The sequence below is a fragment of the Lissotriton vulgaris genome, chromosome 5 (assembly GCF_964263255.1).
Source record: "Lissotriton vulgaris chromosome 5, aLisVul1.2, whole genome shotgun sequence".
Taxonomy (NCBI): domain Eukaryota; kingdom Metazoa; phylum Chordata; class Amphibia; order Caudata; family Salamandridae; genus Lissotriton; species Lissotriton vulgaris.
In genome coordinates, this window is record NC_141693.1 from 1,810,212,999 (window position 1) to 1,810,357,177 (window position 144,179).

Genomic DNA, 144,179 nt, shown 5'->3' on the forward strand with positions numbered 1-144,179 from the left:
TCATGGTGGCACAAGCTGTCAGACACATTGAATGTGTGTGTGTTTGATTCGTTTTGCGCATGTTCATGAAATACGCCTCCTGTTGGGAAAGGCTGCGCAGAACACAACCTCCAGAAGAGCCCCCCTTCCTGCATACGGCCTGGTGGGACAGGGCGCACCTTGTGCTGGTTGTTCGCGTCCCCGCGTCCCTCCCCCTTTCAGTCCTCCCATCTCAGCTGTTTCTAAAAATGTTGTACATTTTCCTTTCCGTATCTGAAACAAATCTTCAGTCCTCACATCTGCCCCCTGTTTCTCGCTTGCTGCTATCCTGTCTAAAGCTGGTACCTTGAACAGAGTCTCGTGTAATTTCCTAAATATAAGAGGTTGTCTCATTGTCTCTGTATCCTGTCGGTACATTCCAGCCTCTCCGCCTCCTGACTCAAGCCCTCAGGTATGGTACTCATTCCCAGACAGATTTTTCTCATTCGTTACTCTTTTCTGTGCTAATGATGTGGTGAAATGCGACTATCTTTTCCCCCAGCTGTGAAGGGCTTGTCCTAATGACGACGTTGAACGGTTTAAGATGGGTTTTTAGTAATAAGGGGTTATTTGTTATTATCATCTCTTAGCAGATACACAATTATTGCAGTTTCCAGTTTTGCAAACCATCTTTGGGAGGGTGAAAAGAGAAGTAGGACACTTAGGCAAAGGTAGAAATCACACCGGACAGAAGATTAACATTTTAGTGGAAGTAGCTTGTTTTTGATAGTGCACTTTATACAACACTAATACCGCTCAAAGGTGCTTCAAGTTGAAAGTGTAATGGTATTTAGCCGGGTATGGTAGCTCAGTTGACTAATGCGGGCTCTGTGTGTGTGGGTGGGGGGCTCTGTATGTGTGTGGGGGGGGGCTCTGTGTGTGTGTAGGTGTCGGTCTGTGTGTGTGTGGGTGGGGGTCTGTGTGTGGCATTTGCGAGAGATTAAGCTCTTGGCATTGTAAATGACAATGCCATTTATTTCTCCGTTTTCATAACCAACACATAAATTACAATTTTGTCATTTACAATGCCAATAGCTCTAACCTTTGCAAAGGCGAAACCATTGTATTGTAAATGCTTGTTTAGTAGAGGAAATACAATGGCTTCCTTCCAAAAATCCAGGAACACAGCAGAGTCAAGGGATTTATTGAATATTTGAGTTACATGAGGGCATAGGACTGGTATAAGCCAAGAGAAGATTAAGTGTGGTCAAGAGGGAATCCCGATTTGACCTCAGTCATCACTTTACTGACCTGCTCTTCTGAGAGGGGGGCAACATTGCTTAGATGAAAACGTGCATCAGGGTGAGGAGCCAGGGTTTCCCAGTCTGGCTCATCTGCAGTGGGTTGGTTTTAAATTGATGAGTAAATTTGGGAAATATTGTCAGCAAAGAAGTTGTTGATTTTCTCACAGTAGTCTACTGAAGGGGGCAGAGTTTGGAACATACTGGCTGGTTTGCAAAGTTCCTTCACTATTTTGTATAGCTCTTCAGGCAAGGTACAGTTGTCATTTATTCGCTTCACAAAATAGGTTTTCTTAGTGCATTTGAGGGAGTTGGGGTAGATTCTCATCTCTGCTTTGTATATCAGCCTGTCATTGTTGTCTTTAGATAATCTCCACCTGTGTTCCAGTGATTTACATTTTCTTTTTAATAGCCTAAGATTTGGCGAGTACCATTTTTGAATGGTGTTTTCCTGTTTGGTTTGCTTCCTAACCTGGGGGCACATTGATCTAATGTGTTAGTGCTCTCATATTGAAGGCTTTCAGCCTTAACTTGAACCGGAAGTGTCCTTGGGTCACTTGAATCACTTAAAGAGAAGAGGTGCGTGAACGAATTAAAAGTGACGAGACTCCATGCCCTTTTTGTCACTGTTGAAGTTGTGGTCGGGTGGGTCACCATAGCCGGTAGACTAAGGGTGAAGGAAATTAAAGAGTGGTCGTCCCTGGAATGGGGCATAACCCCCGAGACATTGGTAGATTCTATATTAGAAAACAAAAGGTGCATGCCCGGCGGTGTGTATTGGTCCTTTAATCCATTGTTTTAGGTGCAAGATCTGCATATCGCTTTCCAAATGTTTTACCACAGAGTTTTCAGCATTTTCAAAATGCACATTAAAATCACCTATTACTATAAAGTTCTTATGTTGTAAGCAAGACGGGAATAGTTGAGAATTTTACATCTCCCACTGACCATCCTAGGCAGGATCAAGTTAATTAAAATGATCATAGTACCGAAAAACACATTTCTCTTCAATACCATTCCCCTACATTTTGAAAAACAGGTGATTGATAAGTTACAACAAGCTTTCAATTCATTTGCTTAGGCATATAAGGCCATGAGGATAGCATGGAAGAAGCAGGAAGAAAGGGGGTCTTACCCTCGTGGATCTTCAGTACTATGCCTGGGCCTTTCAACTATCACATTCTAGGATGCTGCTGAAATCCCCAGATAATAGATAGGGGAGTCGTGTTTTCTGACATGATTAAGGGGGTGGTGTTGCCACTGGAGGGGTTACTGTTTAAAAACTGTGACCAAAATTACTTCAAAAAGATCAGGCTGAAAGTCCTTTTGGCATTGGCCCGAATATGGGCCAGTATCAAGCAACACACTGTTATAAACGAAATTGCGGCCCTAACATAGGTGCTCTTTCTCAGAGGCACTAATCCTTCGTGCCACAGAGACAGGCAGGCCCTTTCACCTAGATTAGCCCTCCCTTTACAATAACGAGCAAACAGAGGCTGTCCCTTATCTGACGTGTGCTCTGGGTACAGAAGACGGTCCATCCTAAATACGTCATCTGCATGTCCAACAGTGACTAACCTAAAGTCACAATGAACTCTTAAAAACAGACCCTTAGCTCTTGGGATTTTGCCTAGCCTCCAAGAACTCATTAAATATGCATAACGTCAATACCAACATTCCAAGACACCTACCCGGTATAAATATACCTCCCTTTGCTCAAGCAAAAGAGAGGAGACCGAGACTTCCATGCCGGAGGCGCTGCAACCTGCGTCATGCCACAGCTCCAGCTGGCAGAGGTCCATCACCCAACTGTGGGTGTCCAGCTCGAGATCAGGATGAAGTCCCACTAAGGTAATGGGGTTAGACTAAATCCTAGGGGGATTCGTGGCTCTCTAAGACCTACACACATGGTAGGTACACTTAGGTACATCTAGTTAGGCGTCATAGGGGTATAGGCTTTATCTTAATGCATTCTGTATTTCATGTATGTGTTCATTACTATTGCAAAATGGTAGAACTATACAATGCTTTTTATTTAACTGTACTGCTGGCCATAATTCTCTGCTACTGTCCAACAGTTGTTGCAGCATATATAACCAGTACTAGAATAACAACTGTGCAATAAATTTTATTGTAAACACACCGACTGTTTCTTCTATGTACTTCTCTGAGATGAGTGACTGAATGAAAAGTAGTATATTGTTTCCATGATCCTGAGGGATGTGGGTTTTATGTTATGTGGTTGCCAGAAGCTATTCCCTTCTTGTCTTCAAGAAGTTTCTAGTGGCCTCTGAGCTAGCTGGTACACAGTAATTAAATTGAATATACATAATAGGGACATACTGACCTCAGTCCTATGCCAAGCCTATCGTGTATGTTATTCCAATGCGCAGAAGCTATAAGGGAAATAGGAACTACACTACAACACAGGCTTGAATTACTTCTCAAGTTTAGCTCCCTTGTGGGATTCCCCAGGGGCTCCAGAATGTCTGAAAGACAAGCTAATTACACCACTCAGGACAGCTGGGCTTACGGTGTGGAGAGATTTGACCTTTTACCATGGGCATCTCTACACAGTAAGCTGGAGGAGGGCATGTTTATGTTTAAATACTTACAGCTGCAGAGCTGGTCACAGAATCTTAAAAAGCTGATAGGTATAGGGAATACTCTAGAGAAGAAACTGGTTCTAAGACCTGGGGGGAGAAAAGAGGTCTCTTTCTTTTACTGGTCTATAGAGGAAGCCGAAGATGGAGAATTCAAATTGGCGGAAGAATTGTGGAAAACCTCCATGCCAGATGTGCATTGGGAGGAATTGTGGAAGGTTTCTTTTCAAACCTTGTTTGCTACTGTAAAACCCGCCTGGCTTAGGAGGAACCACTACTTCACCACTCATAGAGCCTATTTATCTCGAGCAAGACTTTCTAAAATAACTAATGGCCTCCCAGTTGGCTGTAAGAAGTGCGACCTAGCAAAAACCTCTGATATACATATGTTTAAAGATTGCCCTGGGCTAACAGAATTCTGGGAGAGAGTAGGGTCAACTCTAGCTTACATTGTGGGAACCCCAGTTCAGATTTCTCTCACTAAAATCATTTTTGTAATAAGAAGTGAAGTTTTAGGTCCTATTAGGGTTTTTTTTTTTATGCAATTTTGTTGGCAAGGTGAGAAACTTGGAGGAGATGGGTAGAGGCGACACCCCCCATGCACTCAAAATGGTTGTCCTCTCTATATAAGACCTCTAAGATGATTTGGGCAGACTGCAGAATAGTAAGAGGAAAGCAGTAGGGGACTGTCTGCTTAATTGGTCTCTGCGTTAGTCATTTTGGGGTTGGTTTGATTTGATTTGGGGCGGGTGGAGCCTAGGGTTTTAAAATTGTTTTCAAATTATCAAATTATGTTTTGGATCCTATATTTATGCATCTCTGGAAACTCTCAGACTAGGTTGGCCCTTGCTCTTTTTGCCCACTTTCCATTGTGTGCAGGCTCGCACCAACAGTCTTCGGTCATAATCCACCTGAAGAGAGTGCAATCTTTTCCCCTCTACAAAGAGGTCAGCGGCATTTTGGGGGTTATGGCATACCAGTAGGCGGGCTTTGTCCCTGGTCTTCATCTCGATTGCCTACATCTCTTTGAAACCGAAAAATGGTATTGAAAGTCCACCTAATTTCGACTGTGGTCTGAGGCGAATGAGGATAGAAAAACAAAAAAAAACTATTGAATTCCAAAAAAAACCCAATGAACTTAAAGTACATCAACACTTGAAAGTCTGAGTTTATCAAATACAACTTAAATCTATATATATTACCTTCCTATACATATATATTTTCATCTACCTATGTATCTTTATATTTATTACTTTGTTTTTAATTCAGCAACTCCAATGCACTACACTATATCTCACCCTATACCTCTCTCAATATATCTTCTTCCTCTACTCTGAATCATCTCAAACCTCATTCTACTACTCTTTCCAATACACTACCATATTTCTCACTCCCTGCCTCTTTCAATATATCCTCTACCTCCACTCTCACTCTCAACCTAAACCCCTTTCTACTAATATGACACTCAAAATAACCATTTCTAAATCCTTCCCTCCTCTACCCCTCTTTGCATCATCTCATACCTCTTTTACTATTCAGATCTCCCAAACAATCCTCTCTAAACCCTTCCCTCTGATGCTTCACCTCCCCCTGCCTTTTACTCATCCCAAACTTCCTCCTACTGCTATGAGCGCCTAAAGAATACAAAATAAAATAAACTTTCTGGACCCTTCCCTCTTCTATCCCTCCACTATCCTTTTCAATCCAAATAACAGACTAGCATGTCCACCACTCAAATTAATTTCATATTTCCCTATGCTAATTCCCCACCAATCCTGTTTGGGTTCCAGAGTTGCGCACTACCTGCCGAAAAGCGCTTCAACACCTTATCATAATAAAAGTGAAGGGTTGGGCTTGGCAAGTGAGGGCACTTGCCACCTTGACATGGCAGTTAAAAACTGCACCAACAGACAGTGCAGTGACAGGCTTGAGGCATGGTTACAAGGCTACTCATGTGGGTGGCACAGTCAGTGCTGCAGGCCTGATAGTAGCATTTGATTTAAAGGCAGTGGGTACACACAGTGCACTTCACTAGGGACTTCCCAGTAAATCAAATATGCCAGTCATGGTGAACTAATTATAATCATAATTTACACAGGGAGCACTTGCACTTTAGCACTGCAGTGGTAAAGTGCCCAGAATATAAAAAACAGCAAAAATGAGGTCCAGCATACAGTCAAAAATACAGGAGGTAGAGACAAAAAGACAGGGGAAACCATGCCAAGGATGCTAGGTCTAACAGCCACTCCTGTAATCTATGTAGGAATTATCTGCTAAAAACATTTCAGGGTTGTCAAGGAGACCTATAGACCTATAACTAGCCAGTAAATCTTTCCCACTGTTCTTGTGTAGTGGTATAATTATTGCACCCTTCCAGGATCGCGGAATCGCCTCCTCTGTCGCAATGACATTACTTAGCATTTTCAAACAGGTGAAGGGCAGAGAGATGACTGGGAGAGATGAATTCTGCCCCTGTAGTGTTTCCTCTCTTCATTAGGGACAAAATAATCTCTGTCTTTTTAAGGCTAAAGGTGAGTGGTTTTATTGTACCTTTGTCCTGACTTAGAACCCCAGGACTATCCCATCATCCTCTGCCAATTTTAGCTATGTTAAACCATGGTTCATATTTCTGTAAACTTTGCCTCCCAATCCTCTGGCTGGACAAACACATCTGGCTGTACCTTTACCTCCCTGCTGCCATTGGCCAATATTTTACAAAACCCCTTTGTGACCTGTTTCCGTAGAGCCTCTGCCATATTGTCCCATTGTTAATCCTCCCACTCTTTCTTGCTGTGACATAGGATTATCTAATACTGCTTCCTTGCCAGCACTATGACACCTTTGTCTCCCATTTTTATTGAGTCAACTAGAACTCTCTTTGTCATCCTGCACTCTGTAGAGAACCAAAAGATTTGTTTACAAGGGGTTTTAATCGACCTCACGCCACTGGTAAAGGTTTTTAAACTAGTGGTTATGTTATGTTATTAGAGCTTTTAAAGCGCACTTTTACCCAAGGGTGTCCTGGCGCTGTCTAACTGCTGCTGTCTAACTGGTTTCCATAGGTGCAAAAGGCTTATTCCAAGAACAGCCAAGTTTTCAACCCCTTCCTAAAAGAAAGGAGCTCAGTAGAATTTCTAAGATGTACTGGTAGGTTGTTCCAAGATTTTGCAGGACAAAAGATGAAACTGCTGATGCCCCAGTTAGCTTTTTTCACTCTGGGAACAATCACTTGCTTTGCTTCTGAGGAGTGCAACATTCTTCCGGGGACATAGCACTGAAGGCATTTCTCAGATAATCAGGACCACTGCCCATCAAAGACTTAAAAACCGTGAAAAGTGCTTTGAATTGTGCACATTGTTTAACTGGGAGCCAGTGAAGGTGTTGAAGTCCATTTCTAACTGAGGCGAACCTTGGTGTGCCCGTTATTAGCCTAGCTGTCGCATTTTGCACCAGCTGGAGTCTGTTCAGATGTTTCTTATGAATATTCAAGTACAGACTATTGCAATAATCCAGCCATGACAAAATGAGACTGCTATCCTAAAGCTATCCTCTGGTAGAATTGTTTTTATTTTCCTCAAAATTCTGAGGAGAAAAAAGCTTGTCGAGACAACCCAACTGACCTGATCACCAAAGGTATGTTTATTGTCCATAATCACCCGCAGGTTCATGGCTTTCACCGTGGGGGCTTACCCATTTCTTCAGGCCACCAGACCTCCGTTTTGCCTGCGTTGAGTTACAAGCAGTTTACGGACATCCAGCCAGTTATGGCTTTCATGCACTCGTGGCATCTTAAGGCAGTTTCAGCTTCTTTGCCTCGCTGTAGGGACAACACAATTTGTGTGTCATCTGCATAGGATGTTAATCGGAGCCCAAAAGATCTTATTAGGGCTGCGAGCGGGCTTACGTATATATTAAAAAGCATGGGGCTAAGGGAGGACCCTTGTGTCTCTCTGCAAGGAAGGGAAAAAGGCTTCGACCTATACCTTCCCAGATCCACAGTTTGCTTTCTATCGGTCCAAAAAGATTTCAAGAGGTTTAAGGCCTTGCCCTGAACCTCCGCTCTCGATAATTGGTCCATCAGAACTTCATGGTGGACTGTATCGAAGGCTGCTGACAGATCCAACTTAATCAGGATTGCCGCATCTCCCTGGTCCACGGCCTCTCGTACCTCCTCTATGCCTTTAAACAGAGCTACCTCCGAGCTGTGTCCGGTCCGAAAGCCATTCTGCGTAGGATCAAGCACATTGTTGCTCTGAAGGAATGTGCTGAGTTGAATGTTGATAGCCTTCTCTATCATTTTTGCCAGCAATGGAAGTCGTGAGATGGGTCTATAGTTATTCGGATCCCTTGGATCCAGGTTTTTTTTTTATCAACAGGAGTATTGAGGCTGATTTCCAGGTTTGGGGTATTGGCCTGACTCAATGATGATGTTAAACAAAGGCTCAAGGATGGAGGCAATGACATCTGGGGTGCTTTTGATCACCAACATTGGACAGGGGTCCAGGGGAGATCCAGATCGGGTCCCCATCAAAATGTTGTTTACATCGTGAATCTCAAGTGATATGAAACCCTCTATTATAGGTGAAGTGTTGATGGCCTCAGACTTTGGCCTGGCTAACAACTCACCCACCCCTCTTTGCTGGTTGATGAAAGAAGAGAAAATAACTTCCACATTGTTCAGAAAGAAGAAGGCTAATGATTCACAGAGTGCTGGGTTACTGTGTGTGTTGGGTTTGACGGGGTTCGTAAAATTGGTTATAGTTCTAAAGAGTTCTCTAGAGGAGGATTACGCCTTGTTAATCTGCACCGCAAAATATGCTGTTTTTGGCTTCTAGGAGTAATTTCTGATTGTTGGTAAGACTTACTTTATAGGCTTCTTTATTAGTGGTATTATACCCTCTTCTCCGGACCCACTGCAGCCCCTTACAGTCCTGCTTGTGCAGGTTATCAGAGAATCAGGGGGCTTAGGGGTATACAATCTAACCGGGGCTCGTTTGCTGCATGTGGTCTCAATCCAACTTGAGTAAGGCACTGTGGCCTGATCAACACTGGCAGAGAGACTCGAGGCAGTTGCTTTCAAGACATTCCCTAAGTCAATACTATCAATGTTTTTCCAGGCCCATATAGCTATCTTCTCCCTGGGCTTTGGTTTAGATAGTATAAATAATGGCAGCATGATCCGTCCAGTGGAGTGGCAGTATCTTCGAAAGGGAGAGGCTGGAGCTATTTGAAAAAATTCCATCCAAAGTATGCCCAACCACATGTGTGGGGCCATCTACCCACTGCTCGATATCCCCTCCATTCATAATTTGATTCAATCTCAGGTTATCCGTGTCTGAGGGGTCCTGCAGATGCAAATTAAAGTCCCCCATAATTGTAAAGGAGTTAGCACACAACCCCTCCTCCAAAATAGTACCAATAGAGTCAAGAAATGCACCTCTGCAGCCCGGGGGACAGTAGATAAACAAGGCTTTGAATGAGTCCTGTGGGGAGAACCACACACTTAATGACAGAGCCTCACAAGCCTGGCTGGAGGCTTGAGAAAATGTGGGCTCTAGGCTATTGTGATAGATAACTGTCAGTCCTCCACCCCTCCATAATCGTCTGTCCAGCGTGTGGCAGATGAAGTCAGGGGGAGAGGCTTTAACAATGTCAGTTCCTGAGGTGTTATCCGTCCAGGACTCAGTTATAAATGCCATCTTAATATTGTGTTCCTCAATAAAAAGTGAGCATTCCACGCTGTGTTTAATCAGTGACCTGGAGTTCAAAAGTAGGTATTTAATATGAGCAGCAGTGCTTTGCCTGATCGTACCACCTATCTGATTGGGAGAGTAGGTACTAGGAAGAGCCATAATGTGGGTGAGGGGCCGATGGCATTTTATACAGAAGTCTGCCAGATCTTGTGGCTTAATGTGGGGCAGAAATCTGGGGCTGCACGCCTTTACACCCTCCAGGTCCAGTCTCATAAGGATGTCTCTGGAATGCATCAGTGGGTCTGGCCTTAAAGATCCAGGAGGACTTGCCCTGAGCACGGTCTGAGCGCAGACAGGCTTGCCGTAGGCGCGGCGCGCCCGCTGGGCGCCTCCGCTGCGTGGTCGCATCAGCATGAGTCTTTATGGGTGAAGCGGCAGACAACTAACCCGCCCACCTCCAATGGCCTCCGCGCTCCCTGCCCCCGTCCCAACAATAGAGCAGGGCAGCGTCAGGCAAGTGGCCACCGGCGTCCAAAGTGACCGGTGCAGGAAGATCAGGCCCGAATGTCAACAGTGCAATTTCGGTAAGCTCGGTTAAAATAGCAGTGTATTATTTAGAGCATAAAAACATTAAAATAGGCAATCATTAAACATACAGTCCTGGCGAGTGTTGAACACAACCATTAAACCAGGGAGACAGTTAGCTCCAGGTGGACATTACAAAATTGAATAGGCCTCTATCTATATGTTCCTATGGAGGGGCGTGGCCAAGCAGGCTGCGATGGCAGCAAGTCCTGCTGAGGCTCTGTGATCGGGCTGGCATATTGCCCACTTCCTCGCATCGAACCTGGTTGCTGAACCGACACTCGGGTGTCAAACTATGAGACACATCAAGCGGTGAACCATTATTCCAGCAATAAAGCAGGTCCTAGACGAAAACGGCAATTTTAGGGACCCCGATTCCAGGCGGCAAAATGGCGCCCACCCACGCCTCACTCTAGCCCCTGTAAGATCGGGCTTGTGCCGAGGGGTATACAACAGGAGCATGAGTCGTAGAGCAGATGATCGGGAGCACAGGAGTGGTGAGAGGAAGAGTCGGCACAGATAGCAGCCAGCATTCATCCCAGGCGCGAGATAAGGGGTCGGGCACCGGCGGCGGCGACCGTAGGCGGCTCGCCATATCTACCGCTGCGGACCTGCTCCGAAAGACCGTATGGATCCAGTGAGCACTCTAGTGATGCCGAGAGTGCCAGCTCTCACCCCAGTGATCCAGTGGAGAAGAGATGATTTCCATCCCCGGCCCAGCCGCAGCTCGGAGAACTTGAACTGCGCCGTTGCCGCCTGACCCCAAAAAGGTGCCAGAGGGTCGCAGCGGCTCACAAGACTGAGGATGAGACTTTGGGCTCACAGTGAAAGTGTCGTGACGACGAAGAAGAGGTGACACCCCCAGATCGAAAGGTGCTGATGGAGTGACCCCTCTCGCCGCTGTGTGTGCTACTTTGAACGTGCCCAGGTCGGACAATGCCTGATCCTAACTTGGTGGCTTAGGGATCCGCACCACACCTACATCAGCCTGAACACTACACTCCTGGTGGGGTACTTGAATTGAATTGACTACCGAAACAGTCCCAATCCCTGCCTGGAATCCCCCCACCCCCGAACAACACACACTCGTGCCTGAGCCGAGGGGTGCACACCGGGAGCATGAACAGCGAGACAGACGGCCGGTGGCGCGGGGGTGTTAAACGGACAAGTAGACATCGTGGATAGATGGCATCCGACCCATGACTGTGAAAAGGGACAGAAGACCGATGCTGGCGACAGCAGAGACCAGAGGCAGCCCCCATTTTTACCGCTGGGGACCTGATCCAAAAGACGACCCCAGCTCGGAGTGTAACCGAGTGGTGCCGGGTGTGCCAGCCGTGCCATCAGTGATTCAGGGGTGGGGGGTGGTCCCCCCTCGACCCAGCCGAGAACCAAGGAAATATACTCCGCCGATGCAGACTGACCCCAAAATGGCCCCCAAGGATCGCAACGAACAGCGAGTCTGAAGATAAGACTCTAAACCCTCCGTGAACACACTACAACGACAAAGAAGAGGTGAGCAGTGGACCCCCAGGTCGACAGTCGTTGTAAAGGCCTACTGCTGCATGTACCAATCGAAGCGCGCCCCAGACAGACAGTGCCTGAGCCTAACATGGCGGCTAAGTGATCCACACCATGCCTGAATCAGCCTGTACACTGCATCCCTGGTGAGGCGCTTGACTTGGCTGCTGGAACAGTAATGATCCCTGCCTGGGGAGAGGTGTGGCGCCGCGGCCAGGGTGACTGACTCCGGAATCTGGGGATCACGGTTCGATCCCCAGGGCCGGCGGCAGATTAGCCCAGCACCATGTGACTCTGGGCAATAGCTTGCTTAATCTTCCCGACGGCCCCCAGCGCCTAGAGACCCTTAAGGGTGATTGTGCGCTTTACAAATGTGGATTATTATTATTAATATTATGCCTGAAATTCTTCCCAGGGCAACACGCACAGTGAAATACACTCCTCCTGGCAACACCCGAACTTGTATGGAACCATGAGGAAGAGGGCCAGGTGCAGGGGCGATCGGAACGGGCCTTCCCCCCTCCCTCTTACTGAGCCAGTGCATCTTTATCTCCTTGCCCGGCACCCCTCGTGTGACCAGCGAAACCGCCACGACCGACGCTGGGGCACACCATAAGTGGGGACTCAGCCACATACTTCACAGCCACCAGCAAAGACCACTGTGTGAGGGACCCTCCCAGGCAACACAATGGGAAAGCCTAAAACCTCGCAGCACATGACTGTGCCAGAAATCTGCACCTGAGAACATGCTGAATACCCGGACATGTGCCAAAACGACCGCACCTCAGTCCGATCAATCTATCTCGGACAAACTAGACCAAGTATTGGCAGCCATCGAACTCTCCAGGGTGTCCATGGAGGAGCGACTCGGTACCCTGACAACGGACATCAGCCTCATCTGGGATGAACATCGAAAACTGGCGGACAAAGTGAAGGATGGAGAGAGTATTCTGACCGACCTGCAACCCTCCATCAAGGCACACCAGATGACACTTCAAACAGTCCTGAGCCGCCTGACCACAATGGAAGAGCATGTGGATGATTTGGAAGGGCGCTCTAGATGCTTTAATATTCGAGTGCAGGGTCTTCCAGAAGGAATCGAAGGCATGAACCCAGTAAAACACATGGAAGCATGGGTGCAATCTTTCACTCCCACGGCTGACCGGACAGCATTCTTGTTATGTTATATGTTATGTTATGTTATATTTGGGTCTTATATAGCGCAACGGCTACTCCAAAGGAGTGTCCCGGCGCTTTGAGCTCCAGACCCAGAAAGGAGACTGAAAAACATAACAAAGGAAACAGAGAATAAGGATAGAGGCGCTCTAACCAGAGAATAGCCAAGTCTTTAGACCCTTTCTAAAGGCAAGCAGATTGGATGTGGACCGTAAAGACAGCGGTAGAGAATTCCACAACTGAGGGGCCAGGAATCTGAAGGACCGACCGCCTACACGGGCCTTCTTGATACGGGGAACTACAGCGAGTGCCAATGACTCTGATCTTAAAGAGCATGTCGGCCGGTAAAAATCCAGCCTCTTCTGTAGGTATTTTGCACCAGTGGCGTGGAGGGCTTTGTGGGCTAGTGTCAAAGCCTTAAACATTATCCTCTTCCGTATTGGGAGCCAATGGAGAGACTGCAGCAGGTTTGAAGCACTGGCTCGACGATGCAGACCAAAAATAGCTCGAGCTGCAGCATTCTGGGTCACCTGCATTCGCTGTAAGAGATATTCTGGAAGACCCAGATACAGAATGTTAGCATAATCCAATCTGGATCCGTCAAGGGCCTGTACAGTTATTCTCCGATGTTCCTCAGAAAGCAAAGGAAAAAACTTTCGAAGCATCCTGAGGATGCCGAAACACGTCCCTGTGAGGGTGGACACCTGGGATTTGAGCGTAAGCCCGTTGTCAATTTTAATTCCCAGGTTCTTAGCCCATTTAGAGGACAGGGCTGGAGGGAACATGTCAGCAGGCCACCAACCATGCCAGTCTGGTTCCGATGGGCATCCGAAAAAAAGTATCTCGGATTTATCCGAGTTACACTTGAGGCTGTTCAGTTGGAACCAGTTAAAAACAGCCCCAAGGCACTCTCGGATACTTTCCCCATCGAAATCTTCGCTCTTGCGGCAGGTGAAAAGAAGCTGGGTGTTGTCAGCATATGAGACGATCTGGGCCCCGTAGGACTCCACCAATGTCGCCAGAGGGGTCATAAGGATGTTAAAGAGAGTAGGGCTCAATACTGAGCCCTGGGGTACTCCAACTCCCAATGGCGGCATTTCGGCAGATCCAGGAGAGGCCCATACCGTTTGTCGGCGGTTGGCTAAGAAGGAACAAAACCAGTTGAGCACCGTCCCCCCTAGACCGATGTCATGTAGTCTTGTGAGGAGATCCTCATGGGGAACGGTGTCAAAAGCCGCCGACAAGTCTAACATAACTAACATCACCCTGCCTCCAGTGTCCAGCACCTCCTTCACAATCTCTGAGACTTCCAAAAGCGCCGTCTCGGTGCTTAGGTTGGATCTAAAGCCCGATTGAGATGCATGAAGAAGCTCATTCGACTCCAGGAAGTTGGAGAGCACGCTGTGGACATGTTTCTCCAAGATCTTAGTAAGTGCTGGAAGGAGCGAAATCGGTCTATAGTTAGACGGGACTTCTGGGGCAAGGTTGGGCTTTTTAAGGAGAGGAATAACCATGGCCTGTTTCCAGGAGTGTGGCAGGACTCCCTGACTCAGGGAAAGATTAAGAATCGGATTGGCTATAGGATTGACAACATCTGCCATTCTAGCCAGAAATTTCGCCGGACAGGGATCGCATGGTGAGCCGGATTTAAGATTCCTCATCAATGCTAAAGATGAGGTTATCGTAAGAGGCGGGAAGTCCAGCAGGACAGGGCCAGAAGTAGGCAGGTGGGCTATCTCATTTGGCGCGGTCATAGGATCAGCTATCGGTCTCGGAGGAAAGGAGTCCTGTATCTGCCTAATTTTGGTAGTAAACAAATTAGCGATGATACCAGCCCAGGTCTCAGCCGGAACTTCCTGTGCTACAATCGAACGCGGGGTAGTGAATTCTCGTACAATCGAAAAGATCTCCTTGCAGGAGTTTGCTGCTTCCTCAATTTTTTTAGCATAGTAGCACTTCTTTCCCTGTAGGATTAAATCATGATAAGATTTCATCATGGATTTATAGGTCCGTTTTGCCTCAGCATCCTATTGGGCTCTCCATGCTCGTTCGGCGATTTTACATTGTCTACGGGAGTGGGCCAGCTCCGCCGTAAACCAAGGGGCTGAGATCCGTTTAGTATCAGATCTAGGTGGCTGTAAAGGGGCCAGCTCATTTAATCTAGCTAAGAGCCAGGTCTGCAAGATGTCAAGGTCATTGTCCAGATCACCAGTATAAGAAAGGGGATTGTTCACCAGGGCCTGGGCTAACAGATCTGGGGTCACCCGATGGTACGCCCTATAGTCACTACCCTGCTGTCTCATGGCACTGCTAGCTGGTTTCTCAGTGCCAGATATTTGAAAATGAGCAAGATGATGATCGGACCATAGGACCGGCAGGAGAGCAGTAACCATAATTGGTGAAGTGGAAAAGACCTGGTCTAACTTGTGACCTTTGTCATGGGTCGGGCCGGAAAGATAAGGGAGCAGGCCCAAGGCAGACGTGATATCAAGCAGCTTAATAGCATCCTGATCCTGAACATCTTCCATATGGAAGTTAAAGTCTCCCGCCAAAAGACACTGCTCAGATCTCAGGACTAGTACAGACAAGACCTGCTGGAGATCCTCAAAGAAAGACCCCACAGGTCCCGGAGGCCTATATACTACGAGACCCTTCACAGCTTGTTGGGGTGAAAGGGATAAGGTAAAGGCAAGGGATTCGGCGCCTGTGATGGACTCCGTGTGCATAACTGCACACGTGAGAGATTTTTTCACAACTAGGGCGACTCCTCCCCCTCTTCCCTTAACTCTATCTTGTCTATAGATGTTGTACTCAGGGGGAATGGCTACAGCTATGTCCGGATGGGAGGACTCATTGAGCCAAGTCTCAGTGAGCATAAGACAAGTGGGATTATACGTAGAAAGGAGATCAAAAATCTCCTGAGTGTGTCTGTGCAGCGACCTAGTGTTGAGGAGTAAGCAAAGATGTTTAGGGCTACACACCTTCGTGTGGGAGGTGGGGGGAAGGGCGCTAGTAAGATGCCAGTTACAGCCTGGGCATTTATGTTTACCCCTATAGCGACCAGGAAAAACTGAGTAACAGGACGCCTCAACAGTACGCAAGGAGTGAAGCTCCTGGGATGAATAAGACAACATAATCGAACAGGGGAAATGGGGAGTAGAGACCAAGAGAGCCTGCCACGCCGTACGCCTCCGGGACGCTGACGGGCGCAGACGGGCAGGACTCTGGCACGACTCCGGCGCAGATCCGGCGCGTCCGCAGTACGCGTCCGCTGCGCGGAGAAAGGGAGGAGCTTTTTATAGCGCTACTAGAGCGCGAGGGCGGAGAGTCCTACCCCCAAGATGGCGGCCAAAATCAGATCCCAGCCCTCGGCGTCAATACTCGGCATTCTTCTCCATAGAATGTGCTCACAGGGTCCCAGGAGCTGCCTGCAGACCAATTCCTGCATTTCCGAGACCGCTTCGTGCCACCAGACAATCAGGCCCCTTGTACATAGATAATGAAAAGATAATGATATTCCCTGATTACGCACAGTCGGTGCAGCAACAAAGATCATTGTTCCTGGAAGTGAAACGACGACTATGGGCGAACACCTACAATATTCCCTGCTCTTCCCTGCCGGCCTCAAAGTTATTTATAACGTCTGCGCCATTTTCGTTGCAAACGCCGTAGAGGCGCATGGATGGGCGGATCAGCACTGTGCACAAGAACCCAGGGCAGAGACCACACGCGGCCCAAGTTTCAAGTCACCACGCACCAGAAGATGTAACTCGAAGCAGCAACGCAGCGGTAAAGACAGGGTGACTGAGACCCTTACCCAGGAATCTCCGGACCTGGAGCAAATCATGAAGGAGCGACTAGAGTTTCTATGAGCTGTGATGGAACTACCGACCTCTCCACCCGCAGAGGACACAGATCGAGCCCCACACCTCTTTTCTTCAGAAGGAGAAGATGACAGTGACTGAACTCTCTCTGGAGCGGACTCAATTACACCCCCTTTAGTTACCCCCCAGACGGCCGATGCCATGTTAGACGGACAAACTAACACCCTCTCGGCATAAGGTGACCTGACTGGCAGCCCCTCAATGGCCTGCGCAAACAAGACTCACCCTTTAAGTGCACGCAGGGCAGGCATGATCACGCGCAATTCAGACGACAACCAATGATCCTGCAAATACCCAGTCAGCGAACAGCCTCGCATATACGCACTGACACCCCTATATCATATTGTTACACTCTCCTCTTCTATGAGAGTAGGTTTGGACGTGTCATCACCGGCGATAGGTCCTTGGTATTGGGACTGTTTCCCAACCCCAGTTTACAGTTCATTGCCCCTGTTCAGTATAGTCCCTTCCCGTCATTGACCTTCACATAATAGGGTAACCGGATTACGTGAATGGGCGACATCGCATTTCACACATGTTTATCATGCTGCTACGGAATCATCGGGCGCAAAGGTCCAGCTGATACTCACCACATTAGCATGTACTGACAACACCAAAGGGCTACGACAACACAAAATACAGACATCAGTATCTTAACGCTGAACACTAGCAGCCTCCATAAACCGAACGACAGAACGCACAGGTTGTGTCCTTCCAAGAGACGCATCTGACCACATCAGAAATTGCAGGCCAAATGGCGCAGAACTATATGTGCCATGTCTTACTCAGCATACGCTCGCGGGGCGCTGATTTGGGTTCGACCAGGGACCCCATTCCAGGAACTCAGAAGAGTGGTAGACATGGAGGGGAGGTATGCACTATTGGAAGGTCTCTTAGATGGGCAATCAGTGCTTTTGGGAAGTATATACGCCCCAAATGTAAAGCAAGACAGGTTCTGGGACCGCCTCACAGGCGTTTTGGCCCAATTCTATTCCATACCACGTATATTAGGGGGCGATTATAACTGCACACTAAACCTTACCTAGATCAGTCCCACCCACGCACTCTCCAGCCTACTAGCAAACAGAACGGTTTATGGCCTGGGTCACACAATGGGCACTCACAGATGCATGGAGAATGCGTTATCCACAGACTCGACTGTACTCATTCCACTACATACCGCATAACCTGTGGGTCCAGTTGGATAGATTTTTATGCTCAGCGCCGCTAATACCCAAAATTCAACACACGGACTACCTAGGCTGGATTATTTCTGACCACGACACCCATATCTTGCGGTTAAACTGGAGACCCCCCATACCCCAGTTCCCACTTGGCGACTGCCACGGGACTGCATGATGGACCAGGTCTTCAAACACAAACAGGTGCAAAGCATACAGGAATACTTCACACACAATGCAGGTATGGCAACATCTCCATTAGTAGAATGGGGCACATTCAAAGTAGTAGCCCGGGGAGAATGCATTAAACAAATAGCAGGGGTAAAACGGACACTAGAGCAAGCACTAACTAAAGCCAAAGCGCAGCTAGCCGCCCTAACTAAACGAGATGACACATCTGAGGAGGCAGTGGCACAAGTAGCAAAAGCAAAGACAGAGTACCTAGCCGCCAGCACCGGCCTCCATCGGTACAACTTCAGGGAGTATGCAACCCGGATGATTAAGAAGCGGGATTAAACGGTTTCCTTAACGGCATGTCTGGCCAAACAAGACACTGAAGTGAAACCCATTACTGAAGTGCTAGACCTCTCCAGACATTTGGTGCGTCCCAGGCGGAAATCTTCTTGGCGTTCCACCAATACTACTCTCAGGTTTACCGTAGCCCAGCACCCATAGGGCAGGAAATACTTGACCATTTTCTAGACCCGTTAACGATCCCCAAAATCTCGAAGGCAGAGAGAACTGCACTAGATGCAGAGATACAATCCGCCGATGTCACACGCACACTACATGCACTGGCTCGCAACAAGGCTCCGGGGCTAGACGGCTTACCCCTGGAATACTACACAACCTTCCGCCTGGTGACGATATTCGCGACAGCACTAGAGAAAAGAGAACTACCAAGATCCCTCCGGGAATCAGTTATTGTAACCTTCCTAAAACCAAATTGTGTCCCACAACAGATGGCCTCCTATCGTCCCATCACGCTTCTGTCCGCCGACTGTAAGATATTAGGGAATATATTAGCGGACAGGTATACACAAATCTTACGACCCCTGGTTCACCCAGATCAAGGTGGTTTTGTTCCGGGCTGAAACATGTCCCAAAATATACGCCGCTTCTTCCATATCCAAGATCAAGTGGGTGCCACATTCCCCAGAGCAGCCTGTTTTATCCTGGACATTGAGAAGGCCTTTGATACTCTTACATGGCAATATCTGTTCTCGGCCCTAAAACTAGCAGGATTCGGTCCCATCCTCTTAGCATACACACAACTCCTGTACTCCAAAACTAACCTTGCGCATTCACATGGGGCGATACATATCGCCAGAATTCGAGGTGCAGAGAGGCACGAGGCAGGGCTCCCCACTTTTGTCTCTGCTCTTTGCCCTCGCTATAGAACCCTTGGCTATACGGCTGTGACGGGAGGGGGTACATTGGGGCATTCCCACATCGGATTCCACACATAGGGGGTCATTAGGATGATGGGCAGTCCGCCATAAGGGCGGGGGTCCTGTGGGGGGTATTAGGATGCCCCCGCCACAGTGGCGGGCGCATTCTGCATTTTTAACATTGTGGCGGGCGGTGCTCTCAACACCGCCCACCACAATGCTAAAAATGCATGTAATGCATTTGCATACACAAAGCGGCAGGCACTGCACAGTGCCTGCCGCATTGTGTATGCAAATGCAGGGGGGTACCACAGGTACCCCCCATGTGTACCCCCACCTCGTCTTCACCATGGGGGCCCGCCTGCCTTTCCGTGGCAGCATTGCCACCACGGAAAGGCATCTCACAAAGCCCATACTAATATGGATGGCGGTGTTTGATAGACACCGCCACCATATTAAACCTTTTCCGCCCTGGTCGCAAGGCGACCGGGGCGGAAAAGCGGCAGTCGGTCTTTCCGTCTTCCGCGGTCCCCCCGCCATAGTAATATAGCGGGGGGAAATGGGTGCGGGCGGGAAAGGATGTTGGGCGGATCGCCACCGCCCGCATGGTGGCGATCCGCCCAAGTCAATTCAGTTAACATTACTGACTCATGTCAAGACAGTTCTGTGTGTTCTGTGAATGTTAAAAAGAAAAATTAAATTTGTTCAGAAGAAGCAATCTAATTTTTGTTACAGATGTGGATCAAAGAACCACTTTGGGAACTTTCAGGGGTGTCCTGCTATTAACAAGCGTTGTGTCATTTGCAAAAAGAGGGGCCATTTCCAAGGTGTTTGTAGAAATTTGAAAAAAACACCTACAGTTAACTATGTAGAATCTGATGATGTTGATTACTGTACCAACTCTTTTAATAATATTGTTGTCACATTAGATTATAATGGCCAAGTTAGTGACATAGAGGGTCCTTTATGCTCTGCAATAATTGATGGCATTCCTTTACAGGTAATGGCGGACTCTGGTTCTCCTTTCCCTATTTTGAGAGATTCTACCTTCTATGATTTATGGAAAAGAAAGGTGGAATTGTTGTGTTCAGATGTTAACCCGAAAGCCTTTTGGGAAAAGGACATCAACATGATTGGGTATTTTGAGGGTTTAGTACACAGCTTTCCAAACTGTGTGGCGCGACACGTTACTGTGTCGTGCCCCATGCATAGGTGTGTCGCGCTTGTTAGGGCTGCAGGGAAGGGGGGTTGTCTTAAAGCATGAATGCGCTGTTTATCTGCCTATTGACATGCTGATGTTTCCTTTAGTGCGTGTTTGGCGCTCACGCTGCGGTTGTAATCACTGTAATCTCGAGAACAATCATTTCACTTAGCCGAGAGGGTGGCGGGGCGCTGTCTGCTTCAACACTGGCGATCTGTCTTGTTTGGGCCCTGAACAGGACAAACAGAAGAGGAGCTTAAACCAGGCTGGTCATCTCAAAGATTTCCTCTTTACAGAAATAATGCCTTGTCCTTCGGTATTACAAGTTACGGGAGCAAATCCATATGTATTTGTCACGTTTGGCATGAGCAAGTCTTAGTTTCCCGTTTACATACCATTTGCATGTTTACTGCCTAGCTTTCTTATCTTGAACTGGGATGCTTGACATTTAACGGATTGGTGAGAAGTGATCTCATTAGAACCCGCACCAGACGGCAGACAGCACTTAGCTTCAGTTACAGCTTGCTTTTTCATTTTTGATAAGAATAGACTTTTATGTAAAAAGAAACATACTGAACTGAAGGCAAATGAGGTCAGTTTTAAGTAGTATCTACCTTTTCCCAATGAAGTAATATTTAAATGTCTAATTTTGTTCCCTGGCTGCCCAACTTTAAAGTGAGTGAGCCCAGTTATACATGACCCAGACGTCAGAGGTCCAATAGTTTTAGTCTGCTATCTAATTTGAGTGCTGTATTTTGGACTTTTTTTATATGTGACTGGTTGGTTGGGGTACTGGGACATGGTGTGAAACAGTGGCTAAAGGGAAACAATATATCTGCTGTGAGATCACATGTGAATCTCATCCTCTCTTGCTTCCTGTTTTATATTATCAGTAGGATTTAAGACATAACATTCTACCATCTGAGCTCACGTCCTCATTCTACCCCTAACCTATGACCTCTATTGTCACATATTCTTGTGTATTGGAACAGGAACACAGTCAAGCCCTTGTAGCTATATGTCCCAAACATCCATTATGCTTTTTGTTACGAAGTAGATGTACAGATTATATTGTCTCTGGACTTTTTTCACTTTTTCATCCAAGTTCGATCCCACTGCTTTTTTTCCATCAATTCCTTGAGCCACGAAGCCCCGTTTTTCATCTGTTCATCACCACCCCCTTTTCTGAATCATTTTGTCCACCATAAGCGTGGAGGGGTATACTCAGATGTGAGTCCCTTGCTCATTGCACCATCAAGATTCAAGCAAGCCGGGCCGACGACGGCTGAAATGCCAGAAACCGGGCCCCGGAAGCTTGTTTCCTTCCCAGTATAAGAATTGGCTTGGTAGTTTGGTTTGCCCTGTTCCCATCATGCACTGGGACAGGAACAGACTAATTTGCATGTAGCCAGGTTCTGAGCTGGGATGGTGCAGTGAGCTAAAAAACGGTGATGGATCAAGCCCTGATCTTTGGACTGGGTAAGAGTGGTCTGCTTAATTCAGACACTCTGTTCATCACCACCCCCTTTTCTGAACCCGTTTTTCATCAGGGCGCTTTTGGAGCATTCGGGTACGATTCTAAATTGGACTGCTTCACGGTATTTTAACAAGTCAGTCCCACTCCTCCTGGACTTTTCCTGGCATTAGTGTTTTCCTGGACAACCTTAGCCACCTCTGCAAATGTTACCAATAAACTGGAGAAATCAGGTGATCTGGAACTTTTGGTTTTAATTCCAGCTCTGGCACTTGACTTTAAAATGTGTGATTCTGGGCAAATGAGTTGACCTCACTGTGAATAAAATTGTAAATATGTGTGGAATGTATCGTGATAGTAAATATATAATATGTAATGTGTGTGTGTGGGGGGGTGTGTGTGGGTGTGTGTGGAGGTTGTGTGTGGGGTTGTTTGTGTGGGGGTTGTTGGTGTGGGGGTGTGTGTGGGGGGGGTGTGGGGTTGTCAGTGTGTGTGGGGTTGTGTGTGTGTGGGGTTGTGTGTGTGTGTAGGGGAGGTGTGTGTGTGTAGGGATGTGTGTATGGGGTTGTGTGTGTGTGTATGTGTGGGGTTTGTGTGTGTGGGGGGTTGTGGGTGGTTCGGGCTAGCTTGCTGCGCTCGCTCGCGTTACCGTGTCCCTGAAAAAAAATTCACAAAAAGGTGTGTCACCAACATGAAAAGTTTGGAAAGCTGTGGTTTAGTACAATGTTAAGGTAGAGAAACTGTTACCAAAATGTATGTTGCTGAGAAAGGCAAAAATATAGTTGGCTGGAAGGTTCTTGCCCGTATGGGTTTATATTTGGTTCCCGGGGATGACAATCCAATTAAAGTTGGAGATCTTCCTGTGTCAAGTGTGGAGTGCATGTCTGATGGTCAAACTTTTGATTCAAAACAGATTATGGAGGAGTTTAAACCTGTGTTCAGTGACAAAGTAGGGAGTGTAGAGGGTTTTGAGCATAGGATAAGATTGGTTCCTGGAGCTCAACCTGTAGCTCATAAAGTTCGATCTGTCCCTTTGAGTGTACGTGCAGAATTAGAAAGTTCTTTAAAAGAATTGTGTGAGCAAGGGATCATCCAGCCAGTTGATTCTTCACAGTGGGTGGCCCCAATTGTGGTCGCTCGCAAAAAGACCGGCGAAATTAGGCTCTGTGCGGATTTGCGCGGTTTAAACAAAAATATTATTGTCGATTGCCACCCTCTACCAAAGATCCATGAACTTCTTGCCAATCTTGGTGGGGCTAGGTGGTTCTCATTGATCGACTTAAAATCGGCTTATCATCAGGTCGCATTATCAAAAGAATCTCAAGAGTTGACTACTTTTATCACCCCGTTCGAAGCGTTTAAATTTTTACACCTACCTTTTGGTTTAGCTTCGGCTGGAAGTGTCTTCCAGAAGCTCATGGATTCTCTTTTCAGTGAGGTGGTTGGAGTTCAGGCATACCTGGATGACATTTTGATTTATGCTAAGTCTTTCGAAGAGCATAATGCAATTTTGAGACGTGTTCTCACCATTGTAATGTCTAAAAAAATGACTGTACGCGGGGACAAGTGTAAATTTGCTGTTAAAGAGCTAGATTATTTGGGCCACACCGTATCCCGTGAGGGGATTAAACCAAAGTTCTCGGTGATTAGAGCCATAGAAGATGCCAAACCTCCATCTGATAAGGATTCTCTCCGTTCTTTTCTCGGTCTGGCAGAGTACTACGCTAGATTCGTACCTGCTTATTCTCAATTAGTTGAACCCCTTTGCGGCTTTTTGAGGAAAGGTTGCAACTTTGCTTGGTCCCCTGATTTGGATAGAGTTTTTAGTGAAGTTAAAAAATTGATCGTATCCGCTAAAGCCCTTCACGCTTTCAGGGATGATTGTCTTTCTGTCATAACAGTTGATGCAAGTATTACTGGCTTGGGTGCAGTGTTAACTCCGAAAGTAGGAGGCAATGAACAGACAGTGGCTTTTGCTTCGCGTTCGCTTAAGACGTTCGAGACTAGATATAGCACCATTGAAAGGGAGGCGTTGGCTTGTGTATGGGCAGTCCAGAAGTTTAGAACGTATATTTGGGGTCGGAAATTTGAGCTAGTTACCAACCATAAGCCCCTTATCTATATTTTTAATAAGGTCAATTCTTCATGTATGTCTGCTAGATTGATGAGGTTGGTTTCTAAGTTACAGGAATTTCATTTTGATGTCAAACACATTAGTGGTGCTAAAAATTTTAGGGCTGACTGTCTTTCGAGACTTTCCATGGTGAAGGATGATCATGAGGATATCTCTGCTGAGGATATCGAATGTGTCACCATGGTGGATGCTGTTAGTGAGTGCTGGCATTGGCAGGCATCGTGTGCTGTGGTGCGAAGTACAGTGGTGCGGCGTACGGTGCCCTCAGGTCGCAGTGCAAGCAACGGCTCGGTGGCGATGTCAGATGGCGTCGTCGGTGATACCAGGGTCGCGGTGCCAAATGAAGGAGGTGTTCGTCACGGTGCTGGCACATCACGGTGCAAGCAGCTGCATTGCCGTTGCTGAAGCGCTGTCGCTGGCTGATGAACTGGAGTCCATGGCGCCGGTGTCAGTAGGCTAAGGCTGCAGTGCGGGATGAGGGCGGTGCATTGTGTAACTTTAAGAGCGGTGCCCTCGAACCATGGAGCAAGCAGTGGCGTTGAGTTCAGTGTGGAGCGTCGTCGTCGGGGAGGCCAAGCTGTCGTCATGAAGCTAGGTAGTACGGAGTGCGGTACCCACAGGTTGCGGTGCCAGCAGTGGCTCAGTGGCGGCATCAGCAGGCGTCGTTGGTGAGACCAGGGTCACCGTGCGGCATTACGGTGGTGCCCTTTGCGGTGCTAAGGCATCATCGTGAAGCGAGTTGGTGTGGAGTGCGGTGTCCACAGGTTGAGGTGCGAGCAGTGGCTCAGTGGCCTCGTCAGCAGGCATCGTCTGTGAGACCAGGGTCATGGTGCGGCATTGCAGTGGTACCCTCTGCGGTGCCAAGGCATTGTCATGAAGCGAGGAGTTGTGTAGTGCGGTGCCCACAGTTCACAGTGCCAGCAGTGGCTTGGTGGTGGCATCAGCAGGCGTCGATGGAGAGACCAGGGTCACCGTGCGGCATTACGGCGGTGCCTTTTGCGGTGCCAAGGGATCATCGTGAAGTGAGGAGGTGTGGAGTGCGGTGTCCACAGGTCGAGGTGCAAGCAGTGGATGGATGGATGGATGAATGGGTTTTTATATAGCGCAATATCACCGCCAGATCTCAAAGCGCTTTGCATTGGGAACCCGTCCTGGTTTTTCCCTGTGAGATAGCCCTTACTGGGTATCCCCAAGGTGAAAGCCAGGCATCCCGCCGCGGGGGCCGTAGTGGAGATTAAGCAAGCTATTGCCCAGAGTTGCAGAGTGTGAACCTGTGATTCGAGTAGGCACCGAAGCGAGAATTACCGAGTCCGTGGACATTTTGGGTTCAAGACCCTGCCGCGTCGGGAATTGAACCCTGGTCCCGGGTCTGATCTCAGTGTCCGGGTCTGACTCCTCTAACCAGTGAGCCACACTTCTCCACGCAGTGGCTCAGTGTCGTCGTCAGAATGCGTCGTCGGTGAGACCAGGGTCACGGTGCGGCACTGCAGTGGTACCATCTGCGCTGCCAAGGCAACCTCGTGAAGCGAGGAGCTGCGTAGTAATGCGTGCCCACAAGTTGCGGTGGGAGCAGCGGCTCGGTGGCAGCATCAGCAGTCGTCGTTGAGACCAGGGTCGCGGTGCGGCGTTGTGGCGTTGCGGCGGTGCCTTCAGGACACGGAGTCAGCAGCAGCGACGTAGACTTCGCCAGGTTGCTTTGCTTTTATTGCAGCACAATACACACAGTCCCCAGTGCTGAGGGCAGAAGAGCTTGAACTCTTTGTTTTCCCTGAGACTTCTTGAACAGGGGACAAGCTCTACCTCGAGCCCTTGGAGAAACTCACAAAAGTAGATTGCAGAAAGTTCTGTCCAGTCCTTTCACTGTCCAAGACAGAAGCTGCCACTGCAGGCCAACAAAGCAAAGCACACAGCAAAGTAGTAGTCCCTCGTCACAGCTTCTCCACCTCTTCTTCTTGGCAGTCTTCTTGATCCAAAAGAGTTCTAAAGTTCAGAGGTCTGGGTCCCAGTATTTGTATCCAAAAGTCCTTTGATCCTCTTGGCAGAGGGTGTCTGTGTCCAGCCAGAACTATTTTTGCCTTCTCTGGTGTGATTTCCTGGCAGGGGTGGAAACGGCATTGTCAGAGTTGGAACAGGCCCTTTGATGTGCAAGGAAATCTCCTCCCCCTTCCACCTTTGCAGCCCAGGTCTATTCAGCCCTTTCGTGACCTACCTAGACTATCAGGAGTCCCCCTTGCTTCCTGGCCATCTGTCGTCCAAAACCCAGACATGCAATCCATATTCCAGCAGAGGCACACGGGATGACTGAGCAAGAAAATACACACTTTCTAAAAGTGGTGTTTTCAAACACAGAATGTAAACATCACCTGCACTAAAAGATGTTTTTTAACATTCTGAGTTCAGGCATATTTAACTGGAATTTCTACCATATTCCCTGGGTCAGTTTAGGATTATAAGATGTTATAATCAAATTGCCCATTCTGGCTTATGAGAACAGATAGCCTTGCAATAGTTAAAAACGAAATTGGATGTAATTCACTATCTGGGCATGCCAAACACCAGGGCTTGGCCTACCTTTCACATACACTGCACCCTGCCCACAGGGGTACCTTGGGCCTTCCTTAGGGGTGGCTGACATATAGAAAAGGGAAGGTTTTTTTTTAATTTGTTTATTGGCATTTTTCAGTACAGCATTACTACGATTACAAAGTGTGGTAGACACTACATTGGCAATCCATGGATATATCAGTTTAGTGTATATCTTGTGTTTAAATACATCAATCCCAGCACACAACAATCAGCAGAAGCATGAGTGGAGGAAGGAGTGTCACAGAAAACTCATGAATGATGACCTCTTTCCCATGTGATTCGACCATCCTCAATTCAACAATATTATCATTTACAGGGAGGGGTAGTTACTACATTGGCAGTCCTAGTATAAAACAGTCCTATGCATAGCTGGGGCTTGGCTACATCAGTTCAAACATCTGGAAATCAACAAAAGCATGAGAAATGGGAGAAATACTTCAGTAGTCTTATATGTTGTCAATCTACTGGCCATATGGTCGGGTATGTTGTAGTATGACAACACTCCAATTACCAAGTGTGGTGTACGCCATAGTGGCCTATCATGAAAAAAGCATTCCAGTACGTAGCTGTACCTTGAGTACCTCAGATTCAGCGCATAACAATCTGTGTAAGTATGAGTAGCAAATGATATGTCACAGCAACCCCCTCAGGTATTTACCCCAAGCCCATGTTACTCTTCGATCTCAGATTGATGAGTGGTCTGCAGTGGTATTCCCTCATCCTTCTTGTCTGTAGCAGCCATCTTGAGCATATATCGAGTGAGCGGTTCCCAGATGTTGCATGGTCCAGAGCGAGGGGGTAGTAGTTGTTGTTTTGCTCTTGACAATAAGTAATGTCGGTCAACCATTCTTTAAACTTGGGTGCTCTGCCCCGCCCCCATCTGCAGGCGTTTTTGCATTTGTCAATCAGTAAACCTATCACCAGGAACCTTTTAGCATGGCCTTTGTGGCCTGGAAGGTAGCCCAGGAGACCCATTTCCGGTATCAGATCCAGCTGTACCCCTAGCATGTCTCCCAAGGCATTCCCGACCTCAACCCAGTAGTGCGCTATGGATCTGCACTCCCACACCAAGTGTAGAAAGCCTGCTCCCTCCTGCTTACAGCAGTCGCACCTATCGCTATCTCGTAACTGGAGACTTTGTAACCGTACCGGAGTGTGATACATTCTGTGGAGGAATTTAAAATGAATAATTCTGAATATGCTGCTAATGGTGATGCATTCGGTATGTTGACAGCTGTATGCCCCGGCCTCCTCTGTAATAGGATGCCCCAGTTCCATTTCCCTTCCCTGTTTTGCCTTCATGGTATTATGTCTCCCCTCCCCTATGGAGGTTTTGTAATTGCAGGACTTGGTGTGTGATGCCCCTCCTCGTATTGTTTGAGCGCCAGCAATCGTGTTCTAGGATGAGGTTAGATGGGGATTCTGGAGTGAGCCTGTGGGGCTAGTTGTGTGGAGTATTTCACCTGGGGGTCGTATAGTGGGACATTTAGTGTGCCACTCTCCTGTCGATGCCTACGCAAGTTCTGGGGCTGCATGATCTCCTATCCAGAGGGCTTGCGTGCTTCGCGTGTCTCAGTGGCTACCGATGGCAGTCACTGCACCCTAGCAATGGGGAGTCTTCCAGGGAGCAATTCGGGTACAGTAATGGGCTTGAATAGGGAAGCATCCCAGTAGCGGGTCAGTGCAGATCTGGGCGGGATGTCAGGTCAGGGTTTCCTAGACTAAACAGTATTAGGTGTACTATGTTCAGTGTTTTGGGAATAGAAGCGTGGAAAATTCTGGCAAGAGTTAGCAGGAGCATCTTTTAGTGTATAGCGAGTATACCTCCCTTATCACCAACGGGTGATCACTGGGGGCGGATGTGGGTCCATCGATCTACTGAGCTCCTGATGGTCCAGTTGTGGTATGTCGGATGTCGCGGGGTTCTCTCTAGTAGGTGCCTACGATTTTGCAGCATGGGCTAAAATGGCGGCATAGGCAGCTCAGGTCTCAGGGCTTAAGCACTCACGCTGAGCCGCACGGCACGTAAGGGTAGAAATATGCGTGCTTAGCAGGTTTTGCCACCCACGTCTGGTGTCCCTTGATCCACGTCCCCCGGGGGTCACTGAGGCAGTGCGGGTTGTAGCGCTGCATATTGGCCATTCAGCTGGCCTGGCGCCGTGTCGCAGGCAACTCTATCTTTAGGCAGGCCATGATTCCCGGTCTGGGGTAGTCCCGGTCGGCGCCAGGGTTTGTCAGGGATCACCCAGTGTGAGCTTGTGCAGTTGCGGTCGCTAGCATTAACTGCACACTAACGGTTTCGCATGCCTCGCCGGGTAGCCGCTTCTTCGTCTTTGCTCTCACAGATGGTAGCAGCTGTTGGTCGGTGTCTGCAGTACTTCCCCAGGCTCCGTCAGCAGCGAGGCGGAATCATGAGGGGCGCCTAGTTGGCCTTTGCGTGGCTCACGGGTCTGGACTCAGTCCACCCGCCTGCGGGGAAACCGCAGCCTCCGATGCCTCGGAGTCAGGTCAATTGATCGCCAATTTGTTGTTCGGTCCAGTTAGGGCTATTGATGGCTAGATCCACCACTGGATTCAGGATATCTAATAATTAGTTTAATCAGGGCTGACGGAGCCTCACTAAGGTGCGGCCATCCTGTAGCACGCCCCCGCGTCCTCCAGGAAAGGGAAGGTTTACGGTCCTTCAAGTGGGTGCACTCCCCAAGTCGACATGGCAGTCACAAACTGGCAGGTCTGAGTTACCTTTTTAGGGATACTCAAGTGGGTGGAACAATCAGTGCTGCAGGCCTACTAGTAGCATTTGGTTTACAGGCCCTGGAACACTCAGTGCACTTTACTAGGGACTAACAAGTAAATCAAATACCCAATCATGGAAACACCAATCCATAACATATTTTACACAGAGAGCATATGCACTTTAGCACGGATCAGCAGTGGTAAAGTGCCCAGAGTCCTAAAACTCACACAAACAGGTAAGGAAAAAATAGGAGGAAGAAGTAAAAAGTTTGGGGATAACCCTCCAAAAAGGACCCTTTCCATCAGTCGTGCTGTGTCAGTCAATGTGGACCAGTCTGCTGCTTTTCAGTCTTCGGACACTCTTTTTGTGACTTTTGGTCTCACTGGTCGGGGGAAGGCTGCTTCTCACTTGACCATTGGTCGGTGGATGAAGTTTGTTATTGTTTGGCTCAGCAGGGCTTTGGTTTGCCTTGTCCTGCAGGTGTTCAATCCCATTAAACAAAGGGGTGTCTCAGCCTCCTGGGCTGCTTTTCATGGAGTTTCCCTTGATGAGAGCTGTCATGCTGGGACATGGGCTTCTGATTCTACATTTGTTCCGTACAACCGGATTAATTGCGCTTTGAAAGATCATGTGAATTTTGGCCCTGGTGGGTTGTGTGCGGTGGAGCCTGCTGCTGCCCTTCAACCTGTTCTGTTATTAACCCCTTCAGTGCTCATGACGAGCCTAGGCTCGTCATGCAGCACGGTGCTCGTGTGCTCATGACGAGCCTGGGCTCGTCATGAGCCGTGGAACGCTCACACGCGGGGCTAATTTCCCTGCTGTGCTGAGCGTTCCATTGCGCCGGTGGGTTCATGACGAGCCCAGGCTCGACATGAGCACACGAGCACCGTGCTGCATGACGAGCCTGGGCTCGTCATGAGCACAGCGGCACCGTGCGCGGCCCCCCTGCCACCCCACACAGCGGGGAAATTAGCCCCGCAGTGAAGGGGTTAAACACTTCTGTTTGCTTCGCTTCACCCCTGTGTGTGTTTTCTTCATTTCTGCTGTTCCAAAGGCCTTCTAGTGTGTGGTTTGCTTTGGTGTGCCTCATTTGTAATGAATAGGCCAAGGATGAGGGATGTAGAGGGAATGCCCTGATTACTTTGGTAATCCTCATTACTATTGGTACTACTTGTCCTCGGCCCAGTCATACTTCGATTCCAGGCCTTTGTTGTGCTTGGTATGTCAGGAAGAGCTTTCTGCCGGCTAGGCTATTATAGCCCCTAGAAGTCACACCCCACTCTTACTCCCATCAGTGGCACAAAGAATATTCTATCACTTGATGACAGGCCAAACGCCATGACGGTGCGGGGGTCTTTATAGTTTCATAAAACCTGAAGAAGCACTAAGCACTGAAGTGCTTGTAATGGGCAGTTTGGGTGCACTGCCACCTCAAGGGTAAGAATGTGATAAGGAGTAATGAAGTCTCCTGGTAAATAATTAGATATTAGCTTCCTTACTCTGTTAACCTTCAAGCTTCTTTAATAGATTCCAATAGACCTGATTTAGGTAGGAGACACTCGATTTGTAAAGAAAAAATTGCTTTATTTTTGCTGTCTCCCACCTGAAATTGCCTCTGCTTCAGTGTATAAGTCAATGGGGCAGTCCTGCCAAGTGCCATGCATCACAGGTTAAAATAATGCATTTCAGTGCATATCCCCACATCACTGCACTAAAATGCAATGTCACTCAAATAGAGATTCCCAGTACCTGTATTATTACTAAAGGTGCTGCACCCGCATGAGCAATCAGATTACAGTGCTGCTCAGTGTGCAAGCAGTGACTGTCAGCCTGGGGTTCGAGTGAAGTAAGGTTGCTTTGGAAACAGAAAGGCTTGGGCCCGTCTGTTCACGTGGACAGATGTGATTAGCCTCCACAGCCACTCTCTTTTGTAACTTGAAGGGGCTGCAAGAAGGGTGCCTGTGCATGTTTCTGACAGCAGACTCTCCCTGAGAGTCAGTCAGTCAGTCAGTCAGAATACTTTATTTCGATAAATCAATATCATAAAAAGACAATAGTACTATACAAAACATGCATACAATACATTAATTATACACAATAAAAACAGAATAAAATACATTAGTTATACACAATAAAAACAGAGTATTAACCCTTTAAAAATGTTCCATAATAATTCATACATTAATATCATGATTAAAAGAATAAAAACATCAATCAATTTAGTTACCCTAACTACCATTTTTCACTGTGAAAACATTATACAGAGTTACATCCAAATTCATTTTGGAGCAATCAATCATTTTCCTATTTCTAGTCCTAACAGCACCCACTAAAAAACTAGCAACGTGAAAAATAATCCTGGGGGTCTGTAGTAATTGCAAGTACAAAAGGGCAGGCTTAACCTGCAAGAACCCAGCCTCCTTTAAGATTGGGACCAAGAATTTCAACCTTAATTCCGTATAGTGACCACAGAACATCAAAAAATGCATTGTGTTCTGGGTGGAAAAATTGTCACATGAACACGGCATTGCATTTTCAGGGGTACTCCAATTAGGAAAGTAACCAAGGTTCAGATGAATCATGTTAAAATGAAAGCGTGTTAGAAGAAACCTATGGTATGGGCGGTTCACCAGGTTAAGATAAATTTCAGGTCCTGGTGGGCTGGATATAGTAAGGTTAGATACTGGCATTTCCTTTCCAGTGTATTGAGATTGTCTTGATGAACAATATTTTTTTTATTTGACAAAGATTTCTTTTGTCAAATCAAAGGCACGAGCATGGGAGCCACATGTGCTCCCAGCCTAGCGTGCCTATATGTTGGAAAATTTGAGGAGCTACACATCTACAATGAGGTTAGCCCTTTCTATGAGAAGATCAAACACTGGTCTAGATTTATAGACGATGTGTTTTTTATTTGGGAAGGAAGTGAGAATGACCGTAATGCTTTCCTGATGTGGCTTAATTGTGGTGACTTGAACCTTAAATTCACAGCCAACAAGAGTCAAGTGGCAGTTGACTTCTTGGATATTAAGATCAAGGCACTGGAACGGAAATTTTGCGTGGAACTATTTGTGAAACCATCGGATAGAAACACGCTACTCCATCATACTAGCTATCACCCCAAAAGCCAAAAGGATGGGATCCCTTATAGTCAATTTATAAGGATCCGACGTAATTGCACTGACAGAACAACCTTTGAAAAACATGCACAAAATCTGAAAGATAAACTGCTTCAAAGGGGTTACCCGAAAAGACTAATAAGAGAGAGCTACAAAAGAGCTAAATATCAGAATAGGGAAACCCTATTTGAACCTAAAATCAAGGCCCAACAAAAAGAATCTGACATTGTAATGGTATCGGATTATAATGGCATGAGCTATAAACTTAAAAACCTCATTAATAAGAACTGGTCAATTTTAAATAAAGTAGGCCACAAAACCCTATCAAAACCTACTTTTGCATACAGAAGAAACAAAACCATTCGTCCAATCATATAGAGAGCTAAAAAGAGGGCCCCAACTTAGTATTGATCAGGGTATGCCTATTCGTGGCAATTTGCCATGTGGAACATGTTCCCATTGTAAATCCATTGTGAAATCAGACAAAATTGAACTAAACGGCATCACACATTGGATGAATGAGCATGTGAATTGTAGAACATCCAATGTCATATACCTGTTAATATGCCCCTGTCAGAAAGGCTACATTGGAGAAACAGGTCGAGAGGTGCAGTTATGCTGAACAGAACATAGATCAGCCCTAAAAAATCACAGAAAGAATGCCCCACTGGTAGAACATTGGATGGCAGAAAACCACAAAGAAGACGACCTGAGATGGTTTATTGTAGAAAAAATTAAGACATCCATGAGAGGAGGGAACACTGAGATGAGACGTAAACAAAGGGAACAATTTTTTATGTCCAAATTTCAAACATATACTCATGAGCTTAACAGTAGGGAAGAATGGGAAAGGATGGTTAGGTGATAACAGCTGTATATCTAATCAGAGCTGTAGTAGTAGACCAATCATTATGAGAACAGTGAGAATAGAACTGTGATGGCACTGATTAAAAGCCTATAAGATGATGACTGTATAAATATATATATATGCTTAAACGTACAGAATTGTGATAATATTAACTGAATATTCAAATGATGATCATATAAATGTATAGGCGTAGGCCCTAACAGCACAACCAGAATGAACCAACACTGGACTCGTAATAATAAGTGTAATACAGAGATTGGAGATCTTTGTGCTCATAAGTACTAACTAAGAGTCATAGTATTATGTCTGTTCTATGGATTGTGATTTAGAATGACAATATAAGATGGAATAGTGTAAATACAAGCATATATAAGCACCCGGGGTTACATTTAAACCGATGATGACAGCGGGGCTCAACAGATTGAATCATAGCTGATGGTACTATTTTAATATTAATCACTATAAATACCGTACGTTGCAAAAATATGTGATTTAATCAGTTTTGATGGCGGTGAAGTACGATATTATTGGAGTGTTGCAAAAAATTAGCTATCATTGAAAAAATTGAATGTTTGCTGTATAAATTCCACTGTTAAAGTTATTTTTGTGACTGTGAAATCGCCGAAAATGTATTAATAAATAGAAGACGTTATTCCAATCATGGGCCCCTGGGCAACATATCGAGCTTTAGAAACCAATACCAGAACTTCCTTCGCCACGAAAAACTACAGTAATGGCGGATATAATCAAAGGCGAGATAGGTTCCGCAAGATATACAACAATTGAATAGGGATACACAATCATTTAAATGATTGTGACAAATGTCCGTGATGCTTATGGGCAAAGGTTTAAAATGAGTCTTAACAAAGATTTCAAAAAAATGAAGTAGGTGAAACATTCATACTTGGGTTCTCCGTTTACGGAAACTTGAGCCCGTTTTCTATTCTTTGTTTACATATCTGAACTACGTTTATCACAAAACTACAAAAATGGCGGACGCTTATATATAGCGCGATCGGCCCTGAATAACATTTAGCGAATATGGAAATATAAACATCTAACGTAATTAATAAAACGATGTGATGCCCATGGGAAGGTGTATTAAATGACACTCATAAGACACAATAGGCGGGTAGACCGGGATAGCATATTGATATCCAGGCCCCTGTCCTATGTAGGCTTTAGTCCGCTTTCCATTTGAATATCATGAAGAAACTACCACCAAAAACTACTAAGATGGCGAGACCGGGGGTTAATTCTCACCCGATCAGTCTCAGCTGTAACTCGTTTATCAGTGTAATTGAAGCAAAGCTGGATATAAATAGAGCGTGTAACAGTAGCGATTTATCTGACTCGGGATACCAGGGAGACCGGGAAGGCCGACCGCTACGATTTTCACAAGAGGTGAGGCAAGCCGAACTCGATGTTTGTTATGGATGCCCTCTGGGACGCAGTGATGTTAGAAAGTATAGACTACCTAGAAACGCGGTTATTATTTGAGGGAATCTGTTTAAAGAGTGATTGAATCAGTTTTGGATCTAATACAATCACTATATGCCCTAAGTTAGCTGGCTGCCGGATCGCCTTTATTAAAATCAATGACCTCGACAACCAAAATGTTAGAAATGTTAGAAAATATAGACTACCGTGAATCACGGTGATTACCTTAGGGAGTTAGCACAAAGAGTGATTGAATCAGCTTTGAAATATAATACAACCACTATATGCCTTAAGTGAGTTTGCTGTCGGGCTGCCTTTATCGAAATCAATGGCCCTGACAACCAAAATGCATATTAAGTATATATGAAAGAACATGAGTAGTGTTGTACTCCTATTTATAAACACGGAGGGAAAACTGTAAAACCATGTGTTGGTCTCACACCCCGAATTATAATCATGGAGGGAACGGAATGCCCCTTAGGAATGACTAGTATACATCAGGACGCCCTAACCAATAGAAATGAAGACTAGGTAGACATGTATCCTTTAATTGTAACAATCACTAGAGGGTAAGGTGTTCCTTACACTGTATGTATGTGTGTTCTTATATAGCGCTCGACTTACCCTAGGGCATCTCGGGGCTTGCATTGGGAACCCGTCCTGGCTTTTCCCTGTGAGATAACCCGTACTGGGTATCCCCAAGGTGAAAGCCAGGCATCCCGCCGCGGGGGCCGTTGTGGAGATTAAGCAAGCTTATTGCCCAGAGCTGCATAGTGTGAACTTGTGCTTAGAGTGGGCACCGAAGCGAGAATTATCGAGTCCATGGACAATTGGGCTCAAGACCCTGCAGCGTCGGGAATCGAACCCTGGTCCCGGGTCTGACCTCTGCTTCAGGGTATGCCTCCTCTAACCAGCGAGCCACACTTCTCCACTTCTCTTCTGTATATTATGTACCTGTATGCTGTCTATTCCCTCAAAGTATAAAGAGGAAGGAACCTTGAGATATGCTAAGAGGAGATAAAAGAAAGAAATATCCTCGTTCAAGCAAGGTCAAGAACGAATAAACTTGAATATTAAAAGACATATCATGTTTTAAACGAAGCGTGTCGCCGCCAGGCAATAAATAAGTAAGTGCATACTGGGGCAGATGTCTACAAATACCAGACATTAAATATTTAATACAACAATTAAAAATATATATTGCTTTGTACACAGATTCTCTGATGAAATACGGAGTTGAAGAGGAGGTCCATCATTTACTGTGACCCCAGGGATATATTTGGTACCCGAATAATTTGATAATAATGTAAGATCTGTTTATGACCACTCACTCTAGTAGCCCGTTAACAAAAAGAAGCTTTCCATATATAAGTATAATTCCATTAATTGTATGTATTTAATTTTAGAAAGAAGAATTGATGTTTTTAACCCATACCGTCCTGAGGAAGGTGTTCTATAAAAACGAAGCGCTGAAACGCGTCGACATACAGATTTTATATGTATAAATATTGTTTTATTGTAATGATGTACTGTGTAACATGTATTGATTCATTGTGAAATTCACATAAACTGAATTTAATGTTGTTATGAGGAATATGGATGATTGTTTTTTATGAATTGTTAACAAACCTGTATCTAATCTGAAACCTCTTTTAATAAAAAATACTAAGATATATATATATATATATATATTTTTATGTTTTGATTACAATGTTTTGCACAGGGCTATATATGTAGTTTGAAATTGGTACAAACAAATGGTGTTTTGGAAAGGAAATGCCAGTATATGATTTGTAACACACAGAAAGGAATTTCTTTACTTGATTTTGATACTTCTCGGTCCTTTCTGGGTTTATTTGGGAAAACTCTCTCTTTTTAGAGCCATAATAAGGTTAGCCCTCACAGTGTTTTTTTTAGTTCCAGTTCTTCTCTCTCCAAACTCAGCATTTGACCCATTGCACCCTTGATTAGTGCAATGTCCTTCGATGTTATTGACTCTGGTGAGGAAAAAAGATCCGGTCTCCCTAGTTTAAAAAGACTGTTTTTAATATATGTAAAAATATAATCAATGATAGTACCATCGTCTGTTCCTTTAAATGTGGGCGACCTAACTCCACCTTTCCCACAACCCGACTCGTAAAGATTCCATCTTGCCAGGAAGTTTTCAAGGGCCTCCCCCTGTTTATAATGTTCAAAATGCATGGGAGAAGAATATGGGGGGCCTTCTTCTTCTAAACTGGTACATGGTAGGTTACAGGGATGAATGTTAAGGTCCCCAAGGAATATTATTTCAAAAGTATTCACATTAATGCTATAGACTGATAAAAATTTCTCCAGAAAATCCAGATTATAGCTGGTGCGCTCATGGGCGCTTGAATTATAAAAATTAATTATTAAGATCTTAAGGTTATCAGGAGTGGATAATTCCACAATTAAACAGTTCTGGCATCCTGAATTACACTGAATTAGCGTACCCTTTAGGTCAAGTTTAAATAAACTTAATAGGCCTCCCTTAGCTCTACCTGCAACACTACTAATTGCTGGGATGCAAAAATGTCTATACCCATCTAAAGAGAAGCTGTTTACCTGGTTCCATGTCTCTTGAAATGCTATGATGTCATAGTTTTTTAATGAATTAATCCAAATATCATTCTCTGCTTTAGCCTTAATGCCAGCAATGTTCCAAGTCACAATTCTAAAAATAGGATGTGGGGGCTGTGCATTAGTCCTCAGTTCATTTGACTGTCAATCATTTTCCTCCAGAGATGATAAGGGGGTATAACGATTGGTCAATGGAAGAGGTTGATCAAATTGGTTATATGCCCTGGCCAACCTATAACAATATGGGTCCAGTCTACTTCAAGGTTGATATCCGTTTTGCGGAGGGGTGGCAAAGCCACGCCTTGGGATGGATACGGGGAGTTTAGACTGATCAGAATGTGAATGCAGAGTATTATTAAGATGGTTATAGAAGAAACCGAGAGGGCGTGCACAAACGATGTGATCGGCAACAGGTATAGAGGCTGCTTTAAGTAAAACTGTGGCAACATGCTGCGGATGCCTAAAATTAACAATGACACAGTCCCCTTTGTTGTTCTTCCTGGAATTTCCTATCCAGCTAACTCTTCGGGTGGAGGTTATGTCATTGGAAAAGGCAAGTGGAAAACCACAATTCCTGCTCAGCCATGATAGTGATTTATTTTTCAAGGACTTGTGGGTTTCAAATCGTGAGTCAGTCAGGTGGGAATCCACCTCAGGTACATTTGTTAATAAAACTGTATATGGGACACCCTCTGGGGGAGGATTAACTGATGCTCTTCTCTTAGCCACGCTCCTCCCTTCATTGTTCCCCCCCACCCGTAATAGGTTGGATACTTGGGGGGGTTGAGTAGCTGATACAGGGAGAGGTTGAGTGGGTGGTACAGGGGGTAAATGAGTGGCTAGTGCAGTTTGTGCAATATCTGTGACCCTGTTCCCCCCGTTGCTAGAAGCAAATGCATCCTTATTGACATTATTGCCAACCTTAAGGCTCTTCTGTGTATTAGTCAAGGTTAGATGAGAGTTCAAGAGACCACCCAGTCTAGATACTTCTTGTGTTACCTGATCTAATTTTACCACAAGAGGTTTAATCATGAGTTCTAGTTTAGATTCTATAATGCTGGCCAAGAGGTCAATAAGGTCAGGGTGCAGGTTAGTCATCTCGGCCTTATTTAAGGGCTCATTTACGCCTCTTGTGCTTGTTAAAGGGGTCCCAGCCTTTTTAGATTTCCTAATCCCCCCCGCTTTACTGGAGCCTTCTGCAAGCCTGTACTACTCTTCGTGCTGGCGAGGACACCGGTGAAGGTGTTTGGGAGGATTGTAATGTGGTATCCCCAATTTTATCGGACACTTCCAGGACTTCCTGACTCTGTTCTGGAAGTGTTTTGTTGTCACTAATTAATTCCGGGCTTTCATTACAGCTACGATCTAGGGCATGGGTAGCTAGGGGGACGGGCAAGCTTGTTGGTGAAGCCGGTGGGCTTACTTGAATTAGTGAGAGACGCCTTTCTTTATTAATTTTACTCACTACCTTGACCAGATAGTTATCCATTGCACACGTCACAAGAGGAGTTTTGGCCGATCTAAGTTTAGACATAATTGAGGGTCAAGTTCACAGTTACAGTTGCAGATCAAAGTTTTAGAGGCACGGTTACTGTTACAGCACGCAAGCTTTGCTAAGGGTGGCAGCAAATACACTTACACCTATAAGGGCATACAATACATAACAAAAATAGTCTCACGGTTTTGGGGTATCTGAAAGCAGAATAAGCCAAAGTCCCTGGCCCAGCCCAGCCTCGGTCTGCCACGGACGTTCACAGACAGCCCGCCCTTGTCCCGGGCTTCTCCCGGCGCGCGCCCGCGGGACGAGGGACCGACGCTGCCTTTATGCGCCTCCTGGCGCTGGTCTCTGGTGTCACTGCTGCTGGTCACGGGGTGGGAGGGACCCGGCGGAGCCAAGCCCGTCCGGGGGAGCAGGCGGAGCAAAGCCCAGCCCTATGCTGCTGGAGCAGCGGAACGGCGGAGCCAAGCCCGGCCATCGGCAACAGCTACAGTACTGGTAGGATTCCCCCTGAGAGTCTTTGGCCCTGAGGGTGAGCAGCTCATTGACAATACGGGGCTAAATATGATGTCCGGCGGAGTTAACCCTGCCCGACATTGTCTCAGTCATGGGACCGACCAACATCCGGTCGGCCGTCCTGACCGGCCCATTTGGATGCGGCTGAACACTGTTCGGTTGCATGCTTATATTTTACAATGGAAGCATGTATTCCAGCTGTAAACCAGCCGGAATGCATGCTACCATTGTAAAATGGGAGGTGCAGTTCATCCCTGCACCCCGTGGCAGACACCTCAACGTGCCTGCCACGGGGTGCAGAGATCAACATTCGGCCTCCAAACGAAGGCCATGCAGCCAATGGGGCCCTAATGGCGGCCCCCAAAGTCGAGTTCCGACAGCCTTTCTGTGTCGGAAAGGCGGCACGGAAAGCCTGCCGGAACCCAACATCGTAATCCTAAGGGCGGAAAGAGCCGCCCTCGGGATGACCGGCCACTTTCCAACAGGCGGACGGGCTCTCCAGCCAGTCGGATGCCAGCCGGAGTGACTGTTCGGATTTCTTTCTGACCGCCTCTATTGTAATTAGGCAGTTGGAAAAGGAATCCGACGGACATATTACAATGAGGTCGGAAAGGCTCCGACCAACGGTCGTAGCCTTTTCCGACTTCATCGTAATCAGCCGCTATGTTATGTCCATCAGCCTCTCTACACCACCCACCAGGCCAGAACGTCATCTTCTGTCACCCATTCTGAGATGCTTTATATAATTTAATTTTTTATAGATAATGGCCCAAAACAGCGTGCTGAAGTCATCCATGTACTTTCATGTAAGTTTCTTTTTTTTACAATCTACAGAGGTATAATTTGGCCATTATCTTTGGCAGGACTTTAGATGGGATGAAAAACTCAGGGGTATCTCAAAGTGACGTGGCTGATGAAATTAAGGGTGTGGCTTAAAAACACTTAAACTAAAAATCTGTGCTTAGCATAGTGTGCCCACCCACTGGTATTATGCTGTTTCTGTCATTGTATCCAGATATGTGATATCATCTACAACAAGTTAACTATTGGCTTTGACAATGGTTGTTAGTTCCATAAGATAAATACGCAATAACTATGGCTTACTTGTATAGAATATTTTAAATGCTTCATTTCTGAAAGGACGAGACTCTGAAAGAACTATACCGAGCCTCCTTGAAGTTACATCAAAGGCAGTGAAGGGTGGTACTGCTGCAGAGTTAATATTTCTTTCTACCTAGAGGGTAAGGGCAAAAATTGAGAGCCTGATAGGGACCAATTTCAGCACATGCTTTTAAGAACTGCTGGTGCGGAGCACCAGCAGGACCTGGACCACTTAAAGCCCTGATCTTCGGCAACTCTATTACAATGTATGTAAAATAAAATGATAGCTTTTATTCCTGTCACATAGAGCACCTCTCCCAGTGGCTCTGGGGTGGCAAATATCCCTTTGTACTTTTGGTATATGCCTTATTTCTTGCTTCTGAAAGCGTGTTGAGTGTGCTTTGAATGGCACTGGAAAATGATGGCTGTGGTGCCAGCGTCACGTTGTCCACCATTACCTGATACCAAGAGTTATGTGTGAGCTGCCGTGCTGTGTGTTTAGGTGTTTACATGACACCAGGACAGTTTGTTGTAGAGTGGGGGGGAGGGGGGGGGGGTGAAATACGCTCCTATGTGATATTCAGTAATATATCCTTTGTATTAGGGGTCAGAATGGTAGTTGTAGTTTGGTGACGTTGCAAAGATGTTTTCTAGGCATAGGTATTGTATTCCCTATATTCGTTGTTATTTATTTAAGGTGCACAGTTTGTAGAGTTGGTGATTTATGCAGGGGTAGTAGGACGTGTTATGTTGTGTCAGTGAAATGCTACATCGGAGCTGGCTAGAAGAGACGAAAGGTCACGTTGTCTGGTTAGTAGTGTGTGGTAGCAGTTAGGCCACTGACTTTTTAAAATGAGGGTTATTTCTGAAATGTATTGTTGTATGTGGATGTTACCATCTAAAGGTACTCATTTTGTAGCCCTCGGGAGGAAGACAGGATGTGCAGACCATATGTGAATTCAAAATCATGCTCTCCCAAGTCGAGAGATCCTTAGGGGTTAACCCACTAAGCAGTGTTTTCTACTTTCGCTTTCCATTGAACAAATACCCCGTTACGTATCATTGGCGAGATGTAACTTCAGAAGGGTTTGACTGCAGCAGTAAGAACATCTCGCCGTCTTAGCTCGGGAAACAAGAAATGTCTCTGAATAAGAAATTCTTTGGGACATGGAAGTCCGTGTTTCCAGTTTTAAGAGTGTCGGTGATGACGTTGATCCTGTTTGTGCTCGAGGAGTTGATGGAAGTGGAATTCACGTGCCCAGCGGACCAGCAGTGGATGATTGTGTACAGCCTGGCGTTCTTCCTTGGTCCCGCCAGTTTCTGGTTCCTCCTGAGCTTGCTCCTCCAGCGGAGTTGCTTCACCGTGTGTCGTTGCAAAGGAGGCTGTCAGCGTTCGCTGTGCTGCTTCGTGTTTTTAAAGGCTATTATTCCATGTGCCCTCTGGATCATAGTTCTGCTTTTCGACGGAAGATACCTCGAGTGTTTTGCAAATTCATTCATGAAACGTCCTTCTAACATTGTTGAGGGTGGACAGCCTCCGACACAGGCACATTTGCTATCACAGGTAAGCAAAGTGTTCACAGAACTTCTGAAAACATTATTAAATAGGTTTTTCAAAAGACTGTGATAAAAGAAAATTTCTCTCTCTATTCTGGAACTTCTAATTTTGATTATCCCATTATACCACAAGTCCCAAAATGTTAAGTAGAATATGTATTGGATGAGCTAGGTATGGCCCTGGGAAGCCTGAAAGCTATGAAGAAAAAAAAAATTCTGAATGACCAATGATGCTGGTTATGTCCCAACACAAGTTTGTTGTCTTGTGTCAAATCTGCAATCCAGGAAGGTACTCACACTGTTACCATAGTTCTCAACTCTCTCAGATTCCGAGAGTAGTTTATCTAGTAGTCCGTGATTGTTCCTTGTGTTTCTGTGACTTGTAGTCCTGACTATACAATGCATCATGGGACTAAAAGGGCCTTAATGCAAAGGTAAAAATGCTGGGCTGACAGAGCTACTCTATGCACACATGGGACTGGGAAGCTTGAGAGGTCAGTGTGAGGGACTGATTTATTTGCTAAATGATTTACTTTTTTTGGAAAGTGCAAACTTCATACAATTGGGGTTTTGTAGCACTGAAGATGTAGGTAGTTATAAGACAATTGGTTTCACTCTATCCTAACGTGCAGTCTTTATGGCCATGCATGTGAGAGATCAATATTCTCTAGAGAGTATTCAAACTCAGGTCCTGAGCACTCATGTTTCACAGTTCATTTATAAGTAGCAGATTCTGTTCAGGGATTTGCTAGGACTTGTTAGTCTTGTGGTCCTTGTTTGCAAAGGTTCACTTCAGATCTCAGGACTATAGCTACTCATGCATGAAATTGGGTAACTTGAGAGCTCTGCAGGGATTGGCTAAATCAAACTGTATTCAGTCTCTTTCTAAAGGGGGTGCATTCTTGTAGAAGCTTAACTTGATGTACTGACAGAGCTCTCAAGTTTCCCCCTCTTTCATGAGCAGAGCACAGGTTGGGTGTGTGGTGGGTGAGATGTCAACTTATGCACCAGCACTGCAGCTGCTTGCATACACACACACTGTGTGCATGTAATAAGGCCTCCGAGTGTTCGTATAATTTATTTCCACTGGCAGCTGTCAAAGACTGTCCCTGACTATGTCAGGAACACAGTCAGGGACTTGGGCAAGGACTGAGAACTGGGTATAAAACATACAATGCACAGAAAAAAGTACAGCACTGCCCATGATCACACAGGGAGTCAGAGGAGAAAAAGGGATCCAACGGGGAAGCCTGTACAAGTGAACAAGATGGGTAAGACTCAGAATGGAAGGGCTTTCACGAGGCAATTTAGCATTCAAACTAACTACACCCAGGATGGACGTGCAAGATATTAATATAAAACAACATTAACAATAAACAGAATGTGGGGTAAAGCACTCAATTATTTTTTTTGTTTGAATATCTTTTATTACATTTTTACATTTATATTGCATAATATGGTATTAAACGTACACTGTGCCTATATCGTGAAAAGAGGTACAAAAGGGGGTGGTGATGGACGAAGCATCTGAATCAATCAAACACTCACACCCAGTCAAAAGATCTGGGTTTAATCCATCACTGTTCTTTAGCCCACTCTGTCAACCCAGTTCAGACATGGCTATATGCAAATCAGTCTGACCCTTTGCCTCATGGGAACAGTTCAGCCCGAACTGCCAAGCCATGTCTTCCCTGGACCCGAAACAAGCTTCCGAGGACCGGTTTCTGGCATTCCAGCCGTCTTCAGCCCAGCTTGCTTGAATCCAGTGGCAAAGTGAGCAAGGGATTCACGTCTGAGCATACCCTGCCACACTTATGGCGGCCAAAAGCGGTACAGAAGGGGGTGGTGATGGACGGAGCATCTGAATCAATCAAACACTCACACCCAGTCAAAAGATCTGGGTTTAATCCATAACCGTTCTTTAGCCCACTGTGCCACCCCAGTTCAGACATGGCTATATGCAAATCAGTCTGACCCTATGCCTCATGGGAACAGTCCAGCCCGAACTGCCAAGCCATGTCTTCCCTGGACCGGAAACAAGCTTCCGAGGACCGGTTTCTGGCATTCCAGCCGTCTTCAAATCGGCTTGCTTGAATCCAGTGGCAAAGTGAGCAAGGTACTCACGTCTGAGCATACCCTGCCACACTTATGGCGGCCAAAAGCGGGACAAAAGGGGGTGGTGATGGACAGAGAATCTGAATCAATGAAACACTCACACCCAGTCAAAAGATCTGGGTTTAATCCATCACCGTTCTTTAGTCCACTCTGCCACCCCAGTTCAGACATGGCTATATGCAAATCAGTCTGACCCTGTGTCTCATGGGAACAGTCCAGCCCGAACTGCCAACCCATGTCTTCCCTGGACCGGAAACAAGCTTCCGAGGACCGGTTTATGGCATTCCAGCCGTCTTCAAATCGTCTTGCTTGAATCCAGTGGCAAAGTGAGCAAGGGACTCACGTCTGAGCATACCCTGCCACACTTATGGCGGCCAAAAGCGGGACAAAAGGGGGTGGTGATGGACGGAGAATCTGAATCAATCAAACACTCACACCCAGTCAAAAGATCTGGGTTTAATCCATCACCGTTCTTTAGCCCACTCTGCCACCCCAGTTCAGACATGGCTATATGCAAATCAGTCTGACCCTGTGCCTCATGGGAACAGTCCAGCCCGAACTGCCAAGCCATGTCTTCCCTGGACCGGAAACAAGCTTCCGAGGACCGGTTTCTGGCATTCCAGCCTTCTTCAGCCCGGTTTGCTTGAATCCAGTGGCAAATTGAGCAAGGGACTCACGTCTGAGCATACCCTGCCATACTTATGGCAGCCAAAAGCGGTACAAAAGGGGGTGGTGATGGACGGAGCATCTGAATCAATCAAACACTCACACCCAGTCCAAATATCTGGGTTTAATCCATCACCCTTCTTTAGCCCACTCTGCCACCCCAGTTCAGACATGGCTATATGCAAATCAGTCTGACCCTGTGCCTCATGGGAACAGTCCAGCCCGAACTGCCAAGCCATGTCTTCCTTGGACCGGAAACAAGCTTCCGGGGACCGGTTTCTGGCATTCCAGCCATCTTCAGCCCGGCTTGCTTGAATCCAGTGGAAAAGTGAGCAAGGGACTCACGTCTGAGCATACCCTGCCACACTTATGGCGGACAAAAGCGGTACAAAAGAGGGGTGATGGACGGAGCTTCTGAATCAATCAAACACTCACATCCAGTCAAAAGATCTGGGTTTAATCCATCATCGTTCTTTAGCCCACTCTGCCACCCCAGTTCAGACATGGCTATATGCAAATCAGTCTGACCCTGTGCCTCATGGGAAAAGTCCAGCCCGAACTGCCAAGCCATGTCTTCCCTGGACCGGAAACAAGCTTCTGAGGACTGGTTTCGGGCATTCCAGCCGTCTTCAGCCCGGCTTGCTTGAATCCAGTGGCAAAAAGAGCAAGGGACTCACGTCTGAGCAGACCCTGCCACACTTATGGCGGCCAAAAGCGGTCCAAAAGGGGGTGGTGATGGACGGAGCATCTGAGTCAATCAAACACTCACACCCAGTCAAAAGATCTGGGTTTAATCCATCACCGTTCTTTAGCCCACTCTGCCACCCCAGTTCAGACATGGCTAAAACCAAATCAGTCTCACCCTGTGCCTCATGGGAACAGTCCAGCCCGAACTGCCAAGCCATGTCTTCCCTGGACCGGAAACAAGCTTCCGAGGACCGGTTTCTGGCATTCCAGCCGTTTTCTGCCCGGCTTGCTTGAATCCAGTGGCAAAGTGAGCAAGGGACTCACGTCTGAGCATACCCTGCCACACTTATGGCCGCCAAAAGCGGTACAAAAGGGGGTGGTGGTGGGCGGAGCATCTGAATCAATAAAACACTCACACCCAGTCCAAAGATCTGAGTTTAATCCATCACCGTTCTTTAGCCCACTCTGCTACCCCAGTTCAGACATGGCTATATGCAAATCAGTCTGACCTTGTGCCTCATGGGAGCAGACAAGCCCAAACTGCCAAGGCATGTGTTCCTTGGACCGGAAACAAGCTTCCGAGGACCGGTTTCTGGCATTCCAGCCGTCTTCAGCTCGGCTTGCTTGAATCCAGTGGCAAAGTGAGCAAGGGACTCACGTCTAAGCATACCCTGCCACACTTATGGCAACCAAAAGCGGTACAAAAGGGGGTGGTGATGGACGGAGCATCTGAATCAATCAAACACTCACATCCAGTTAAAAGATCTGGGTTTAATCCATCACCGTTCTTTAGCCCACTCTGCCACCCCAGTTCAGACATGGCTATATGCAAATCAGTCTGACCCTGTGCCTCATGGGAACAGTCCAGCCCGAACTGCCAAGCCATGTCTTCCCTGGACCGGAAACAAGCTTCTGAGGACCGGTTTCTGGCATTCCAGCCGTCTTCAGCCCGGCTTGCTTGAATCCAGTTGCAAAGTGAGCAAGGGACTCACGTCTGAGCAGACCCTGCCAAACTTATAGCGGCCAAAAGCGGTACAAAAGGGGTGGTGACGGACGGAGCATCTGAATCAACCAAACACTCACACCCAGTCAAAAGATCTGGGTTTAATCCATCACCGTTCTTTAGCCCACTCTGCCACCCCAGTTCAGACATGGCTATATGCAAATCCGTCTCACCCAGTGCCTCATGGGAACAGTCCAGCCCGAACTGCCAAGCCATGTCTTCTCTGGACCGGAAACAAGCTTCCGAGGACCGGTTTCTGGCATTCCAGGCGTCTTCAGCCCGGCTTGCTTGAATCCAATGGCAAAGTGAGCAAGGGAATCACGTCTGAGCCTACCCTGCCACACTTATGGCTGACAAAAGAGGTACAAAAGGGGGTGGTGATGGACGGAGCATCTGAATCAATCAAACACTCACACCCAGTCAAAAGATCTGGGTTTAATCCATCCATAAGTGTGGCAGGGTAGGCTCAGACGTGAGTCCCTTGCTCACTTTGCCACTGGATTCAAGCAAGCCGGGCTGAAGACGGCTGTAATGCCAGAATCCGGTCCTCGGAAGCTTGTTTCCGGTCCAGGGAAGGCATGGCTTGGCAGTTCGAGCTGGACTGTTCCCATGAGGCACAGGGTCAGACTGATTTGCATACAGCCATGTCTGAACTGGGGTGGCAGAGTGGGCTAAAGAACGGTGATGGATCAAACCCAGATCTTTAGACTGGGTGTGAGTGTTTGATTGGTTCGGATGCTCCATCAATCACCACCCCCTTTTGTACCGCTTTTGGCCGCCATAAGTGTGGCAGGGTATGCTCAGACGTGAGTCCCTTGCTCACTTTGCCACTGGATTCAAGCAAGCCGGGCTGAAGATGCTCTAATGCCCGAAACCGGTCCTCGGAAGCTTGTTTCCGGTCCAGGGAAGGCATGGCTTGGCAGTTCGGGCTGGACTGTTCCCATGAGGCATAGGGTCAGACTGATTTGCATACAGCCATGTCTGAACTGGGGTGGCAGAGTGGGCTAAAGAACGGTGATGGATCAAACCCAGATCTTTTGACTGGGTGTGAGTGTTTGATTGGTTTGGATACTCCATCCATCACCACCCCATTTTGTACCGCTTTTGGCCGCCATAAGTGTGGCAGGGTATGCTCAGACGTTAGTCCCTTGCTCACTTTGCCACTGGATTCAAGCATGCCGGGTTGAAGACGGCTGTATTGCCAGAAACCGGTCCTCGGAAGCTTGTTTCCAGTCCAGGGAAGGCATGGCTTGGCAGTTCGGGCTGGACTGTTCCCTTGAGGCACAGGGTCAGACTGATTTGCATACAGCAATGTCTGAACTGGGGTGGCAGAGTGGGCTAAAGAACGGTGATGGATCAAACCCAGATATTTTGACTGGGTGTGAGTGTTTGATTGGTTCGGATGCTCCGTCCATCACCACCCCCTTTTGTACCGCTTTTGGCCACCATAAGTGTGGCAGGGTATGCTCAGACGTGAGTCCCTTGCTCACTTTGCCACTGGATTCAAGCATGCCGGGTTTAAGACAGCTGTATTGCCAGAAACCGGTCCTCGGAAGCTTGTTTCCGGTTCAGGGAAGGTATGGCATGGCAGTTCGGGCTGGACTGTCCCCATGAGGCACAGGGTCAGACTGATTTGCATACAGCCATGTCTGAACTGGGGTGGCAGAGTGGGCTAAAGAACGGTGATGGATCAAACCCAGATCTTTTGACTGGGTGTGAGTGTTTGATTGGTTTGGATGCTCTGTCCATCACCATCCCCTTTTGTACCGCTTTTGGCCGCCATAAGTGTGTCAGGGTATGCTCAGACGTGAGCCCCTTGCTCACTTTGCCACTGGATTCAAGCAAGCCGGGCTGAAGCAACTGTAATGCCAGATACCGGTCCTCAGAAGCTTTTTTTCGGTCCAGGGAAGGCATGGCTTGGCAGTTCGGGCTGGACTGTTCCCATGAGGCACAGGGTCAGACTGATTTGCATACAACCATGTCTGAACTGGGGTGGCAGAGTGGGCTAAAGAACAGTGATGGATGAAACCCAGATCTTTTGACTGGGTGTGAGTGTTTGATTGGTTCGGATGCTCCGTCCATAAACACCCCCTTTTATATTGTGAAAAAAGGCGGGAGAAAAGAACTCATGATTGCACAAAATGACATGTGTTGGCTACAACAGTTCGTCACGTTGTCATATCTTGCCATTCAACAGTCGTCAATCAGTTATACAGTTGTAAACATATACATCAGGAAAAAGAAGGAGGAGCAAGCAGCCTAGCAAGGGACGTGATTACATGTAAACAATAAGGAAAGCTTCATACAATTGAAAGCAGCATCCCTGCGACAATCGTGCCAGTTGGTTACTGAGTACTCTTTTAAATCAAAGGGTGAACAATACGCACAATATCGCGGTCTCACCAGCCGCATAGTGCACTCTGCGGTACAAAAGGGGGTGGTGATGGATGGAGCATCTGAATCAATCAAACACTCACACCCAGTCAAAAGATCTGGGTTTAATCCATTACCGTTCTTTAGCCCACTCTGCCACCCCAGTTCAGACATGGCTATATGCAAATCAGTCTGACCGTGTGCCTCATGGGAACAGTCCAGCCCAAACTGCCCAGCCATGACTTCCCTGGACCGGAAACAAGCTTCCGAGGACCGGTTTCTGGCATTCCAGCCGTCTTCAGCCCGGCTTGCTTGAATCCAGTAGCGAAGTGAGCAAGGGACTCACGTCTGAGCATACCCTGCCACACATACGGCGGCCAAAAGCGGTACAAAAGAGGGTGGTGATGGACGGAGAATCTGAATCAATTAAACACTCACACCCAGTCAAAAGATCTGGGTTTAATCCATTACCATTCTTTAGCCCACTCTGCCACCCCAGTTCAGACATGGCTATATGCAAATCAGTCTGACCGTGTGCCTCATGGGAACAGTCCAGCCCAAACTGCCAAGCCATGTCTTCCCTGGACCGGAAACAAGCTTCCGAGGACCGGTTTCTGGCATTCCAGCCGTCTTCAGCCCGGCTTGCTTGAATCCAGTAGTAAAGTGAGCAAGGGACTCACGTCTGAGCATACCCTGCCACACTTATGGGGGCAAAAAGCGGTACAAAAGGGGGTGGTGATGGACGGAGCATCTGAATCAATCAAACACTCACACCCAGTCAAAAGATCTGAGTTTAATCCATCACCGTTCTTTAGCCCACTCTGCCACCCCAGTTCAGACATGGCTATATGCAAATCAGTCTCACCCAGTGCCTCATGGGAACAGTCCAGCCCGAACTGCCAAGCCATGTCTTCTCTGGACCGGAAACAAGCTTCCGAGGACCGGTTTCTGGCATTCCAGCAGTCTTCAGCCCGGCTTGCTTGAATCCAATGGCAAAGTGAGAAAGGGACTCACGTCTGAGCCTACCCTGCCACACTTATGGCTGCCAAAAGAGGTACAAAAGGGGGTGGTGATGGACGGAGCATCTGAATCAATCAAACACTCACACCCAGTCAAAAGATCTGGGTTTAATCCATCCATAAGTGTGGCATGGTATGCTCAGACGTGAGTCCCTTGCTCACTTTGCCACTGGATTCAAGCAAGCCGGGCTGAAGACGTCTGTAATGCCAGAAACCGGTCCTCGGAAGCTTGTTTCCGGTCCAGGGAAGGCATGGCTTGGCAGTTCGAGCTGGACTGTTCCCATGAGGCACAGGGTCAGACTGATTTGCATACAGCCATGTCTGAACTGGGGTGGCAGAGTGGGCTAAAGAACGGTGATGGATCAAACCCAGATCTTTAGACTGGGTGTGAGTGTTTGATTGGTTCGGATGCTCCATCCATCACCACCCCCTTTTGTACCGCTTTTGGCCGCCATAAGTGTGGCAGGGTATGCTCAGACGTTAGTCCCTTGCTCACTTTGCCACTGGATTCAAGCAAGCCGGGCTGAAGACGCTCTAATGCCCGAAACCGGTCCTCGGAAGCTTGTTTCCGGTCCAGGGAAGGCATGGCTTGGCAGTTCGGGCTGGACTGTTCCCATGAGGCATAGGGTCAGACTGATTTGCATACAGCCATGTCTGAACTGGGGTGGCAGAGTGGGCTAAAGAACGGTGATGGATCAAACCCAGATCTTTTGACTGGGTGTGAGTGTTTGATTGGTTTGGATGCTCCATCCATCACCACCCCCTTTTGTACCGCTTTTGGCCGCCATAAGTGTGGCAGGGTATGCTCAGACGTTAGTCCCTTGCTCACTTTGCCACTGGATTCAAGCATGCCGGGTTGAAGACGGCTGAATTGCCAGAAACCGGTCCTCGGAAGCTTGTTTCCAGTCCAGGGAAGGCATGGCTTGGCAGTTCGGGCTGGACTGTTCCCTTGAGGCACAGGGTCAGACTGATTTGCATACAGCCATGTCTGAACTGGGGTGGCAGAGTGGGCTAAAGAACGGTGATGGATTAAACCCAGATTTTTTGACTGGGTGTGAGTGTTTGATTGGTTCGGATGCTCTGTCCATCACACCCCCTTTTGTACCGCTTTTGGCCGCCATAAGTGTGGCAGGGTATGCCCAGACGTGAGCCCCTTGCTCACTTTGCCACTGGATTCAAGCAAGCCGGGCTGAAGACGGCTGTAATGCCAGATACCGGTCCTCGGAAGCTTGTTTCCGGTCCAGGGAAGGCATGGCTTGGCAGTTCGGGCTGGACTGTTCCCATGAGGCACAGGATCAGACTGATTTGCATACAGCCATGTCTGAACTGGGGTGGCAGAGTGGGCTAAAGATCGGTGATGGATCAAACCCAGATATTTTGACTGGGTGTGCGTGTTTGATTGGTTTGGATGCTCTGTCCATCACCATCCCCTATTGTACCGCTTTTGGCCGCCATAAGTGTGTCAGGGTATGCTCAGACGTGAGCCCCTTGCTCATTTGCCCCTGGATTCAAGCAAGCCAGGCTGAAGCAACTGTAATGCCAGATACCGGTCCTCAGAAGCTTTTTTTCGGTCCAGGGAAGGCATGGCTTGGCAGTTCGGGCTGGACTGTTCCCATGAGGCACAGGGTCAGACTGATTTGCATACAGCCATGTCTGAAATTGGGTGGCAGAGTGGGCTAAAGAACAGTGATGGATCAAACCCATATCTTTTGACTGGGTGTGAGTGTTTGATTGGTTCGGATGCTCCGTCCATAACCACCCTCTTTTATATTGTGAAAAAAGGCAGGAGAAAAGAACTCATGATTGCACAAAATGACTTGTGTTGGCAACAACAGTTCATCACGTTGTCATATCTTGCCATTCAACAGTCGTCAATCAGTTATACAGTTGTAAACATATACATCAGGAAAAAGAAGGAGGAGCAAGCAGCCTAGCAAGGGACGTGATTACATGTAAATAATAAGGAAAGCTTCATACAATTGAAAGCAGCATCCCTGCGACAATCGTGCCAGTTGGTTACTGAGTACTCTTTTAAATCAAAGGGTGAACAATACGCACAATATCGCGGTCTCACCAGCCGCATAGTGTACTCTGCGGTACAAAAGGGGGTGGTGATGGATGGACCATCTGAATCAATCAAACACTCACACCCAGTCAAAAGATCTGGGTTTAATCCAGTACCGTTCTTTAGCCCACTCTGCCACCCCAGTTCAGACATGGCTATATGCAAATCAGTCTGACCGTGTGCCTCATGGGAACAGTCCAGGCCAAACTGCCTAGCCATGACTTCCCTGGACCGGAAACAAGCTTCCGAGGACCGGTTTCTGGCATTCCAGCCGTCTTCAGCCCGGCTTGCTTGAATCCAGTAGCGAAGTGAGCAAGGGACTCACGTCTGAGCATACCCTGCCACACTTATGGCGGCCAAAAGCGGTACAAAAGGGGGTGGTGATGGACGGAGCATCTGAATCAATCAAACACTCACACCCAATAATAAGGAAAGCTTCATACATTTGAAAGCAGCATCCCTGCTACAATCGTGCCAGTTGGTTACTGAGTACTCTTTTAAATCAAAGGGTGAACAATTCGCACAATATCGCGGTCTCACCAGCCGCATAGTCCACTCTGGCCAACAATGTCCGCACAGGGGAGTACCTTCTTCGTCACATTTCTTAAGGAAAATTCAAGCAACTATTCGCCAAGTCAGGGCATCAATACAATTGGGCCTGTACATCCTACCAGTGTAGCGGGCCTTAAATATAGGCACATTTGCAGTTTGATTTTCAAAGCATTTTACTTGCTAATTCAAGAACTGTAAAACAGGAACATAATAAACCAAAATTGTGTGAAAATGCAAAAGGAAAGGAGAAAAAAAAAACAGACAAAGAAACGAGAGAATAAAACCCCCAGAAGATGGTTGTGCGTGTTGCACTATCATGCGTGTGGATCATCTGGGGGGAAAGAAAGAAAGGGGGAGTGCTCCCTCGTCATGCCCAGTGTTAGTGTCACATGCTAAAACACCACTAGGGGAGGTGTATCTAAGTGACTCCGTGTTGGAGGCATGCGCGGTGGAAAGCAGGCAGGCCTGGGATATGGGGTACGTACGAAGCCCCGCCGTCTCCTCCCTGTGTAGCACCACACTTTCAGCTCTCGCCCAATTGTCGAAGGAGTCGTGCCATTGTGTCACGTGGGGAGTATCACTGCCCTTCCAGCGCTTGGTGATAAGCCGTTTCGCTGTTATGAAACCAAGGTTGCAGAACCTATTAGGGACTCGGGTCAGCTTTGTTCGTTTGCAGAGGCTCAATAAGCATGCTTCCCATGTGCATTGTAAATCCCCACCTACGCTCGCAGCCAGTAAGGCTGATACTGCACGCCAGTAAGCATGTAGCGAGGGGCAGGACCAAAGCATGTGTAAAAAGCCAGCGTCAACTAGCCCGCATCTCGGGCATGCCGACGTGACGAGTCCAAAATAACGGTTAATCTTGTCCGGGGATAAATATGCGCCGTGCACAATGTAATATTGGATAATCTTAAAGCGGGAATTGCGTGGGACGTTAACGGCGCCGCCCATCTATCTCTCAAGCGCTGGGTGGGAAGTTGTGTGTGGAGTAGTAGGGCCTGCGCCAGCTAATACACCATATGAGACCCTCTCCCCATCACATGCATGTATTGTACTAGCAAGTGGATTGGCGGTTCATCTGAAAGGTCACCCCAGGCCTGTGTCAGTGTGCGTATGATTGCTGCGTGTGTTAAAAATTGTCCGGCAGGAAGGCCCGTGTCGGCGACCAGCACCTCGAACGGGCTTACAGCTAGATTCATCAACGAAAAATGGGCTCGCAAAGGGCCAGATTCTTCAGAATCTGGCCCTTTGCGAGCGCAATTTTTACATTTGGGATTCATCATCCCAAATGCAAAAATCGGTAATTGCGAAATCACATATTTGCGAGGAATTGCATTTAAGGAATCTCTATTTGACATTCCTTAAATGCAATTCATTAATCCATTTTTTATTTGCGAATTCGCTATTTCTGGCCGCTATTTACCGCGAAGTGTAACTGTCAGGATCAGCACTCTGAAGGATTCATTTGCAGTGATAAGCTCCACCTCCGGACCTCCCAAATACCCTGACTGTATATTCACAGGGTACTCGAGCAATACGGTGAGGGAAAAATCCCAAAAGGGGAAAACCCAGGGAGGGAAAGGAAGGTACAGTTGGGAAAGGAAGCTGTAAAACAAATGAAACAGATTAGTACACTTCCTATGTCTACTCTCAGTAAAGTCTCACTAGAACAGATTATCACCTGTATTGTTTATGACTCATTCTCCGAACGATGGCACTCTTCCCTCTTCTCCTATCCCTACAGAACACAATATGCACAGTTAGTATATATGGCTATGGCAACACACTACACTATGTATATGCGATTCATAGAAGTAACATACCCCCAGAGTGAGATCACTCAAAGTAATGTAAACTATACTCCCACCCGAATCTTGGACAGTATTCTGCCTCCCATATACCGCAGGAAAGGAACGTGCAAAAACAGAACAAAAGGTGCTGGAGCTTATTTCAATTCCACGGATATAAATTGCGTCATCTATATCCATGAATGCCACATAATCCTTCACAGTTCAATACAAAACCAAATACAGTGAGGTGCCACCTGCTTTGGCACTTGTAATCCACACCGTGTTATCAAATAATCGTCATCTCTTCATGACGGTAATGCGGAGGATACCCCCTGCATTCCGCCACTTGTCTTTGATGCCCCTTCGATTCCGGAGCAAGCAAAACCACCAGTTCCTCCCTAGCCAGGGAAGGCAAGAAAACAAACACTATTCCAATAAAGGACTGACTCGAATGGTTCCACAACACAAGCGCGCGGCGCTCCTTTAAACAAACAGTAAGGCAAGTTAAATGTTTTCGTAACGATACCCAAGGCTGAGCTTTCAGCGCAGCAGCGTTCCTCAAAGCACTCTCTCCTTGGAAATCAAAACAAATCACTAGCGCCGAGTATCCAGCACACCTGCGCTAAATTCTCTCGAGGGCAAAGGCTCATGGGACTTGTAGTTCCCGGCCCATATTACGTGGGAACTGTAGTCTTTGGCAGGCGCGAGGGCTAATTCCTGACAGTACGCCCTTCTCCCAAGCGCCTTCTAGGGCCTGGTTTGGCCGGGAACCTCCGATGGAAAGAAGCAATGGCTCTAGGCGCATGCACATTACTCCATGGCTCCCATGAATCATCCTCAATTGAATAACCCTTCCAGGAGATCAAATACCATAACACACCCTTGCTCATCTTGGAATCACGAATGGACTGAACTTCATACTCTGGTCCACCCTCTCGTTCCACAGGCGGGGGCGCCCTCCTCTGTGACGTGAGAGCCTTTTTTAGCAACTGAACATGAAACACTGGATTGATTCTCAAAGTGCAAGGCAACCGCAGTTTGTAGGCCACAGGGTTAATTTGTTTCACTATCTGATGGGGACCAATGAAGCACGGATGGAATACGCTTCTTAACTTAAAACGGATGTACCTAGTGGATAGCCACACCTTGTCCCCCACCTTAAACTGAGGACCGGGAATCCTGTGCTCATCCTCCGATCGTTTGTATACTTCTTTGGCTTTCAACAAATGTTTCTGCACTTCCCTATGCACTCTCCGCAATGTACGCATGCGAGCCATCACAGTGGGCTGATCGCCTATTTCAGATGAGAAGGTAATAGGCAAAGTGTTGGCATCAGAACCGTAATTGGCCTTGAATGGTGACATGCCAGTCGAGCTATGCCACGCGTTATTGTATGCCAATTCAGCCATCCATAACAAGTCCACCCATGATTCATGTGCTTCCTTGGAATAACACCGTGAGTATTTTTTCAAGGTTTGATTCAGCCTCTCCGTTTGCCCATCGGTCTGTGGGTGAAAGCTTGTTGAAAGAGCTGAATCAACCCCCAAAGCCTTACACCACATTCTCCAGAAACGAGCAACAAATTGAAGCCCCCTATCAGACACAATCACCTGGGGAATGCCATGTAACCGTATGACCTGTGAAGCCAGTAACTGTGCTGTTTGGCCTGCCGTGGGGAGATTCTTACATGGTATAAAATGACCCATCTTAGTCAAATTATCGACCACTACCAGGATAGCTGAACACCCCTGATCACAGGGCAGACCCGTGATAAAATCCAGGCTTATATTCTGCCACGGGCGAGCAGGTGTGGGCATGGGCATCAGTTGACCTTTCTTTCTCGTGTTTTCCCCTTTTGCTCTTGCACACTCTTCACAGCACTTCACCCAATATATAGCATCCTTAACCAATGAATCCCACCAAAAATACAATTCCTGGGTGTCCAGCTATGGGCGCTATATGACACCATTCAAAAGCCTTCTTCTGTATCTCCACTGTGGGCAGGTACAAACAGTCACCCTGGAAAGGCAGACCTTTCCTTACAGCTCCCCCTGGTTTAATAGTAGCCCATGTTTCCCAGGCCTTTAAAGACCGTGAGTTTTTAACCTCATCCAGAAAACTCTCCGCACGAACCACACACAACACCTTGGCTGCTGGGATAATGGCATGTTGGACCTCTTTTTGCTGTCCATCTGGCATAGCTTGTCTGGACAAAGCGTCTGCCTTCCTATTGTCTATGCCAGGTCTAAAGGTCACTACAAAGTTGTACTCAGCAAAGAAAAGCATCCAACGCATTTGCCTTTGTGTCAAATGCCTAGCCGAAGTCATGTACTGGAGGTTTCTATGGTCTGTGTATACGGTCACCACATGACAGGCCCCCCACAGATATTGCCTCCACTCTTGAAAAGCACGCTTTATTGCCAACATTTCTTTTTCTGCAATAGTGTAATTGTACTCAGCAGGGCTCAATTTCTTCGACAAGTATGCTACAGGATGGAGCTGGCCTGTGAGTGAATTTCTCTGAGACAACACCGCCCTATCGCTTCCTCTGAAGCGTCAGCTTCCACCACAAAGGGATGTTCCAGTACCGGGTTGCCAACACAGGAGCCGTAATGAACGCATTCTTTAGGGTCTTGAAAGCCTTATTAGCTTCTTTAGTCCATGCAAACAGCACCCCTTTTCTCAACAACCTGGTAATTGGAGCAGCCTTTTGTGAGAATTGTACAATAAAACGGCGGTAATAATTGGCAAAATCCAAAAAACTTTGCACTTCCCGCACGTTCTTAGGGATTGGTCATTCCTGCACCGCCTGGACTTTACGATCTGACATCTGTAATCCTTTAGAGCTGAGGTTCACCCCCAAGAACTCCACCTCGTGTACCCCAAATTCGCACTTTCTCAATTTTACATACAGACGGTGTTCCCTAAACTACTCCAAAACCGCTCCCACTTGTTCGGCATGACAGGATTCCTCCTGAGAGTATATCAGTATATCATCGATATACACCACCACAAATTGATCCAAATAATCTTTCAGCACATCGTTAATGAAAAATTGGAAAGCCGCTGGGGCATTACAAAGCCCAAAGGGCATCACCAGATACTCATAGTGTCCATATCGCGTCTTTGAACGCCGTCTTCCATTCATCCCCCTCGCTTACCCTGACCAGATGATAAGCCCCCCGTAAGTCCAAACGGGTATAGATTTTTGCTTCGCTCACCTGGTCAAGCACAACAGAGATGAGGGGGAGAGGATAACGATTACGGACTGTGTTTTTGTTCAAGACGCGATAGTCCACACAAGCCCTCAGGTCCCCGTTGGTTTTCGCAATAAAGAACAAAGGAGAGGCTGCAGGGGAGCGGGAAGGCCGGATTAACCCCAAGCGGAGGTAGTGGTCAATGTATTCCTTCAAGTGGGCAGTCTCAGGGACTGACAAAGCACATACCCTGCAAGTAGGAATAGTATCCCCTTTGACTAGATCTATGCGACAATCATACTCCCTGTGTGGAGGAAGGGTTTCTGCTTTAACCCCACTGAACACATCTCTATAGGGACGATATACATCAGGTAGTTGTACGTCTTTTTCCGCTGCCGTAGCTGCCAAATAGGGTGTGGATAGAACAGCCACGTGAGCAGAAGGTCCGGGCACCATATGATCCTGACAAAACTCAGGCAAGAACTCAAATGTCTTGTTTTAGCAATTAACAACAGGATTGTGCCGACATAACCATGGCATTCCCAGGATTACCTCATACTGAGGAGCTGCAATGATATTCAGAGTTAAGAGCTCGGAGTGTATGTTCCCTCGCATGATAACAGACAGCCCCACCTCACAAGTCCTTTCAGTTATATGTCCTGATTTTAAAGGCTTACCATCTACCGCTAGAACTTCCTCAGGATTCTCTCTCTGGATACGTGGTAAGGCCAGACGAGACACCAGGCCATCATCAATGAAATTGCCTGATGCTCCAGAGTCCAACATAACCAACACCTGATGAAACTTGTGCTCACACTCTAGCGTCATTTCTATGACCAGATGGGATTCGGTTTTCCCTACCCAATAGTCGATAGCGAGGTTAATTTCCATTCCGGTCCCCCTTCTGACCCTGGTTTATTGGGTTCCCCCTGTTACTCTTCAGGTACAGTGGCAGAAACAGCCACTCTCTTAAATCTACTGACACTAGATGACTTGGGTTTGGAGGGACATTCTCTAACGTAATGCCCCTTCTTCCCACAGTTTATACACAGGCCCTGAGTTCTCCTGGCCTCCCTCTCTGCCTTAGATAACGGGGCTCTTAGTGCTCCAATCTCCATAGGTTCTGAACTTCTTTCTGTCCCTCCAGATGTCTTTTGAGTAGGACGGTCATAATGGAATGTTCCTCTATCCCATCTTCTCCTATTACCCCCTCTCTCTGTCATGCGACCGTCTAATCTTAATGCTAGATTAATCATGTCCACGCATGTTTTGGGTTGAGGGTCAACTTGAACCACCACATCCTTTAAATCCTCTTTTAACCCTTGATAGAAAAGAGACATTCTTTTTTCCTCAGGCCATTCGGCCTCAGCCACTAGTCTATTAAACGTGGTCAAATAAGTGATCAACTCGCTTTTACCTTGCTTCAACTCCAGGAGTTCTTTATCCGCACTGAAGGTAGCAGCCCTGCGATCAAACACTTTCTCGAATTCTGCTCTAAAGGCAGCCTAATCTGACAATATGGGATCATTGTTTTTAACTAGCGGGACCGCCCAATTGGCTGCGTCCCCCACTAGATAGGAGATGGCGAAAGCCACCCTAGAATGGTTATTAGGGAACGAAGCGGGTTTACATGAAAAGTGGAGCAATATCTGGGTTAGAAAGACCCGAGTTTTACGTGGATCTCCTGAGTACCTTTCGGGCGTGACCAAAGGAATGGGAAGGGACACTGTCACCTGCACCGAAGATGCAGGAGAGGAGGCATTGAAGGGATTCGTAGTCAACTGTTTGACCTTATCTCTTAAGGCGGATGTTTCTGTCTTTGACGAGGCCAGCTCCTGCTGGACCAACACCAAAGCATGTAATACATCCTCCATGGTGGCCATTATCACTACAACCGAACCGGGCAGAGTGTAATTCTTGGGCTAGTGATTCTGTCAGTATCAGCACTCTGCAGGATTCGTTTGCAGTGATAAGCTCCACCTGCGGACCTCCAAAATACCCTAACTGTATATTCACAGGGTACTCGAGTGATACGGTGAGGGAAAAACCCCAAAAGGGGAAAACCCAGGGAGGGAAAGGAAGGGACAGCTGGGAAAGGAAGCTGTAAAACAAATGAAACAGATTAGTACACTTCCTATGTCTACTCTCAGTAAAGTCTCACTAGAACAGATTATCACCTGTATTGTTTATGACTCATTCTCCGAACGATGGCACTCTTCCCTCTTCTCTTATCCCTACACAACACAATATGCACAGTTAGTATATATGGCTATGGCAACACACTACACTATGTATATGCGATTCATAGAAGTAACATACCCCCAGAGTGAGATCACTCAAAGTAATGTAAACTATACTGCCACTTGAATCTTGGACAGTATTCTGTTGTGTTATGTTATGTTATGTTATTAAATTATTTATTGAGCGCACTATCACTGATTAGTTTCTTGGCGCTAGTATCAACAGTAACAAAGGTCAGGGTGAAAGGTGGAGAGTTGATTAAAAAGCTTGTCTAAAAAGCCAGGTCTTCAGCACTTTCCGGAAAGATAAGAGATCTTGGCAGTGCCGGATCTCCGGGGGGAAAGTGTTCCATAGGCAGGGGGCAAGTGTTGCAAACCTACGTCCACCAGCACGTTTAAGTTTGAAAGCGAGAGTCTGGAGGAGTCCTTGGTGAAGTGAGCGAAGGTTGCGAGGAGGGACGTATCTGGTGATCAGTTGGTTGAGGAATTTAGGGCTTTTGCCATACAGACATTTAAAGATCAGGCAACCTGCTTTAAAAGCACAACGTTGCGTGACCGGAAGCCAGTGCAGTTTGATGAGTAGGGGAGTAGCTGCATGCCACCTTGGTTGTTTTAGAATCAGCCTTGCGGCATAGTTCTGACCCATCTGGAGACGCTTGAGTAAATAATTTGGAAGACCCAGGTAGATGGCATTTGCGTAGTCCCGATGGGTCAGAACAGTAGCGATCACAACCTCGGTGATTGCTTCCGACGTTAACAATCGCCGGACCTTCCGATTTTTTTTTAGCTGAAAGAAGCATTTGGAAACCACCTGGCCCACTTGTACTTTTAATGAGAGGTCACTGCCCACGATGACTCCAAGTGTTTTGGCCGATGGTGATGGTGATGGCGCTTGACCCAGATCTGATGGCCAGTAATGGGAACCCCAGTGCTTAGCTCTGTCCCCCGTCAGTACCAGTTCGGTTTTACCTGGATTTAATTTCAGCTGGTTTTGATCCAGCCAGGATTTAATAAACCTCATGGTTGACTGAAAATGGGTGATGGAGTTTTCCGAGTTATCGATGGTAAAGAGTAGCTGCAAGTCGTCAGCATAATTGAGAACTCTCACCTGTTTGTCTCTGAGGGTTTGAATCAGAGGGAGCATATATATATTGAAAAGGTGAGGTGACAGGGAGGAGCCCTGTGGCACTCCACAAGAGATGGGCTGTTTAACACCGGTTAGATCTCCCAGGCGCACTGCTTGGGAGCGGTTCTCCAAGAAGGACCTCAGCCAGCGTGCCGCCGTGCCTGCCTCCCATATACCGCAGAAAAGGAACGTGCAAAAACAGAACAAAATGTGCTGGAGCTTATTTCAATTCCACGGATATAAATTGCGTCATCTATATCCATGAATGCCACATAATCCTTCACAGTTCAATACAAAACCAAATACGGTGAGGTGTAGCACAATTGCCACTGCCACCCGCTTTGGCACTTGTAATCCACACCGTGTTATCAAATAATCGTCATCTCTTCATGACGGTAATGCGGAGGATACCCCCTGCATTCCGCCACTTGTCTTTGATGCCCCTTCGATTCCGGAGCAAGCAAAACCACCAGTTCCTCCCTAGCCAGGGAAGGCAAGAAAACAAACACTATTCCAATAGAGTCAGGACTGACTCGAATGGTTCCACAACACGAGCGCGCGGCGCTCCTTTAAACAAACAGTAAGGCAAGTTAAATGTTTTCGTAACAATACCCAAGGCTGAGCTTTCAGCGCGGCAGCGTTCCTCAAAGCACTCTCTCCTTGGAAACAGCAGGAGAACCGAGAGCAGCCGCTCCCGCGGAAATCAAAACAAATCACTAGCGCCAAGTATCCAGCTCACCTGCGCTAAATCCTCTCGAGGGCAAAGGCAGTAACTTCGTGGTAAATAGCGAAAACTTAGAAAAATGCACTTTAGTGTATTTTTCTAAGTGGTATGTTACACACACACATGTCCTTTGGACATGTGTGTGCGAAACATCAGGTTACATGTACATTTCAGGGGTGCAACATGGTGTCCATTGGACACCCCTGAACCCTTGAAATCGCAAAATCAAAATGCGAATTGCTAATAGCGATTCGCACATTGATATGTCTTCCCATTCATTCCTATGGGCCTTTAGGCCCATAGGAATGAATGGGGAGTTATTCCTTATTTGCGATTAGCTTAAGCCTAAAGGCCCATAGGAATGAATGGGAAGACATATCAATGTGCGAATCGCTATTAGCGATTCGCACTTTGATTTTTGCGATTTCAAGGGTGCAGGGGTGTCCAATGGACAATAAATATTGTGATTCCTACATGAATCCCATTTTGCGAGTCTGTAATAGCGATTCCTTATTAATCGCTATTACAGACTCGCAAAACATGCAGATGATGAATCTGGTTGTTAGTGTCCCCTCCGTGAACAGGTCTCCAACAGTATCTACCTCAGCCTGTACCCAACTAGTCAGCGTCGCCTCTGTGAATACTCCACCATCCCTGGGCGTCCCTAGCAGAGGCAGATCCGGGGCATATGGTTTCATGGAATTGGTGAGCTTCAGGCTCCTCACATAACACCTCCATGCTACTGCCAGGTGTAGCTGGTCTGGGCGGCGGACCTTAGCTAAAGGGTGAAACATTACTTGTACATGTGCAAGCGTCTGCTTCGTGGCGTCTGTGGCCTTGTCGCCCAGATTCTTCCCGCTCAACCAGTAGGTCACCCATTGCAGCTGTGCAGCTAGGTAGTCGAGCTCCTGGTTGGGAACTACCAAGTTCATCTCGTTGCGCATCATCTACCTCTGGCAAAGGCAAAACAGCAAGATATTCTGCCAGATCAGCAGGCGAGGCCTGCAATCGGGACCGATAAAGATCAGTGTAATGATCCACAAAGGCATCATGGATGGCCTTCTGGGTGTATACTATGGTGCTTTGCTTGGTGCAGAGTGACGTCACCGGGGTGGTCCGGGCATCCTGTCTAATTAACCACGCCAACAGACTGCCTGGTTTATCCCCAGAGTGATGGGTGCGCGTCGAGTGGGCCATATAGTTCAGGTTCTTAAGCCTATCAAGCAGGCGGGCATGAGCCTCTCTTGCCGCCAATAACGGTCCCTCATCTCCATCCACCGCCCCCTGCTCCTCTCTTGACAGCCTAGCCTCAATGAGCTTCAGCTCTTCTTCTATGTGTTTCTGCATTCCAGCCTGCGTGCCCAGGCAGTGGCCTCTGGCGACGACCTTAAAGGCATCCCATTCGAATTGCGGAGTAGAGGCAGTGTCGTTATTCTCCTCGAAATATTGCAAAATGCGAGCTGAAAGTGCCTCACGGGAAGGGGCATCCAAGAGCAGATCAGGCTGTAGCCTCCAAGTGGGTATCGGGTAATGAGGGCATTCCCATCTCAATTCTAGGACGTGTGGATTATGATCCGAGTGAGTATGACCCATGTAATATGTGTCTGTGACGTGGGGAAGTAGGTCGCTGGTCAGCATAAACCTAGTCTGACATGTAGTGTGTTCGCACCTGAATAATAGGAGTAAACCTTGGTGTGTGGGTTCCGGTTTCGCCAGACATCATGCAGATCCCACGGTGTTGCCCAGCTCGTGAGTGCTCTCGTGGCCACTGTTACCGGCGCGCTAGCTAAAGGTGGGAAGGAGTGGTCAAGGGTTATATCCAGAACACAATTATCGTCTCCTCCTAGCAACAGGTGCATTCCATGCCAGGGTGCCAGCACTGTCGACAGCCGTGTAAAAAAGGCGCCCTGTTTAGTATTAGGAGCGTAAAGGGATGCAAGGACAACCAGGCGGCCGTCAAGTCTGCCGTGTACCACCACATATCTGCCCTCCGGATCCACCCTGCAATGTAAAAACGCGAATGGGATGCCGGGACGTACCCAGACCAGCGTGCCTCTCGCATAAGCTGAATACCCTGTAGCGTTACACTGCCCCCTCCACCTACGGTGTAGCTTCTGTGTCTCAGGGCCGGTCAAATGGGTTTCCTGCAATAGGGCTATGCGCATGTGATGCCTTTTAAGGTATGAATAGATTTGATAGCGCTGTGACGGTGTGTGCATCCCACGCACGTTCCATGTGCATACTCTGATCTCAGCAATGACACCTCCAAGAACTCCCCGCCCCCGCCGACTCCCCCACCAGCAGCCCACACATTGACCCACCAAATGGTACATCCACAGTCGTCATCGGAAGGCAAGCACACACAGTGTAATCAAGTAAAGGTACAGCAAATGCTGAGAAGATATCAACCATCACTGATGACAAACTTAATAAAATTACAATACCAAAAGGTCGACAGCAGAACATGTTGTCGTCCAAACACATTGTTGTGCTAATACAGTCTGTATTCCAGGGGGGGTCACTAAGCACTCGGCGTGACCGTTACAGGGGTGACACGTGAACCGTTGAAAGGTGCCCCCTCCTCTACAGGTGTCCCATGTCAGTTAGACCCAACCCAGCCAGTTCTCGTGTAGGCAAAGGGCCGAGGCCCACCTGGGACGGTGTCATATTAACGAACACAGCCCAGGGGTGAGGTAGTTCACATCCTGCACTCCTAAGGGCAGAGTTCCTCCCAGTGTCGGAGCGCCCCAAACATCTAACAGGACCAAGACATTTCCATCGTCTCTACTCCTATGTTACTCACTGCGCCAGCATGGTGGGAGACAGAAGTTCAGTCCGGACCCGAAGCTCCACCATCAGCGCCTTGCGGGTATCCTTCGATGATTGGGTCAAACAGGGTAGTACTGGTCAACGGGTTCAGTCAGGGCATACCTGACTGCTCGCTCCCACGTCAGTTGATCAGGTCAGCAGTTTGTGGAGTGACATCTGGCAAATCCATTGATACCTTTGAGTCCGGTATGCCATGCAGATGCTCATCGTCACTGGGCATCTCCCATGTGCTATCCTCCATGGCGGCGTCCTCACCCAGGGAACCGCTGATCTCCGCCACCATCTGGAGGGCCTCCTGCTGCTCATTACGGACAAGGTCGGCTGGGGGGCTCACCTCGGCTCCTCCGTTTCGCCGCTCCATCGATGTGGATCTGCGCCTGCGGCGGCGTTGGAAACCCCCAGGGGCGCCTCAAGGGCAATGCCGATGTTGACGCCTCAGAGTCCGCACCCACTCCAGAGTCCAACCACGTCTCTACCGCCTCAGGGGTGTTAAAGAAATGGGTTTTATCCTGGGCCAGCACACGTAGCCGCCCCCGGAAAGAGCAATGAATATTTCAAGTTCAGCTGGCAGAGCCGTTGTTTCACCGCCCGGAAGGAATGTCGCGGGCGCTGCACGTGGACCGTGTAGTCCGGGAAGAGCATGATTTTTGCATTCTCAACTCGTATCTCCGGCAATTTCCTGGATTCCCGCAAAATGGCATCATGGTCCTGGTAGTTTAGTATGCGAATGAGCATGGGCCTGGGGTTGGATCCCGCCGGTGGCGGCCTGGTCGGCACTCGATGAGCTCGCTCTACCACAAAGTATGGAGAAAGTGCGTCCTCCGGGAGCAGGCTCCGCAACCAGGTCTCCATGTGAAGTTCGGGTTCCCTGCCTTCCCATCTCTCTGGTAGGCCCAAGATGCGAAGGTTATTTCTTTGCGCCCTCCCTTCCGCATCCTCCGTGCGATCTTCGAGGAATTCTACTCGATTAAGGAGGTCCTGCACATGATTGTCTGTTTGCGTGACCTTAGGCGTAATGTCCTTCACGGTAGCATCCAGAGCGGAGGTGCGGTCCACCAGCTTCCTGTGGTCGGCTCGCAGGTGCGTTAGGTCTATGGTGACACTGTCGATTTTCGTCTCCAGGGAGGTGCGGGTCAGCTGCATCGACTCCTCTAACCGCTCCATCGCCGCCAGCATCGCGTCTAACTTGGAGGCCGTCTGTTCCTGTTCTGTCGATTTCGCCGCCTTCTCCATTTTTCCCTTGACTTGGGTGCCTCCGGCGTCAGCCCTTGCTAGCTCCCCCAGACATGGGCAGCACAGCCGTCGTCGCAATGTATATATGTATATATGGCCAAAGGCGTCCTCAGGCTCCAGAGGGTGCGGTTCGCCCCTCTCCCAGGGCTGCCAGCGCACGTCAGAATCACTGAACAATTTCGCCATCCATCTTTGCAGCGAGGAAGTGGCGACAACACCAGGGCTGGGCGCGAAAATGGGCACTCCCTCTCAGCGTGGTCAGCTCCCTCCGGGTGGTCCAAGCACGTGTCCCTCTCAAACCACCAGAGTATAGAGAGGCCTCTAGGTGCCACTGACCTCAGTCAGGCTCCCCTCCAGTATGGACGGCTGCGGGACCCTCAAATTGCCTCGAGCAATGGAGCTCGGCAAATGGCGCCCGCGCCCAGGCCTCACTCTTCAGGGCACGGTCCCTCCGCCTCTAGGAGATTGCGTCGCCAGCCCCAGAGGCCGCACCTCAGCAGTGTCAGGAGGGGAGAGGTGTGAATTACTGTCCTCCGATCCGCCCCCGGGGGGGACCGCCACTCGCAGGTCACCAAGCAGGGGCCCAAGGATGCAAGGACCCAACCGTGCCACCACTCATCAGCGGGGGGTCGGGGGGGTGGGGGGGGTGCCGGATGTCAGCTGCAAAGGGGGCACTCACCCCACTTCAGCGCCCAGGTGTCCAGCGCTCTACGTCCGCCGTGAAATCGCCCCAGGTGCAGCCAGATGTAGGCCTCTATGGCAAGGCCGCACGGCCGCAGCTTATCCCCGGCCTTGCGTGATCTCAGATGCTGGCAAGGAGATCCGGCGGGTGAGGCAGGCAGCTTTTCCTCCTGCAGGAGCGGCCAGCGATCGTTTCCGTAGCCCCAGCTCCAGCGCAGGCATGCAAGGCATCCCCACGTTGCTTCACTACAGGTGTGGGTCCATGCAGGAGAAATTCGGCGGATAATGGGCCCGTAGAGGGGGAGCTCAGCGCGGAGCTCTACTCGAACACGTCTTCCGCCATTGCGTGCTTAGCCATGCCCCAGTGGGGTAAAGCACTCATGAGCTTCACATGGTAAGACTGAAGCTCAGTAAGTTCCTCACCCACAATTGCTGTTACAGATACTGACTGCAAATACCCACATATAAGATATGCATGCAAAGACAGGGTCTGTGGAGCTGCTACTTATGGTGATGTTATAAACATAAGTCAAAGACAATACTCACAGTAAATAAGAAACACCATGTAGGTAGTCAGCTGTGCCCATGGATCCTGGTTGTTGTATGATGTTACAACGCGATCAAAATGATCTTTTACAACGCATGTCGTTACCACGACTTGCGCTGTAGGGTGCTGGACTTAAGAATAGTAAGATTTACTATTCCAACTCCAGCCTACGTACAGTAGGGAAGGTGTTGGAATAGTAAATCTACTATTCCTTAGTCTAGAGCGCCCTTGTAAAAGACGCGTCGTAATGGCACGGCGGTGTTTTGACCGCATTGTGAAGGATGTTTACCATCCTGGTGATCAAACAGAAACACACAAGGCAGTAACAGCAAGGGGGTAGAACTAAACACAAGCACAATAGACAAGGAGCTAGCAAGGAGGAGTGCTTAACAGGAAAAGGAGAAATCACAGGGCATACTTGGCAGAAAGCAAGTAACGAACATTCAAGGTAATAGAAGCAAGACAGCAGAATAGAAAGAAAGCAAACTAGGAACTGGAACCAAGGAAATGGGAAGAAAGTCAGGGACTGGAAAAGGATGTACAGAAGGGAAGGCTACAAGTGTATACTTGAATAGAGCTGGATCATGAGTCAAGTAAATAACGTAGCACTGAACGCTGTGCTGGAGCAAGAACTAGAATTGAGCTAAGGCTCAGGAGTCAAGGTAGCACTGCTGGCAGTGTTAGTTCAGGAACAGGGAAATTGCTAAAGCTCATGAGTCAAGAGAGCACTGCAAGCAGTGCAAATCAGGAGCAAGAAATAGCTGAAGCTCAGGAACCGGAACAAATAATAACTATAGCTCAGGAACTCAGGAAACAAGGTAGTACTGCAGGCAGTGCTAATTCGGGCACAAGGAATAACTATAGCTCAGGAATCAAGAATAACAAAAGTACAGGAAACAAGGGTCGGTCTCACTGGTAAACAGCTACAATGACCAACCTTGACCTGAAGGGAGCTGGGGCTTAAAAGAGCTCACAGTAATCACATGTAACAGGTGTGAGCAGGTTAGCAGCAGCCAGCCACAGGTGTGCTGAATTCCTCCACCCATTTTTGGCCTGCAGGGGTGGAGACGAAGTAGTGAGCAGGGGATTATAGGTAATGGAGTTTCCATTGGGAATGGATGTCAATTCCAAAATGATGTCCAAATGCCTGGAAGTCAGGATATGCATGCAGGGGAGTGTCTGGAACCTTATTAGAACACTGGAAAGCTCCACAATTCGGCCCCCTGGTGGTGGGCATGAGAGCAAAGGGAAAGAATCGTGACGGCAGCATCCCATTTATTTGTGATTGAGGCCACTCAGGGGGTTTCTTTGAATCTGTTAACTGACAGTGGACAATGACCTTCACAACATCACCCAATCTGTAGTCTAATGAACTTCAACAATGACACCCTTTTTTCTTTTGACGCTGGTAAAGAACCCCAGCGGGAAACAAAATACATTAGCAACAAGTTTGACTGTTTAAAAAGCTACAGCAATATATTTTAGTTTTCTCCTTAAAACCACTTTCAAAATGTATAAGTTTATTTTTTAACAGTGGTAATTTCAGTCACTTATTATCTCAATTACACACTGATATGCAGAAAAAAATGTGATTACATTATTTTGCGATTATGTTGCCTAGTCTAATTGGTTCAATGGAAACAAGCCAAGACATCCTTTCATTGAACCAGTTAGAGTAACTCACCTGAGAACACTGATTTGTGAGTTGAAAGCCAAGGACTGGAAACATCGTCTGTGATGATATGGATTGAGGTCAATCAATCAGTCAATCAATCAGGGATTTGTAGAGCGGGATTTGTAGAGCGCACCACTCATCCTTGAGGGTATCAAAGCGCTGGGTGGAGGAGGGTTTCGGGCAGCTCTGGTCATTCGAAGAGCCAGGTCTTGAGGCTCTTCCTAAATGTTTGCAGTGTGGGGCTTCATCTGATGCTGAGGGGGATTGTTTCAGGTCTTGGCCACGAAGCAGCAGTAGGATTTGTCTCCCGTTCTGGCTCTGTAGATCAGGGGATTTCGGCCAAGGCTAAGTTGGCGAAGCAGAGGTTTTTCTTGGGAGCGTAGAAGGAGATTCTTTTGTTGAGTTATTGGGGTCTGGTGTTGTGGAGGGCTTTGTAGGTGTGTGTGAGCAGCTTGAAGGTCACTCTTTTTTCGACAGGGAGTCAGTGGAGGTCATGTAGGTGCTGGGTGATGTGGTCTTGTCATGGGGTGCTGAGGACGAGTCTGGCTGCGGCATTCAGGATGGTCTGGAGTTTGTGGAGTAGAGATTTGTTGTTGATTCCGGCACATAGGGCGTTTCTGTAGTTCAGTCTGCTGGTGATGAGTGCGTGGGTGACGGTCTTCCTGGATTTGGGGGCGGAAGCCATTTGATGGCCTTGTGGAGTATGCAGAGTGTGTTGAAGCACGTGGAGTATATGGCATTGATCAGCCAGTTCATGGTGAGTTAGGAATCGAGTATGATGCAGAGGTTGCAGATGTGGTCCGTGGGTGTTGGAGAGTTACTGAGGGCGTTTGGCCACCAGGTGGTGTCCCATGCGGAGGGGGTGGATCCGCGGATGAGGACTTCCATTTTGTCAGAGTTGAGCTTCAGGTAGGTGCTGCTCATCCAGGATATGAAGTCCTTTATTCCTTCCTGGAAGCTGTGACTGGTGATGTTGGGTTCCTTGGTGAGGAAGAGGATGAGCTGGGTGTTTTCGACGTAGGATATTATGCTGAGTCCTTGTTTTCTGAAAATGGTTGCGAGGGGGGCCATGTAGTTGTTGAAGAGCTTGGGGCTGAGGGAGGATCCTTTGGTGAGGGGAGGACCCCAATCAAGATGACCGCTAGAGCCTAAAGGTCCGGAGTGACGACCGTGCAATTCCACAGGAATCTTGTATTGGAATCCCGCATCTGTCAAGAACTATACCCAGCGAGGCAGCAGAATGCCTCCGACTAAAGAAAAGGCGGCCGAGTTGTGGAATTTTGCCTGCTGGAACAAGAACAATACCTTGCCCGAAGAGGACGCCAAACCCAAAATGGCGGCCGCAAAATTAACACCCAAGCAGCCGTGAATCAGTACTTGGCGCGCTAATGTGATGCAAAAGAGGAAATAGCAGTGATAGCTCCGCGGGACCGGGGCCCCCAATGAGAGAAAGACATTTTGCTGAGTGATGGAGGTGAACCCGTAAGACAGCCCTGAAAGTACTGCATTAGTGACGCACAGCAGGAGTTGCATGCGTTGTGGCAGTACACAAAATGGTGCCGATCTACTATGGCAGCTGACCTTGATAATCGGCAGAGACTATCAGTGACATGTCAGGGAGTGTGGGCAGACAGCAATGCATGCTCTTACAGTTGGATAATTTGACATCAGGACCATAATACGAGCATCATCGCAAAGACAGCAGATGCCTTTAAAGGGGAGAAGGTTTGCGGCTTAGGGGGTGAGTGCGGACGCTGCACGCCAATAGGGGTGCTGTCCCCAAGTAATTCCCAAAGTTAGAGGGGAGCTACAAAGAGAAGGGGGCACGCCGAGTGTGGAGAAGTGTTCGCCCCATGAAGCCTGACCCTAAGATGGCAGCCGGAGTGTTCCCCTGGGGAATCGGGTCACGAGGATACCAGGAAGGTGTCTCATAAAGCGGTGGGAATACTCAGGGCCCCCTGAAGAAACCTCAGGTGAGAGGAGACAATTTGACTTCTTGCAAGGGCAAACCTGAGCAATGCGATATGCCTGACCTCAAGATGGCTGCCATCAGTGATATCTAACACGAAGAGCCACATCTTGACTGGTACTTTGAGAAGTCGAATAAACGCCCTATCGAGATCATACTAAGAGAGGATTTTTTTTTTAAAGCACAGAAACCTAGCTTTGGATGCGTCTGGCGAGCTGAGGTGTCAGGGTATCCCTCGCAGATGGTGGATTTTGCCTCTATGCTACCTAATAAGTCTACCTGCAGCCAAGATATCACACTTCTGTGTACCCATGGAGAACAAGCAATCATCAGAGCAGGGAAACGACAAATCCAGCATGGCGCTGACTAAAGAAGACCAGTGGCATCCATGAAGGACTTCAAGATAGAACTACGCCCCGTTATTCATGGACCGGAGTCCGCAGACTACTCGAGTCGAATGAGCTTCGACCAGCTGAGAAGAGACGAGTGCCAGAGAAATGGAGGTTGAGCAAGTGGCGCTTCCCAGTCTTCCCTGGCTGAAACCATAAACGTTGTACATACTGTGGAGGTCGAGCAATCATCACCAATGCCCGATGGAGCTGTTTAGTCAGCTGTAGAGGAGTCTGGTTCTGGTTCATCCCCTCAGCCTTCACCTACCCAGTCGGACATTGGACATAGTGTTTCCTCTTCCTGCCCGTCATTCTTCCTTACCTCCTCCACCTCCCCCTTCTATTATCCTGTAACTACCACCTACCTGTTAAACCAATTAACTGTTTATACTTATCGTGGAGCCCGAGTACCCTTGACCAATGCCCGCTGGAGCTGTCCCATGCAGCTATAGAGGAGTCTGGCTCTGGTTCACCCCCTCGCCATCACCTACCCAGCCCGACATTGGGCATTGTTTTTCACGGTTCTTCATGGTTTTGCTTGCTTTTTTACCATAACTCCTTGTCTGCTTTGTTCCCCCTTAAATACTTTCGTCTCTGCCGATCTGCTTGTCTCTATCTGCTTTCACCTCCCCTGTTTTCCTTTCCCCCTACCTTCCATTTCCTATAAGAAGTGCATCTTGGCTATTCTGCGTGCTAGCAACCTTTTTTATTGTGTTATCTCATGGTTTTCTCCAATACGTATACTTGATTCCTGCAACGGATGTAACTTTTTGTATCATGTAACTTGCTGATCCTCATGTAAAGCACTCTGATACCTTCTGGTATAGCCAGCGCTATATAAAACTCTGCAAATAAATAAATAAATATATAAAATCCTTGGGGTACTCTGCATCTGAACTCTGTGGGTTCAGAGAGGAAGGGTGGGATTCTTATTCTTTGTTTTTCGCCGTCAAGAAAGGAGCGGATCCAGTCTAGGGCAGTTCCCTGTATGCCGGCGTCGTAGAATCAGGTGGCTAGTGTGCGAAGATGGTGTTGAAGTCTTCTGAGAGGTCTAGTAGAATGAGGGCTGCCGTGTGGCCTTGGTCAAGGAGTTTGCAGATGTCCTCTGTTGTGGTTAGGAGGGTGGTCTCGGTGTTGTGGTTGCTGCGGAAGCGGGATTTAGATGTGTTGAGGATCGCATTGTATTCAATGAAGTTTGTGAGCTGAATGTTGACGATCTTCTCGGGGACTTTGGCAGGGAAGGGAAGGAGATAGATGGGTCTGTAGTTGTTGATGTCCCTCAGGGCTTCGGAGGCTTTCTTGAGGAGGGGTTCGACTTTTGCCCATTTCCAGTCATCGAGAAATGTGCCTGTTTCAAGAGTGCAGTTGATTGTCGGTTGTAGTTCTGATGCAATGGTGGAGGCAGCCATGTAGATTATGTGCTGCAGGGAGGGGTCAGTGGGAGCTCCAGAGTCCATGCTCCTCTTGAGCTTACTGGTGTCTTCTGTGGTGATGGGTCAAGGCAAGGATGGTTGTCTGAGTGGCGATGCTGGTGGCAGGTGTTGGGTCAATGCCTTGGTTCTGTTTGTCAAAGTTATCGTAGAGAGTTCTGATCTTATGGTGGAAGAAGGAACCAAGTTTGTTGCAGAGGTCCTGGGAGGGAGGGATGTCAGAGGTTTCGCTGGGGGGTTTGGTGAATTTTTGTATGGTGTTGAAGAGTTCCTCGGAGTTGCGGGAGTTGGAGAGGATTCTGTCCTGGATGTAGTTCCTCTTCGTGTACCTGATGAGTTGGTGGTGTTCTCTAGTGGCGGTCCTGTAGTTGGTGCATGCTTCCGGGGTTCTGCTGTTCCTCAATGCTTTCGTGAGTCATCGGCATGATCGCTTGGATTCTCGTGGTCTGTGGTGAACCAGTGGCTTTCATGGTGTGTTGTCTGTCTTAGTACTGGAGGGGAGCGAGTGTGTTTGCGCAGTTAGCTATCCATCTGTGAAGTTCGCTGGCTACAGAGTTGCTGTCAGTCGTGGTGGGGAAGAGTGCGGCTGATAGAAGAGGCGAGGTGCTCTTTAGTGATCTTGCTCCAGTTTCTGCAGGGGAGCTATGGTGTAGGCTTGTGTGCAGTGGGTTTCAGGAAGGAGAAGTGGACGCAGTGGTGGTCAGCCCAGAGGGGTTGTGTGGTGCGGCTGAAGCGAATTATGTTTCCTCCGGCAAAGATGGGGTTAAGGGTGTGTCCTGCCTTGTGGGTGGGAGTGGTGATGAGTTGCTTCAGTTCGATGTTGGCGAGGTTGTCAAGGAGGCCGGTGGAGTTGGGATCGCTGGGGTTGTTGAAGTGAAAATTCAGGTCTCTGAACAGTACGTAGCCCATGGAGGCGAGGGCATGGGGCGCATTGTGGTCTGCGATGGTGTTGGTGAATGGGGTGTGGGGTCCAGAAGTTCTGTAGGCAAAATTTCCACGTAGAGTCGATCTGGGGTTGACCTGGATCTGGAAGTGGATGTGTTCCATGGGGGACGAGGAGTCGTTCGAGAATAAGGTTTTCAGCCTGAGGGGTCTTTTGTTGACAATGGCGAGTCCTCCTCCAGGGTGGGTGGGTTGGTCTTTTCACTGGATTTTGTATCCGTCAGGGATGGCCGTTGCGATGTCGGGTGCAGAGCTGACGATGGTCCAGGTCTATGTGAAAAAGGCAATGTCGGGTGAGAGGGTGTTGAGGATAGTCCAGATTTCTACTGCATGTCTGTGAAGAGAGCTTACGTTGAGGAGGATGCAGCTCAGGGGTTTGAGTGCGCTGGTGTCCGATGGAGTGGCGGTAGCTGTCGGGGTCCTCAGGTGGGTGAAGGAGCGGCAGTAGCGTAGTCAGGAGAATGAGCCTTGGGTGATGCTCTTCGTCAAGAGCTGACAGTTGTTGTTATGTCCAGGGCTGAATGCGTGGAGGGTTGCTGAGACGTAGCGGCGGGGAGTCAGAGGATCAGGGTCCCTGGCGCTGGTCAGGTACGGGCGCAGATGGGCTTGCCTTTGGGGTGCCTTTAGGATGCCAGCGGCACGACCACCAAGCAGCCACCATTAAGTAGGGGTCGAGGGAAGAGAGGGAGCAGCTGGGAGGCAGGAGCGGGAACACGCAGGAAGGAGGGGCTGCGGGGGCAGCAGCGGCGGGAATGGGAACGAAAATAGAAAACGGTACAGACAGACAAAAGGGCACAAACAGTCAACAAGGCACAGGCAGACAAAAAGACACAAATAGCCAACAAGGCAAAAATAGACAAAAAAGAGCACAAACAGTCAACAAGGCGCAGACAGACAAAAAAGGCACAGACAGACAAAAACAGAAAAAAACAGAAAGGCTGGCAGAGCAGACCAGCAGAAGAGCAAGGCTCTCCCACTGAACCAACAGGGATGAGGCTCAGGCAGGAGCCTGCAGGTGGAGGAGGGCCTTGAACACCTTACCTGGATTCCAGAAGGCGCTGGGGCAGTGCCTTAAGGACGGAGGTGCATGAGGGGAGAGCAGTTACCTGACCAGGAGGTCAGAAGTCTTGCACCCAGGGTGAATGTGAAAGACAGGCTATTGAGATGATCAACCTGGGTGTGATGAAAGCAGCCACACACTAATGTCCACGCCCACTGTCTTGAGAATTGATGCAGCTTGCTAGGACTCTCTGATGTTTCCTCCTTATCCCTACTAACACCTTCTGAAGCACAAACCTTGCCTGCTGTGCAGCCAGTGACCTGAGTCTGGCGTGGCTCTTGCTTCTTTTGCCTGTTGCAATTGTTAAACAGCGGTCTGGGGTGCCTGGCCTTGTAATTTGTATTTGCTCTTTCACCACTTTGGGAGTTGTGTAAGTTATGACTTTGGTGTAACTCTACAAGGTCTGCTTTCTCACCCACGGGTGACATGGGAGAACTTGGTTCAATCCACCCGCGATGTAATTTGAGACATCCTCAGCGATGTCATGAGTGATGTAATATTTGAGGTCATAAGTAGTGCATTGCGGGGGCGTAAGTTATAGTTAGCTGAGATAACTTTAAGTGCTGAATTTCTATGGTTTTATATGAGTGAAATGTCGGTCTAACTATAATGTCCCTATAACCTTTTTTGCAGTATATATCTATACTAATATAATAAAGAGAGAGCCCAAACCTTTGAGGCGGGTAATCTCAGGAACCACAGCACCAATCACAACACCCAATACAGCGTTGGAAAGGGCATTTGCAGCAGAAGGACATAGGCTATGCAGGCGCCCACCATATACATTTAAAAGGTAAAAGAACCGTGCCAGCCCACTCCCTTGTGGGCGTGTCTGCGTTGTGCTGTGGGCGTGTGCTGGGGGCGTGTGGTACGGTCCACCCTTCATGCCATGTCTCATATCGTGTGCTAATCCCACCCTGCTCTCTTTAAATACCCCTGCACCCCATAATCATAGCCCACCCTTACTCCTTAAAATACCCCAACACCCTTAAATACTAACCCATCTTAACCCTATAAATATACCCTGTACCCCAAAACGCAAACCTATCCCTATACCCTAAAAATACCCCTGTACCCCAAAACCCAAACCTAGCCCTGAACCCTATAAATACCCCTGTACCTCAAAACCCAAACCTACCCCTGAACCCTAAAAATACCCCTGTACCCCAAAACCCAAACCTAGCCCTGAGCCCTAAAAATACCACTGTACCCCTAAAACCACCCCTGAACCCTTAAAATACCCCTGTACCCCAAAACCCAAACCTACCCCTGAACCCTACCCCTGTACCCCAAAACGCAAACCTAGCCTTGAACCCTAAAAATAACCCTGTACCCCAAAACCCAAACCTAGCCTTGAACCCTAAAAATAACCCTGTACCCCAAAACCCAAACCTACCCCTGAACCCTAAAATACCCCTGTACCCCAAAACCCAAACCTAGCCCTGAACCCTAAAAATACCCCTATACCCCTAAACCAAAACCTAGCCCTGAACCCTAAAAATCCCCATGTACCCCAAAACCCATACCTATCCCTAAACCCTAAAACTAACCCTGTACCCCATAACCCAAAACTATATCTGAACCCTTAAAATACCCAAACACCCCAAAATATGTACCTCAGTACCCTAAAACATATACCCCTATACCCATACTTACCTTATCCAAACATAAAAAACATGCTTTTACCATTCATGCATTTACAACGAATTTCATTGTAAATGTATGCGTGGTAAAAGCATATAAAATGTAATGCCATGCGTTATAATGGCATTGTGGAGTCATGGTGCTTTTGTAATGAAAGAATGCGGAGTGATGGTATGCGGAAAGAAAGTTGCGGAATAATGGGTGTTTACCCTCTCCCGGTAAGTACATTGGTGGCACGGCGGCCCACATCTCCAGCAACATACTCATATTTTTTCACCACCCATTTGAAAAATGCACAGTCTCTCTCATTAATGGCCAGCACCGACATACACTTATAGACACACCTCCCGCCACAAGTTCTAGAATTGCGAACTTTAGAGCTGGGGAGCTCGAATCTCGGCATCAGCTCAACATCCTGTGATTCCAGGCAAATCGCTTTGTCTCCCCGTGCCTACCACAAATGAATGTGTCCTTCTGTAATGTAAATTGTGCTCATGCCATGTTGTTGAGTTCGCGCTATATAATATTGCAAGGAAAAATAAAGTAGGGAAACTCGAGTTTACACACTACTGAACGTGCACTCTTAAGTGCATCAGCAGTACACTGTGAATCGGAGCGTTTCACAGGCCTGTCACAGATAAGAAATGCTATCAAAACGAAATCCTACAAAACAATATACTACTGGCCGGCAGCAATTCATACCTGGACATTGTCTGGACGGGCTGCTAATATATATATATATATATATATATATATATATATATATATATATATATATATATATATATATATATATACATATATATGTATTTCCTGATTTCGCCTCTAGCACACGGGATTCGAATCCCAAGAGACGATGCAGACCCAAAATCGTGCTGAATATTTCTTTATTGTAGTTACTCGCCCAACACCACCGACATGACGAGTTTCGGTCCCTCTCGGACCTTGATCACATGACACATCACATGGGCAGATCAACACTTTTTAAAGTGACAGTGCAATTACCAATGTGCTAAACATGGATGAAAGACTCAGTCCCTGCTTAAATGCAGTTATAGCTGTAAAATACAGTACTAATTGGCTTAGGCTTGTTGTGCTAACCTCCTGTGCAAATATTGCTGTTAAATACAATGAAAATAAAGAGCAAAACGTGCCAAGATCATGTGCAAATTCGCAATTCGAATAAACATTTACAATAAATATTTGCTACATCGAGTAAAAAACATCAATAAATAATTAAATTCATTATTTCTGATAAAAACATCCCATTATTAAAAAACAACCACAATAAAAGGAACTTTCTAAAATAAACGCATGATTTAAAAATCTATGCTACAAAAGTCCTCCACGGCTGCTTCAAATAATGGGTCTAGTTCACTCGAAAACATGAGTCACATCAGTGACTGGCACATGAGGAGGGTTGTATGTAGCCACTGCCCCTGCAGGAACATGAGAGTGATTTCTCTTGAATAAAGCCCCAGTGGGCATACTTCTAATCATCCACCAATTCAATATATGTCAAAACAGTGTATTCACCACCCAAACCCAAGATATTTTAAACAAAAATAGAAAATATAAAATACTTAAAATTAATTCATTTTACATGCGGCATATTGACTTATTCATTATGGAAGGACAGTGTGTATGGATTGATAGAGGGAGGTGAGATATAATAGTATGTCGTCAGCATATAAGGATATTCGGTCTTCCTGGTCCTCCGCCCACCTCAGCCCTCGCACCATTATGTCACGACGCACCCACGCCGCCAGGGGCTCCAATATGAGGGAGAATATCAGTGGGGACAAAAGACACTCCTGTCCGGTTCCCCTTCGCAGCGTGAACGCGCGAGACGTGTAGTTATTAACTCTCACTTGTCCCTGTATATCGGTATATAGTAATTTTACCCAACCGATAAATTTGGGGCCCAATCCCACCCTGTTAAGAACTTCAAATAAGTATGGCCATTCTATAGAGTCGTATGCCATAGAAGCATCCAATGACAGTACTACTGCATCCTCCTCTAGGAATTCCCTGCGCACCAGCACATTATGGATCAGACGTATGTTAAGAGCTGTATTTCTCGCAGGCATAAAACTGGATTGATCCAGGTGTACTCTGGAGGAAATTACTGTCACCAGTCGTACGGCAAGGACTTTCTCCAGGATTTTAGCTTCCACATTAATCAACGAGATAGGCCTATACGAGCCACAGCTATCTACAGTTTTCCCCGGCTTATGGATAACAGCAATGGTAGCCAGACGTTGATCTGCTGGCAACCGCCCCCTCTCGTAGCTTTCATCATACATAGCTCATAGATGCAGGGCTACTTGAGAGGCTGTGACTTTTAGAAACTCGATGGAAGTGCCATTTGAACCTATCGCTTTCCCCAAATTAATTTGGCCAATGGTCTTTGGTATCTCCTCACCCGTCAGGTCTTCATCCAGCGTGTCTCTGTCTGAGTCTGAGAGGATCGGCACATCACTGTCTGAGAATTGCTGGTGCAAGTCTTCTGCCGTGTATGTGGTAGAAGGGGAATATATCTTCTCTAAGTGATCTGCTAATGCCTCCGCTATGTCCCTGGAATGGGTAAGATTTTTCACCCCCTGGTAGTGTCAACTGAGGCACCCATCTCATACCCTGCTCCCGCTTTTCCAGCCATGTCAGGGATTTGGCAGCCCTGTGTCCCAATTCGTACAATCTGTGTTGGGTAATGCGGTGTTTCGCCGTCATGTGTTCTCTAGTTTTAATTCTGTACTCGTCCTGTTTTAGTGTTAGTCTATGAGTGTTGCTTGACGGATTATTCATGTGTTCCAACTCCGGCTTGTGGAGTTCCTCTTCCACCTGGACTAATAACCGGCGCCTCTTTTGAATATACCCAGTGTTTAAGGACAAGGCTTGCCCCTTCAAGACCACTTTGTATGCCTCCCATATGGTTTGCGCTGAGTCAACCGAACCCAGATTTTTTTTAAGTAGTTCCCTGTTAGTGTGCACAGTTTCTTTTTTATGTAAGGTATGGTCAGCAGCCACGGGTTAAGGACAATAGTGGTGCTTGTCTGTCGCTCCCAGTGCGTGAATTCAATCCTGACTGGGGAGTGATCCAAAATGCCCCTAGGCAGGACCTGGTATGTCTAAAACTACAGAGTGGGGCTGCGTATGTTAAAAAGTAATCAGTACGGGATAGACTTTTGTGTACATTAGAGAAATACGTGTATAATGTGCCCTACGTCGGTTAGCCCTATTGCTGTAGTGAATTCTGCCATAAGCCCGTTTGGTCTCACTCCCGGTCTCTGTGGGTGTCTGTCAGTTGTATCGTCAATTGTCATGTTATAGTCTCCACCTATAATTAAGGTGTCCACTGGAAGCTCAGTCAGTATGTTACCAAGGTCTGCCAATGCTGTCTTACCTAATGCTGGCGGCAGGTATAGAGAGATGACGTTACGCGCTTTTCCCTCCCACTGAGCCTCTAACACTGCAAATCATCCCTCAGGGTCTGCCCACATCCTGTGCACAATAAGGGGTGTACTCCTTTTCACCAGGATACCTGTTCCCCTGGAACCAGTGGTGTAGTCTGCGTGAACAAGGAGTTCCTAGTGAGGGCTTCGCTTTTTTGTCCGACTAGGTAGGTTTCTTGCAGCAGTACAAGGCCCAGAGAGTGTCTTTTTAAATGCTGTTGGATGATTCCCCTTTTAATGTTATCGCCCATCCCGTTCACATTCCTGGTTAGAACAGAGAGTGTTCAGTCTCTTTCATCCCCCTTCACATATCATTGTGAAATTTGCAATGATGATGGATACGTGTTGTGTAATACCAGCTGAGTCTGAGTAACTTCTCTGCGCTTGGACCTCGGTACATAGCAATATACAGCAGCCACGTTTCAAATCAACAAAATATTGAAAAGGTGAACACCCCTCCCTCCTCCCTTCCCCAACCCCCTACCCTGCTCCCCTGCCCGTGGATGTAAAACTACCCACTCCCCCCCCAAAATGCTGAAAGAGCACGGGCTTAGTCAGTCCCCATCCCTGCAAGTTTCACATTACATCCAGCCTGTTACTGTCTATCCATTGTCCGTATCAAATAAAGTTCCGGAGGACCTCCCTCAACGAGGTGCGCAATTACTAAGCAGACAACAATCAAATCTCCAATCGGCCACATGTGTGTGCTAGTCTTAGGAACAGTCTCCCCATCCCAACAATACTTGTGCTTCCGTAGATCTACCGGCAGGCATTCCACACCTCCAAGGTCTATTCAGGCTCTGTCGTCTTTTCACTTTGTTCAGCGGAGCCACCCCCAGATGAATCATCCAAGTTCCCTCTCTGCTGCCTGGGTCCACCAGTACGAACTCATCTCTGGCCCTCCATTCTACGCCACCCCTCCACCCAGTCCCACGCATCCTCTGGCAATGTGAAGAACCATGTTCTGCCGTTGCACTCTACTCTGAGTTTTGCCAGAAAGAGCATGGCGTATTTTAATTCCTGATTCCAGTGCTCTTTTTTCACTGCCTGGAAGCTGTGATGCTGGGCCTCAACTTTGGCCGTGAAATCTGGAAAAAATGTAACTTTGCTGTTATCAATCTGGAGAGGCGGGCTGGATCTTGCCGTCCGCAGTATGATATCTCTGTCCGGGTAATTAAAGACACAGCGATGAGGGGTCTTGAGGGGGCCCCAGGTTTCAGCCTATATCCCAGCACCCTATGTGCCCTTTCTATTGAGAAATAGCGCAACAGGGTCTTGGGTTGCAAGGGTCAGGTTATCAATTCCTCCACATATAGGTCAGCTGTCGGCCCTTCGGCTCATTCCGGGATGCCTAAAATTCGTATGTTAATGCGACGTGCCCAACCTTCATAGTCATCGAGTTGTTGCGCCATTCACTCTTGTTTTTTCTGCAAGTCAGCCACATGTGTTTGGAGCTGGGAAGTGTCAGTTTGCAGCGCTGTAGTAACGATTTTGAGTTCCTTTACCCTCTTGTCCATCTTACGAAAGTCTGCCCTGATGAGAGAAACCTCCACTGTAACTGAGTCCAACGAGGAGTGCACTCCATTTATAGCTGCCATGACGTGGAACCTTGGCTCTGACCCTGATTTTGGGGCAATCTGTGCCTCAGCGTTTTCATTTGGTGTGTTTCTCCGTCCTCTCCTGTTTTATTCCAGGCTAATTCTGCAAGTTTGTTCTGTGCATTGGCCTTAGGACCCTTGCCTGTTGGCATGTGTGTACTTTGCCATCTTGCAAGTCAATGGTAGAATTCGGAACGGCCCGGGGTATTCTCCTCCGCCTACCCAGCGAGTCTGGTAATCTCGCCATTGGCCTGTCGGGTTTCTCTCAAATTCTTTCACTCTAGTGCTCCCAAATCAGGTCTATTCTCCGTCCGAGGGCTCTCACTGTGCGCGTACACTCCTTGACAATGGAGACTCCGAAAGCTGCGCTTTATTTGCCACTGATCTTTGGTGTGCCGGGTGGCGTGCCCCAACTACTGCTCCTACCACACCAGCTACGTTTGCCTCTGAGTTATCTCTGGGTGGTCTCCACTTCACTTTCGAGGTTACTGGCCCACCTGGCGAAAGCGGGCGGTGGAAAGAATCATGCCCTCTGTTCAATGCGGGCGCTGCTGCATGTGGTGGCGTTCACTCACATTCTCCTTTACTGCCCAAGACCCCGTCTTCTCAGTACACTCTGTCTGTTTCTGAAATCTCCCCAGCCTTTGGGATCGAGCTGTATGGCAGTATGCGTGTCTTTGCTTCCCTTCCTGAGGTACACACGCGTGGGCTCAGTCGCAACCGGGGTTATCACCCGTTACATATATCCCCAATGAACTGCTGAATGTCAGTGGAATTGGGCTGCACCTGATCTGGACGCTTGCTACTCACGGCCTACGTCGAGTGAAGAATGGCTCGCCTTTCGCAGCGCAATGGCCAGGTTTCTGTTACTGTCCGCACTGAGAGAGTGGGGGCTGGGGCACGGGGGAGGAGGGGTGAGGCTGGCCGCTGTCCCTGGATATTTTCTCCTTTGCCGCCGGCCTGTGCTGGTGTCACTGTTTGTGAGAGCAGCCCCGGGACACCCGCCTCTTTACCTCCGGGCTGTTGCCATACTCCTGACCCTACACACCTTTTCCGCTGGGTCCGCCACTCTTACAGGCCTGTGCTCTTCACTGCAGCTCGTCGCGGTGGGGTGACGGCGCGGCAACACTACAGGATACCGAACACCATCATCGGGTGCCTGGATGCCGCCAGGGTGAAGCCTCTGTCTTTTTCTTTCAACTCACTCAGGCTCTCCCGTACATCCTCCACGGGTTCCACAGATTTTTCCCCACTATTGGAATGGGTTCACAAGTATGGATGGCACAGGATAGCCGGCGGGGATGCAGGAGCTCAGTCAGGCAGCGGCCATACTCTTCGTCTGCTAGCCACGCCCCCTCCCCCCCCCCAAACTTAGATGCTTTGGGCACTTTGCCACTGTAGGTCAGTGTCAAAGTGCAAGTGCTCCCTGTGCAAAGTGTAATGGTAAATTGGTTGTCCGTGATTGGTATGTTTGCCTTATTAGTAAAGACCCTAGTAAAGTGCACTATGTGTGCCAGAGCTGGTAATGCAAATGCTACTAGTGGGCCTATAGCCCTAATTGTGCCACCCACACAAGTAGCCTTAAAGTGAGAACTCATGCCTTCCACTGCAGTGCCTTCGCGCAGTTTGTGAAACTGCCATGATGTCCTGGCATGTGCATCCACTTGCCAAGCCTTACCCTTCCCTTTCTATGCACATCAGACACCACAATGTTAGGTCCAAGGTACCCCCCTGGGCAGGGTGCAGTGCATGTGAAAGGTAGGACATGTACTGAGGTATGTACCATTTCCTGACAGTGAAATACTTTCCGTTTAGTTTTTCACTGTTGAAAGGCCATCTTGCCCATAGGACAGAATGAGGAGGCTGTGTAATATGTTTCCAGCCTATCTTTCCAAAAGGATTAAGATGGATAGGTGAGGTTTTGTGTGCCTGAACTCACAATTCAATAACACATCTTTTTGTGAAGGTGGTTTTTGCATTGTGTGTTTAGAAACCACTCTTTTAAAAGTGGGAGGGTTTCTGTGCTCTAACATTTCTGTGTGTCTCTGCCTGGCTGTGGATTGACTGTCTGGATTTGAAAGCAATAGGATCTGGGGAATGACTTGACCCAGGGGAGGAGATGAGACAGCAACAGGCTGACCTGTATCTGGAGTGTATGGAGGAGGAGGCCTGGGTTTCTGCCATAAAACAGTAGCTCCATCTCCTGCTGACTGATTAAGGATCCAGACCCCACTATCAAAGAAAGAAGGTGGCACTGGCAGGGAGACACCCAGAACTGGTTTAGACAGGGATCAGTGCCCCCCTGAACACAAAGACTTCAAAGACATTGAGGGTTATACCTATGAGAGCTGAAGCCCCTGAACTTTGGAATGGAAATGATCAAGACTGATAAGGAATGGAACTGTTCAAGACTGAAAAGGGTTAAAACTACTTTGTGGCCAAGAGGAACCTCTGTCAAAGAAGAAACAGCTGAAGAGACTGAATCAAAGGACTGACTCTTCGTGTGTGTTCCGGGGCTGGCCTGCAGATTGCTGATTTAACCAAGGAGAGCCTAAGGGTCTTTGCTGTGTGCTGTGTCCCCTTGCTTGAAAGGACTTTGCTGTGTGCTGTGTCCTGATGTAACTTGTCCCCAAGGGCCCGAGAAGAGCTGGCACCCTGTTGTGGAAACTCGGGAACACAAACGTTTCCAGGTGTGTCTCAGCAGCACTGTGTGCGTGTGCTTTTTGCAACCTGAGACCCTTCAATCAATTAATCAATCAATCATTACATTTGTAAAGCGCTCTACATACCCGTGAGGGTCTCAAGGCACTGGGGGAGGGGGGGGGGGGGTGCTACTGATCAAAGAGCCAGGTCTTGAGGAGCCTTCTGAAAGCAAGTAGCTCCTGGGTCTGCCGTATGTCGGTGGGGAGAGTGTTCCAGGTCTTGGCGGCGAGGTAGGAGAAGGATCTGCCGCCAGCTGTGGTTTTTCGGATGCGTGGAACTGTGGCGAGGGCGAGGTTGGCAGAGCGGAGGCTGCGGCTGAGGGTGTAGAAGCTGAGTCGGTCGTTGAGGTAAGCTAGTCCGGCGTTGTGTAGAGCTTTGTGTGTGTGGATGAGGAGTTTGAAGGTGATCCTCTTGTTGATGGGGAGCCAGTGCAGGCCTCCCGGGTGTTGTGTGATGTGGCTGTGTTGGGGGATGTCAGGGATCAGTTGTGCTGAGGCATTCTGGATGTGTTGCAGCCGTCTCAGTTGCTTGATTGTTGGTCCTACAAAGAGGGCGTTTCCGTAGTCCAGCCTGCTGGTGACGAGGGCCTGGGTGGCGGTTTTTCTCGTGTCGGAGGGGATCCATTTGAAGATCCTGTGGAGCATTCGGAGGGTGGTGAAGCAGGATGCGGCGACGGCGTTAACTTGCTTGGTCATGGAGAGGGCAGAGTCGAGGATGACCCCCAGGTTGCGAGCGTGGTCGGTGGTTTCTGGGGCTGTTCCTAGCGATGTTGGCCACCAGGAGTCGTCTCAGGCTGATGGGGTGGGGCCGAGGATGAGGATCTCCGTCTTGTCTGAGTTCAGCTTCAGCCTGCTGTCCTTCATCCATTCAGCGATGGCCTTCATTCCTCTGTGGAGGTTGGCTTTGGCGGTGTCGGGGTCTTCGGTGAGGGATATGATCAGATGGGTGTCGTCGCCGTAGGAGATGATGTTGAAGCTGTGTTGTCGTGCGACGTGGGCGAGTGGTGCCATGTACATATTGAACAGCATTGGGCTGAGGGAGGATCCCTGTGGAATGCAGCAGATGATCTTGGTGGTCTTGGAGCGGAAGGGTGGGAGGCGGACGCTCTCGGTTCTGCCGGAGAGGAAGGATGTGATCCAGGCCAGGGTCTTCTCTTGGATACCGGCATCATGGAGGCGTGCTATTAGGGTGCGATGGCAGACCATATCAAAGGCTGCTGATAGGTCAAGGAGGATGAGAGCGGCTGTTTCTCCTTTGTCCATCAGGATCCTGATGTCGTCGGTGGTGGCGGTGAGGGCGGTCTCGGTACTGTGGTTGCTGCGGAATCCGGACTGGGATGGGCCCAGGATGTTGTCTTCAAGGTAGCAGGTCAGCTGTCTGTTGATGATCTTCTCCGTGACTTTCGCCGGGAAGGGGAGCAAGGAGATGGGCCGGAAGTTCTTGAGGTCTTTGGGGTCCATCTTGGGTTACTTCAGTAGGGCGTTGATCTCGGCGTGCTTCCAGCTCTTTGGAAAGGTTGCTGTCTAGAAGGAGATGTTGATTGTTTTCTGAAGATGGGGTGCGATGGTAGTGCTTGCTTTGTTGAAAATGTGGTCAGGGCATGGGTCAGATGGGGATCCGGAGTTAATGGAGTTCATGGTCTTGATAGTGTCTTTGTTGCTGAAGCTGGTCCAGGCGGTCAGGTGATTGGTGCGGGTGGGGGTCGCAGGGGTGGTGGTCTCGGCGGCGGAAGTGGGGGTGTCTGTGTTGAAGCTTTCGTGGATGTCGGCGATCTTGCGGTAAAAGAAGGTGGCTAGTGAGTCGCACAGGTCTTCTGATGATGGAATGTCGTTGGTGTTGGAGCTGGGGTTGGAGAGTTCTTTCACGATATTGTAGAGCTCTTTGCTGTTTTGTACGTTGTTTTCTAGGCGGTCCTTGAAGGCGGTCCTTTTGGTGGTCCTGATTAGTTGGTGGTGCCTGCGGGTGGCGTTCTTGTGGGCTGTGTAGCTGTCTGGTGTTCGGTCGCGGAGCCAGCTCTTCTCCAGCTTCCGACAGGTGCGCTTGGAGGTTCGGATGTCTTCGGGGAACCATGCGGCTTTCTTGTTTGTGTGATTGGTGGCGGAGGTCTTGAGTGGGGCGAGGGTGTCGGTGCAGTCGTTGATCCACTGTTTGAGGTTGATGGCGGTGGTGTCGGGGTCGGTGGGGTCTGCGGGTGGTCCCAGGGTGAGGGTGGTGGTCAGTAGGTCCTCGGTGATCCTGCCCCAGCAGCGGCGTGGCATCTGTTGGGTGCGGTGGTGTGTGGTGAGTTTCCTGAAGGTGAAGTGGACGCATCTGTGGTCTGTCCAGTGGGGTTCGGTGGTGTGGTTAAAGGAGACGTGGGGACTTGTGGAGAAGATGGGGTCCAGTGTGTGTCCGGCGGCGTGAGTGGGTGTCATCACGAGCTGTTTGAGTCCGAGGTTGGCGATCAGGGCGGTGGAGTTGGCGTCGTTGTTGTTCTCGAGGTGGAAGTTCAGGTCCCCGAGGAGGATGTAGTCCGTGGAGGCGAGGGCGTGGGTGCTGATGAGGTCGGCGATGGTGACGCTGAACTGTGGTCGGGGTCCGGGTGGTCTGTAGACTAGTGTTCCTTTGAGGGTAGTGTTGGGGTCAGTGTGGATCTGGAAGTGCATGTGCTCAGCGGTGGTGAGGGTGTCATCGGTGTTGGTCAAAACTCTGAGGGTGTCCAATAAAATTGGTTGTGAAAAAAAAAAACTCTGAGGGTGTCCTTGTGAATGATGGCGATTCTCTCTCCCACTCCGTTGGTGCGGTCTCTGCGGGAGATCTTGTAGCCCTCTGGGATGGCTATGGTGATGTCCGGTGCCGAGATGGCGTTCAAGCAGGTCTCCGTCAGGAAGGCGACGTTGGGGGTGGTTGAGTCTAGGAGGTCCCAGAGTTCTTGAGGTCCCAGAGTGCTTGCGAGCGGAGCGGGTGTTGAGGAGGATGCATCAGACGTGGTTGGGTTCTCTGGTTGATGGTTTGGCGGGCCGGAAGCTGGTGAAGCTGCAGTTCTGGCAAGTGAAGGGCCCTTGAGTGGGCTTCGGGATGGCCTGGTAGCAGGAGTGATCTCGTCCGGGGTTGAGTGCGTGGAGGGTGCTGAAGTCGTAGCGCAGTCTGGTGATGTGGTGGCTTTGGGGTCCAGGGGTTGTTGCGCAGGACGTGTTCCAGGCACGGACGGGCGCAGACGGGCTTGACTTTGGCACACCTTCGGCCTGCAGTCGGCCCACCCGCTGCACGCGTCCGCTGCGCGTCCGGGCGGCGGTGGCTATTAAGGCAGAGAGGGAGTTAGGAGGAGCTGGGAGGTGGGAGCGGGGCAGCGAGAGGGCATGGAGGCAGAAGGCAGCAGCGGGGAAACCGATGGGTACCGAAGGCAAAAAGGGGGATTAGAAGGAGGCACAAAAAGTCAGAAAACAGTGAAAAGACAAGGCAAGCACTTAAACAACAATAAGGGGGACACTGGTAGATCTGGTCAGAAGCGTACTCAGCGGCCTCGAACTCGCGCAGGTAGGCAGCGGCGAGACGAGGTCAGGAGGAGCTGAGAGGCGGCAGGGGAGGTGACCTGGCTTGCGGGCGGGTCAGGAGTCACCCTTGCTGCCCGTCAGCGGTGGCCTTAAGAGGTGGAGAGGGAGGGAGGAGCAGCTGAGAGGTGGGAGCCGGACGGCGAGGGGGCGGCCGCAGGAGGCAGCGGCGGGGAAACCGATGGGTACAGAAGGCAAAAAGGGGGATTAGAAGGAGGCACAAAAAGTAAAAAAACAGTGAAAAAGACAAGGCAAGCACTTATACAACAATCAGGGGGACCCTGGCAGATCTAGTCAGAAGCGTACTCAGCGGCCTCGAACTCGCACTGGTGGGCAGCGGCGAGACGAGAGCAGGAGGAGCTGAGAGGCTGCAGGGGAGGAGACCTGGCTCACGGGCGGGTCAGGAGTCCCTTGTAAGAATTGCCCTGTGATCGTGGGCACCTGGAGTCCAAGCGAGTTTCAGCGACGCTGTGTGCGTGTGCTTTGTGCAGCCTGAGTCCTTCGTGAGGATTGTCCTGTGATTGTGTGCACCTGGACTCCAAGTGAGTCTCAGCAACGCAGTGTGCGTATGCTTTGTGCAGCCTGAGACCTTCATAAGGATTGCTCTGTTATTGTGGACACCCGGAGTCCAAGTGAGTCTCAGCAACGCAGTGTGCGTATGCTTTGTGCAGCCTGAGACCTTCATGAGGATTGCCCTGTTATTGTGCACACCTGGAGTCCAAGTGAGTCTCACCAACGCTGTGCGCGTGTGCTTCTTGCAGTCCGAGACCCTTGTGAAGATTGCCCTGTGAGTGTGTGCACCCCGAAGTCAAGTGAGTCTCAGTGACGCTGTGTGCGTTTGCTTCTTGCAGCCAGAGACCTTTGTGAGGATTGCCCTGTGATATTGCACACCGAAGCTCAAGTGAGTCTCAGCGACGCTGTGCATGTGCCCTGTTGCAGCCTGAGATCTTCGTTAACGCCAACGGCCCGGACCAGCACCCCCAGAGTAGTTGTGCCCCCTGCCCGAGCCGCCGTTGCCAAAGCGGGCCCTTGTACCAACCCCATCGGGGGAGAGCCTGAGTCCCACTACCCGGAACCCACAAAGTCACATCGGAGCCCCAAGTCGAGAGAATAGGAGAAGAGAGCGAGGTCGCACCCTTCAGGTAACGTGTGTCCCCGCCTGGGGCGGGGTATGGGCTCGGAGAGAGACACTCTCGGCCTCCCCCATTCTTGCAGCATGAGCCTCTTCTTCAGCTTGCATCACGGCCCGTACCTGCATAGGAGTGGCAGTACCGGGCCAGAGTGCGGAGCTGCACTTTGGTTTACACCATACACGTGTTGGGGGCATATGTTGGCAGAAGCTGACCGCGAGTCAGTACGAGTGGCGGGGAGACCATCTGAAGCACCGTGATCAGTGCTGGAGTGCATTAAGCATTGCATTATTTCTGCATTATGAACTGCCTAATTGTTGCATTACGCATTGCATTATTTCTGCATTACAAACTACCTGATTGTTGTATTATGTATTGCATTTTATTTCTGCATTATGAACTGCTTGATTGTTGCATAACAAACTGCATTATTTTTACATTGCAAAGTGCATAGCATTGCATTAGGACTGCATTGGATCATCAGTTGCAAATACTTTACATACTTGCCTTGTAGATAAGTCTGGCTTCTCGTGGAAAAGCTACCGAGGGTATGAGCAGGGGCTATCTGAGAACGTTTCCTTCCTTTCTCTGACGTGGAAGTTAGGGTTCCTATTTGGCCTAAGGTACCTACCTCAGCCAACTATAGACCCCCAGCTCTAACACATCTGTTATTCAGTGCCAAATTGCCTACGGGCGAACATGCGCCTCACAAATCCACATTAGGTTATTTTAAATATATGTCTACCATGAACATTTACTTCTTTTCTCTTGCAGATATGATGCAATTAACTATTTTGTATCTTCTGCAAAGTGATTCCAACTGACTTAAAATCGAACACACAATTGTGGCACTTGATGCAGTGCCATGACTGTAGACATGGACGATATTGCTGTGTTTATTGCTCTGGGGGAATATTGCAGATAGCTATTAAAATATTTCCTTTTAACTTTCTTCATTGAACATTCAGTAGAGAAGTATTGCATGTCACTTTCTTCGTAACTGTTTAAACTCAGGGAAGCAAGGTGTGGCCGTCAATAACCCCGATATTTTGAACACCCCAATTTTTACCCAATTAATTCAGCTCTAGAATATCCAATAGATCTTGTGGTTAGAGACTACACTTCTCATAGAAAAATGTGCATTTCAGCAGAGTAAGACTGTATAAATAATGAAATGCTAATAACTAGGTTCTAGATAAAAAAAGAAAGCAAAAATGGATTTATGACAGGATTTTTAGTATATGCGGTACAGAGAAGAATGCACAAAAATGTCATGAAGGCTAATTATTGCAATACAGAACCATAAAATGTAACCCTAACTAACAAGTCTAGGGAGATCCCCAAAGAGTCAAACTCATAAAAAGTACTGGCAACATTCCCATATGAAAATCTAATGCAAATAAACAGAGTCTCGAAGGAAAATAAAAAGATCACTACAGGAGCAAATGATGCAAAAGCAGCCCTAAAAACAACTATGAAAATGATCCTGCATAAAAATGAACGAGCCCTTCAATACTAACGCTCAAGAGTTTTAAACACAAATCACACATTCTGTTAATAAACACAGCATTCTATGATTATGGTTAGGGACGCATTGGCAAATCAGAAAGTGTTTTAAATATTCAACACTAGCCCACTTCTTAACGTGAGACAAATCTTCCACATACTCTCTCAGCAACTTCACTGCAGAGATGATAAACACCAAATGAAATAGTTCTCAAACAATGGCTGATAAAATGAACACACCTTCAACTGAACTTCCAACAGAAGCCCTTGAATATGATTTTTTGGAACACAATGGAAGCTTCATTAAAAAATACACACTTTCTAACTCAATAGTTCATTTTTGAATCTTCTCTTGATGCTCCACAGAAATGAGAGGGGAAATGGTTTGAAACGAGAGGAGAAATGGTTTGCAGCGGACACTGAGCGAGAGGAAATGAGCATGAGCGAAATTAATAGAACACCCCAAACTACATACATATGGAAATAAATGCCATCTCATATGAAAATATGACAGAACTACTTCACAGTACTAATCAAATTTCAAAGTGGCTCATTAAACTAATTTCAGATGCAATATAATTTAATTCATCAATTGTGACTCTATGCATCAATAAAACCTCCAATTTTCAGAAATAATTATCGCCTAACATTTCACAATTGCATATTATGAAAAAACTACAATAAAGGGAAGAGCGGTGCTGAGAGTCGGACATGGCAAGCAAGGGGTAACTGCCTCCATTCCAGTCACCTACAAAAAGCACTTATTGATTTATTTGCTTTACAATTTAGCACGTCAATCGCAAAGGGGACCGGCGTACAGTCTCCAATGTCGCCAGTATGTTAGATCATCTTCAGGACCCCAATCTGATGGCTCGTAGTTTGTGAGAGGTGTGAGAGTGCTTCTTATAGTGTGTGGATCCTCATCTGCAAGGGGTGTGAGAGTGCTTCCAATAGTGGGTGGCTCCTACTCTGTGAGTGGCATGAAAGTGCTTCTAGTGAAGTAGTGTGGCTCACTGGTTAGAGGCGGCAGACCCGAGAGCAGAGGACGGCCCGGGACCAGGGTTCGATTCCCGGCGCGGCAGGTTTCTGGATCAGGGTCAGCGGACTCGATAATTCTCTCGCCTCGGTGCCCACTCTGATCAGCGATCACACTCGGGAACTCCCGGCATTAGCTTGCCTCATCTTTACTAACGGCCCCACCAGACCGCCGGGGATGCCTGGTCTCACCCTGGAGATACCCATTAAGGGACCATCTCTCAGGGAAGCCAGCCGGGGATGCCTGGTCTCACCCTGGAGATACCCATTAAGGGACCATCTCTCAGGGAAGCCAGGAAGGGTTTCGCAGCGGTCGAAGCGCCTTGGGACCCTCCGCGTAAGTAGTGCGCTATATAAATGCCTATACATTACATTACATTACATTCTAATAGTGTGTGACTCCTAGTTTGTGAGAGAATTGAGGCTGCTTCTGATATGAAGGTTACTACTTGTGCTGTCTGTAATTGTTAGCGGGGAATAAATATTTCTCTCTACACTGCCCTCCCTGTTCCCATTATTGTGATGGGGAGCCAGGTTTATCACTGTATGTGTCATGTTTGCCAGTAAGAGCATATTAAACACAGAGGCTTTGGAGCAAATATTAGGATAATAAATCTGCCAGTATTCAGCGCTAAGAGACTCCTCTGGTTGGGTGTGTTCTTTACAAATACCTACGTTATGTTATACACACTTAGATATATTGCTTACTAAATAAGTATTAGAGCAAATCCTCATGCCCTGTTGTTTTCCTTTGCATTCTGATGCTTGTTTAGGATTATGTATGTAATGTTAAAGGGAAAACCAGAACTAAGTGGGAACAACTTGAAAACTCTTCAACATGCCCAGAGCAAATTACAGTGTGTGATGTGTAAAATAACCACTAATTCACCCATGCTATGATGAGAGATACACTGACTCTATGGGTGGGCGAAAATTACCCTCCACCAGCAGAGTTTTGCCCACTCAGCATTACACTTGGATTGCGGAGTTCTGGCAAAACTCCACCAACTGCTGCTTGCCAATGTTTTTTTTCGTGGGTGGCTCACCAATGTTAAGTAGGCAAGTGTTAGCGATAATTTGTGTGCCATAGTGCAATTTTCAGGCTATAGTACACCTCTCTGCAAGATTTTCTCAATTAACACGGTCACAGCAGGTCGTAATCGTTCGTGTTGAGAAAGATGGGGCTTGAGTAGAAAATCTACCCAAGTGGCATTAAGAATCCCCGGCGTGAAAAATCAGCTTGAGCAGCGCAACATGCCAAATTCCACCCTCTTGAAGAACTCAGTGGACTCTCGCACAGTTTCCTTGTAACTCCGCGGAATTGTACTGAGTGAAACTCCGCCTATCCTTAATTTACTCTCAATACAGTTACTTATTTCAATTTCTAGCAGCTTTCCTGTTTCTGTACTTTGAGGGAGTTGGTGTGAATAAATGTTGTACACTTGTTATATTGTAGCTGCATGTTAGAAATGGGATTTCTTGTTGGCAAGGTCTTGCGCCTAAGCCAGGCAGAAACCACCACTCTAGTCAGGGCAAGGGGAGTTATACGCTGAAGATAACCCTTGCTCACCCCCTTGGTAGCTTGGCACGAGCAGTAAGGCTTATCCCTGAGGCAATGTGTAAAGAGTATTCGCAACACACACACACAGCAGCAACACACTAGACACACCACAAAAGGAACTCCAGACAAGATTATATAGACATATAGCCTTTGCATTATCCAAAACACATTAGAATAGTAATCACACAATATACACTGTGCCAACTGGCACAAGGCAATATTCACAGGGGATTATATACACATGACAGGGCCAATTGGGCCACTGTTAGAACCATCACCACCACAAATAGTAAATTTAGAACACAACCAATAATGACAGGCAAAATACTGAAACATAAATCATAGCATGCAATCAGCATCACATTAGGCGTAAAATACATTATGCGCCAAGCTCATAAGCCTAAACACATTAGACAATAATATCCTTACCAGCATAAATACATTATGCAATAACCTCACAAGCATAAACACAGTAGAGGCATACATCAGGGTGCATAAAACACATCTAGCATATTAGCACATAAATCACATTAGGGCCTGGCACCCTACCAACCTCACACTGTCTGACCTTTTCAGAGGGGGAAATGCTCTATGTCCATAATGTCAGTGCGTGCTACAAATGCATCAGAATCCATAAGTGCGCAATTGCGCTGGCCTAAACATTGCAGCTACCACTAATTGCTGTGCAGCTGTGAAACAAAATGGGGGCATGGGCACTCACTGTGCCCTCTGGGTGGCTCCCCACTGGGACTCTGTACAAAATATAGCAAACCGTTGCAGCTGCACGTGCTGATGCAGCGCAGCTGTGAATAAACAAAAAGGCCTGGCACCACTGTGCCTCTTCAGTCCCACTCAGGGACTTCGATCACAAAATGCTGCCAAACGTTGCAGCTGCCCGCGCTGGTGCAGCACAGCTGTGAATAAAGTAAAGGGGCCCTGGCACGACTGTGCCCTCGGGCCCCTACTGGGGCTTTCTAAATCAAAACTGCCCCCAAACATTGCAGCTACCCTCTATCAGGCGGGGCCACTGTAAAAAGAGCCCCACAGAAGAGACATGGGCACTGCGCCTCGATCTTGCTCCCCCCAGCCAGCCCCACTTTGCTGGGGACTCCTCTGGACCTCCTCCACTGCAGTTGAAACTCTACTCTTCACCCCGTCCCTGTCCTGGGACACAGGTCTTCACGGTGGAGCCCGCAAGGCTCCCAACTGCCCGTGGTGGTGGGCGGGACTTCTTCCTTCCGGCTGCAGCTCCGCCCAGAGTCAGGCAGCCCGCCTGGCTTCCTGGTCGCGCTGCTGTGGCAATAAGGGGCAGGCACCCATTTCAAATAAGGACGACTGTGGGGTGGGCACCTGTTCACCAAATAAATTATCAAGGCGGGGTGGGCACCCGCGAACATCCACAGCACAAAGCAGGGTGGGCACCCTCTGTCATCATCGCAAAAAGCGGGGTGGACACCCGCTGTCAAGATCATAAGCAGCGTGGGCACCCGCCGAAAAGGCACCAAATGCGGGGGAATCCCTAAATCGGGATTCCCTCCAACAGGGCTGTAGCTCCGCGTTACAAAGCGCACGGGCTCCTCTGTCTAGGAAAGTAAAACACAGCGCTCACAAGGTGCTAGATGTCCAAAGATCCAAAGGGGCACAAATGGGCCCAGGGAGGCTAGAATAATGGGCCCTCCAGCAGGTAGGCAAGCCCCTGTGGTGGCTCCTCCTGGGCCCCCAGCAGCAGCAAGCCCCCAGAAGTCCAGAAACAGCACTAAATTCATGGGGTCACAGCACCTACATTTATACTCCTTCTCCTCTGTCTACAGTACAGGGCTTGGGGAAACCAGCAAAAACTTGTTCAGGGGGTAATTGGAGCACTCTGTTTACCTGGCTCCTCTTTCCTTTTGTCAGGTGCGGGCTCGGTGATCAGATACACCACAGGGGGCAGAGCCAGCATTGTACAGGGCAGGCACAGACCTATTCAGGGTCAGGGGATTACTCCTCCCACTACTCCCAATGCAGATGTCCCATTCAGCCTAGTGCTGACACACCCTGCCCACACACCTCCCAGCCTGTGTCACTCAAAAGCCAGACATGCAATTCACATCAGGCAGGCAGACACATAACACACAGAAATGCCAAGTTCTAAAAGTGGCATTTCTAAAATTCTAAAATATAATAAACTTGACCACGCGCTCCTCTCATATCAGGAATTACCACTGAAACACTTATCAGGGAATCACCAATGCATTCTTTTAGGAGGGCAGCCCCACAGCAGTGAGAAACCAAAATCACTACCAGGACATGTCGCACACTTAAATACATGTCCTATCTTTTACCTACAATGCACCCTGCCCATAGGGCTAGCTAGGGCCTACCTTAGGGGTGACTGACATGTAGTAAAAGGAGGTCACAGACATGGCACACACTTTAGGTGCCACGATACAGAGGCAGTGACACTGCGTGCACAGGCTGATGGCTGAGATACGTTTGCAAGGCTACTCTGGTGGGTAGCGCAATCAGCACTGCAAGTCCACCAGTAGGATTTATTTTACCAGCCCTGGGTATATGAGATACCACTTTACAAGGGGCTGACAGATAAATTAAATAGGCCAAATAGGTGTAGACCAATCTTACCATATGTAACACGGAGAGCGCACACACTACACTGGACATCAGTGCTAAAGTGCCCAGAGGGCTAAAACCACGACACCATGTCAGAGAAAAGGCTAGGAGAAAGGCAAAAAGTTTAGGGATGACCCTGCAAAAAGTGCCAAGTCCAACACTGCAGTTCAACAAAGTTGAATATATACTGAAGCTCTCCAACCAATGCAGTAGGGCCATTAAATAATGTCATACAAAAGATAATATAAAAATAACATTAAAACATTTTCAGGTCAGCGTCCCATAAAATACATAGCAAATGTTTGAGCTCTGGCAAGGTCTTCAGAATTTTGCCAGGAACCCCCTTTGGCCTAAAATGGCAGAGATTTTTATCTGTCTTCTGGTTTCTGCATTTCAGATCATTGGCATGCTGCTGTTCCTTGTGGTTCTCCTGGGGTTTCTACTGGTCAGTTATTTCCCTGTGTGGTACTGCAAGTGTGGGGAACGAGTCTGTAAAGAAGGTCGATCGTATGATGAGATTGAACATGAGCAGCTGATGCTGGAAGAAGCCGAATCACAGATTATGGAAAAGATACAGGAGAAGAGTAGCCAAGCCTTCAAAACACTACTGGATCAGAAAATGCAGGAAGGTAATGTCGTTTCGTACACGACCGCCATCTCAAAGCTACTCGACCCGTTGGTGAAGAAAGGAATACATTTGCTGAAAAACACGTTCTCCCAACCAGCAAAAAATGCCAATACCAGTATGAAAGAAACTGAAGAACTAGGCAGTGACATTAAAGACTTTGAAAACAATTCATCTCCTCATGCATCTAGGAACAATCCATCTTCTTTCTCCTCTGAAAGCATCCAACTCATAGAAATGAATCCTCTCATATCTAAAAGCAATTAATCTCCTCTCCTGTCTGAAAATAATGAATCTCTTTTCCTGTCTGAAAACAATTCATCTCTTCTCCTTTCTGAAAACAATTAATCTCTTTTCCTGTCTGAAAACAATTCATCTTCTCTCCTGTTGTCCCCTCATAATGATTAAGTCACTAGTTTTTCTCTTTTGCTATTAACTTGTCATGCTTTATCGATAATTAATGATACCATATTCCCTGTGCTGACCTTCACCATGTCCCTGAAGCCTAGCCATTTGTATTTTTAATATAGGCTTATAGCGGGCAATACAGGCCATTAAAGGCCAGCTCCAGAGTTAAAGAGCCGAGCCGAAAGCGAGGTTCTTTAACAAGGGAGTAGGACTGGCCAGTATAGCTCAGCTATAGAGGGCTATAAGGCTATTCGAACATTCCACCACTAGAGGGCAGCATATTCTAACAAATAAAACAAAGGCCTCACGCAGCCCGAGGGGGTTTAAATCCCCTCGGGCTCTGTGAGGCCTGTGTTCACAGCAAAAGACATTGTTCACAGCAACATTAGAATTTTGGAGCTCCGGGATTCTACAGCCATAAGAAGCCCGAAGCACTCCATTACATATGCTTTTTTTCTTGGGGAGAAACTTATTTTTTTGCACAATAAATTTGGGGATGATTCATTTTTCTTGCCACCTTGGAAAGGCCAGCACTTGGATGAAGTAAATATGCATCTATTTTCAGGCTGCTGATTGTGAATGGCCACAAATGTACTTGTTTCTGAGCATACATGACCTTCAAAGGATAACCGCTCCTTTGATTGCCTAGGAACACCTTGAATCCATTAAGCGGGGATTGCTGCTATGGAGATCTCTGCAGCTATAAATGGGGTTCTGCCTGTCAGGAATCCCTTTGTGCAGTGTTCTATTTGTAAAATAATGAGTGCCGGTGCCTAAAGCTCTGCTCAGAAGACCAGGGTCAGCGCTATTACATGCTGGTGCAGCAAATATCAAGGCTATGTAATGTGCAATCCACCTCATGCCTCTAATCCACTGTGAGACACCCACTACATCTTAATCTCACATTTTCAGGTCCCACTCACTACATCTTAATCTCACATTTTCAGGTCCTTCTTTTTCCCTTTGTGACAATTTTTCCGTCTTTCTGTTCCTCCTTCTTTCCCATATGTGTGTTTTACCTTGCTTGCTCTTGGTAAATGTCCAAAGAGGAAAGAATAGTGCCTGTCTCTAAAAATGAGTGCTGTTTCCCCAAAAATTGAGGGGCATATTATCAAGGCAGGCAAAGTGAAATTGTCGCCGCTTTTGCGGCCGTTTTTGGGCACAAAGCTCCGATAATTTCATCGCCCTATTAGCAAGCTGTCGCTAACATCAGTTAGCGACAGCTTTTAGGTGATAGCGAGCGGTTTGGGGCCCGCTTTGCCTGTCAGCGATATTTATCGCTAATGACATGCAAAGTGGCCGTACCCAACCAGTTTACGTCGCTATCGCTTATTAGCAAGGCAGGCATAGCGATTAAAAAATTCTCGCTAAGCGCGAAGATCGGTAAAAACTAACGCCTGCTCAGACCAGTTCTTAACCTGTATATCCAATGGGAGGTGGATATTCAGGTTAAGATCCTATTAGCAATAATGCCTGAATATCGCTGGATTTCCAGCGATATTCACGCATTTCGCCGCTATCGCTGGATATTTTATCGCATTGGAGACAAACGTTGCTGATAGCGATAAAAAAAATGTCGCTAAGCTTCTTTAGCGATAAATATCGCTAGTTGTTGATAATATGCCCATGAGTTCCAGTGGGACCCAACAGCAACCACTGGCTCAAATTAAGAACAACCTTTGTAGATTGCTAGCAGGCATACCTGAGGCACATTTGATCGTAAACATATGTCCATTGTTGTGAATACGCCACACACAGTGTATCATGCCACTTTGCATATAGTACTAATCCTTAATGCATGCATCACCAGCCATTTTCATAAAAGGAAAATACTTTTTTCTGGTAATTAGGTTGATCAATGTTGTCATGTAGGTGGGAACATATTCTAAGAGCGGTGGGAAAGTGTGTTGATCTTGAGGAAACGTGCAATTACATTGTCTGTAAAAGGTAATTGGCTGCAGAGTTCAAAAAAGAAGACTTCCTATTTTTTTAAAATTGATTTTCATAAAGGCTCATACAGTGTACAAATAAGGCATTAAAGATTAAATCAATGTGAAAACATTACTATCAACCAACTCGTGGCTATAATGTACATATATAGAGGGTAGATTCCAATCATGATAATACAACTACACATATCTTACAGCTCATGCAAGTATATTGATTAATATTTACACAGTCGCTGTGACAGGGGTATCGGGCGGCACAATCGTACGCAGGTAAATCAATAGAGGTTCCCATATATCATTTGGCTGGGAGGTCACCGGCAGTTCCTCCGTATATAGTACTAGGGGGCATATTAACAAGACAGGCGATAAAATTATCGCCCCTTTAGCAGCAGAAAATCGCCGCTAAAACAGCGATAATGGGCTTGATAATATGCTCTATGGAATTCAAATTGAATCGCATGTTAGATGTCCTTCACATTTAACATGGGCTTCAATTGGAATTCCATAGAGCATGTTATCAAGCCCATTATCGCCATTTTAGCGGCAGTTTTCTGCCGCTAAAGCGGCGATAATTTTATCGCCTGTCTTGATAATATGCCCCCAAGTTCTCTCTACAATACGTCCAATCCCTGAGCCACTGTTCAACTGTAGGACTCCGCTGCCGTTCACACACCATCGCCACTCGCCGTTTGGCAATAAGCAGTGCCACCCTTGCCAGCTTACCCTGAACACCTTTCAGAAAAGGAAGCAGGCCCAATAAACACACCTGCAGTGAGCATGTCAATTCGACCCCAATGATCTTGGATAGTTTAGCAACCACCTCAGTCCAGTATGTCCACACCCACCCACAGGGCCAGGTCAGATGCCAATAGTCTGCACCCGAGGCACCACACCCTGCACATGTGTCCGTGTCTCTGAGACCATATTTAAAAATCTTGTGGGGCGTATGATAAACCTGGTGAAGGTATTTGAAATGTATTATGCGTAAGTTCCCATTGGAGGTGAGGGAGCTAGTCATTAGGCAGCAGCGTACCCATTCCTCCCGCATCAGCTGTTGGTCCAGACATTCATTCCATTTGTCCAAGCTCTTATCATTGAAAGGTGCCCTATTCTCTCTAGCAGCTCTGTATAGTTTTGTAACAAGCTTGTGTCAGGTGGGGCTGATAAGTAATGTGTGCAACGCCAGGGATGTCGGGGGTTCCGCAGGAAACAAAAAGACGACTTCCTTCTTTGGTAATCTCTCTATTAGTGTTATTTTAATTTGCAACACCCCTTAACCTTCTCGTCTAAACACACGAAACAACCAAAGTTTCTGCTGGTGTGACATTGTCCTTATCCTGCCATAATGTTCTTTTCAATCTCCATCAATTTCCCCTCTTCTAGCTATGTGTTTATATGTGTTATTAAACAGCAGTGGTTTTTTTTCAGAAAAAGGCGCTCCCAATTGCTCTTGTCAATGCCGAGTTGCAATTTCACTGTGGAGGCCTGAGTTTTCTGGCATCCACATCCACAGGAATCACCACTTTGTGAGTTTTGTAGACCACTTTTTGTCGACTAAAAGGCCTCAAATTACTTTTTGTTTGAGAATCTTACTGCTAAAAGTGAACTCCAGTGAAAGTCTCCTGCAAAATCTTTTTTCTTTTTATTGTGCATCTTGTTCTCGTATGTAGTTCAATCATTTACCGTTTACAACATGGTACATTCCTTTCCCCCTTCTCTAGTCACTCATGGTTCCCTTCCCTTAGAGTTAGTGACCTCAACATTTTATGACAGTTGGATTCAGTTAAGGGACCTCCCTGTGAGGAGTTGTGGTGTTGATGATCGGATTACAAAACTGCCTTTTCAGTTGTAAGTGCCTGCTTTCTGCTCATTTACAGGGGAATAATAACACTTAACATTTGCCTGCATACAAAGTGAAGCTCCCAAGTTTACAACCTTAGCAACCTTATCACTTGACACACCCATATATTCCCACTTTACTGCATTAGAGCATTGCCACATTTATTCACACAGGTTGCTGACCAGCAGGGGTATAGCTTCAGCTGTTTGGGGTGTTACACCCTTGATAGAGCATGGATTTTATCTTTCATCTATCTCTGTGAATTCACCCTAGAAAAATGATTTGTGGCTTTATTTTCGAACATGACAAATGCGTGTTAGGTTACCACGTTTAACGAAAACATGCACAAAACTTGATTTAGGTACTGCATCGTAAAAGCGTGTAGAATGTTAGCTCTAGAATTATGATGGCACTTAACTATAAATAAACTAATGAAAAGTTTAGCAAATGTATTAAGATGTTTCACTCTTTGCGTAAATTAATGTAATAAATAAATGATAACATAGAAAATTCTATGTAAAGAATTAAAAACTGTAATATGTTCCGACAATGGTCGTTAACCTTAGGACGTGAAATTAAAAAAAATGACATTGAAGAGAAATAGATGGTAGAATGATTTGCTTTATGAAAAGAATATTCTAAATGTGCCTTTGAATCTTGGATGATGTAGTAACCTATAACGTGAAATAGAAAACTGCTAAATAGAATGTGAAATGAAAATGGAGTGTTAATTTATTTTTATTTTTAGGGGTACTTTATACTTGCATGATGTAGATGCGAATCATTAATTTGATTAAATTGAATTACGAATGCTTAGTTTCTAATAACGTGAAAATCATATTTTAGCTTAAATTCATCGGGCACAAGCTTTGATTCATGAAGGACCAAAACTTACTTTCCTTTCCTAGTATGAACTTATGAACTGAATAGTCTGAAGCCTATGGGAACCTTTCGTAAAGTTTCTACTGGTGCTCTAACAATCAATAATTCCTTTCACGCTTGTAGCTCACTCTATTGGACTTGCAACAAAATTGTTACTTCCTAGAGCACATACTTGGGAAATAACTGACAAAGGATGAGAGCATGGACTCACCAATTTCCTGGATGATGCAAACAATCGTATGACTAAGGATAGTGGTCTTAAGGAAATGCAAAGTAATGGATCAATTCTTCCGGTTTTGTATACTTTTTGCTACTACATCATCTCATCCTACTGAAACTGACCAATCGGAGAGAGTGAGCCGATCAAATAAGTGATGTCAAGGGGTGTAAACCAGTAATCAATGGAGTATAATTGCCTAAAGTGTGGACAAGGGCTGTCCTTTCTTGTCCACCTTCTCAACCTACCTTGCAGTACATAGTCTGATGATTTGTACTTCCAGAAACTAACGCGAACTGTGATGAAATACTTTGTTTGCTGCTGACTGGCATGCCTGCATAGTGGAATCTCTCCGGCTGCAAGGTTCCCGACAACAGCTGTGGCATTGACGCTGCCGTGCAGACAGGGCAGGCAAATCCTGTCCACGAACTAGAAATGATAATTTGGTGATTACTGAACTTTCATCTATAGGGTTTTCATGAGGTTTATTTGCTGTAAATTACTCTTTTATCATGATACAATCTCCTTCGGCTGAGGAAGAAAATTCCCTTCAAACTTTGATTCTCACAGCTTTGTTGATGCTTGTAAGTTGTAAATTAATTTGACATGAAAATTTCTTCAATGGTGATTAAGATACCAACTGAGATAACTAGTCTGCTAATTTCATTCATTTGTTGTGGCCAATTTATTTGTTTGCAAATTCACTGACCTAAAGATAGATTTTGCCTAAGCAAATCCATTTGGTAATGAATAAATGCTAACTATTATCTTATTCCAGACTCTAATATGATAATAGTTCATCCCCTAAATATTCTAGTCCCTTTCAGCACAGAACAAGATCCATCAGAGGACCTAATGAGATAAATGTGGTAGCGGAGGTTATTCTGGGAACAAATATTTTGAAGTAGAAATTTACTGAGGCCCAACACGTTTGCGCTACAAAACCCTCCACCCCTAAAAAATGTGTTGCGTAGTAAAAAGTTGGGTACAGGTGCTTCCAGCCTCATCTGGTGAGGGATCTGTCGGATTTCAACCTGGATTCTTCCATGCCACTCTGACCCAAAAAAAAAGCTCGATCTCTTTCTTTCTCTCTTTGTCTATCTTTCTCTCTCTAAATCATCCCTGCCTGAAATTTGGTTAGTTTAAAAAGAGTAAAAACTATTGGGCCTCATTTATGAGTCCCCTTGCGCCATTGGAATGTCACTTTTTGTGACGTTCCATGGCGCAGAAGCCTGCGTGATATTTATCAGTCAGCACTAAGCCACTTTTTTAGGCTTAATGCTGCCTAATAAATATCAGTCCCTTTAACGCAGTGTTCTGAGTTAAAGGGGCATGCAATGGGTGTTGCTGGGGGCGTTCCCAGCGACATCCATGGCCTTTTGACACAGCCCCATATTTATGAGAAATCATAAATCTGAGGCAGCGCCAAAAGCTTACGCCTCCCCAGGGGAGGCATAATGGAGGCGCAACGGGGAGAAATATCTTTATTTCTCCTCGTTTTTCCTTTTTCTATGTGTGCTGCATACTGCAGCACACATAGAAAGAAGAAAAGCCTCTTGTGATTATTTTTGTACAGAAAGGTTTCCCTTCCTGTACAAAAAATAATCATCCCGCAACGCTGGCATCCTTGCACCATGGTGCAAAGGTGCCTTCGTTGGCGCCTCTCTTTCCACTGCCTCTTAAGCCCCCCTTGTTTCCTGCTTCGTATAATGTATTTTAACTGGTGTCATGACGAGCTCAGCTCGTCATGAGCACAGCTCCAGGCTACCTCATGACGAGCTGAGCTCGTCATGAGCATGGAAGGGGTTAACAAGATATCACTGAGTGATTGTTAAGTAATCTGAAGCTTACACCCCCCCCCCCGCCCAACCCCCCCCCACCCCCAATTCTACTGGCCAGGCTACGCACCAGGTGCAGTGTTCAGCTAGCCTTTTAAGGGTATTTAGAGTGCCAGAGAAGGGTAGCAACTTCGGTACACAGGTGGATGTCCAGTTTGTCACATTTGATGTTGCTCCAGCTGTGCTGTGAAGAGCACTGCTGGCAAAAAAATCCCTGCCAGAGTGGTGACATTCTCCTAATATGGTGGGCCAGCTTTTAAGGGCAACTAAAAACAGAACTTGTTGAAGGCATCCCAACGGACAGAGGCATATTGGCAATCGGCTGTTATGATATAGGTAATTTAAAAGTAATCTGTAATATGTCACTTTTGAACTAGTAATGTGTAATGGCAAACAGATTACTTTTTTTGTCTCATAAGAGGGACGTTCCTAGTAGATTTAGATGTTTCTAGTAATAGGGACGACCCCCTGAATAAACCAGTGCTTCGAGACGTAAAATGTGTGATGGCTACTCTATGGCAAAGCAGCTTTTTACTTACATGCTTTCCTACACTCTGTTTCACTCTTTTGCTTTTTCATTGGTATGTCTTTCCTATCTTCCCTTCCTGTATTCATGATTGCTTTTTCCTGCCATGCTCTTTAGTGAATGAGTTGTCCACTCCCTCATAAAGGTCACAGGTTGAAGTCTAAAATCTAAGATGTAGACAAAAAATGACTCCCTACCAGGAGGCAGCAACCATCCAAGGACTGCACTAACGAATTACTTTCCTTTTTAGACTTGTCAAATCAAAGTCAAATATTTGTACATAAAATGTCGTTTTTGATTAGTAAGTTATAATATCCTTAGGCCGCATAGGAGGCGTGTACGAACACAAAGTAATTGAAATCTATTTGCTCTGTCACCCACAGGATCATTTGATTTGTTTCACCTTCCTTTCATTTATCTTGACAGTCTTCTTTTCTGTGAATAAGGATATTCCACAGATGCACTTATATGAACCTAGGCAACTCATTCCTTCAGCGGCAGCTCCTCCTCTAAGGTGGAGTGTTGCCCCCTTTCCAGCAGCCTCCAAACTTGAAAAAACAAAATGAAAATAAAACTGGTTTATTATCATTTTAATTTTCGAGTTCTGATGGCAGAGTTTTGGGGGTGGAGCCATTGCAGGGGCAGTGATTGAAGGAGGAATGGTGGGCACTGCTGTCAGTGCCCATGTGAGTTTGGCCGGCTGTCTTAGGATGGACAAACGAACATGCACCCTTAGATGTCTACAATGCTGCCGGGTTGGAGCCAGCAGACACAGGCTCCCAGTCTCTCTGGGAGTGCAAATCCAGGGTGCTCAGGCCAACCCTGACGCTTCTCTCATGATGCCAGCAGCATGAGAGCAACATCTGGATTGGCCGCAGAGGTGTCTGTGCTGCAGTGGAGTCAGAGAGGAGCAGAAGAGCAGCGATGCGGCGGGCGGCAAGTACGTTCTTTTTTTCCCACCTGCCTTGCCACTCTGCGCTGAAAACAGTCACTACTGGATTCCTTTAGTTATCGAGGTCATGAACCTTACGATACAGCGAAAGATATACCTAGATGATGCACATCCATGTTCTTTGCACTTACAAAAAAACATGTTTCTACAAAACCAGCACCAATTTAAGCTGTTCACTACTGCCCCAATGGTATGAAAATATTGTCTTTAGGTGGCTGTTTTCATTGGTGACAAAAGCAGAATTAAACTTTTTTTCCATTCGTTTTTACCTTAACACCTGTGATTTCCAACAAGGGTGCCACTGGGTGAAGATGCAATTATGGGAGATAGAGGGACTCATTTATGAGACCCCCTTCAGCCGCTGGCGTGTCACTTTTTGTGGTGTTCCGTGGCGCAGGAGCTTGCTCCATACTTACGAAGCAGCACTAAGCCACTTTTCTTGGCTTCATACTGCTTTGTAAACAGCATTCCCTTTAACACCGTTTGCTGCATTAAAGGGGCTTGCAATGGGGATTGATGGAGGTCCTCCCAGCAACATCCAGGGCTTTTTTACACGCCTCAGATTTTCGAGAAATCGTAACTCTGAGGCAGCACCAAAAACGTGCACCAATGGAAGAAGTAAAGGATGCTCACCGGGGAGAAATATCTTTATTTCACCTCGTTTTTCCCATTTTCTATGTGTGCTGCATTGTGCAACACACTTAGAAAGAGGACAAAGTCTCTTGTGATTGTTTTTGTGCTGGAAGGTTTCCCTTCCTGCGCAAAACTAATCATCCCCGTAACGCAGGCAACTTTGCAGGATGTTGCAAAGGTGCCTGCGTTGGCACACGGGAGCCCATTGTGTGGCGGCGTGGGAAAGGAATGCGGTGTATCTGATAGATACGGCACACTCCTGCCTTTTCTTTTACTGTTGGCCAGTGCAGCAGGAAGGTCTGTAGCGCTACCTTACGGCAAGACCTCATAAATGAGGCCCATAGTTCCCATGTTGTGATGTGATAGATAATAGCACTGTTTAAGGATTCAGGCACTGGCCAGTATCTGTTTAGAAGTTGACATAATATAAACAAGCTCTAACAGATTATTAGTTCATTGTGGTCGTGGTTTATAGGTTTGCAAATATGACCTAGCGAATTTAGTGATGCAATATCACCATCCATACAATTAAATACTCACCGTAGGGTGGCCACCTAATTAATTTACTTATAGGAGAATGCTGTGACTGTCCTCAGCAATATATTAATATACTTTATTAACCTTACAATACAATATAATAGTAACTGAAGAAACAGACAATACTGAATTATGCAATAACATACATGCAGTCCACATATTAGCTTGCTTCAGAAGATCTGAGGCAGTCCAGTGTAGAAGAGACAATGGGGCATATTCTCAAGGATATATCGCCGAGTTATCTGCACTTTATCGCAGCCAAAGTGGCGATAATATTATCGCCCCATTCACAAGCTGGTGATAACAGCCCATATCAACAGTTTCCCTCTGATAGCTGCCGCAAAAAACATTGCTACAGATGATCCCGGCAACTATCGCTAATCAGATGCAGAGAAGGCGTACCCGTGTAAAAAGCAGCAACAACACCACTGCAATGAAATGGTTTTTGCTACAATTTGGGGCTCCTGTCACTCACCAAGTCGTTACTTACCACAGCCCTTCCCAGGACTCATAAAAACTCCACACATAGACACCTAAAATACCAACCTGAGAAAGGAATAACACAAATACCCACACATACAGCTGGAAATACTAAAGATCTGGAGCCATAGTCTTGGGGGATATGTACAATAATGCAAACAACAACAAACAGCAACGCCTTCCGACGATCAACACCTTCCGGTGAATAGCAACGCAATTCTGCAAGAAACAGCAACGCCTTCCGACGATCAACACCATCTGGTGAATAGCAACGCGCACCTACCACGAGAAACAGCAACGACTTCCGACCTTCTGGTGAATAGCAACGCAATTCTGCGAGAGCAACGCGCACCTAGCACAAGAAACAGCAACGCAAGGCAATAGTCAGTGCTATCTAGAGGTCACTATACTGAGCTACAATGTGCTGAGATGGTGGTGGGCAATGGATCCAATCACCATCTACCAAAATATCGGTCTCTACATTCCACCCATGACCATTGTCCAACACCATCGTAGCTTCAAACAATATGCAAACTATAACTGAAAGAACAAGAAACACATCAGCATAATGCACTAAAAATAGAGAACTAAGAGATACACCACCCAAGATAAATCAAAGCATCAGGTAACCACCCAAGGAGCCAATCCCACAGTCCTCTATCAAGGGTCCATTGACCAAAGCAATAGTCTAATAGCGGAAAACAAGAACAACCCCAAGCAGGAAATCAGAGAAAGCTATCAAGGTGTTGTTAACTTATTTATTCTCTAAACAAGCTAGTCTATTAACCCCTTAAGTGCTGCTGACGGCCAATGGTCGTCAGCAGCGCTACCTCCCCAGTGCTGCGCACGACCATTGAACGTCCATTCAGCACTAGTTCTAATGGACAGCGCAGCACTGGGGAGGAATGTGTAATAGCAGCTAAGGTGTTAATAGCCCTAACATTATAAATTGTCAGTCCAGGAATCCCTACAACTGAAGCAGCTAAGCTAATAGATTCAGACTTGGAAAACAGAATGATATTAGACCACGCCAAAGGCAATAAGCAGAAGTCATAATTCACCTAACCTAAATAACAGTATGCACCTAATCCCTCAGTATCCACTATGGAGCACATGTGTGCACCATCACTCACAACACTGCACCTCGACATCCCATACCTTCTATCCTTTGGCAAGACTGTTCTATAAAAAAAAAAACTGCAAGAATATAGGACAGAAAAGAAATAGATATATGCAAGGCCAATCTACATTAATGCCAGGATAACATAGCACACTAAAGTCAGTTGGTGATTGAGGGTTATCATAGGGCATCAGATCATAAAAGCTGCTTACTAACTAAATTGCACCCAATGACCCTCTAACATTATCATTTCACAGATATCAAAAAGAAAATCACTGAACTAAAGGCTCAACTATTAATGAGGCACTGCATCTTTTAACTGCAAAATTGGAATTATAGTAAATGATTCATTAAGCAAACAACAGGACAGAAGAAAAAGAAATCATCACTGGGGCCCTGTATGTGGTAACTGCAAGAGTGGTATCAAGAAAGAGTAATCAGTATAACCTCATCAAAAATGTAAATATCATTGAAGCATCAATTTCAAGGCAAAATCATGGGAAAGTGAAGGACACAAAATTGCAGGCCATAATGAAATTCATATCAGTAAGAGAAAATTACATTGCAGACTACCTGTGTGATTAAATGGCTACGTAGCAAACATCATAACTAATTGATGGTTCCTTTCAGAGCTTCACTACATGATTAAGGAACATAACACTATAAAGCAAGTCAAGACTGTATTACTCAAAACCCAAAAATCTAAAAATAATTCAGGAAACCCGGATTAAGTCGACTGCCAAGGCAGGCAACTGTAGCTTAGAAAGTATTTACTCTAACTGCAGCAGAGCATTTCTATTGGGGGAGAAGAAAAAAAGTGTTATTTTCTGTGAAAAAAGGAAAACAAAAAACACAGCTGTCTCTTGTCAAGGTGCACAAGCAGTTCTCCTGTGTGAGAGACACACAGCTTCCATACTTACAAAGTCAGAACACACTCTGCTAATCCCTTCTTCGCTTGGGAAGAAGCAGTCCATCTGTGTAGGTGACAGGCCTCCGACATCCATCTTCATCTGTATCCCCTCGACAAGGAAGAACCCCATCCGATCTGGTAGATCATCAGCTCCCGTCCGCCGTCAGCCACGACTGGTCTGATCTGGCTCCAGGCTTGGGAGGGGGGGATTGGATGTGAAGGAGAGGGGGGGAAAAGGAGGGGAGGGAGATGTGGGGCACCACACATCGCCACTCACACCCAAGCGCTGCGTCAATCTGAAACGATAAACAAGTATCACTCATCTTGCAAAAAACTCCAATTCAAAAAAGCATTTATTTTTATTCCATCTCTAAAAAGCCTTTTTGATTGCAAAACTCTCCTCTAAATCTGGGGAATTGTTTAAGAATACTACCTGCCTTATATTCTCTAAGTTTATTTGGACAAAATCTAACTTTTTCTTACACAGTCAGAAGGGCTGGGGCAGCTGGCTTCACTCTTCACTCGCTCCTAGCCAGCTGACCCCTCCCTTACAAGAGGCTTCACGAACAAGAATTGGTACATTGCCAATCATAACAAGCAGAGACAGTTCTGCTCTCTGCTGCTGACCTGCATCTTATCTCTTCCAGGCCGAAGTGCCTGCCAATTTTCTTCTGCTCCTATCTGGTGGAGGGGGGGAGGAAGCCTGCTCATTTGCAAGCCTCCCATACATCTAATTAAAGGAAGCTGGCCCATTCTGCTGTGGCGAGGGGCTGGGATGGCCCCTCCCTTACAATGAGCTCCGGGGAAGAGCCAGGCTAGTGGAATGCAGCATGTTATCTTGTAGTGTCGTTCCTATATTCCCAATAGGCTCTGCGCATTGGAATAACATAAACAATAGTTTAGACATAGGACTGAGGTCGACTAGGTCTCTATTGAATATGTTAGACTTAATTATGAATGCCAGCTAGCTCAGAGGTCACTAGAAACTTTCTCAAGTGAACAGAAAGGAGTTAACTTTCCTGAATAGACAAGAAGGGATTCGTTTCTGACAACCACATAAACAGGACAACTTTGCTCCCCCCAGAATACGGAGTATATGTCCAGAGTCATGTGAAAACAATAGACAGCTATTTCACTCAGTCAATCGTGCATGCTTAGTTTCACCAGGAGTGCAGAGAAATAGAGAGACGGGCGTTTTCAATAAAAGTTGTTATTTATTAAGCAGTCCTCTTTCTCATGCAAGAGAAGTGAATTGCCACAATTGCAATACTTGTCATAAAGTAAAGTGCATACAGTAAAAGTAGTATTATGAAATAATACTGTAAAAGCATTGATATGGTTTCTGATCCATATGATACTTAAAATGGCTAAAATATATACATACATAAAATCATTGACTAAACATGCTCAACTGGTGTTTCTAAAATACGCCTACCCCTGTGTACCTGACATAAGCCTAATACGTGGGAAGGAGTAAGTAAGTTAAGATAGTTTTGCCAAGAATCTGCATCAAGAATTCTCTAAGGATCTAATCAGCTCCGTACCTTGTTTATAGAATGAAGGAGGTCTTGTATCTCTCTCTCAGGACTCGATCTCCCAGCAACCCGCAAGGGTGACTGGAAACACTGGAGCTGGATTTATCAGCAGGAGAAAAGACAGCGTCTTTCTCAGTGCATCAAATGGGAGGGTCGGCTTCCTTCGGCACTCGCATCAGCTGAGCGTCCGGCAAGTAGATAGCCGCTCTGCTCCAAACCACCGTGCGTTTGCTTAAGGCAAATGCTGGTATATTTATACCTGGAAGGTGCAGAGTTTGACGTAAGGTTGGACATAAGACGTCACTAAGAACTTATAGTTCTTTCTGGACTCCAGGAGTTCTTGTGCAAATCAAAACAAAAGCAGGGGGAATTCCCGGACTGCTGGAGGCTTGGTTTGTTTAAAGAACGCGTTGTACTTTCTAGGAGTCTATGGGAGTAGCCTTGCCGTATTTGGACTGCATTGGCCTTGACTAAATATGGATATGATTCTTATGCCTTTATAAGGATATGATTTGTTATAACCACATAAGGGCATGAATCGGGAATATCTAATTAGGGTCCTAGATACGTTTACAACACCCACTCCACGTATAATGTCCATCATGACTAAATACTAAGCAATATATCCATACTAATATAATTAAGAGAGAGCCCAAACCTTTGAGGCGGGTAATCTCAGGAACCACAGCACCAATCAGAACACCCAATACAGCGTTGGAAAGGGCAGTTGCAGCAGAAGGACATAGGCTATGCAGACGCCCACCATATACATTTAAAAGGTAAAAGAACCGTGCCAGCAAAGTAGTCCCTTGTGGGCGTGTCTGCGTTGTGCTGTGAGCGTGTGCTGGGAGGCGTGACAAACGCTGGGGCCGTGTGGTACGTTCCGCCCTTCATGCCATGTCTCTTATCGTGTGCTAATCCCACCCTGCTCCCTTTAAATATCCCTGCACCCCATAATTATAACCCACCCTTACTCCTTAAAATACCCCAACACCCTTAAACACTAACCCATTTTAACCCTATAAATATACCCTGTACCCCAAAACCCAAACCTATCCCTAAACCCTAAAAATACCCCTGTACCCCAAAACCCAAACCTAGCCCTGAACCCTAAAAATACCCCTGTACCCCAAAACCCAAACCTATCCCTAAACCCTAAAAATACCCCTATACCCCAAAACCCAAACCTAGCCCTGAACCCTAAAAATACCCCTGTCCCCAAAACCCATACCTATCCCTAAACCCTAAAACTGCCCCTGTACCCCATAACCCAAAACTATATCTGAACCCTTAAAATACTCAAACACCCCAAAACATATACCTCAGTACCCCAAAGCATATACCCCTATACCCATACTTACCTTATCCAAACATTTTAAAAAAACCATGCTTTTACCATTCATGCATTTACAACGAATTTCGTTGTAAATGTATGCGTGGTAAACGCATATAAAATGTAATGCCATGCGCTATAATGGCATTGCGGTGTCATGGTACTTTCGTAATGAAAGTATGCGAAGTGATAGTATGCGGAAAGAAAGTTGTGGAATAATGGGTGGTTACCCTCCCCCTGTAAGTACATTGGTGGCACGGCGGCCAACATCTCCAGCAACATACTCATATTTTTTCACCACCCATTTGAAAAATGCACAGGTCTCTCTCATTGATGACCAGCACCGACATACACTTTTAGACACACCTCCCGCCACAAGTTCTAGAATTGCGAACTTTAGAGCTGGGGAGCTACGTTCGAATCTCGGCATCAGCTCAACATCCTGTTATTCCGGGCAAATCACCTTGTCTCCCCGTGCCTACCACAAATTAATGTGTTCTTCTGTAATGTAAATTGTGCTCAAGACATGTTGTCGAGTTCGTTCTATATAATAGTGCAAGGAAAAATAAAGTAGGGAAACTCTAGTTCACACACTACTGAACGCGCACTCTTAAGTGCATCAGCAGTGCACTGTGAATCAGAGCTTTTCACAGGCCTGTCACAGATAGGAAATGCTATCAAAACGAAATCCTAAAGAACAATATACTACTGGCTGCAGCAATTCATACCTGGAAAACGTCGGGAAGGGTTGCTAGTAAACATATAAGTATGCATGTGTTTTCCAGCCCACCCCAAAATACATGAAATGCATTTGAAATGGTATATGGTATATACACGAAAATTAGTATTTATACTGTACGTTTTTCAAGCAGTGGTATCATTCAGATAATGCATATATAAATATTGGCTGAATGAATTGCGAAAATTACATTTATGAAATGGCTCTTATTACAGAAAAGAAGGTCGAGACCATTTCATCACATATTTATACAATACTGTACATGTGCTAGAGGCTGAGTTAAAATATTGTCTCTAGAGTCTCTAAAAATAGAAGTTCTATTCTCTAAGAATAGTTCTACTTTAAGCAGAGTACCATGTGCCAAAAAAAAAGGTAAATATTTTGGAAACGGAAAAATAATTTCGCTTTCAGTGGAAAAAATAGTTCCAATCGTTTTCAGTAGTGTTGTTTATCAAAACTGAAGGCCGAATTCAGAGTTCAGGTAAAGCTGTGTGCTTGCTTGTTTCAAAAGTTATTCTCGTTGTTAGGAGAGAACATCAAATCAGACAGGCTTGCGAAAAATTGGTCTACAACAGTAGGTGAAAGTTCGACCAAGTTCGAAAAAGCTGAAATAGTGCAAAAGTGAGAATCATTACTATCATCGATGTCTGGATCAGCAATGCTCACAGAAGGTTGTACCTGTGTGGTGCTGCTTTCATCGCGTACTTCACCGCCACCTAATCGTGAAGTCTCAACGATGCCGTCATCAGAATAGGTAGCCGCTGGGGACAACACGTTGCATGAGCCGTTACCGAACCAAGCAAAGTATCGATATCCATAGGTACTGCTGATGGTAGTGTAAGACAGATGTCCAACACGCATTGTTCTCTGCATAGCAGACATATAAGCACAGGTAAGATGCAATCTTGCCAGATTGGTCTGAATGAAAGAAACCAGGTTGTATTCAGATCTCTTAGCCGGGCCAATCCGAGGACTCTAGTGATTCGGTCTCGGTATCGTATTGCTAGGATTGTTTCTTCCATCGTAGCTGGAGTTTTGTCTTTGGCTTGGCTTGCCATATCGGAGCAGAAGGAACAAAAATAAAATTCCTGCTACGAGTCCCAAAAGAAGAGGCAGGCCGCCGAATACAGAATGCACAAAATTCGGGAAGATGCCCAGAACTGTTTCAAAGGGTGCTTACAGTCCCGAATAAATTGTCTCAAATACATGTGCGATGCCACTAGTGTCTGACATGTTTAAGATTTGGCTTAACATTTCTACGAAATGCACGGGGCAATTTGTCAATAATAGGGTATGTATCTCTTCCGCTGTCCTTGCAACTTGCAGATCATACGTCTCTTTGGACGAGGTTCAAGGCACAGTTGTCTGTAAAAGAATAGACTTCATTCTGCTTAAAGTATCAATTCGAATAGAAGAGATATTCAGAGAAGGCTATATTGCTGCCTCCTTGTCTGGTTTGCTGTTTGGATACAATACTTGCATACAGCAAATGACCCTGGAAGTAACGGTTACAAGATAGGCTTTTCCTGGCACCATGCCACAACAGCTGTGGTCACTTATTAGAACGTAGCTGCCGTTGGAAACCTGTCTGAAAAAAAGGTTCTAGCTGTGCTGCAGGGGTGCCAAGTTGCAGGTGACATGAAAGGTTATTTGATGAACCTTCACAGGCTCCGTGCAAGTTAATACCTTGACACAGAAGTGTACCGCTTAATGAATTTTTACAGTTCTTGCCACTAAGAAATACTTATTTTTTCCCTTCACTATAACATTTATGTGTATAAGGTAAATTCCAGGTTGATTTGATGTATCCTTTACCCAACCTTTCATACAGGCCTGCTGGTATATACTTTTGGCAATATTGAAACTGAAAAGTTGTTATCGGAATTGTAATTGTTCCATGTATTATCCATTCAATAACAGGTCTCTTTGACATTGTCAATGGTAATCTCTCAAGTTTTTCAATGCTCAGAATCGTATAGTCTGTTCCTTTTTGTGCCAAACTGATTTGTTTATCGGTAAGGTTAAAGATAGAAAATAATGACTTATGTTGATTAGACGCCATGGCACGTAGCCTAAACGCAGGTTTTGCAACGTCCAGCCTAGCTGTACAATAGAACGTAATTGGGACTGACCATGATGTAACATTAGCAAGTCCTGCTCTATTATATCAATAGCAGATGATACAAAGCTGTCCAGTGAATAAATTCTGGAGGACAGAGTCGGTAACCCATTGTCCACTACAGAAAAAGATTTTTCCAAATTAATACAATCAATTTCTCGTATTTTTTCAGCAGTTTCAATTTGCGTCACTTTCCAAGCTTCGCTGTAAGCAGCGTATATGAAACGTTTTTGATGCTGTTTGCGAGGTCCCAGTATGAAATCTCGCAAGTCAGCACCTTCTTTAAGTAAAGTTAAGTGTTGCTTAATTTCAGGCAGTGTGAATTTCTGTAGCCACTCAAGGCATGGTTTTCCTACACTATATGTTGTAACTATCCCTGGATGTTGTCTCTGGGAATATCTCGGGTCTGGCCTGTTCTGTTTGAACCCCTGTATTAGTGTCTGTGGGCCAGATCAACCATTTTTTCCAATTAGGATTTGTTCTGTTACGGTGTAAAATATGGGATACATCTATCTCCACATCTGTAGTGCTATTACTGTCAGGTATGGGCTTTGGAATAGACGGTTTGTTTAAGTCTTTTATCTTGGCTAGGCCAAGACAGGTTGTTTGTTGAATGGTGTCATTCAGGAATATTATCTGTTCTGGGATCATGCAGGCTCTAAATAATGCTTCTAGACCTTGTACCTGCCAGTCTTTTGTACCCCAGATGGTTTTTGTCTCAATGCTGTTTTTCCTAAATTCAAAACCAAATGTAGACATTTTTTCATAACATTTTTCAGAATAAATCAATTTAGTATTTGTCAACATTGTTTTCATTCCTGTTTTGTTTAACATCTATACTACTAGTATAAAGAGAGAACAGAAACCTTTTGGCAAGGTAAACTCGGGAACCACAGCGCCAATCCACACACCCAATACAATATTGGAATCCTCAGGGTGTGTAGATGGACATAGGCGACATAAAATAAAAATAAAACGTAAATTAAAAAATTAACATTTACAAAGTAGTCCCCTAAAACTAGCGTCGGCCGCGACGTAGCGCTGACCGCGACCTAGACGTGCGTGATGACAGGCGGGGAGGAGCGGTGACGAGCGGCGAGGAGTGGCGGTGAAGTCCGGAGCTCCGGGAGGAGCGGCGCCTCAGGTAAGGCGAGGCGGGAGGCGGTCTGGGCAATGTCGGGGCGGGCGGGGGCCCGGGAGTGAAGGTGAAGTCCGGAGCGCGGCTCAGGTAAGGCAGAGGCGGGAAGTAGGCGGGCGGGAGGCAGGCGGGTGGGGGGCGGGAGGCAGTCTAGGCAATGTCGGGGCGGGCGGGGGCCCGGCCGGGATTGCACAAAAGCCGAAAATGCTGCCCCCAGCCCCCTTCTGCCCCGGGCAATGCCGGGGCGGGCTGCTAGTTTTAAAATAAAACGTTTCTGGATCACTGTTGTTAAACCCTGAGAAATATGGGAATTTCTCATAAAATGTTTCTGAGCTGCCTTTTGGCGGAGTTGGACAATGTTCCCATTGATTATAAGTAAAAACATTTCTAGGATTAGCAGATTTATGCAAATAGTGATGTCCATAGCGATTATATCAATACATTTCTTCATAATTTGATGAACCCTGCAAATAATCATGTTCAGTGAATTTAGCTGACTTTTGTAAATCTGGCATCATATTCTTAATATTTTCAAAGTCCCAATCATAAGAGAAAGTACTTGGTGTTACAAAGTCACTTAATGAAACCTTGAATTGATGTGGATATTTCAAGAGCTCAATCGGGCCATAGATTTCGTAATCAGTTTTGTCCCATGCTACCCCACCGGGTATAGGATTGGCTGTGATGTTCACTGATGATAGTTTTCTTGTTTCGATGTGTGAAGATCTGTGAGGCTTCAGGACCAAGTTGATGTTCTGACTTGCTGAGTCCATTGTACTATATTTTCCATCAATAAATCTACCCAAACTTAAAATCAAGATGAGCCACAAAAGGAGGAAAAGTACACCTAACCATAATTCAATCCATGGTGAAATCAGATATGTTTCTTTGAGTTGACGAAAGAGTTCAGTCAATTTTTCTTTGAAAGTTTTTGTTGCTGGCGTTTCTTCATGTTCACTTGGATCATTAGAAAAGTCATTGAAATTGATGAAGTAGCCAGATGCAGTTCTGTCAATTGTTGGAATTGCTTCCGGATTTTCATTAGTCTTTGGATCGTTCTTTGTTTCATTAGCATAGTCAGAGGCTACATCATTGTAGACAGGTGTTTCTTGACGAACTGTTGCAATTTGGGTTTCAAGAGGCACAAGTTCCATGGCTTTGTTGCATAGTCCTTTTTTATTCAGTGCAGGTTTATCAAAAGTGATTAGTCTCTCAGTTTGAACCTCTTGGATTGTAGCAAGATTTGGTCTTCTGATATTTCTGGGAGTCCACTGGGCCTACTACTTATTATTGGCCACATGATTGTGGTTTTACCAGGTCGATGGATCAACTCTGTTCTGCTTTTTACCAGCAAGGGGTGATAGTACAACTGATCTTGTTCCGCTGACAGCTAAGACAGGTACTGCTTTTCTGTAAGAAGGCCAAAATTCCTTCTTCACCTCGATCTTTTCTCTGACCAAATCCCCAATCTTTGGAATCCAGACAGGTCTTGCTGGGACAGGTGGTTTTTCTTCAGTGGTCGTTGGCTTTAGCTTTATGTTACTTAGACTTCTTCTTGTTTCATTTAAGTCCTGTAAAACAGCCAAACGATCTTTGATATCAAAGGTTTTTTGTTTCACCACTGAAGTGTGCCAATCTAGGTCCCGGATTATCATTCTAGTACCAAACAAAAGTTTGTATGGAGTGATACCTCCTAGAGAATTTCTTGGCAGATTATTAAGACTATGTTGGACACTTGTTAGATGTTTGACCCACCCGTCACCCGAACCTAATACCCTCGCTGTTATAGATTGCTTTATGTCACGTTTTTTTCTCTCCACTACCGCATTTCTCTCAGGATGGAATGGACTAGAGTACCGCAATGCAATGGCCATGGCCTCCTTGTAAGCTCGAGAGCTAAACGCAGGACCCTGGTCAGAATGTAGCATGCCTATTGCGTATGTGCCAATAAAGACTCGCAAATCTTTTATAACAGTTCTGGCATCAGCCGAGCGCTGGGGCCACATCTAATTGAATCTCGTCTTAATAGTTATGGGATCGCATTTCTCTGTCTGGATTTCTGCGTATAGATAGCCTAATGCTTTCTAATAAAGGTGTCCTGGCAATTGTCTGGTCCGGTTCACAACTGCGATCTCTATTGCAGTTCTGACAATCCACTGCAAAATTTTAAATTTGCACGCTCATCCCCGTCCAGCAGTATTGTGATTGTAATTCTATTAGAGATTTCAAGATCTCTTGGTGCCTCAGATCCATTCCCATGTGTGCTTCTTGAATAAAGTAAGCTCTCCGGTTCGTGTTTGGAATTACTCTATCCCCCACTCCAGGGATTTGAGCAAAAGGAACGGAGCTCGCATCAACTATGTATTTATTTCCGAGTGGATAATTTAGAGGTAACGCCGCATAGTTGCCTTTCATTGAGGCTTTTACTGCTAGCAGCGTCTCACCGTCTATTTGTTTTTTAGTACGCTTTTTTGTAGCTACGGAAGCCGGTTTGACCGCTGCCGCTGTGGCTCTGTTAACCAATGAATTCCCTGCAACGTGAACGCCATCACGTTGATGACTCAGTGTATGTATCACATGAGCCTTTTGTAGTTCTTTCTGTAAAAGAACTACTTGTTCCCATAGCTTTTTATGCTTTATTGTGGCACCTGTGTCATCCTTGTTACCGTTTTAAATCCAGGTCTGCATGCTGTTATTGTAAGACTGGACGCAGTAATGTGAATCGCACACTATTAGTGTCGGGAATTCGCGATCGGCATTTTCAAGCAATCAATCAATCAATCAGAACACTTGTATAGCGTGCTACTCATCTGGAAGGGTCTCAAGGCGCTTGGGGGAAGGGGGCCGCTACTGCTCGAACAGCCAGTCTTGAGCTGGTTCCTGAAGGTGAGGTGGTCCTGGGTCAGCCGAAGGTGGATGGGGAGGGAGTTCCATGTCTTGGCCGCCAGGTAGGAGAAGGATCTGCCTCCGGCGGTGGTTCTTAGGATGCATGGTACGGTGGCGAGGGCGAGGCTGGCGGACCGTAGCACCATCTTTAAAGATCTTATTTCAGCTCGCTGAGCTGTACAGTTTCTGAGTGATTCAGTTTTAGTGATTATCGGTCTGAATTTACCTAAGCGCCAGCGACTTTTAAAAATCGCGCACGCTGCATTGTAAGATCTTTTATCCACAACGTAGTGTTGTGCAAATCTGTCAGTGTAGATTACACAGGTGTATTGTTCGAGAGGCAGAATTTCGATCGGCAGAGGATATCCATGTTCGTATTCTAGATCTTCTAGTTTTTTCATTTTCGGATCAAAAGCGTGTTTCACGTCTTCTGCAGCAAGAGAATTTTCCCATTGTATCCATTTTGGATCTAATGCCACAGCATTTGATATGCGTGGTCTTGTTACTGCCTCAAGGGCCGATACCGCTGTTAAAACAGATATGCTCCTCCCTTGGACTAGGGCTCTTTCTTTTGCTACAGCAGTTTGAACCGCTGTTCGAATTTTTTCAGTAGAACTGAATTTTATTTCAGCATGTGTGTACAAGTGTGATTTATAAGCTATTGGTACAGTTTCTCCCTCATTAGAGGTCAGGTATGTGAATCTGCATCTTCCTGGGATGACTCGGATTACGAGGTTGCGTACGTTTACGTGTGTTTGCAGTTTTGTTTTAGTTAACATGTCTGTTTGTAATGATCATAAGATTTCTGTGTGTTTCTCAGTCCAATTTATTGGTTTGAAATCAGGTTTTATTAATTCATATAGAGGTTTAACCCTCTCTGCATAATTTAGAATGTATGCTCTTCCGAAATTCAGGAAACCTAGTATTGATTGTGAATTCTTCCGCGTTTTTGGAGCTTGGAGTACTGCACACTTCTCTAAGAAGTTGTCTGCTAGGCTTTTGCCTTCACTTGATAATTCATATCCTAAAAATAGGACAGTTAGATGGGCAATTTGTGACTTTTTAAAGTTGAATTTGTACCCTTCAGCTGCGAACCCAAGTATTATGGTGTTCACTCTTTTTAAGTGAGTCTCCAGGTCATTGTCTGTGAGATAGATGTCATCGACATAAGATAATGCCTTATCATCATATATTTGTAGTAACTCTGTTACCCTTGCTGAGAATAATCCTGGGCTATTCTTGAATCCCTGTGGGAGACGGCAAAATTGTTTTTGCGCCCCCATTGTTGAGAAAGCAGTCAAATACCTGCTTTCAGGTGCTATGTTTTGACAAAAGAATACATTAGAATTATCTAATGTCGTTTTATATTTTTTGCGCACGATGTTATTCATTAGTGCTGCACTGTGTGAGTTTCGTACTGCAAATTTTTTGCAGCAGGAGTTTAGGTGTCTGTAGTCCAAAACTAGATGATATGAGTCGCCTGGCTTGGAGACAGGAAACAAAGGATGGTTCATTTGTGAGGTGCATGTTTCAATCACCCCCTGGTATTCAAGTTGATCTAAGATCCCCCTGACTTGTTTTTTAGCTTCTTGCTTAACAGGATACTGCCTTTATGCAGTCGGTTGATTTTTTAACTGAATTTTATGGTGAGGAGAATCCTCATCCCATCCTACATGATTTTTATATAATGCAGGGGCTTGGGCTACTGCCCATTTTCTGGCAAATGTGTATTTTGTATGAATTGGAATTTGATTTGAGAAGGCAGGCATAATCATTTCTTCGCCATGTGGGCACTCCCTGACAAACTCTGGTGGCCAGTCTTTTTCTGCTAGAAGGATATCATAGCCTTTTGATAAGTTATCCCAAAAGAGACCCCTTATTTTCCTAGTCTTGTCCCCCTCTATTCGCAATGTTATTTCATATAATTTATGGGGCTCGCTAACTCTGGTGTCTGCAGTTTCCACCTGAATGTACTCATTCGTGTCCACTGTCTCCAGAAGATTCCTCAGGATCTTGCGAGCTATGGTCACTTCTGCTGCGCTGTCTAGCATTGTCTGGGCCCATTCCCCGTTTTTCAGTTGTGTCCTCAGAATCCTCTGCATGTTTTATTTATCTGAAGAAAATCGGGACTGCACGCGGGATGCCACAAGCAGTAACTTTGAAGAAGCTGAGGTTTCAACTTCAAACTTACCACTGAACGTGAAAATGTATTCAGCTACCCGCTCATAGAAGCACGTTTCTTAAACTAAATGAAGGACGGCTATCTTGCGTATTTTGCGCACCGCGTGCTGAAATATTTTCGTTAATTTTTAAAAGCTTTTTATCTACTGTCAAGCGTCAAAATACACTTCCCGAACTATACTGATTCCATATTGATGTTTAACAAAGGATATCAAGATATTTTCGAAAGGTACCAACCAGGGCTGACTTATTTGTGGCTGTTGCGTATCATTGAAAGGAGGATGGTCCTCTAATTTGACTGATATACCAAGAACTCAAGATATCTTTTTATCTACGGACTACATTACTGTAGCTGACGATCACTTCACTAAGAAGGACGTTGCTCTCAACAAGAAATTAATTTTTGGGAAAACAGCCATATATTCCTGATGAAGGCGGCTGTATCTTAAATGTCCGTCGAAACGCGTTGAATGAAAGGGAGAAGTGCAATACACACCTATGAAGGATCATTCTGACTGTTGTGGAATCTTTACCTTTAATTTGCACCTCCCTTATTAGCATTAGGAACTGTTTAGGTTTAGAAATTATATATGAATTGTTCCTTTCTCGTATTGTCTGTGTTCCCAAAACTTAAAAATTTAATTTTATTCTATTTTAACATTTTTTTGTTTTTAACTGGTTCTTGTTTTATATATATATATGAATAAACTGTGCACACTGAATTTATTAATTTTGACAGAACTGTTTTGTTGTATATTGCATTGCTCCAACTATTAGGTCCCGATGAATGAATGATATGTGTTTGATAGTTTGGAAGAATTGTTGTCTTCTCATTGAATAATCCAAAGGGAATCTTGTTTTGACATACAGTCATGTTTTATTTTAATACTAGCTCCCTTCTTCTTTGGATATTGTAATTTTTTACTTTGATGAGCAGGTTCCTTGTCTTTGGACTTGACGTGCTTTTCTTTGTGTTCTGACCGTCCTCTTCTTTCCAATTTCTGAGAGGAAGTCTGGAAAGATCGAGAGGGACGTGTATCAATATCTTGATATCTATCAGGTTTTCTCAATTGTCCCTATTTCTAAGGTCGTATCTTTTTTCAGAGGGCTCCCTGTGGGGAGACTTGCCTCCTCTTTCTGGAGATCTGCCTCTTCTTTGAGGAGACTTTCCTCTGGACTGAAACTGTTTTCTCTGGGAGCGGTTTGTTTGTTACCCTCCCACCTCTTTTTTGGAGTGTTGAGATTATTTTTAATAAAGGTTTTTTCAGGATTTTCAGTTAGTTGGGATGTTAGTGTTTTCCCACCCAAACTATCTCTACCTAGTTCTTCATTGGATTTTTCTATGAGTCTGGCAAGTTCAAAAGGTTGTTCTGCTATATCTGTTTCTTTCAATTTCTGCAGGTATGTTGTATCGTCAATTGTTAATTGAACTAATTCTCTATATGCCTTTGTTAATTCTTTTAGTTTAACTAAAAGTTCTTCGCTTGACATTTTTTCAATGTTGGGATGTGGTGTGTAACCCGCTAGAACTGGCCATGTGGCTCCTGGTCTACCTAGTGGACCAAGCCTGGTAATGTGATTTTGATGTTTTAGGGCGCCATTAAACCAGAGCAGGTGCTCTTCGTATGTTAGTGGAATTTCAACGTCCTCGAAAGGAGCGTATTCCTCTGGAGATTCCTCTATTTTGTAATAGTGGAAATCTTGTGTCACAGCGTGTGCTGCTGGAAAATGTATCCATGAATAGAATACCTCTGTCTGCCGATATTCATGGGCCTCTACCACAAATATGACTGTACCACCTCTTGATGATAGTCCATTTTCTATAAGTTTAAGATTAATAGTTCTTCTTACATTTACCGGAATGAATATAACATTTGGGTCGTCATTTTGGAGACTTGTGTCATCCGCTAGAAGTTGAGCTGCTATTTTAGCTCTCTCCCTATGATCTTCACTTTCCGTCATTTTTCTGACAGAAAGTTTTTTTGTTGGAGAGCAAGTTTCAAGGAAACAAAGATTAGGTGAACAATATTTTGGAACGCTGTATCCTTCAACGTTGACTAAACCAAAAACTTATACATAGGAATCTCTTCCTACTAAGTTCCAGCGGATATTAACCCTTTACGCACTCCAGATGACTATTGGAGGTTTTACAGGAAAAGGGGTCTGTGTGAAAAGCACGACTGAGTTACTCTGGTATCTTGCGTTAGATTATCGCCTTACCAAACGTTGGGCTCTGTGCATTGGAATAACATAAACAATAGTTTAGACGTAGGACTGAGGTCGACTAGGTCTCTATTGAATATGTTAGACTTAATTATGAATGCCAGCTAGCTCAGAGGTCACTAGAAATTTTCTCGAGTGAACAGGAAGGAGTTAACTTTCCTGAATAGACAAGATGGGATTCGTTTTTGACAACCGCATAAACAGGACAACTTTGCTCCCCCCAGAATACGGAGTATATCTCCAGATTCGTGTGAAAACAATAGACAGCTATTTCACTCAGTCAATCGTGCATGCTTAGTTTCACCAGGAGTGCAGAGAAATAGAGAGACGGGCGTTTTCAATAAAAGTTGTTATTTATTGAGCAGTCCTCTTTCTCATGCAAGAGAAGTGAATTGCCACAATTGCAATACTTGTCATAAAGTAAAGTGCGTACAGTAAAAGTAGTATTATGAAATAATACTGTAAAAGCATTGATATGGTTTCTGAGCCATATGATACTTAAAATGGATAAAATATATACATACATAAAATCATTGACTAAACGTGCTCAACTGGTGTTTCTTAAATACGCCTACCCCTGTGTACCTGACCTAAGCCTAATACGTGGGAAGGAGTAGGTAAGTTAAGATAGTTTTGCCAAGAATTCTCTAAGGCTCTAATCAGCTCCATACCTTGTTTATAAAATGAAGGAGGTCTTGTATCTCTCTCTCAGGACTCGATCTCCCAGCAACCCGCAAGGGTGACTGGAAACACTGGAGCTGGATTTCTCGGCAGGAGAAAAGACTGTGTCTTTCTCAGTGCGTCAAATGGGAGGGTCGGCTTCCTTCGGCACTCGCATCAGCTGGGCGTCGGGCAAGTAGATAGCCGCTCTGCTCCAAACCACTGTGTGTTTGCTTAAGGCAAATGCTGGTATATTTATACCTGGAAGGTGCCGAGTTTGACGTAAGGTTGGACATAAGACGTCACTAAGAACTTACAGTTCTTTCTGGACTCCAGGAGTTCTTGTGCAAATCAAAACAAAAGCAGGGGGAATTCCCGGGCTGCTGGAGGCTTGGTTTGTTTAAAGAACACGTTGTACTTTCTAGTAGTCTATGGGAGTAGCCTTGCTGTATTTGGACTGCATTGGCTATGACTAAATATGGATATGATTCTTATGCCTTTATAAGGATATGATTTGTTATAACCGCATAAGGGTATGAATCGGGAATATCTAATTAGGGTCCTAGATACATTTACAACAATCTCGTCAAGGTCAAAGCATGTCAGTTCCCAACTGTTCACAGCCCAGAGCTGTGAGAGTTTCCGTTCTTAAGTGGAACAGCATGCACCTTCATATTCTAAAAACCCTTTCTGTCTTAGACGAAAAACAGATTTAACCTCTTCTGACCTCCAGTCAAACCCTGCGCTCCATGTCTAAATGCTTTACACTTCTGTTTAACTAATTCAGGCAAATTTAAACTAACATTTGTCTATGAGACTGTTGGTAACTAAAAACAAAAGATTGGCAACATTAAAAAGGTCACATACAAAATCACATAATATTTTTGTAACAACATTTGGGGCAGCATCAGTTTATTGTCATAATCTAGGAATTTTCACATTTATGATAATATTTTATTCTTGTGATTGAAGTTACTAAATCTGTTCCTGTTTATCTGGGCCACTTTATATCCAACGCAATCTCCTATAAGCAGATTACATTATCTCTTGCGCTGTTCTGTCTGGTATCTTTTAGTGCTCAAAAGTACTGAGTCATGGGCATTTGTCTAGCATTCAAATTTAAGCAAAAAGGGGCAACTTGCTCTTGAGTAAAATCACAAAATACTTTTAAATCTTAGAACCAGTCATACACAATTCACTGCTGTTCACTTTCAGAGTCATATGGTTGCATTTGTCTTTTAAAACTAAATGTATCACGCACTGTTGGGTCTGATTTATTTCTCTGCACATTCTTTTCCAACTGAAACTCCTCCACTCAAGGTTTATTTGAAGCCACCTGTGTACTTTGCAGTCTGACTGGATTATTTATAACATTTCTGACCTCTGACTCATACACGTTTAATCCTATTTTCAAAGGTATATCCTCACACAATTGTGGATGCATATTAAGTAGCATATTTAAATGAACACTGCTATTTCTGTCCAAGATGTTATCCCTCTGTGATAGCAATTTTGCACATTTTAAATGCATTTTCCCTGAACACTTGAAAGGGATCCAGCCCTTTTCTGCCTAACATAAACCGCTATTTACAAGCCTCTTTATACAAAATACACTTCACATTCAATAGAGCACAAGCAACTCAGCAAAGCTATGTACACATTTTTTATGCAAAACACTTTTCATCCTACAAAGCACAAGTAACTCACTCCTGGGCCAGTACTCAACAAGGAGTCAATTCCTATCCAGGACCTTCATTAACAACCAAGAGCCAACTGTTTGTTTTCCTATAGAATACAGTCCACCTCTTGAAACCTTTAAAGTCACAACAGCAAGATGTAAACAATTTCCCTTACACAATTCCACCCCTCAATCCTGTAGGTTCAGACACCAAGATATAATTGGTTTCCCTTGCAAAATTCCACCCGTCGAATCCTGTGAGTCATGACGCCAAGATGTAATGAAATGGTTTTTGCTACTATTTGGGGCTCCTGTCACTCACCAATTCATTACTTACCACAGCCCTTCCCAGGACTCATAAAAACACCACACATAGACACCTAAAATACCAACCTAAGAAAGGAGTAACATGAATAACCATACATACAGCTGGAAATACTAAAGATCTGGAGCCATATTCTTGGGGATATGTACAATAATGCAAACAACTCAAGAAACAGAAACGCCTTCCGACGATCAACACCTTCTGGTGAATAGCAACTCAATTCTGCGAGAAACAGCAACGCCTTCCGATGATCAACACCTTCTGGTGAATAGCAACGCAATTCTGCGAGAGCAACGCGCATCTAGCACGAGAAACAGCAACGCCTTCCGACGACCAACACCTTCCGGTGAATAGCAACACAATTCTGCGAGAGAGCAACACCTAGAATTTGGACATTCCTGTTGGGAGCCGGTTTCCCTCCCATAAAGAAAGGGTCCCGGCCTTCCTCACAAAATGTATAATATACTAATTGCACCTGCAGTCATCCCTAATTAGAAGCAGCGCACTTTCCTGTCATCAGTTACCTGTAAGAAGGGAATTTCACCATCCTTCTGAACAACAGCACCTGGCTAGGAAGAACCCACAGTCCCTCTCAGAGACAACAGACAAATAAAACTAATGCACATTGGGGTCTCTTTATTACACAATGATAGAATGACAAGGAAAGAAATAACTAATGAGCAATCATCAACACATACATACATATAGGAGCTGAAAAGTAAAGATGGTTAGACATAAAGAGATAATAAAAACATTCTTAGAACACCTCACCATGTTTCTATACATCTGGCTTTCAAGGGGGCCCCTCTCTCTGGTTCCATCAGGATTCTCTGTTATCACCAGCATCTGATGTTACCCATGGCCTCTCCATCTGAACAAACTGGCTCCCACTGGCAAAATGGCAAATGACAAATGGCACCCTGCCCTCTAACTCTCTTGCTAATATAGAATGCAGGGTTTCCAGAGAAGCTTCTAGCAAGCGCCTAGCCCTCCATCAGATTCCTGCACCACTCCCTGGGCCAAAGATGCACCCCCAGCCGGCCGGTTTGTTGTTGCGTCTACACCACAGGGCAAGGACATTCCTCCGATAAGAACCGGCCCTCTCTGGTTCACTGCTAGAAAAGCAACACATGAAAACTAAAACATTGCCTTTCACCTGAAGAGGCTCAGAAAAATGGTGTCAGAAAAGAACATGGCATCTCTCAAGCATAGGCCTCTAGGCCCGAAAAAGAGGGAAAGACCATAGAAAGAAGGCATAAGATCATGCCAAAGCCAATAGGCACTAAGCAAGATAAAGTCAGAAACATAAAGATAACTTCAGGCCTACACATCCCTATGTTGTGTGATGATGTGAACTGCAAAGCACGTCAAAGGCAATAGTCAGTGCTATCTAGAGGACACTATACAGAGCGACAATGTGCTGAGATGGTGGTTGGCAACGGTCATAAACGGATCCAATCACCATCTACCAAAATATCAGTCACTACACACCACTCCCCAACATTCTCAATGACTAGCCAGATCCGCGATAACATCCCAAAACAAGTAATAGGGTGTGTTAGTAGCAGAAAATCAACACCTGCTCTGACCTGGTGTAAAGTCGGATGACAGCCTGCACCAGAAATGAGAGCCCAGGCCAAAGCCACACCTGAAGGGCAGCAGATGCCATTGAGCCACTGATCATGTAGCTGGGAGCCCCAACAGGGCCACAACACCAACCACCACCACCCCCAGGACCCACCCCACCCCTCCAGACCCTACCCCACGTCCCGGACCACCACTCAGGCAGCGCAGACAAAGACAGCGGACCTTCAGAAAACGCACCAACCTCACAGACCCAACACCAGAGAATGTCATTGCCCACTACAGGCTCAAAAGGACAACCATCCTCTGTATCCTGAACATCATGCCCACAGGCTTACGGTACCAACACAGACAACCAACATCCCACCTCAGACAAGGCTGCTGGCTGTGCTGCACTTGTTGGCTTCTGGTACCTTCCAACCAAAAACTGCCAGAATCGGAGGAGTCTCACAGCCAGCCCAATCCAAGTTCCTCACAACTGTCTTGGATGCCATTATCAGCTTGGTACCCCATTACCTATATCTCCCCCACACACTCACAGGAACAGCTGGAGACCAAGCAAGGCTTCTACACCATAGCTGGCTTCCTGCACATGTCAGAGGGCAAGTGACTGCACACATGTCCTACTAGTGCCCACTGGCAACCCTGCACAGAATTACCGCAACAGAAAGCACAAGTATTCCTTCAATGTACAGGCAACTGTGGACCACCGGGGAATATCCACCAACATCGCGCCAACTACCCAGGCAGTGTGCATGATAACTACCGACAGTCCATCATCAACCAGGCGTACCAGGATGGCACCCATTGAAATGCACTGTTCGTTGGCAAGTACCAAATGAACACACCACACACCTCAACTCCACAATCATGCAACTCACAACACTGGGAATGCACGTGTTACAAACTCACATACAACATGCCCACCCACCCGACACAACAGCACAACTTACTGTGGGAACCAGGGCCAGCCATGTACATAAGTCATCCATGGCATGGCACCTCAGCCACACAATAGCAGATTGTGGGGAGAGGTGGGAACCAGGCATGTGCGAAGGAAGCAAGTGACCCAGGAATGAATATGTACACAATGCCACGTGTGGCATGGATGTGATGGCCAGACTGCAGTATGCAGACCACACACATATCCATGTCGACATATACTGCTGGTAGTGGTAGTGTTGTGGACATGTTGCCCCAGCCAGTGAAAGATAGTGGAAATGTAGACTGTTATGTCCCCCCCTATGAGCAGAGTGGGCTGCCCTGGCGTACGTCAGACCAGCATATGGGTGTGAATAAAAAGCACGTAGCTCTGGGTGTGGTTCTCTTCCAGAATGCCCAACATCTCACGAGGCTGTCACCATGAGCGGTGTTACCTGCTATCCTTTGCACCTGCTGCACCCCGGGCCGCTGGTCCCTGAACCCGTCTTGTCCGCCCCAGGCCTCATTGCTCACCTGCCGACACCGAGGTGTGTCAAAGAGGACCCACCAGGTGCCAGTGCAAGCTCCAAGCCTGAGGTCCGCGACTTGGCAGCCTGCTTAGACCATGAAAAACCAGTGAAAGGAGGGTCCAAGGGAAAGTTTAGAGACCTGGCACAGATACAGACCCCTAAGAAGACAATGTAGAAAAACAAAAGGTACCCGTGGGTCCTAGCAATTTACTAGCTATTCTGTGTCTGACATGAAAATCCTTACTAATTATGGGTCATAGAGTGTGATTCAAGCACAACAGGATACTTCCAAGATGTGAAAGTACCCATCAGTTATCGTCCGGTACCGCCCTTGTCACAATCTGGGACTCCTCACACCAAGGAGAGTATTTCTTGCAGCCACTTATAGGTATTGAAAAGTGGGTGCCCCAGTGTTTTAAGGGTATGTAGAAGATGACCGTGTGTTGATAACTGCAAAGCAGTGCGTAAGAAAAGTGAGTGTGTGAAAAAGGTGAAAATAGTATAACATTGGAGAGCCAGGATGAAAAGAAATGCATTAAGTACCTTTAGGGCTACCAAACATTAAAACCAGTGCAGGAACATAGAAGGTTGAACAAATAGCTACTATTTAGATAGTGTGGGTCAACATGTTTCTGCAGTATATGGACCCAAGGAGGTGTCCGCTGCTTTCATCAGGACCAAACATAGCTACTGCGTGGGTAAAAGAGAAAATAGTGTTACAATAGTGTCACCTGGATGTCCTAGGTATGTATCAGTCCTCCAAAGTACTGGGTGATGTCCAAGGTGAGACAGTGATGATGTCAGACAAACTGAAAAACACAGAGAGAGAAAAACATACAAGTATTGGTGTCAGCAGAGTTGTCAAGTACAACCAATGGTAGGTATAAAAAACTCATTACACCATATGTGTCAGTTCAAGTACACCTCGAGCCCATATGCGGGCCTGCAAAACCGCTTACCTTTTGGGTAGGAGGATGGTACTACGCCTCAACTGGCTGCGGCTCAGGTAGGTAGAGCACCGCTCTGGTAGAAGGAGGAAAAGGAGGAGTGGTATATGAGTTCCATACATTAAATGACGGAGAATACATAAAGTTCTACATACAGATACAGGTGAGTGTTTAACACATTTACTGACAGTGCTCGGCATGAACAGGTGTAACATTCATACGCAGTTCCATTGCATAGGTATCAGTACGGGGCAAACCCAACACGTCTCTCCAAATCTACACCAACAGGCCGCCAGGCTCAGACGGGGGGACTCCGCTCTATCTCGTGACCACTGCAAGAACGGCTCCCAGATATCCCGTGGCCGCGAGGCAGTAGGCATCAGGTCCCAATAAGCACTCAGCTGTGTGTGGCCATAAGCCACATCTGACAGCCAGTCTGTGAATTTAGGCCTAGTTTTGCGCCCCCACTTCATAGCTATTTGTCGCTTAGCATATAACAGCAATAAAGCATGCAATTTCCGGCTTTTAGGTTCCGTATTTGCCACTCATCCTAGGATACCAAGGAGTGGGGAGGGACCATCTTCCCTATGTAGAATTTGATTTATAGCTACAAATATCTCTGCCCAGTACTCAGAGAGAGCTGAGCAACTCCAAGCAACATGCAGAAAAGTAGCTCCGTCAGCCCCACATTTCCAGCATTTATCATCCTCTCTAATACCCATGCGGTGAAGAGCTATCGGGGTGCGGTAGAACCTGTGTAAAAATTTAAAGTGGATTAATCGAAGTCTGTAATTTGGGGAGAGTTCTAATAGCTGCCTGCAACAGAATGACCATTGGCCGTCATCTAAAGGTGTCTCTAGTTCTTCATTCCATAGCTGCAGAGATTTAGGTTCCACAACCGGGGACTGCTCCAGAATAGAGTTGTATAGGCGAGACACCAGTTTCTTCCGGGATGCCCTCGCTAGTATATTCTGGAGTGCATTTAGGTGCGGTGGTTCTTCTGGGAACCAGTCCCCCAGTGCTTTGCATGAAGATTTAAGCTTGTGATATGTGAACGCATCCCCAAACGACAAAGGTTGGTGTTCCTCCGCAGCCTTCAGTTCCAGAAATCTACCCTCCGGATATAAATCCGCAAATGTGTGCAATTTGGTTCTGCCTTAGGAGAATCGCAGGCGCATATAGCAAGGGCAGGGCAGCATGCCTCTGCAGCTCACGCCATGCCCAGCGAAGCATGTTAGCTGAGTCAACATCTCCTGTTGGCCTGGGAGTTTTACGATATAAAGCAACACTTAAGGGTAGCGGTGACACCATATCCAGCTCCACCACCACGTGTGGTTGGTAAGGTGTCGGGTAGGCCCAGAAGTGCAGATATTCGGCCTGTGCGCAAAGCGCGTAAAGTTGGATATCTGGAGCACCCATGCCTCCCTGTCGCAGTGGTAGTGTTAACAACGCCCATGAGAGTCTAGCCTGGCTTCCGGCTCATACCAAGGACAGCAAATGAGAACGTAGGCTGGTGAAAAAGCATCTTGTCAGCGGGATGGGGATGTTTTTAAATAGATAAAGAAATTTTGGCAAACCGATCATCTTTGTAAGCGCAATTCTGCCAGCTAGAGACAGAGGGAGTTTCGACCAAATTGCCACCTTGCCCTCGAGCCAGTACACCGCCCTACCAAAATTCAGGGTCCAGAGATCCTGGAGATTGCGGCTGATCCAAACACCTAGGTATTTAACCTCATCTGCCTTCCAGCGTAGGGGGTAATCTGAATGCACTTCGGAAGTGTTGTCAGTCAACGGAAACATTACCGACTTGGACCAATTTATGGTAACCCCTGACAGTCCCCCGAATTTAACAAATTCTCTCAAGAGTGGATTTAGGTTTTCAGCTGGATTATGCACATACAGAGTGACATCGTCAGCGTATAATGAGATCAACAGGCTGCGGGTACTGAAACTGATACCTCTAGCGGTATGGTGTTGTCTAATCCTGGCTGCCAATGGCTCCATGGCGATTGCAAAGTGCAAGGGGGACAAAGGGCATCCCTCCCTGGTACCCCTAGAAATTGTAAAAGGGTCTGATAGCATTCCATTTACTCTTACCCTAGCCTTGGGAGCAGTATAGAGAAGGCGAATTTGATTTATGAATAATGGGCTGAATCCCAAACGCTCCAGTATGGTAAAGAGATATGGCCTTTCGAGAGAGTCGAATGCCTTGGTGGCATCTAGGAATATGACTGCGGCTTGTTCATCGGGGTGCAAGTAGTGTAACAACAAGAATACAGTTCTTAAGTTATGTGTGGTTGCACGGCCAGGTATGAACCCCGACTGATCTGGAAGCGCAACCATGGGAAGCAAAGGTTGCAGACGGTCTGCTAGTATTTTCGCATAAATTGTCACGTCGACATTGATCAGGGACAAAGGTCTGTATGTGTCAAGATATTTGTCGTCTTTGTCTGGTTTCAGCAGTGTTATGATCAGGGCTTCCCGCATAGATTCAGGCAGCGTTCCCACCTCCAGAGCCTCAGCAAATACCTCATGTAACCGCGGGGCAAGCTCATCAACATATGTCTTATAGAATGCCGCCGTGAGGCCATCTGGCCCCGGACCTTGTTGAGTGGTAGAGCTTTGATAGTTTTGGCGATGTCCTGGACCATAACTGGGAGGTCCATATATTGCCTATGCGCATTGTTGAACCACACAAGTGCTGTGGACTCTAAATAAGACGCTAAAGCGTCTTGTGGCGCAGCGTGCGAAGACTTGTATAATTTGGAGTAATACGAAGTGAACGCCTGTAGTATTTCACTTTGTCCCGTCGTCATGACCCCTTCATCGTCAAGAATGGTATGGACAGTTGTGGGTGGTGTAGAGAAGTTTATCATTCTAGCCAAAGTGCAACTGGACCTGTCGCTTTCACCATATCGTCGTGTCTCAGCTTGTTTACCAAGGAACTTCAGCTCGCGCTGGGCCTCCTCGGCAAAGTCTAACAGCTTAGCTTTAATCTTAGAGGCCGTGTCTGGTGTAGGGTCAGCGCAGAATGATTGTTCCCGCACCTTGAGCTTCCCTTCTATCCCAGCTATGGTATGTCGTATGGCCTTTAGAACCCCGGCTATGCGTGCTATGCACTGACCCCGTATGACCACTTTAAAGGCGTCCCATAGTACTGCTTCAGTAGTTACGGACCCTGCGTTATTAGTGAAGTATTCTTTTATGTCTTGTATCCCTTCAGTAAAAGCAGTATCTGGGAGTGCATGCGGTGGGAGGCGCTAGGTGAAAGCTTTTGTGGGGGCCCCAGGAATATCCAGTACTAAAAGGCAAGGAGCGTGATCAGAGAGGGAGCGGGCCAGGATATCAACATCAACAGTGCAGGTGGCTACATCTTGAGATACTATCCAAAAATCTAGCCTAGACCATGCAGCGTGGTGGGCAGATACACATGTACCTAGTCTAGTGTGGATGTTGCGGGATCTCCATACATCTATTAAAGAGCCTTCATGAAGTATGTCTCTTAACGCCTGGCTGGCCTGCGGGTGTAACATTCTTGATGCACCCTTTCTGTCCAATGAATCATCTATGACTACTTTGAAGTCCCCACCCCAAATGACTATAGGGCAGTCTAGAATCGTTATTTGCGCCCACACCTCCCTGAAGAACTCCGGGTCGTCCACATTTGGCCCGTAAACAGCCGCTAAGATCACGTTTTTGCCCAGTAGTGTACCATGCAGCACCACATATCTGCCATCTTTATCATTTATCACCTTGTGTTCCTTCCAGTCAATACCTCTACGTACGAGTATAGCCACACCTCTAGCATAGTTAGAAAATATAGCCGAGTATATGTATCTCCATCTGGAATGCTTGAGTCTAGGTGAGTCGGTGGAATTAATGTGCGTTTCTTGTAAGAAACAGATGTCAATGTTGTGTCTTAGTAGATAACTGTGCACCAATCTGGACTTCCTGTTATCATTCAAGCCTGTAATGTTCCATGTTAAAACCATTGTTACACCCATTTTACTACTCCGAAAGCAGTGAATGCATATACTGATGGACTCATAGTAGATTGCCGTACTTGAAAACAGAAATTTCTGACCATGCAGCACCAACAACTCGCCAACATACCCTGTTCCCCTAACCACCCGCCACCCACACCAACCCCCCAATCAGGTTGTGTCTTAACCCCCCCTAACACGCCAAAGGCGTTAGAACAGTAGAAATGCTGAATTGCGGGAGACACCCCTCGCAGGTGCGGCGTCTCGAGCACACACCCCTGTTTTCACAGGGTGGCTGCACAATTTAAAGCTTTAAGACCACAGTAAGGAGCAAGTTCACGACTAGCCAGCTAGGACCATGGTCAGCTGCAAACCCATGCATGAAAAGACAGGAACATAGTCAGTTAGCTAATTCAAACGTGGATAACATCAACCACAGAGTGTATAGTCATGAAGGTAGAACAGCATAGTCAGTGGGTTCAGGCTTACAATATCAGAAAGAAGAGGACTTTACCCAGAGGTGACAGCACGCCAGGATAGTCCAGCGTCAGTCGTTGTCACTCATTAGGTGATCCTCCCTTACCCCAGCGGGAGATCCTCTCTTAGACCTGGGCCCGCATACGTGTTTCGCAAAATTGAGAGCAGATTTGGCATCAAGGAAATGGTGGGCCGTGCCCTCATGCATAACCCTTAGCTTAGCCAGGTACAAGATGGAGTATGGGATCTCGGCCTGTAGCAGCAACCGATTGGCTGGTAGAAACTCCATGCGGGCTGCCTGCACCAGTGGTGTGAAGTCCGGATAGAAAGAAATGTTATTCCCTTTATGCGTTATTTTTCCTTTTTCTCTTGCCAAACGCAATATTAAGTCTCTATCTTGGTAGTTGAGTAGTTTCACCAGAATTGGTCTTGGTGGGGTTCCTACTGGGGGTTTCTTCCCCAGTGTTCTGTGCGCTCGTTCTACGGTGAACACCGGAGATAGGCTAGGGTCAAAGAGATCATGTAGTAGTTCAGTAATAAAGACTTCCCTTTTCCCCATCGCTGTAGTCTCCGGGATCCCGGTGACTCGAACATTGCATCTTCGGGAGCGCGCCTCTAAATCGTCCACCTTTGCACATAGAGTCTCAATTTTTTTCTCCATGTTAGTAATGTGCGTTTTGGTCTCTTGCTGGAATTCACTGCACTCCGTGTGTCGGTTCTCAAGACTATCCAGCCTAGTTTCATGTATGGCGACTGGGGAGCGCACCGTGTCCAATTGGGCCGCCATGGCATCGAGTTTGGTGTCTATACTTTTGAGGCTTCGATAAGAAGTGCAGCGACATCTATTTCTGGAGGAGCCTCCTGTGACGACCCCCCTGCAGCCATGTGGTCTTGTTCCGCTTGTTTGGATTGTCTCTTTTGTTTGAATGTGAGCTTCGGCTGGCGGGGGTCACCTTTACCCATGACGCGGCAGTCAGGCCAAGTCACCCCTCAGCTGTCGTATCCGCAGCAGTTTCGAACACACAGCGTCGTTTGGCCTGGGGATGTGGAATGGTCCCGGCTCAGTATAGGCACCACAAGGCAGGCAGGCACCTCCCCGCAATTTCCAGCGGTGCCCTCTCGTGTCCCAAAGGACTCTCAGCTTCAGGGTGAGCCGTGCAGCGTCAGATCCTGCGAGCAACACCTCAGATCGTGCAATAGGTTAGACCCTTGGAAAGAGGATTATTATGCGCGGGAAAGCTCCGAGGCCATAGGCGCGCACCCAGTATGTTTAGCGCCGCTCCTGGTAGCGAATCCCTGGGCACCGGTCCGACTGGGCGCACGCACCTCGGCCGCCGGCGACTCCGGGTTCCACCAGATCGGAGGTGCGTTGTGGAAATATGTACAGCCCCCACAGTGCCAGAGCAGTGGCGGCTGTCGTCTGCAGCGCCAACACCCAGTCACCTCAGCCGCCCGACCAGATGTACCGCAAATGATCTCCTGTCCCCATGCACACACTGCGGGTCTGGGGCGCCCGCCGTTATCCGCTCCGTTCAGTGGCAGGACTTGCCTATACTCGGCGCAGTCTTTCAACGGGCAGTGACCGCAGCCTGGCCGCACGCGTTTCAGCGGTCTAGGCGAGACAGCCCAATGCAAAATGGCGGCTCGCTCCACTGTCGAGTTCACCGGGTCATCCGTTTAGTCAAAAAGAAGGGGGATGAGAGAGTGCCGCTCGGAGGATCGCTGCAGCGGGGGCAATCTCAGCATAAGCGGCGACCTTACCCAACCTCTCTGCGTGCGGGCTCAGCGCCGCGTCTTGTTGCTCCACCTTACGGTCGTTCCGGCCTGTGCATCCCCGGTCTCAGTTGAGTCAAGGCGACTGGGCGTGCCCTCCAGCGCTGCCAGATTCCGCTGCGTCCCCGCCTTGGTCTAGGCAGTCGGAGTCTATAGATTCTGTAGCACTCGTGTCCAGGTCATGAAACTTGGGTCGATCACGCCACAGTCCATGCGAAGTCAGTAGGTGTCTGAATCGAGCGTGTGGCACCCGAAACAGCTAGGATTGTAGCAGGATTTATGAAGCAGCCGGCAGAGCTCGCAAGTTAGGCGGCCATTTCGCAGCTCGTTCGGCCTTGCCCCCATCTCCTACATACCCTTAACACACTGGGGCACCCGCTTTTCAACACCTATAAGTGGCTGCAAGAAATACTCTCCTTGGTGTGAGGAGTCCCAGATGATGACAAGTGCGGTACCGGACGATAACTGATGGGTACTGTCACATCTTGGAAGTATCCTGTCGTGCTTGAATCACACTATATGACCCATAATTAGTTAGGATTTTCATGTCAGACACAGAATAGCTAGTAGATTGCTTAGACCCACAGGTATCTTTTGTTTTTCTACACAGCCTACTTAGACCATCACGGCCTCCGCGAGCAAGGCCCGCAGCAGTCCGTTCTTGTTGACGTACTTCACCGGCATACACAGCGGACAAGTAGGTCACACATTTGGAACTGAGTCCGGATTTCTCCATGGCAGAGTTCATATAACTGCACGCAAGGAGAGGTCTAAAAGGAAGACTCGGTTCAGTCAAGAGGAAAAAGAGGATCATCGTTACGGAGGTGATCAAACCCTACTAACAACTGCCCTGGGGTCACTAACTCTGGGCATCACGAGCCAATGACACGTGGCTGTGGGCCCCTGCTGACCACTGCCTCCGGCCTACACTGCGGTCGAGTAGGTCACACATTTGGGGCTGAGTCTTGATTTAGCAATGGCAGAGTTCATATCATTATACCGGCTTCATCGCAGACTACCTCCCCTCTCAGCCCCGGTGCCACTAAGTCTGTTCCCCGACGTTCATGGACAATCTCTCTTTGAACTTTAGTGGTGTCTGAGGGTTGTCTTCATCCTCATGTAGCTGATACCGACTTGGTGTTATTAACGAGGCTGAAGCATTCCACGCCTCAATTTTCAGCTTTCGGATGGCTTCTACCGTCTGCATCATGCCCTGGAGGACACCTTCCACTGTCCCCCGCAACCCTCCGCCACATTCACCTTCGGCATCGATGAGGACCCGCTCAGTCCGCGTCGCCCTACCTCAGTGCACTGCAAGTCACCATCCCGTGGTGGTGTGCATGTGCCAGCCACAGTGCATCCTGGGACACTAACTCTGTGCAGCTCATGTCAGGGACCCTGTCTGATGAGATATTGGATGGCCTCTGGGTCGGTGGCCTTGGGGTCATCAATGTCATGTGTCTGTGTCCCTGCACTGTTCGCTGCCTCCGGCATCAATTGTGGTCCACCAGGGCTCACACATCAAATAGAGTCCTGACCGGCCCAGACATCGCATCACCGCAGAAGGCACACATCACCACCGTCAGGACCAACTCCAAACGTCAACTGCCGACAAACAGTCGTAATAGCAGACTAACAGCGTTGCTCACACCTGTCGTGGATGCCATCATCTTCCCTATACCCTGCTCAGCACTCCAGGTGCCACTAACTCAGTGCACCGCAACCCATGGACCGTTACTGATTGAGTTTTGTGCTGTTGAGAGATCACGCAGCAATGTCACCCCAGGCAGTTTCAGAGACCTGGGACGATGATGAGAAAGATGATGCAGTCGTAACACACCCTACTGCAGCTGCATTGGGAATTTCCAGAAGGGACACAATCCTAGACAATTTCTTCACATGAGCGCATTCGGCTCTAGTGCCCCAACCTCAGTGCACTGCAACTCATGGACACTTCTGTTTGCATATTGGGTGACCTCTGTACTTACTCCAACTACCATCATGATGCTCTGCAGTTGTCTCTGTAATGCTGGTGTTTCTGTTTCCGTTTTAATCATGTTCACTGTTCATGTTGTTGCCAGTACCAACCACACTGTGAGGGCTGGCTTACACTCACCCCGCACACATCCAGCAGAGGGGTCACTGTATAAGCTGTTGTTCTGACTTCCTTCCATGTTTTTCAGGCCATGTCATATTCTGCTCTGAACTTGCTCATTCCTTCTGATGGATCTCTTTCACCTTGGAGGAGACCACCCTGCCTTCAATGTAGTCTTGTACAATTGTCTTTACATTTTGACAGGCATTGGCCCCCAGTAGAACAGTAGAACATGGAAGGGCCGGACATTTAGAATAGACTTTACGGTAGAACACCATCATGGATGAGACAACGCCAATACTGGTGATCTTTTCAGGTTCTTGTGCCTTAGTGATGATAACTCCCAAGAGGCTGTGTAGTTCTCCCCACATTCAGCTGGGGGGGAAATATGTTAGACTTGTCAGCCTTAGGGTAGTCTTCCCCTCCGAACCTTTGGTACTCCTCCTCCATTTCATGCTGATCTAATTTTTACTGACATTAAGACTCTGCACATGCTAACCAGTGCTAATGTGCATGTGCTCACACCTTAAACCATGGTAACAATGGCTTATTTCTAGTTGCCATATTTTAATTTGTTAATAAGTCCCTAGTAAAGTGGTACTACAAGTTACCAGGACCTGTAATAAATGCTACTTGTGGGACTGCGGTACAAAAGGGGGTGGTAATGGACGGAGCATCTGAACCAATCAAACACTCACACCCACTCAACAGATCTGGGTTTAATCCATCACCGTTCTTTAGCCCACTCTGCCACCCCAGTTCAGACATGGCCATATGCAAATCAGTCTGACCCTGTGCCTCATGGGAACAGTCCAGCCCGAACTGCCAAGCCATGCCTTCCATGGACGGGAAATAAGCTTCCAAGGACCTGTTTCTGGCATTATAGCCGTCTTCAGCCAGGCTTGCTTGAAGCCAGTGGCAAAGTGAGCAAGGGACTCACGTCTGAGCATACCCTGCCAACTTATGACGAACAAAGCGGTACAAAAGGGGGTGGTGATGGATGGAGCATCTGAACCAATCAAACACTCACACCCAGTCAACAGATATGGCTTGGCAGTTCGGGCTGGACTGTTCCCATGAGGCACAGGGTCAGACTGATTTGCATATGGCCATGTCTGAACTGGGGTGGCAGAGTGGGCTAAAGAACGGTGATCGATTAAACCCAGATCTGTTGACTAGGTGTGAGTGTTTGATTGGTTCAGATGCTACGTGGAGAAGCGTGGCTCAGTGGTTAGAGGCGACAGACCCGGAAGCTGAGATCGACCGTGGACCAGGGTTCGATTCCCCGCCTCGGCGGGTCTCGGGCTCAAAATTCCACGGACTCGACAATTCTCGCTCTGGTGCCTACTCAACTCACGGGGTCACACTCTGCGACTCTGGGCAATAGCTTGCTTAATCTCCACTACGGCCCCTCGCGGCGGGATGCCTGGATTTCACCTTGTGGACACCCTGCCGTGGTTTCTCACAGGGGAATGCCAGGACGGGTTCCCTAAGCAAGCGCCGGGACGCTTACGGGCAGCTGTGCGCTTTACAAGTCCAGCACATTTACATTTACATTTACGTCCATCACCACCCCCTTTTGTACCACTTGTGGGACTGCAGCACTCATTGTGCCATCCACTTTAATAGCCCTTTTAAATATGACTCAGGCCTGCCATTGTAGTATGTTTGTGCAGTTTTAAACTGCCATTTCGAACTTGCAAAATGAACATTTTGCCCAAACCTTCTTTTTTAATACATATAAGTCACCCCTACGGTTGGTGCTGAGCGGCCCAGAGGGCAGGGTGCAGTGTATTTAAAAATGATGGACATGTACATTTACGTTTTACATGTCCTGGTAATTGAAACCTCTTAAATTTTTTCTTCACTGCTGCAAGGCCTACCTCTTACTTATGATACCATTGTAGATACGTTGTCACCTTTATTAAGCTGTAATGTCTAAAAGGAAACAGATAATTAGTTTATGTTTGGTGTTTTTGGAATTGCAATGAATAGTCCTCTCTTATACTAAAGTTGGATTTTAAATTACGCTTTTGAAAATGCATTTCACGAGCCGTGAGGGCAACGGCCACAACGCTACTCTTCTTGCCTGCGCCGTGAGGGAAACGGCAGGACTCGCCACGCCGTGAGGGGAACGGCAGTAGTTTTAATATCCAACTACATGCCCCAGCAGCCCAGAGGGCGGCGCACATCCCTGACGGCCACAACGTGCCTGGAGGCGCTTTAAGAACTCGGAGCGCCGAGTGCTCCTGGGGGCAAACCTGCATTTCACGAGCCGTGAGGGCAACGGCCACAAGACTACTTTTCTTGCCTGCGCCGTGAGGGAAACGGCAGGACTCGCCATGCCGTGAGGGGAATGGCAGTAGTTTTAATATCCAACTACATGCCCCAGCAGTCCCGAGGGTGGCGCACATCCCTGACGGCCACAACGCGCCTGGAGGCGCTTTAAGAACTCGGAGCGCCGAGTGCTCCTGGGGGCAAACCTGCATTTCACGAGCCGTGAGGGCAACGGCCACAACGCTACTCTTCTTGCCTGCGCCGCAAGGGAAACGGCAGGACTCGCCACGCCGTGAGGGGAACGCCAGTAGTTTTAATATCCAACTACATGCCCCAGCAGCCCCGTCGGTGGCGCACATCCCTGACGGCCACAACGCGCCTGGAGGCGCTTTAAGAACGTGGAACACCTCCCGCAACGCGGGACGCGTGCGGGCAGCGCTGGGAGAAGCCCAGGACAAGGGCGGGATAGTCTGTGGCAGTCCGGGGCAGGACGAGGCTGGGCTGGGCCACCTCCCTGACACTTCATCTTAAAAATGTAAGACTTATAACTCTGACCAGTTGGTTATTATTTTAATTAACTGTCTTTATTTTCAATCCAGAAGATTTGTTTTATTATTGGCCCTGTGTATACACTGGGCTCTGTCTCAAACAGTCAAGACTTAGTTTTAATTTTGGTGAAGGCTCTGTGTTGAAAGGGGGTCCTACTAAGGCTATAGTTCCTTTTATTCCACACCCTATTTGGGGCCCAGAGGTGATCGAGATATCCCACTCCAGGGTATGACTAGTATGGGGAAAACCACTAATCCCCCCTTTACACGCCCCAGAACCAGGCAACAAGCCGCTATGACTCAACCACTCCCGACCCTTACAGCAATTGATCTAATGCTCAAGAAATCTATAGGAGCAGTAGCAGCGGCCATTGAAGACACGGAAAGGCATCTATCTTCAACCCCTGCACTAACCCTTTCCCTGCTAGAAGGTGATGCCTCTATGGCAATTGCCAATCCATTTGAGTAGACTGCATTTCAAATGCCTTCCTTCTTTGAGCTACTGTGTGCTCAGATCACACCGAAGGTGATTATCTCTGCCCCACCTTCTCCATTGGTACCACATCCAACAGAAATAAGTGACCCCAAGCCCAGTCCCAAAAGGAAAAAATTAAAACCTACGGGAAAATATGCGAAAAAGAAAATAAATGTTTCTACTGGTGTGCAGTCCGAGCCAGTCCCTTCCCGCCCCTCTTCTGCTCCACCTCTTTGGGTTACACACTTGATGATTGTTCTGCAGGCCCACATAGAACAAATTATTAGTTCCCAAATAAAATCTTTATCATCAAGACTAGAGAGAATCCTTTCCCTTATTACTAATAAATGTCTAGGGAAACCCCAGCTAGCTAGTTCACAGGGGAACTACGATAGGGGAGAGGGTACAGTTTCCACCTTGGGTGCTTCTGCGGGAACAGGTCTGGTGGGTAGTACACAAACAACCAAACCACCACATGTTATGGCCCATGTAGTTGTGCAGAAATCCACTACTGTATTGAATAAACCTGCAGGTGCCCCATGTCTTCCTGAGGTACCCAAAGTAACTGTTCCATCAACCTGTACCCCGCCCCCGCCCCTATCCTTGGTAGCATCTGTGAACTGGCCACATGACAATAGTAAACCCATGCCCACTTTCTCCCAAAAGCGGCAGGTAGAGAGCTCAACCAATTCCGCTCCTCGACCTCAGCTACCGCCTGAGGTCATGCCCTATGTGGTGGTGCTTACGGGAGTTCCACCCCTGGTAACAATTTCACCGAATCTTACCCAGAGCTAAAAAACAAAATTATATTCTGGTTAAATCGGCATAGACCTATAGTGGGACCAGGGCCGGGGGCGATCCTATTTGCACGTAGAGTCAGCTGGCAGGGTACTAGACGTAAGGATATAGGAGGTGACTGTGTGATCATCAACTTTAGGGACACAGAGGTGGTTAAACACATCTTAGGAAATGGCGGGTTGGAAAATACGAGTAAAATTCGCACTCAACACTTGGGGTACTTCTATCCTCAGACTATGGCACAGCCTTTTTCCCCTTTTGGTGGGAATGACCTGGAGTATAATCTCCCAGTGAGCAATATATATAGGGCCCTGAGCTATGCCGACTGACTAACACGTATGGGGATAATAACACTATGGTCAGTTATTCTTCAGAGAGGTCGATCGAGGGAGGCTCTAGTGGTGAGATAGGGCCTGAGGATCTAAAACAGTGCCCCATAGTGGCCGGTGTCTTATCCCCACTGTCACCATTGATCTCGACTGCTCCTGGGGGGTCGGGAGTCGGGCATATGTCAGGGTGGCTCTTTGCCACCTTATGACATACATCCGGAAACTCCCGTTGGGCAGGGATCCCATAGCCATTCTCTGATTGGGTCCTGGAATGTCGCAGGGCTGGGGGCAAAACTGATGATCCCGGAGTGGGGAGACCTAATGGATTGCTATGACTTATGCCTATTCCAGGAAACCTGGCTCCTGTCTGCCCCATTTAGGATAGGATTTGCGTCCATCATATACCGGCAGTGCAGAGACCCAGGGGAAGACCATCAGGAGGTTTGTGCATTTGGGTGGCAGTGCATCTGGGGTGCTTAGTTAAGGTAGCTGAGACACACAGCCCAGACATCCTTTGTACTCTTCTTACCTTTAAGGATGCCTCGGTGGTGGCCATGATTAATATATATTTACGTCCGATTCCATCCAAGCTAGGATTATCAACCCAGAGGCTCTGGAGGTACTACTCTCATCCTTCCCCTCTTCTTACAACATGGTGATAGGTGCAGATTTCAACTGTCACTTTGAGCCACTCTGGGGGATCCCGTCGGTAACCACCGAGGAGGACAAGACCTGGTCAATCTCTGAATGTCACATGTACCCGGTAAAGCGATTATCGCCTCTGACTCTTGCAATTAACAACTTGGTTGTATCTAATTCCCTCAGGGCATGCAATGGCAGACTGTTACCAGATATACTGGGTGCCCACACTTTTAATAGACCAGATAGAAGTACCACAATAGATTATATCTTGGTTAATGTGGAATTTTGGGCAAAAGTAAAAACGTTTAAGGTAATCCCGGGGGTTGAGAGTGACCACAATCTTTTAACGTGGAACTAGTCACCACCTAGGGACACATAAAATACAGACTGCAACGGATTCCTCATATAATGAGAATTACCTGCAAATGGCGGGAGGTAGACGAATTCGCTGGGCAAAGGTGGCATTAGCCCCGGACACGCTAGCGGAAATCTATAACCATGTAGCTGGGGCTCTACTAGTGGCCAGCGACATAACAGGGTCTAACATAGATCCATCAAGTCTTCTGGCCCTCCAGCGCACTCATAACGAGCTCTATACCGCACTGGCAGACTACTTCTATACCACTAAGCCTGGTAGGTCTGGGGTCCGGAAGAACGAACACCACTGGTTTGATAAAAACTGCAGGGCGGTGAAAACTGCCCTGGTAAAAGAGGTAACAACTGGGTCCCCCCGACGGATTAAGAAGGCAAGACAAAACTATAAAAATCTAGTCACAAAGGCCAAGTCTGAATGGGAGGCGGACAGATGGGACAAGGTGAGCAGGGCGCTCGCTGCCCGGGACTATAGGTCCTTCTGGAATTTGGTCCGGGGGGCAATCGGTGGCAGAGATGTCAGCCATACTTCCCAGTCTTAGTGACGACACGTGGCTTGCCCACTTCAAGCCCCAATACTCACTTGGCCCCTTAGACCACTCAGTTGCTGCACAGGAATTATCAAGATCATTGGCTACTCTGCCCTTGTCGGGTACGGTTCAAGTCAATCATCCCTGCACACTGTTGGAAGTTAATGCAGCGCTTAAAAGCCTGGCTGCAGGGAAAGCTCCAGGCCTGGACAGAATACCCGGCGACCTTTACCGGTCTTAACAAAGGGTCTGGGCGCCCTACATATGTGTTCTATTTAATGCCATTATGCAGGGCTTGGATATTCCTACGACATGGTTGGGTGCGGAAATTATCCCCATCTATAAAAAGGCTTCCCCCTCGACCCTGCAAACTACCGGTCCATCAGTTTGATCGACGTACTACAGAAGCTCTTCGCCCGAGTCCTTCTGTCCAGGTTGCAGAACTGGATGGATGACCACCACATCCTATCTTCCCTGCAGGCAGGATTTCGGGCAGGGGTATCTACGATCGATCAACTGTTCAGGCTCCAGCTTATATACTGGAGGACCGTTTTTCTAGGGGCGGGTAGTTTGTATCTGATCTTTGTGGACCTTAGGTCCGCATTCGACCTAGTCAACAGGGACAAGCTTTGGGCCCTGCTTTTGGAGTTGGGTGCCTCGACTTATTTGTGTGACCTTTTAAGGTGGATGCACGAGGGCAACTATGCCAGGGTCAGGTTTGGTAAAGGTGGGGAGCTGTCGGCCCCGTTCACTGTCGATAAGGGTGTGAGACAGGGGTGTGTCCTAGCCCCTACGCTCTTTTCCCTATATCTTAACGGGTTGATCGCACATCTAGCAGGGGCTAGGGACCTGGATTCCCCCCCCCTAGCAGGGTGGAAAATCCCTGCCCTAATGTTCGCTGATGACACCCTCTTATTGTCTAAATCATTTGGGGGTGTCCAGCGAACATTGGAGGCTT

General features: G+C 47.0%; 1 protein-coding gene across 1 annotated transcript; it reads left to right on the top strand.

Annotated features, from left to right (window-relative positions):
- The first annotated feature begins 41,706 nt into the window (after positions 1-41,706).
- LOC147717267 (uncharacterized) lies at positions 41,707-96,098 on the top strand. Its single transcript, XM_086919847.1, has 2 exons — positions 41,707-42,132; positions 95,604-96,098. Exons 1-2 carry the CDS (start codon positions 41,707-41,709, stop codon positions 96,096-96,098), a joined length of 921 nt encoding a protein of 306 aa, XP_086775973.1.
- The last annotated feature ends 48,081 nt before the right edge of the window (positions 96,099-144,179 follow it).

Excerpts from the sequence above, each read along its gene's own strand:
- LOC147717267 (XM_086919847.1), top strand. The coding sequence starts at position 41,707 with ATGTCTCTGAATAAGAAATTCTTTGGGACATGGAAGTCCGTGTTTCCA. Across the intron at positions 42,133-95,603 it reads AGGCACATTTGCTATCACAG|ATCATTGGCATGCTGCTGTT; the intron begins GTAAGCAAAGTG and ends TCTGCATTTCAG.